We start from the raw sequence: 125,531 nt of genomic DNA, 5'->3' as shown, positions 1-125,531 counted from the left end.
ACCTGGTCATGGTTGCTAATTCCAACAGGCTCCTTCTGCTTCGTTACCACAGTGTTCGATTCAAGAAATCGTTCATTCCGCGCTCCATCCAGCTGTATAATCACTCGCCATACAGCAATAGATGATATCTGTCTATTACCTGACACCTTCTACAAACCCCGTTTCCATATGAGTTGGGAAATAGTGTTAGATGTAAATATAAACGGAATACAATGATTTGCAAATCCTTTTCAACCCATATTCAATTGAATGCACTACAAAGACAAGATATTTGATGTTCAAACTCATAAACTTTTTTTTTTTAATTTGCAAATAATAATTAACTTAGAATTTCATGGCTGCAACACGTGCCAAAGTAGTTGGGAAAGGATATGTTCACCACTGTGTTACATCACCTTTTCTTTTAACAACACTCAATAAACGATTGGGAACTGAGGAAACTAATTGTTGAAGCTTTGAAAGTGGAATTCTTTCCCATTCTTGTTTTATGTAGAGCTTCAGTCGTTCAACAGTCCGGGTCTCTGCTGTCGTATTTTACGCTTCATAATGCGCCACACATTTTCGATGGGAGACAGGTCTGGACTGCAGGCGGTCCAGGAAAGTACCCACACTCTATTTTTTACGATGCCACGCTGTTGTAACACGTGCTGAATGTGGCTTTCATTGTCTTGCTGAAATAAGCATGGTCGTCCATGAAAAAGACGGCGCTTTGATGGCAGCATATGTTGTTCCAAAACCTGTATGTACCTTTCAGCATTACTGGTGCCTTCACAGATGTGTAAGTTACCCATGTCTTGGGCACTAATACACCCCTATACCATCACAGGCTTTTGAACTTTGCGTCGATAACAGTCTGGATGGTTCGCTTCCCCTTTGGTCCGGATTACACGATGTCGAATATTTCCAAAAACAATTTGAAATGTGGACTCGTCATACTACAGAACACTTTTCCACTTTGCATGAGTCCATCTTAGATGATCTCGGGCCCAGAGAAGCTGGCGGCGTTTCTGGATGTTGTTGATAAATGGCTTTCGCTTTGCATAGTAGAGCTTTAACTTGCACTTTCAGATGTAGCGACGAACTGTATTTAGTGACAGTGGTTTTCTGAAGTGTTCCTGAGCCCATGTGGTGATATCCTTTAGAGATTGATGTCGGTTTTTGATACAGTGCCGTCTGAGGGATCGAAGGTCATGGTCATTCAATGTTGGTTTCCGGCCATGCCGCTTACGTGGAGTGATTTCTCCAGATTCTCTGAACCTTTTGATGATATTATGGACCATAGATGTTGAAATCCCTAAATTTCTTGCAATTGCACTTTGAGAAACGTTGTTCTTAAACTGTTTGACTATTTGCTCACGCAGTTGTGGACAAAGGGGTGTACCTTGTCCCATCTTTTCTTGTGAAAGACTGAGCATTTTTTGGGAAGCTGTTTTTATACCCAATCATGGCATTCACCTGTTCTCAATTAGCCTGAACACCTGTGGGATGTTCCAAATAAGTGTTTGATGAGCATTCCTGAACTTTATCAGTATTTATTGCCACCTTTCCCAACTTCTTTGTCACGTGTTGCTGGCATCAAATTCTAAAGTTAATGATTATTTGCACACAAAAAAAATATGTTTATCAGTTTGAACATCAAATATGTTGTCTTTGTAGCATATTCAACTGAATATGGGTTGAAAATTATTTGCAAATCATTGCATTCCTTTTATATTTGCATCTAACACAATTTCCCAACTCATATGGAAACGAGGTTTGTATGTTAGCTACTTCTCTTTGTTTATTATGTCTATTTTCTACTGGATCTACTGTCTATTTTATGCTGCAGCTGTTACATATATTGTAATACTGTACATGGTAATTGTTATATATTGTATATACATATGGATGGATGATATAAACATATAATATAATATAATATATTAGTATATATCATATACTGTACATATAATATGTAAATATTATGTATATATGTTATATTTTATATTGCTACTACGGTACATTTTTAGTCTATTTTATACCTGCATTGTCCTTTCCATCCTTAAACGTTCCATCCTTTGTAACTGAGCTACTGTGAGGAACAATTTCTCTTGTGGATCATTAAAGTTTGTCTAAGTCTAAGTCTAATTAGCTGGCTTCCATTTATGCCTGCCTCACCCTCCAGTCAGGGCTCCAAGATTGTTTAGTTGATCTATGTTGTTTAGTTTACTGACTCTGTTAGCATGCCTGTGAGCTAAAATGGCATTTCTGGATAGATAAGTTGTCTAATATTTTTATTTTCTGACAGTCCAAATTTGTCGACACACGTACAGAGTATTCTCTCTCCATCATCTGCCATTGCAGCGATCGCCTCCTTTCTACACAGCCATTTGTGCGTAACTGTGCCAGTTTGCAAGTACCTTCCAGACGCGCCAAAACAACGGACAGACGTTTGAATTAAATACATAAATTATTATATTTGTATCTGCCCCTCCCAATTGTGGGCGTTTTGATAATCAGCAAATATTCCGCATTTATATTTTGTACATAAACACAGACGTGATAAATGGATTGTTCTCTATTTTGCTCTTTAACAGACGTAATCTTCTGTACATTAGCTAAGTAAATCTACTATGCGTGCACTATCAAGTTTGCCCATGTTCTAATCAAGGAACGGTACCTTTCACATTTGAATCAATATAATACCAATTTACCGGTACCTGTAAATCAATACTGGTACTCCACAGTACCAATGTGTCTCATTTGCAAAGTATTACATAGTAGATTTTGCATGCATTTTTAATTCCAAGACGTTAGATGGCAGTAGTGTATAGGCTATGGTGTGTTGCCGTAGTCAGGAGGTAGTCTTTGCCATTGAATGTGCTAGTCTTGACTTTTCTTGCGCCCTACAAAGTGTTTATACTGCAAGTATTGTACTCAATACACACCTGCTGTTAATTTTTAATGTGTATCTTAGTTGTAGCTTTCATTACCAAATAAAATTCCATCCATCCATTTTTTACCGCTTGTCATTTTTGGAGTCGCAGGGGGTGCTGGAGCCCATCCCAGCTGCACTCGGCCGTAATTGGCATGCAAAATCTCTAATGCTAATCAGTAGCATGTATATAGCATGTTCAATGTAAATTAGCGTCAAGCTAAAATGGACACTTAATTTGGAGTGTTTTATATCAGGCATGCTTTCTTTGTTGGCATGGAATTTTTTTAGTGGCAGTTTGATACAAATACACTTTGTTCACCCGCCAAGTGCGTGAGCCGTGCAACTGGACAACACGTCATGTGCAACAAAGGATTTTACAGGAATCGGTACCCTGTAACACCGATATAATTTAGTCGGTACTAGGGATGCAACAATAAACGGTAGTGATTTACTGAGTATTTATTATAACCACAGTAAAAACCCTCGACTGTTAATATTACCGTTTTAAATCAAAATGATGAAAAACAACGTGATTGATAACTGCGCATTGATAAACTCACAAACTGACTGGTGCCAGCCCGCTAGCTTAAATGCTGAAATTAAAACAAGAGACATTAACGTCTTTCCCTATTAAGAATCGTCATACCCCAATCTAAACTTATACAAACACATTATTGTTTTAGCAAATAACATACTCAATTGTGCACAATGAACCTACAAGAGTAATCTCTCTATATTAAGAGGAATACGCCACAACGCCTGCCAAAAAAAAAAAAAAAAAAAAAAGATTTTATGTGTTACGCTCTTTGCATTTAAATAGATATTAAAGTGCTGGAGTAGAAACCAATAAATAAAACAATAAAAGCTTAGCTGTTAAAACAGATAAAATACAAAGACTAAAACACTATCAGTGAAGCTTTAGAAACAAAAAACATGCAAAATAGTGGGTTTCCAAACAGTGTGTCTATTTATTTTTAGTTGTTTAATAATAAATAAAAAAATGTGTGTATAAGTACTTTTTGAGCACATTCAACAATGCTGTGATAATAATTATAACCATGATAGTTTTGGTCATGATAACCGTAATATGAAATTTTCATATCGTTACATCCCGAGTCGGTTCCTATAAATGTACTGAATTCCGTATAAACCTGCAGTATTATTATCCGCAAACCCAGACCCATAAAATTTCCCATTATTCATTATCCACTTTTTTTTTTTCTCAAAATACAAAAACTGTGTTTAGTTTTAATTCTTAAAACACATTTTAACACACCATCACGCTGTGATCTTAATGTAAATTGTATTTTTGCAATATATAAGACAGTATCAAAATATTGCCCAACCTTTGTAATGTGTGTGTAATGTGTGTTCTTCTTTATCATTTTAATATCATCAAACTCAGCAGGTACATAATCAAACATGAATATCTCACAGTATGGATATGATTGGATAGAAAAAAACATGTTCTTATACAGTAATAGTGACCATACAGTAACAACAATTAGAAGCTGAACTCAGTAACATTATTGTAGGTGAAAGTACAGTGTCTTATGCATTGTATTGATTATGAGACATTAACACTATGTTGAGTCAGTAAACATTATTAGCAGGCATGTATGTGTCTGATTGCGTAATGAAAATACAAGTGCGATTGTTAAACAGTACAATTAATAAGCTGTAAGTGCTAGTAGTAATTTAACGTCTGTTTTCAATAAATCCAGAATCTCTTTTGGTTGCAAAAGTCCGATTCATATATGAAAATACACTAAGGGATTTAAATGCAAAATAGTAGTTAAATCCTATGACTCCAAACCACCTACTGGATAAACAAAACAGTCATTCAAGGAAAAACAGTAGCAAGCTTGTTCTCACAAGAATTTGGACATTTAAGTAATAGAAACACATTTAAGGTGTTACCTGAAAAAATTATATGCCATAAACTGCCATAAAATAGGCAAAAAAGTGTTTTGCTGCAAAATCCACTGTTTTCACTGCAGCATTGTCCATAAAATAAGTTTGTGGCAGCAGGTTGGGGTTTTTTTTGGAATGTGTCACTGCGGAAGCTTTGCATGTGCACACGGAGCTTGCGCACATGTTGCAGCAAGGTTGTCCTGTTCGAAACCAAATATAGTGCTTCAGCTTTGGTACTTGCTGGTAAATTCTCATGAGAACATGACAGCAGCACTCCCAAGTGCGCTGTCGTTGGCATACTGACTCATGACAACATTGATTTAAGTGAGCCATAGAATCTAGAAAAACCTCTAAATGATCAAGGGGAGACCTATGAGGAGCCATCTAGTGGCACTAGGACCTCGAACGCACACCTTCACAAACGTAACGGCCTCATACTTGCACTTCCATCTCAACTCCGCCGCTGGCCTTGCAGTCGTTGGCAGAAGGAGACAGTGCTTTGCTGGGGTTAAGTGGGTATTGCTCGGGTTGCTTCGCAGCCTCGCAGGGTTTGTTTTCAGGGCGGCAAAGCTGCCGGAGATTCTGTGGAGACAAAGCGGATGACAGAACGGTCAGGGAACAGCTCACAAACCAAGCACTTCGGCTTTGGACTCACGGCTGTGACAAATATGCCATCTTTGTAGTATCATTGTCACATTTGAAATGGGATTAGGGAAGGTCTCAATGTAAGTACACATTGGGCCTCATCTACTCTAGGTACTAAAACACATGCAAACGTAATAGCAGGCAAAGCGGATCTACTAAGCTTGTGTGCAGAGGATTGAGTCTCTTATCCTTCCTCTTGTGTTAGCTTTCTGTTACCATCTCTTATGTTAACGGGTCGGTTTTGACCCATGTCTTAAATCAGCTGTAAAATACACTAAAAACAATTATCTATCATCCAATTTGTTTCTCATCTCTTGGTTACCTTGTTAGGCTTCCTTATCCATGAAAATATTGGTTTTAATATTTTTGGTGTGGGCCATTGGGCCTTTTTTTTGTCAGCATACCCCTCGATTTCAATTAAAAAAACTGTAAAATGAATCTCAAGAGAATTGTATAAATAAATAAAAGGTTGTTGTGTTACCTGACTATAACTGAGGGGTATTAGAACACATCTCTTAAATAAATTTGTTTAATTTATTTTTTCATTTTAATAATTTTAACTAAAGTAACATCTATGGTGTTACGGGTCAATTTCGACCCATATATATTTACTTCAAGAAAAAGGCTAAAAAGTATTTTTTTCAGCAACACAACTTTAAGACAAACACAAAATGAAAAGCAGAACAAGTCATAACACAAAATATAGATTTGCAAGGTCAAACAACAGCAAATCAAGTTAAGTTAAAGTTAAAGTACCAATGATTGTCACACACACACTAGGTGTGGTGAAATGTGTCCTCTGCATTTGACCCATCACCTTGTTCACCCCCTGGGAGGTGAGGGGAGCAGTGGGCAGCATTACCTCCCTGCTTGGCACTCAGCATCAAGGCTTGGAATCGGGGGTTAAATCACCAAAAATGATTCCCGGGCGCAGCCACCGCTGCTGCCCACTGCTCCCCTCACCTCCCAGGGGGTGATCAAGGGTGATGGGTCAAATGCAGAGAATAATTTCGCCACACCTAGTGTGTGTGTGATAATCATTTCTACTTTAATTCCAACCCTTGATGCTGAGTGCCAAGCAGAGAGGTAATGGCTCCCATTTTTATAGTCTTTGGTATGACCTCATCAGATGTGTCTGTGTCTTCTGGATAATACTCCTCCTCAGAAACCTGTTCATCCGTATCACTATGCTGCTCTGTGTCCTCTCCCTCATTTTTACCAAAAATATTATCCAGAATTTCTCTCACTGTAAATCTTTTTTTAATTTTTGCATGCTGCAAATTGGAGATGTGCACTCTGCAAGTCACCAACTCTATACTGAATTGACCTCACATGCCCGTCTTTGTTTGTTTTTGTACTGGATAACAAGGTAAAATGAGAATCCCCTAAAGCTCACATGATTGGGAGAGGAGCTGGCTGTCAGTGTGTTCAGTTTTGCCTCTAATTATTGCTTTATAATCTTATTTTTATAACTGGGTCGAAACCGACCCTAACAACACCAAGGTCATAATTTCAAACAGAACATTTTATAATTTAGTGAAAAAAACAAAAACTGTTTTATTTTGTTGAAATAGAGGTTCCTGACAAAGTCAAAAAGCCTTGATGCAAAAAAATAAATGTATGTGGTTATTTTATGCATTTAAAAACTAAAACGGGTCGGTAGCGACCCTAACACAAGACGAAGGTTAAACAAGAAAAATACAGAGTGCAATCCATTTAGCTTGTCTGTCTTCATGACTAAATGCTGATTATTACAACGCTGGTAGAAGGAAATGCAAACAATCATTTAACACACGCTGAGGGATTAATCAGGACTGAAACTGTTCTGTGGCTGCTGTTTTTCATCTACATTTATCACGTCAGGAATGTGCGTGCGCAAATAGCAGTTACGCACAAATAGCCATTCTGCTGTCAATTCTATCTTTGAGCTGATGAAAGACTTGAAGGGCTGATTTGGAGACAAACGAACACCAAAAAGATGTCTGCTGGCGTTGTTTTTTAATGACGTTCGTTTTACATACATTGGAAATATTTGTATTATATTATTTTCTTGCCTCTGGATCATTCTAGTTCTAGTTCAAACTCATTTTAGCTCAGGGGCCGCATGGAGGAAAATCTTGCTTTGGCCGAAAATAGAACAAACACATTCTGAAAATATTACAATAAAAATATAGAAAAAAATACCGGCAGCGGTAAAGTTTAGATTTAGATTTGTTTTTTTGTTTGTTTTGTTTTTTAAATCAATTAAGTCACGTTTATGACAACCTTTTTCCATAAAACAATATAGAATGAGAGATATAACAGGATAATGCATACATGTATCATTTGTTTTCAAAATGGTCATGTATGTTGCTCATTTTAAGCATACGGCAGCGCATTAATTTCAGAGACGCATCACAACGTTCGCATTTTCCTTCAACAAAAACACATGATTACTACTCACGGCAGACTTTTTATGTGACAAACAGGATAATACAAACACTTAGGGCCTCATTTACTAAGATCCAAATATCTCGTGCTAAACAGCGTGTGCAAAAAATAAAATAGTGTGCACTATGAACTGGACTCTCACGCTATTAATTATATACACTCGGCATCCATTGCACCGGCCACCCAAGTGGTGGGGGGTGGGTGCGGTCCCTTCCAAGGTTTCTTGTTGTTCCAATTGGGTTGAGTTTTTTCTTGCCCTGATGTGGGATCTGAGCCTAGGATATCGTTGTGGCTTGTGCAGCCCTTTGAGACATTTGTGAGTAAGGGCTGTATCAGTAAACTTTGATTGATTGATTGAGTGACTATGAGTGTGCGTGTTGCGTGTGATCTACGTAGACTGTGTGTGCAATTGAAAAGTGGTGCAGACCGCCTTTTTTTAAATAAGGATTTTGCGTGCATGTGGGGCTTTTACCACAAAGACACTCTCATTTACTGCAAAATCATATAATATGCTCCCACCTATGCGCCATTTGTTGAACCAGCAGCACATATCTACCGTCGGTAACACCTTTTCTGAATCGCAACAACAGAACATTTGCACACTGACACTTAATTCTGTGGGCGAGGCCCTAGATCACATCACCAGAGCATTCGTGCGTCTGGACTCAAACACAAGAAAATGCACAATAAAATATGTCTTTTCATGTGGGAGACAGATTATAGTAATACATTTCCTAAATAAAAATAAACAACATCTAAAAAAAACCTTAGCAGACACCAAAACACATCAATTGAATTAATTTTAGTCAGTCCTTTACGTCTTTTTCACTTCTTTCTCGCCATCTCCGGGTCTAAATTGGATGTCAAAGTTCTCGGTTTATGGTCAAATCCTTTTACTATACAGGTGAGAGGCATGATTTATCATCTCAAATTAACTTTCACCAGCTCAGAAGCAAGGGAGCAGCTCACCAGATGATGATATCAATATAGCACCACAAGCCAGTTAGCTCTGTGATCAATGCGCTGCTAAAATTATGTCCTTAAGGATTATGAATGATAGGCAAAATTGCAAAAGTGCAGTTCTCCTTTAAACACAATTTATACAGGATACACTGTATAATAAGGGGATCCACACTCCATCTCACCATCAGTTTGGGGGTTTTTGGCCTGGAAAACGTTGAAGACCCGTGGTCTAGATTGCAATTACATATTGCAGAAAAAGTGATACAGATTATATTTGTGTGCTGCATGTTCAACAACATTGCAAAACAGCACATGCTGGAGAGCATGATAACATGAGTGTCTCCAGGGTGAGACTCGATATAGTACACACAAAAACCACATTTAAATAGGGTGGTCTACATCACTTTTGGACTGATTATTAATCTTAGTAGAATCTGCGTAATAGTACACACAATTTTAGCGTTTGCATATGCGGTTTTGTAATTGTTATTTGGATTTTAGTAAATCAGGCGCATGCCTCCAAACTATTTACATTGAAGGCACTAGCTTCTGAATAAAATATAGGCAAACCTAAGAAAAAAAAAAATCCCTTTTCTCTGTGTATTTAAACTCCTATTATTCAGTGTTAGTATCACTTGGACAATCTGGAATTCATCTTGTTAGCTTTCAAAAGATCCCTAAACCATGCATCTACACCAAATAGTGCAATGACAGATTCACAATGACTTTGGGCAGGACTTTCTAAACCAAACAAATCCCCAACTGCTAATAGGTTAAGTATATGTTATAGGGGCCGGGGGCAAAGTTATCATGTTAATTGCGACTAATAATTACAGTCATTTTAGCTTTTTTTGTTTTTAATCACATTTTAATCTTTAATGTTACTGTTTCCTCTCCCTTTTCTTGTGTTTAACTGAGAGCAACATCATGCGGCACAAAGATAATATATAGCCACGGTGAAAAAGAGGTCTCACTCTGTCGTTTGCGGCTTTAAATAGTGGGATGAATTATAGTTTTCAAATAGTTTAAAATGTTCATAATAAACTAAAATGCGTATCAGTAGTGTGTTTCTGGTTTGTATGACTTTGAATGTTGTCTTTGTTTTAACCTTAACGTGCATCTATCTATTATAAGAGGTACGGAGAAATGGCATCATGTGTTTTGACTCATATTCTGCTGACTTTATACTATTACACATCTGTGCACTTTTACGCCCTTCAGAAACTTAAATACTTGAATGTCCTACGTGGCTTTAAAGCAAATAATGATTGAATGTTTCCAGATGGTTAAATAAACTTTATTTGTCGTGTTACCTCCAATTTAGTGGTCTCACGGGTGTTGTGGCTCCAAGTGCGATTTATTTAGGTGGAAAGGTGCCCAAATAACTCTTTGAATGCTAAAAGGTGGCCAGCCCCTGGGCTCACTTGTCACCTTCAACTTCTCCCGTGCTTGACTCTTATTAAAGCCACGATAAGTGTTTGTCGAGCACTGCAATGTGCAGCTTTGTCTCCTATTGGAACATTTCTGCCTCAGGCGCCGACTTTACAAAACTTTGTTCCACTGAGTCAGAACTTACACAATATGACTTTCCACCAACTTACGTACCAGTCACAGTCACAGTTTCATAACGTGTTGTTCGACTTCTTTTGTAACTTTTTCACTCATTTCAACGAGTTAAATGTCAGAAATATGTAACTACCGTATTGATCCGAATAGAGTGCATCTGGAACACAGCGCTTCAATTTTGTTATGAGAAAGCTAAAAATGAAAAAAAAAAAAGAATAAATCACATGTACATAAGTATTCTCAGCCTTTGCTCAATACTTTGTGGATGCACCTTTGGCAGCAACTACAGCCTCAAATACTTTTCAATGCGATGCCACCAGCTTGGCACACCTATCTTTGGGCAGTTTCACCCATTCCTCTTTGCAGCATCAGGCCTGTATGGTGGAGTGGCCAGACGGAAACCATTTCTTAGTAAAAACTTTGCCAAGAGGAAAATCAACACTTCCCTTCTAACCTGATGGAGCTTGAGAGGTGCTGTAAAGAGGAATGCGCAAAACTGCCCAAAGATAGGTGTGCCAAGCTTCTGGAATCGTATTCAAAACTACTTAAAGTTGTGATGCCACAAGTGCATTAACAAAGTATTGAGGAAATGCTGTGAATACTTATGTACATGAGTTTTTAAAAGTTTTTTATTCCTAATACAATTGCAAAAAAAAATAAAAAAAATACATTGCCATTATGGGGTATTGTGTGTAGAATTTTGAGGACAAAAATTAATTAATTCCATTTTGGAATAAGGCGGTGACATAACAAAATGTGGAAAAAGTGAAGCGCTGTGAATACTTTCTCGATGCACTGTAAAGGATGAAGGTGTGAACGCCATACTCCAAAATCTAGGGTGTAGCAAACTAATGGCTTGAGAGATGGGGCTACAAGTTTTTCACTTTCAATACGATACTGATATTGGAGTCTTGGCTATTGTTCGAAAATTATATTGATCCGATATGATCAGGCATACTTTTATCATTTTGAAGTGTAAAAAATTTGAAAAAGGTTTGATTAAGTGAAATTATTCAAACAGAGAATAATGGTATTAATGAAAAACAAACCTATTTATCATTAACAACCTGGAATGGACGTATCCTGTCATTAGGTTGTAGTCCAGTAGTATTTGTTTTTGGTGACACCTAGTGGTCACACTGACTCATGACCACAGGTGGGAGCGTGGCCAATAATTGTACTTAAGTAAGAGTACTGTTGCTTTAAAGCAGGGGTGTCAAAGTACAGCCCGAGGGTCGGATCAGGCCCGCGAACAGGTTTTATCCGGCCTGCGGGATGAGTTTGCCAAGTATAAAAATTAACCTAACATTTTTGAATGAAAGAAACAACTGTTCTAAATGTGTCCACTGAATGTCGCAATAGCAATTCTTTGTATCTTTGTAGACGATGCTACATATGTACAAAAAAAAAAAAACATGTTAGTGCACCAGTCAAGGAAAATGAGCAAACTACATAAATAACATACTGTAATTTGATTTTGATAATTTTTTTTTTTATCTTGATAGATTGAAAATTAACACCAATGAGTTGACTGATGAACATTATCACATAATTTATTCAGAAAATATAAATACCGACAAAAAAAGATAGAATACTATTAACTGCAACATGTAAGTGTAAAAAAAAAAACAACAACATTATGATTTGTACATTTTCAGAATGTGTTTGTTCTATTTTTAAACAAAGAAAACAATCTGAAGTTGTCTTTATTTTTAAGTTATCGTGCCGTGATTTTATCAGTCCGGCCCACTTGGGAATAGATTTTTCTCCATGTGCCCCCCGATCTAAAATTAATTTCACACCCTTGCTTTAGAGTAAAGCTTACATCTGGAGATGATGTTACTTTTTTTCTTACCAACAATTATATAAATGTTTTCAATAGGCGATATTGTTTCGCAATATGAGTTTTTCAAAGTACGAGCTGCTTCACAGAACCAATGTGACACTGACAACCTGTGACACTGTCTTTAAGTTAAGCAATGCACATAATATGTCATTAAAAAACAAGTTCTTGATTGATGCTAATCATCTTTACTACCTTTTGAAACATAACCATCTTTTTAAAATGTTTTGGCTCCAGACCAGAATACCAAACCCCAAATGTCCTTCACTGGATGAGCGCGGCAGCTAAGAAATATCATTCATTAAAAAATACATTAAAGCAAATATGATTTAACTGATGAAAACATGCATTTTGTCTTAGTTAGGTTTTTTCTTTTCAAAAAGGGGTCGGGAAAAAGATACATTATGGTTTTACTAGGGCCTTATTTGAGCCGTGAATGCTTGCTTCTAAGAGGGCTGGCAAAAAATATCTGTTTCTCAGCTGTGGTCAGTATGGGCCACAGCTGTACTCAGTTGTAATACACTTTTGGCAGTAATGACAATCTCAAACAAACAGAAGAAGGCTGGAGCTAAAGTCATAGAGAAGTTTTTTATGGCCGCAAACATTCTGACTAAAGTGGTGAAGCAGTATTTTTATTTGCCTTTTTCATTAACAATTTAGTTCAGAAACATATTCATCATCAACCTAGTTTATTTATTTTAGCACAACATAATTGTATGTACAATAAAGGCATTTTTGTCAGTTACTGATTAGTTCCGTCTTATGCAGTACATTTGGTTAATATTTTTTCTTTCTAATCAGCTTTATCTAAGGCTAAGGTTTTTTGTGGTAATTAAATAATAAACGTTGTAATTGCATGGTTTCATATAATTTGACAAGGTTATAAACTGTAGATAGGTTAGATATAATTATAGAATATCATTAAAATCAAGAGTAAGATGACTAATTCGATGTTAATATTTGAGTGCCTCTGTAGTAGAAAAGTTGGGCCCCGAGGTCAAAAAGTTTAAGAAACCCTAGTTTACAGTACAGTAGTGTCTGCAGAATATTTTCAAATGAATGTAATACAAGACAAATATTAGACATTCTTGGACTACAAGAAACAACAGCACACCTGACCTGATAGCATATTTGGCTATTAAATATTGTGGTGCGGGCAGTGGCGGATGTTGCTCAATTTCGGCCTACATAGTAAAATGTGTAGTTTTATTTATACGTAAATTGTACCCTCCGTTCCTCCGGCGGTATAGCTCGGTTGGTAGAGCGGCTGTGCCAGCAACTTGAGGGTTGCATGGCTAGTCACTACCATTGTGTCCTTGGGCAAGACACTTTACCCACCTGCTCCCAGTGCCACCCACACTGGTTTAAAAATGTAACTTAGATATTGGGTTTCACAATGTAAAGCGCTTTGTGTCACTTGAGAAAAGTGCTGTATAAATATAATTCACTTCACTTCACTTCACTTTTTAAGAAAGTGATCTGTGACCCTGTCGTACCAAGAAGGCGTCTTTTCCAGGGATTTGACAAGTGTCCTCTCAATGGCCAGCAGAGCTAGGCTGCTTAAACAGCCTTGGCCCATGGTGTTGCGGGTGTAAGACTTTCATCCATCCATGTTCTACCACTTGTCCCTTTCGGGGGTCGCTGGGGGTGCTGGAGCCTATCTCAGCTGCATTTGGGCGGAAGGGTGTAAGACTTGAGCCACTTTAAACAGGAGAAGCTCCTCTCTGCACCTGCAGATGTAGCTCCAATCTTTGCCACTAATGACAAAAGTTTGTACACCTGTGTGCCTCTGTGTGCATTATTTTGTTATGTTGTTCAATAAAAAAAATAAAATAAAAAAAAATTACCGTATTTTTCGGACTATAAGTCGCAGTTTTTTTTCATAGTTTGGCCGGGCTCCAGTGCGACTTTTTTTTTTTTTTTTTTTCTTCCTTTTTTATTATGCATTTTCGGCAGGTGCGACTTATACTCCGGTGCGACTTATACTCCGAAGAATACGGTAACTGCCATTATATGCAGCTTGCTACCTAGCTAGCTCGCTAGCATGTTTAACGTATATAGTCGTTTTTAACAAAGAAAATGTCGCAAAGCGGATCAGGAAAGTCTCCGGTTCAACTCAGAACAACAGAACAAATATTGAAAAAATCGCCCACGGATGTTTACAGCACAAGATCGCTGATTCGCTCATTTCGCTGTCAATCAAAAAGGGAATCAGCCCGAGACAGAACATCCAATCATCATGCAGAAGTTGAGCGTCCGGGCCAGCCGAGGCCAGCCCACTGCCCCATAGACCCCCAGAGATGCTGAGCGTCCGATGGGCAAGACAGAGCCCAGCATCTATCCAATGACTCATCTCATTTGGCTTCCCCATTGAACTCTGTGCACGGCGAGCGTCTTCACTGTTTAAAGCACCGTGAAGCTGCGGGAATGAGAGAGAGGAAAGCCGCGTCGTTACCAATGATAAGAAACTGATTCTAAACAAAAGAGCGCGTTGTAGCGCATATTTAGTCAATAACATGTACACACAACACTATGTATTTAATCACTTATTTTTTTGGACAGTTTAGGGCAGGGGTCGGCAACCTAAAAAGTTGAAAGAGCCATATTGGACCAAAAATACAAAAACAAATCTGTCAGGAGCCGCAAAAATTAAAAGCCATATTACATACAGATAGTGTGTCATGAGATATACATTGAATTAAGAGGACTTAAAGGAAACTAAATGACCTCAAATATACCTACAAATGAGGCATAATGATGCAATATGTACATATAGCTAGCCTAAATAACGTGTTAGCATCGATTAGCTTGCAGTCATGCAGTGACCAAATATGTCTGATTAGCACTCCACACAAGTCAATAACATCAACGAAACTCACCTTTGTGCATTCACGCACAACGTTAAAAGTTTGGTGGACAAAATGAGACAGAAAATGAAGTGGCATAAAACACGTCCCCGAAAGTCGGAGAAAGTTGTACATGTAAACAAACTACGGTGAGTTCAAAGACCGCCAAAATTAGTAGGACAAAACGGCGCTCGCCAAAGACTCGAATCAGTGAAGCATGTTTAAGATAAACAGTGTGCTTTATAACAATTAGGGAGGTTTGTGTCATGTTTGTCCTCCTACAGAAACCATATTAAAACAAAAAATATATTTTTTCCCCCTCATCTTTTTCCATTGTTCATACATTTTTGGAAAAAGCTCCAGAGAGCCACTAGGGCGGCGCTAAAGAGCCGCATGCGGCTCTAGAGCTGCGGGTTGCCGACCCCTGGTTTAGGGGAAGCTGAGCTTCCCTTGCAGTCTTAGAGCAATCGCCTCTGGGTCCAGGGTAGTTCTTAGCGTTTTATTGTACACTTTGTTAGACTTCTTGTAAAAATGTCTAACATGTTGCAACATGCTGGACGTAAATGAAGAAAATGATCCAAGACTTTATCTATCATATTGCCTGCAACTGTGAGTTGGCCCGTGTTGCATAAAATTCTGTCCACTCAGGGCATTTCCCCTCATCACTGACATGCTCATCAACACTGTTGTGACATTTGTGTTATAAGCGGTGAAATAAGACGTTAAAAATAGATGTTACTGTATAATGTGCAATTTTATTTGACATAAATTACTAACTCTTAAGTGTTAGTAATTTCCTGAGGGAACTCTCCTGAAGGAATCAATAAAGTACTATCTATCTATCTACGTTAGCAATGTATGGTACATGGGGCGGTATAGCTCGGTTGGTAGAGTGGACATGCCAGCAACTTGAGGGTTGCAGGTTCGATCCCCGCTTCCGCCATCCTAGTCACTGCTGTTGTGTCCTTGGGCAAGACACTTTACCCACCTGCTCCCAGTGCCACCCACACTGGTTTAAATGTAACTTAGATATAGGGTTTTACTATGTAAAGCGCTTTGAGTCACTAGAGAAAAAGCGCTATATAAATATAATTCACTTCACTTCACTTCACTACATGTGTTATATTTGTATAGTACTTTTCTACCTTCAAGGTACTCAAAGCACTTTCACACTATTTCCGCATTCACCCATTCACACACACATTCACACACTGATGGTGCTAAGCACAACCCTGTCACGGTTTGGTTGCAACTTGCTGCAAGGTTTGTTCTCCCGGGATGCAAACGGACTATTCCGGACAAGGCTTGCAGGTCGGAACATATTTATTAATCTTCTCAAAACTCAAAGTACTACAAAAAACGGAAAACAAGGCGAAGGCACAACGCGCTGATCGCACTTGGAGCTAAACTAACACTTAGCATAAACTATAACAAGGAAAATTTACTAGCTGTGGCATGAACAAACAAAAACTTACGTATACAAGGCATGAAGCGAACACTTGGCATAAACTTGGAATCAGACATGAACCGAACAATGACGCCAGGCCGACTGTCTGGCAAAGGCAGGTTTAAATAGTGTCTCTTGATTAGAACCAGGTAAGCGTCCCGAACACCAGCAGCAGGTGAAAATCATACGCAACCATGGCAACCAAAACAAACAAGAGTGCACAAAAAACAGGAACTATGGAGTTAAACTAACAGAACATAACGAAAACATGATCCGGACCACGGATCATGACAAACCCATCAAGAGCAAGGGTGAAGTGTCTTGCTCAAGGACACAACGGACGTGACTAGGATGGCAGAAGACGGGGATCGAACCAGGAACCCTCAGGCTCTACCAGCCGAGCCACGCAGTTCCGCAAAATGTGTCAAAAATTTTTCAGTGGATGGTTATAGTGAAGTTTTGGCGGTTGATTTAGTGTTTGGCACTAAACACACAACAGCGCTGGTTCTTTGGTTTGGCCATTAAGTTGGGCCACAAAAGGCCTGGTGGAGCTTTCATTATTCCTGTCTCACCAATGCCAAACTAGAGGCGTGTCGGGTCATTTCTGGCCAGCCTGGGTGTTGCCGAGGCAACTGCCCAGTCAATGTGCTGCTAATCCTGTAGGCTGGTAGATGCTGCACGATAGATAGGCTAACATTGTCAAGCGTGCACACTGTTGTACACCGTAATACAGTAGATCCTCGTTATTTGCGAGGGTTACGTTTCAAGACCTTCATCTAATAGTAAATATATGTGGGTAAAATGTTCATAAAGTTTGAATTATGTTGCTGGACTGAAGCGCCACTGTACGAAATGCCGGCTAACTCCTCCCCTTCCAAAAGCTTGCGCTAGCTTGTCGCTCTCCTCTGATTTTGGATCAACATTTGCAATAATAGTTAATTATTAGATTGGATTCAACTTCAATAATCTTCCTATCTCTTTTCTGTAACATGAAACAATCCTCGAGCCCTGACTGGCGGGCGAGGCAGGCATAAATAACAGCCTTTTTGGCAACTATGACCAGTTGTGGCCAGGCTGGCAATCATGGACAGGTGAGGGGAAACAAGCGCTCAGGGAGACAGAAAGGAAGTAGAACTAAACTAGAAGCACTAAACAGAAAACAAATGCAGAAAATAAAGGAAACATGACTACAAGTAAGACCTGATGTGACAGATCGTCACAGTATCCCCTCCCCCAAAAAACGGATACCAGACATTTTAGTCCCAAAAAGACAAAAATTGCAAAAAAACAGGGAGGGAGGTGGACCATTAGGGGAGACTCAGGTGGCGGCGCAAGTGGAACATTGATGCCGCTGACGAGGAGGCAGGCGAAACGTGCAGCCTAGCTGCCTTAGCAGCAGTGGATATCCGTTCCCTGGTGCCGGGTTCTGTTGCCGTTGGCAAGGCGGACATCCACGGAATCACCATGAATGGAATGGCTGAAGAGGGGGCCAACGTAAGTGGAAACCAAACTTCAGCAGCTGCTGAGGTCCAAGCCCAAAAGCCGGTCGTCGTCGCTGATGGCGCGAAGGGCAATCATGAAATGGCCATTCCCGCAGCCGACGAGAAGGGCGATCGGTTTGGTGCTCTGTCGGCAGCTGTGTAGGTAGAACACGGAGCGGGCGCTTTGTCGGCCGTCGTGGAGGTCGTGGCCCCAGCCTTCTGGAGATGACACCCAGAGCAGAATCATGGAAGACAGAACTGGTGACGCCCCCTCTAACAAAGAGAAGGCCGGTGGCCTCGTCTGACGTGGAGATGGCGGCGCAGGCCTCGCCAGGCAACGAGAGCGGCGGGCTTGCTGGGTGGGGAACAGGCAGTGGCGACCTTGCAGGAGGAGACAATGACATCCGCGATGGACATATCGGTGAAGAGCAGAGCTGCACATCTGCTAGTAGTAGTCCCTCTCTAAGGAAGCGGATGCCAGACACTTCTTTTTGTCGGAGGAAGGAGCTGTGGATCGGTGGCGTCCCCCGCCGTATTAGCCAGGAGAAGGATGGAAAGTGGCTAAGAGGAGCGACAAGGACACATCCCGTGCAAAGTCTTAACAGGACGAAAGGATGGATAGCGCGATGGGTTCCAGAAGAGCTGTCAATAAACCAGCAGGAAGTGGAGTGTCGAGCTGACTAGGCGCCAGCACAGGAAGAGGCTGGGGTTCTGGAAGTCTTGGAGCCGGACTAGGCAGCACTTGGGCTTTCGAAAGCCGTGGAGCGGGCATTGGGCAATGCTCTGGCTTTCAAAAGCCTCAGGGCTGGAGAAGGCAGGGCTCGGGCTTTGAGAAGCCGAAAAGCGGACACCAGCAAACTGCTTTGGCAAGCCTGGGAGCTGATATTGGCCAAACATGAGGAGAAAGAACAAGCTTGCCGTGGGTTGGGACTGCACAAACCTGGCCTTCATGTCCTCCAGGAAATGTGCAGTCCAAAAAGATGGCTCCACGTCGCCGACCGGCATCTCTGCGAGGTCACTTTCTGGCTCGACGATTCTGTCACAAACTTGCATGGCTGTGGTAGTTGTGATCCCAAGATGCAGGAGACAAGAAAACGACTTGTAGGTACGACAATTATTTTAATTATTACATGGGATGTGCAGTACAGCGAATAACAACACATGTAACATAAGCAACATTTGTAGCTAACAAAGCCTGTAACATGAAACAATCCTCGGGCCGTGACGAGAGGGCGAGGCAGGCATAAATAGCAGCCTGATTGACAACAATGACCAGGTCTGGCCAGACTGCCAATCATGGTGAGGGGGGAAAAGCGATCAGGGAGACAGACAGAAAGTAGAACTAAACTAGAAACGCCAAACAGGAAACAAATGCGGAAAATAAAGGAAACATGACAACAAGTAAGACCCCATGTGACAGATTGTCACAGTCCAACCGGTATTTAGGTTTATTTTGTATTGCATAGCTTCTCTTATGCTTTCGAGTGCACTTAAGGCTGTACTAGTCTTTTGTTTTCTGCTTAGATTAAATACATTTTACCTGCACAATATCTCTTTCTGCATATTGGGATCACAACAACCACCGCTACCATGCGGCCTCGCCATGACAATGACGATTGAGGAAAAACACCACCTTTGTCCACACTGGCGATACTCCAGAATTTACTTCATCCAAAAAATAATTAAAAACATATTTTAAAATGTGTGTAAAAATTAAATATTAATAATAAATGAATAAAAACATAAAATAGTGAGAATAATTGTAGTACCAATTTCAATAGATAAAATCACAGAATGAAAACTAGGAACTAAGAAGAAGCCAATGCAGCAACTTTAATATGGTGTAATGTGGTCGCGCCTTCTGGTGCTCCTCAACACGCGTGTAGCTGGGTTTTGTGACAATTGTAGATCTGTAATATTGTTTTTATTATAGGAAGAACAGAGGGCGTTGTAGTACTCTACACGACATGCATTGGCACCTCCGTGTTGGCCTGAGAGAGAAATTGGCGAACACTGGCTATGTTCCTAAGATGGTAAAAACCTAATTTATTTTTTTGTAATACAAGTCAGCTCAGAGTCAAAAATCGCACTCATATTTTTAATGGATTGTGTTGTTTTTAAAATCCTACAATTTGGGGTAACTAATTGTCCCCACAATTTCCCCCTCTGTCTTTTTTTCTTCTTCTTTCCATCCCATCCTGCTCCAGTTGTCTGCGCCAAAAACAACATATATTCGTTTAAGGTCCGATACAAATAGGGCAACAAAAGAAATATCCCGCACTTCTCTTTTGTAAAGCAAAACTGTACAGCAGATATCTACATCAGCAATATGATTTATTTGAATGGATGCACAGGACATGTTAAAATAATAATAATATTAATAACAATAACAATAATAATGCTTTTGATAAACATTTCTCTTTTTGGCCTTCAGGCCCTATAGCTAAAACTTCTGTTTTGTCCTGGTTGATCGTAGGAAATTTTCTTGATGTCTAAAATGCAGTTTTTGTCCTTTCAGGTACATTTTTGCTGTATTTTTGGTCATAATTTTGGTTGTATTTATTCTAAAAGGTTTTTTTTCATGTTAAATTTTTATATATTTTTTAAAATTATTTCATTGGTCAACGATACTCTCAAAAATATTTTTTCTTAGCAGTTTGAGCTTACCAAGACAAAAAAGTCCTTAGGTAGTCAAGATAGTTTACAAATCTTTAAGATTCATATTTTTTCTAATATTTTTGCCCAAAACTTTTGATCAAATTCAGTCCAAAAGAAAAAATTGCAAGGTTTTTTTTTTTTTTTTTTTTAGAAAAACAATTTCATTATATGAGTTCTGATCCATATCATAAACGTTACGGGGTTGGGATACTGGGGTGAAGATTGGGCCTGAATATACAAAACATTAGAAATAAAACACATTTTGATGCATTGTTATATTTTGTGCTGTGTTAGATTCTAAACTTTTTCTAAACAGTTTAGGATGATGGGACAAAAAAGTCCCCATTCATGATCTTTGCAAGTACCATGTTCAAAAAGGTGACAATGTTCATTACAAAATACAATCCTGCATTTTCTAATTTAAGGGTTTCATTCTGGGGAAAAATTGTACAATTGAGCATATTTACTGTTTGGAATTAGATGGGACATCTTTAATCCAGAGTTTCTCACAGGGCTTAAAAGGGAACTGCACTTTGTTTGGCATTTTGCCCATTCACAATCCTTATGTGAGACCAAAACATACATCTTTGCCTTTTCTGTGCATCCTAAATAATAATAAAAAACTACTCATTAGAGGCAGCTAACAGTGCAGGTTATGATGAATGATGAATATGATCTATTCCACCAATAAATCTCTATAAAAAATCTCCACAACATTTTTTACGCCGTTTTATACATGTTGTAAGTATGTACTGTATATAATGTAGTAATTCATGATTACAAGTAATAATAACAGTATTTTGCTAATTTTAAGTAATATTGAAACTACAAAACCCAAAACCAGCGAAGTTGGCACATTGTGAAAATCGTAAATAAAAACAGAATACAATGATTTGCTAATCCTTTTCAACCTATATTTGTCAGGACTTGGTCTGGGGAGTTTGCTTTTCCGGGATGCAGCGGAAAGTTGGCACGGGCGAGACGGGAACCAAGGTACATGATTTATTTATTAAAAAAAGATCAAACAAAAAGCGCGCACAATGGCGGAGAATAAGCTATGAAACCAAAAGACTATAGCAAAAAAGTACAAATGAAAAGCACGCACAGTGGCGGAAACTATGAACAATTAAACAAAACATTAACTGTGGCTTGATAAACAAAAACTTACTTGGCATGGAACCGGCATGAAAAAGGAGCAGCAAGGATCATAAGGGTGTGCAGAAGCATATATGGGGTGCGAGGTCGTCAGAAAGACAAACTGAAAAACACTGAACTTAAATACTACAGACATGATTAACGAAAACAGATGCGTGACTCAAGACGTGAAACAGGTGCGTGACGTGACAGGTGAAAACTAATGGGTAACTAAGGTTGACAATACAAGGGAGTGAAAAGCCAGAAACTAAACAAAACATGACTTAAAACAAAACATGATGATTACACAGACATGACAGAGCCCCTCCCTTAAGGACAGATACCAGATGTCCATAAAAAAAATAACAAGAGTCATGGGAGGGCGGGAGGGGGACATGGCGGTGGGTCGCCAGACCACGTGTCCCCGTATCCACCGGGGCAGAGTTAGGTGGCGACGGCGAGTGGAACGCCGCTGCAGCAGGCGAGGCGAGCGCCCAGGGAATGGCCACATTTGTGGCCGACTGGGAGGTGGGCTCACTTGGCGTGGCGGGCGACCAGGTAGCGGCCATATCCGTGGTCGACGAGGAGGGAGGCGCGTCGTCATCGTGGCAGACGTGGCTTGGCGTGGTGAGTCAGGCGGCGAAGCTCGACGTGGCTCTTGGTCTAGGCGTGGGTCTTGGTCTTGGCATGGCGGGTCTTGGTCTTGGCATGGCGGGTCTTGGTCTTGGCATGGCGGGTCTTGGTCTTGGCATGGCGGGTCTTGGTGTGGGTCTTGGTCTTGGTCTTGGAATGGCGGGTCTTGGTCTTGGCATGGCGGGTCTTGGTCTTGGCATGGCGGGTCTTGGTTTTGGTCTTGGTCTTGGCATGGCGGGTCTTGGTCTTGGCGTGGCGGGTCTTGGTCTTGGCGTGGCGGGTCTTAGTCTTGGCGTCGTGGAACTGGTACCGGAGCTTGGCGTGGCGGGTCTTGGTCTTGGCATGGCGGGTCTTGGTCTTGGCATGGCGGGTCTTGGTCTTGGCATGGTGGGTCTTGGTCTGGAGGGTCTTGGTCTTGGCGTGGAAGAGCTGGTGCTAGCCTTGGTGCGGCGACTGGTGCTAGCCTTGGTGTGGCGACAGGTGCTAGCCGTGGCTCTGGTGCTAGCCTTGGCGCTAGCCGTGGTGCAGCTACTGGTGCTAGCCGTGGAGCAGCGACAGGTGCTAGCCGTGACTCTGGTGCTAGCCTTGGCGCTAGCCGTGGTGCAGCTACTGGTGCTAGCCGTGAAGCAACGACAGGTGCTAGCCGTGGCTCTGGTGCTAGCCTTGGCGCTAGCCGTGGTGCAGCTACTGGTGCTAGCCTTGGTGCAGGTGGAGGTGGTCTAGCTGGGGGTTGCGGCTTGGCATGGTAAAAGACTGGTGAGGGCGGTCGTGCTGGAGGCTGTGGCTTGACGGGTCGGAAGACTGGTGAGGGCGGTCGTGCTGGAGGCTGTGGCTTGACAGGTCGGAAGACTGGTGGTGGCGGCCGTGAGGGAGGCTGTGGCTTGACATGGTGATGCTGAGCCACCCCACCTGAACAATTCCCAGCCCTAGCCCCCCCCCTCAAGGGGCGGATACCAGACGCGCTCCCTGCGGTCTGGAACTCTCTGTAGGGGTGGGTGGAGGAGGGCAGAAACTTCCCCTTTATTTTGGCCACAATATTTTTCTTTATCCCCCACCTGGGGTTGTGTGGGTGGAAAAAAAGAAAAAAATTGTGACTGGGGCGGGACTTGAGTCTTGGGGGGCGGGGCATGAGTCTTGGGGGGCGGGGCATGAGTCTTGGGGGGTGGGGCATGAAATTGGGATGGCTGTGACTGACTAGACCTGATTTCTAAAAACATGTTTTGATAATGTTTTATCAAAGACATGGCATTAGAGTTTTTAGCTGGAGGCGGGTGATTTAAAGAAAAAGTATTGAAAAAAAAATCCTGGCCTGTGATGTCATCATGGGGAAGCCGGGCAGACTGCTGCTTGCTTCCGCCCGGAGGGGGCGGGGCTTGTGGGAGCGGCGTGTCCTGCTGGCTCGAGGAAGTTTTTCCCCGTCCTTGGCGACGTTTCCGGGACGGGAGCGACGCGCCGATCGGCACCAGCTTGCCTTCATTCCCCCACATCATCCCCCTGCGCTCCCTGGGGGAAAAGCGCAGCGTCTCTGCCTCCATGGCGCGCAGCACCTCCCAAGAAGCTTCATCCGCATTGTCCAACTCGGCCAACTTACTTGCGGAAAAGCGGGTCTGCTGACGACCTAATGTCAAGACTTGATCTTGGGAGTTTGCTTTTCCGGGATGCAACGGAAAGTTGGCACGGGCGAGACGGGAATGAAGGTACATTTTTTTTATTGAAACACTAGAACTAACTATAAATACAAAAAAGGATCAAACCAAAGCGCGCACAGTGGCGGAGAACAAACTATGAAAAACTAAACAAAACATTAACTGTGGCTTGATAAACAAAAACTTACTTGGCATGGAACCGGCATGAAAAAGGAGCAGCAAGGATCATAAGGGTGTGCAGAAGCATATATGGGGTGCGAGGTCGTCAGAAAGACAAACTGAAAAACACTGAACTTAAATACTACAGACATGATTAACGAAAACAGGTGCGTGACTCAAGACGCGAAACAGTTGCGTGACGTGACAGGTGAAAACTAATGGGTAACTATGGTGACAAGACAAGGGAGTGAAAAGCCAGAAACTAAACAAAACATGACTTAAAACAAAACATGATGATTACACAGACATGACAATATTCAATTGAATAGACTGCAAAGACAAGATACTTAACGTTCGAACTGGTAAACTTTGTTAATTTTTGCAAATATTAGCGCCTTTGGAATTTGATGCCTGCAACATGTTTCAAAAAAGCTGACACAAGTGGCAAAAAAGACTAGGGAAGTTGAGGAATGCTCATCAAACACTTATTTGGAACATCCCACAGGTGAACAGGCTAATTGGGAACAGGTGGGTGCCATGATTGGGTATAAAAGTAGATTCCATGAAATGCTCAGTCATTCACAAACAAGGATGGGGTGAGGGTCACCACTTGGCGAACGAATGCGTGAGCAAATTGTCAAACAGTTTAAGAACAACAGTTCTCAACGAGCTATTGCAAGGAATTTAGGGATTTCACCATCTACAGTCCGTAATATCATCAGAAGGTTCAGACAATCTGGAGAAATCACTGCACGTAAGCGGCAAGGCCAAAAACCAACAATGAATGACCTTCGATCCCTCAAAAAGCGACATCAGTGTGTAAAGGATATCACCACATGGGCTCAGGAACACTTCAGAAAACCACTGTCAGTAACTACAGTTTGTCGCTAAATCTGTAAGAGCAAGTTAAAACTCTACTATACTCGGGACGGTGTGGCGCAGTGGAGAGAGTGGCTGTGCCAGCAACCTGAGGGTTCCTGGTTCGATCCCCACCTTCTACCAACCTCGTCACATCTGTTGTGTCCTTGAGCAAGACATTTCACCCTTGCTCCTGATGGGTTATGGTTAGGGTCTTGCATGGCAGCTCCCGCCTTCAGTGTGTGTGAATGGGTGAATGTGGAAATAGTGTCAAAGCGCTTTGAGTACCTTAAAGGTAGAAAAGCGCTATACAAGTATAACCCATTTACTATTTACAAACCCCGTTTCCATATAAGTTGGGAAATTGTGTTATATGTAAATATAAACGGAATACAATGATTTGCAAATCAATTTCAACCCATATTCAGTTGAATATGCTACAAAGACAAGATATTTGATGTCCAAACTGATAAATATTGTAATATGATAAACATTTTTTTTTTTTGCAAATAATCATTAACTTTAGAATTTGATGCCAGCAACACGTGACAAAGAAGTTGGGAAAGGTGGCAATAAATACTGATAAAGTTGAGGAATGCTCATCAAACACTTATTTGGAACATCCCACAGGTGTGCAGGCTAATTGGGAACAGGTGGGTGCCATGATTGGGTATAAAAGTAGATTCCATGAAATGCTCAGTCATTCACAAACAAGGATGGGGCGAGGGTCACCACTTTGTCAACAACTGCGTGAGAAAATTGTTGAACAGTTTAAGAAAAACCTTTCTCAACCAGCTATTGCAAGGAATTTAGGGATTTCACCATCTAAGGTCCGTAATATCATCAAAGGGTTCAGAGAATCTGGAGAAATCACTGCACGTAAGCAGCTAAGCCCGTGACCTTCGATCCCTCAGGCTGTACTGCATCAACAAGCGACATCAGTGTGTAAAGGATATCACCACATGGGCTCAGGAACACTTCAGAAACCCACTGTTAGTAACTGCAGTTGGTCGCTACATCTGTAAGTGCAAGTTAAAACTCTCCTATGCAAGGCGAAAACCGTTTATCAACAACACCCAGAAACGCCCTCGGCTTCGCTGGGCCTGAGCTCATCTAAGATGGACTGATACAAAGTGGAAAAGTGTTCTGTGGTCTGACGAGTCCACATTTCAAATTGTTTTTGGAAACTGTGGATGTCGTGTCCTCCGGACCAAAGAGGAAAAGAACCATCCGGATTGTTATAGGCGCAAAGTTGAAAAGCCAGCTTCTGTGATGGTATGGGGGTGTATTAGTGCCCAAGACATGGGTAATTTACACATCTGTGAAGGCGCCATTAATGTTGAAAGGTACATACAGGTTTTGGAGCAACATACGTTGCCATCCAAGCAACGTTACCATGGACGCCCCTGCTTATTTCAGCAAGACAATGCCAAGCCACGTGTTACATCAACGTGGCTGCTTCATAGTAAAAGAGTGCGGGCACTAGACTGGCCTGCCTGTAGTCCAGACCTGTCTCCCATTGAAAATGTGTGCCGCAATATGAAGCCTAAAATACCACAACAGAGACCCCCGGACTGTTGAACAACTTAAGCTGTACATCAAGCAAGAATGGGAAAGAATTCCACCTGAGAAGCTTAAAAAATGTGTCTCCTCAGTTCCCAAACGTTTACTGAGTGTTGTTAAAAGGAAAGGCCATGTAACACAGTGGTGAACATGCCCTTTCCCAACTACTTTGGCACGTGTTGCAGCCATGAAATTCTAAGTTCGTTATTATTTGCAAAAAAAAAAAAGTTTATGAGTTTGAACATCAAATATGTTGTCTTTGTAGTACATTCAATTGAATATGGGTTGAAAAGGATTTGCAAATCATTGTATTCCGTTTATATTTACATCTAACACAATTTCCCAACTCATATGGAAACGGGGTTTGTACTATTCAAAGCGAAAGCCATTTATCAACAACACCCAGAAAAGCCGCCGGCTTCGCTGCGCCTGAGCTCATCGAAGATGGACTGATGCAAAGTGTAAAAGTGTTCTGTGGTCTGACGAGTCCACATTTCAAATTGTTTTTGGAAACTGTGGACGTTGTGTCCTCCGCACCAAAGAGGAAAAGAACCATTGTTATAGGTGCAAAGTTCAAAAGCCAGCATCTGTGATGGTATGGGGGTGTATTAGTGCCCAAGGCACGAGTAACTTACACATCTGTGAAGGCACCATTAATGCTGAAAGGTACATACAGGTTTTGGAGAAACATATGTTGCCATCCAAGCAACATCTTTTTCATGGACGCCCGTGCTTATTTCAGCAAGCCACATTCTGCACGTGTTAACAGCGTGGCTTCGTACGAGTCACTTACAATTTCTGCACTCACTGGGATGCACACTGATATGATGTTGTTTCTTTCTTCAGCAGCTAAATTCAAAAACATCCTCACTCTTCAGATAAAAAATGCATCCCACTAAACCTCAAGGAAGTGTTTTAAATTTAGAAAAAATCAAAATATGACCATTTTAATGCACCTTAAAATCCGGTGCGCCTTTTGTATGAAAATAGACCTGAATAGACCCGCTCATCGGCAGTGCACCTTATAATCCAGTGCTTCCTATGGTCCAAAAAATACAGTATATCAACTCAGAGTGTAGAGTGTAATATTTGTACCGGACACACACTCCTACCTGCCATGTCGTGCCTTTCATCTGAGTCACTTTAAAGAGGATCCAAAGAGGTACCAGCATGACGCAGAAGAGCCCGAGGAACCAGCCCAAAGCGTAGGCCCAGGTTGGGTACACGTAAGTTTTGTTGAATTTGAGTGGCTTGTATTTCACCAGGGAGAAGATGAAGGTACCCTGGCAAAGTAACGCAAACAAGGACAAACATTCAGAACTTCAACGTGGACACATTTCACTTTTTCGACATGTTTAGTGAGACCTTTCACTAGGGGTGGAAAATGTAAATTAGACAGTTTGGCAATATTTACTTAGCATTTTTGCTATTTGTATGACAAACATTTTCATTTTTTGTTTCATTTATTTATTTATTTTACAAAAAAAAAAAGTACAACGTTGACAACACATAATAATAATATAAATTAATATAGTGCAAAAGGTAATGTACAGTTTGTAATGCATGATTGTCCAGTTTTGCCTGAAAGGGAGTGGGAAGAACATAACTTATTTTAATTCCACCTCCAGTTTTCCTTTCAGTGATTATTCCATTGAGTTTCATTGTTACTTTGTTTAAGGATTATAACACAAATGTTGTATCATGGTGGCATTGCCACAGGTAACAATAATTATTACACTGCAACAATAATTTGTATCAACAATGTAGGAAGAATGAATATACCAACAATGGTAATAGACAAAATCACATTACAAAACAAAAGCAACAAAGTGTTGGACACTTTCCATGGTAATTCATGCAAGCTGACATCTTTTAATTTACAGTGGTACCTCCGGATATGAGTGCCAAAGCTTACAAGTTTTTTAGGATACCAGTTGCCTCCTGGCTAATTTTCATGCTTACGTTTACAAGCCCAAATTTGTGCAATGAGTCTCCCCACCACTAGTTGGCCGAGCGATTGACACAGTGAATCCCGTAAGATCCGAACAAAACATCCTGTCATTCTCGCTAGCATTAGCTTATCGCTAAAGATTAACATAACTTTGTGAAGGACAGTGCTAAAAAAAGAAGCGAATGATATTGATAGAATTAATGAAAGAACTCATCAAAAACATGTAGCCGACTTGGTAAAGCATGTTACGGGGTGTCACATGGTGGTGAGTCGGCGACACATCATTCTTCCTGTACACTGTATGTCTGTTCTTGGACTAGTTGTACTAAAAAATAATTGTTCTGTCCTTTTAAGTGCAATGGCCATAAAGTTCCATTTCAAGTAAAATGAGTCGATAACGCCAGCCACGGACGTTAAAAGTAATATCTAAACGAGAAACATTTATCCGAGAAAATATGGAGAAGCTGCTGATAGTGTGTTTGATGGAGAGGCAATTTGAAAAACATACAGAGATGTTCACTTTCCAAGGTACATGCCGTACATTGTTAATACATTGATTCATAAAACTACTGTAGGTGTTTGTTTTACATTCTTTTGTATTGGTTTTCATACAATATTTATATTTAATATTTATAAGCAGTACAAAGCTGCCTGTGTCGCTAATTCAAGACCGAGGATTAATAGTAGCGACCGCAGCAAACTTAAAGCCACAGGAGTGATGAAGAAGCGTTTGACAAGATGCTACAGTTTGAAAAAAACAAACAAAAAAAAAACCTTAGGACAAAAGAATTTGACAAAAAATTAGTAGTTTTTTATGTTTAACTTCATGCTTCATCTAGAGGCACAGGTAACTGTTAAGCTGTATGATTTCTTAGTGGGGAAAAATATTCACTTTTTCATTTGAACCCTGATTTCTTTATGTTCTATAATTTAATGTTGCTTTTCTAAGGGTCAGGTACTTATTGTACAATTGAATTACTTTATTAGTGTCAGGGAAAAGTATACTTTAATTTATTTTATTTTTGTCAATCAACAAGAGAAGTGACTCCACATGTTTCGGTGTTGTTGCTAACGGCAAAGCAGAATATTGTTTGCTTTTTCAGGCCCCATTAATATACGCTTTGTTGGACAGATAGTTTGTTCTCTATTTTATGAAATCATATTTAGAATGTTTGAGTTTCTTGTGGTCTACCAATGAAATATTTACAAAAATTGAAGTATTAATAAATTCCAACATGTCTTTGCTCTATGCAATGATTCTAATAGTTTGCATGGGTCAGGAGTATAGTAGGAAGTGTATTTGTACTCAAACTATGATTAATTAATTAAAGAAAAATCAGTTGACATTATCCTTATCCCTACAATAGACTTGTATATTTGTTGTTTAAGTGTATACATTTGGGGCAAAAGTATGAACTGTTAAATGAATTTATTCTCACAAAATCTTGTGTAAATATTCAAATATATGTATACATAAATATCGGTTATCGGTTGTAAAGGTAAGGAAATGATCGGATATTGGCCTTGGTTCAAATTTCCATTACCGTCTATCCTTAGTTAAAATTGTGCTTTTTGGGGGGATCCATGTACACAATAAATGTATTACAATTCATTTAAATGGGCAAAACTGTTTCGCAAAACATTTTCTGAGGTACAAGCTGCGTCACAGAAGCCAAGTAAAACTCCTTTCCTGAGGTATCACTGTACTCTACAAGCGTAGAACTCAGTGAAAAGCCATTTTTGTTTTGTTCTGAAATCATGTATGTGCTGAACACCTCGATAGTGCTGACTGCCAGGATGGACTGTCATAAAAATAGCTGTAGAGATGCTGACTTCACTTTGAATATATCATCTTGATGACTTGTCTTACAGTAACTACTTTAGATTTATTTGGCCTCTTGAGCTAGACTAAAACACCATATATAAAAACAATCCAAGTAATTCTTTATCTAACAACACATTGTCCAGTTTGAGCAAAAACATGCCTGAACAACTGCAAAACATTTGCTGTCGTCCTTCATTGGGCAGAGAACCATCTTAAAAGCTAACACTCACTCAGGCAGGAGAATTGTATGCTTTCTCACTGCCATTCACAATAAAGAAGAAATTATGATTAAACACAGTCAAATAAATGGATACTTAATAATAATCATAATGACTGAAATAATTGGGTTACAAGTTTGAATTTCCAAATAGGAGTGCCCTATAAAGGGTCAGGCAACTAGCAAATTATTTTCCATTTTTTTGTTTGAATAAGATGTTCTCCCTCTGTGCAGTAATGACTATGCAGCATAATATTGCACATTTACAGGCAATGTTCCCTCTAAGGTGCGCGCCTGTGCAATTGCGCACTGCTCAAGCGTCCTCTGCGCACGGCAAATCTATGCCACGCAAAAAATCAAATTAAAAAATAAGCGCATAACAATTTTCGACACGACAGAGAAAACAATATTGTAACGTCTGTCGGGACGCTTTGAGGACATGAATTCCATCGATCACTTTACTGAGCAAAACTCTTTATTGTCGGCCATAAACACATGACCAAAACATTAGTAAAAAAAATGATATCTACCAAAACTGGTCATTTTCTGCAGTACAAACCAGACCAAAAGCAACTTTGTTATATCAACAGCAGCCGCTGGCTCTTTCTCACTTGCGCCAACACATGCACATATGGCATACTTGCCAACCCTCCCGGATTTTCCGGGAGACTCCCGAAATTCAGCGCCTCTCCCGAAAACCTCCCGGGACAAATTTTCTCCCGAAAATCTCCCGAAATTCAGGCGGAGCTGGAGGCCACGCCCCCTCCAGCTCCATGCGGACCTGAGTGACGTGTTGACAGCCTGTTGTACATGCATATGTGACCCACCCATAATGTGTCACATTTTTGTGTTGATTTATTTAGTTTATTTTGTGGTTTGAATTCGTTTTTGGAGCTGTCATTACACATGTATCAGTATTCACATTGGTCAGTAGGGGGCAGTAGGGCGTTTCTTCCCAATTGAATGCTATCACCTGCAGACCGGAAGTGTCTTGTCATTCTGATGAGCGCGACCAGTCTGTGAACAATTGAAACGTCCTTTGTGCTTTTTCCTCTTGTATAACAGGTTAGTTTTGGTGAATCAACTCACTGAATAATATCCATGTGATCTTTATAAGTTTAAGTACACATTCTGATGGTGGAGCCTAACTCTAAAGTGTGTGTGAGTTGTAGTTTGTATTTGTGAATGAATCCAGTGCACAGCTGCAGTAATCAATACAAAAAGGCGACGTGAGTGCGCAATGTTTGTATAGGAACTTCTGATCCTAATTCAGACTCCCAAATTAGAGCTCCCGTTTTCTTATTGATTTTATAATGTATATTTGTATAATGTGTGTGTTCTGAAATAGTGACAGAGAATAGAACAAGGATGGCCAATTCAACCCTTAACTCAACAATGAGTAGATGAGTGTTATGTGTGTGTATATGTGTAAATAAATGAACACTGAAATTCAAGTATTTATTTTATTTAAATATATATATATATATATATATATATATATATATATATATATATATATATATATATATATATATATATATATATAGCTAGAATTCACTGAAAGTCAAGTATTTCTTATATATATATATCGTAACCACGCCCCCCGCCCCACCCCCGACCACGCCCCCACCTCCCGAAATCGGAGGTCTCAAGGTTGGCAAGTATGACATATGGCACTTAGCCAGTGATGCGTTTACAGCCACACAAAAAGTCGGACAACTCCAACACCACACATAAAATGTAATTCCAGGTCATTACACTATGATTTACCAATTAAATGTGTACTTATTCTAGTGTCATTTATTAGGAATCTTAATTTATAAATATTAATCATGAAATGCTGTTAGTATATTAAATAAAAACTAATAAAAATATATTTTTTACAAACAGGAAGTTGCAGGAATGTACACATGATCCCCTGCTTACATCTCATTGTGCAACATGTGAATGTTTTAATGGGAACTAAATGCAATGTCTGAAAGGGGTACAAATTATTTCCAAAGCAGGACCTCCACCCAGACAAACAATACCAGTACACAGTTCATGAAAAACAATATTTTTTGTTATTGTCATTATAAGTGGGCCTAAACACTTATATTAGAAATGGAAATGACTGCTGTCATTTGATTATAATAATGAGAGAATGTTGTCTGTCTATCTGTGTTGGCCCTGCTATGAGGTGGGGACTTGTCCAGGGTGTACCCCGCCTTCCGCCTGAATGCAGCTGAGATAGGCTCCAGCACCCCCCGCGACCCCGAAAGGGACAAGCGGTAGAAAATGAATGGATGGACGGAGATTGAACTTGTTATTTAGTCAGGTTTGGGACAGGTGTGCTGCTGGTGTAGCCACAGAGTGCACGTCTGATGTTGCTCACATGGGCTCCACTAAATGCTATGGGAGTTTTTGCGCTTCCACACTCACATGAAAAATTAGAGGGAACATTGGTTACAGGATTCTTACCCACTTTTAAAAAGCACCCTTCTCAGATTCCTCACGTCACAATGTTAACATTGTACAAATTTTAAGCTTGAGAGAAGAATAAGATGAAGCCAGGTGAGAAAAAAACTCCAAACATTTAAGATGAATTGGATTGTGTAAGAACACAAATGTGCCAGAAGTGAATTTGTGGCCTTTTGATGGCACAGAAGAAGAAAATCCATGTCATTGCACTCACCAAACAAACAGCAGGCGTAATGTAAAGCCAGCAAATCTTCATTAGCGGCCATGGACGATATCCTATCATGTCTTCGATGTTGTCATACAGACGATCTGCACCTGTCCATAAAATACAACAGAAAATTAGATTTTTTTAAATGTTCTGTGCCAAGCATGACAATGTGTGTGAGTGCTTGCATCTGCTCAAAGGGTGTCCCGATACAACTTTCGATACGATACTGATATTAGAGCCTTGAGAATTGATTGGTACCGATATTGATTCAATACGCAATCAGCAGAACTCATACAGACTTTATGGTTTTGTAGTGTGTGAATTTACTCAGGGAAAAATGGTAGCAGGGTAAATTCCATTTTGAAGGCCCCCCATTACAATTTTGTTCACACTTTTTTTTAATTATATGAAACTTTTTTTTTTTTTTAATTCAAACAAATTTTTTCTGGATTTCAAAATTAAAACACAAATCGACATATCTTCCTAACACATACCTGGCAGGTATTTGATCCCATCACTTCTGCTTACAAGCCCAGCACTAACACAACGCGCCCTTTAAATATTAAGGACATTTGACATTATATTATTATCAGTGACGGAGCAGAAAGAGGCTAGGAATAGTATAATACATAATTTAAAGTATACTTTTGGTCTTGACCTCTGTATGTATGATGAGATTATCACAGATCTTCAAGATGCAACCTTTTAATCAACTTTGAATAATAGGATATTGAAACTGATTTGGTGGATATAAAGATTCCTTTTTTATTTATAAATGAAAATTGTAAATGGGTATTTGGTGGGTAGATTTTGAAATGTATTGTATTTTACTGTATTTTGTATATTATATGATGATGTATATTTTATCTGTGGGTCCCTGTGTAAGCTGTGTGCTTCTAGGGCTGACCTTTTTGCAGAACGGACTCTGATATTAACAAAAGAAACAACAATGAAACACAAACTATGTCTGTCTGTAAATAAATAAATAAATACAATACGTTTGCGGTAATATTTCATATGAAGTGCCCCGTCACTCATGAATTAACATTTTACAAAATCAGGCCCCCGATGGATCGCAGGACCCTTTCACAGCATGTGATCTACATATAGGGAGGTTCGGCCCTGAATGGTAGGTATGAAAAACACTAGCGTATTTATTATTAACCATTTGGAATGGGCTTATGTTGTCTTTAAGTTAAAGTGGAGTGGTAATTGTTTTTGACGACACCTATAGTAGCAACAATAATTCAGTTCGTTACTGGATAATTTCTAATATACTTCTGTCTTGGAGACTTTGCATTTGTAAGTAATATGCTAGCTATGGTAGGCTATAGGCTACTAGGTCCTAGAAGCCTATAGCCTACCATGCTTACCCTTTGTAACTGACTTCACTGAACTAGAAGAGAAAGACCAAACTTGTGTGCTTATTGGAAAACATTTAGCTGTTAACTGGCTGTCCAGCTTTGTATGGGAGACCCTATATCAAAGATTTTAGATGCAAGGCGACATGATCTGATACTTGTTTTTGCTGATATCTGACCGGGACACGCCTATCAGTACTACCACAATAACACCTTTGTAAAGGCTGCAGCTCTTATATTGGATGGCATGAACATGTGCAGCTGAACGGAATAAAGTGCTTGTCTATGCATTGTTTTGCAGCATGTGTGAATCCTGACAACATACATTTCTCACCCAAAGCTTTGTGAGTTAAAAAAAAAAAATCTGTTAATGACAGCTTAGTGCAAAGTATGCATGGCCGTCAAATAAAGAGTGCACATAAGTCCTCCTTGGAATCTAATGGCCCAAGAGCTTGGATAAGCCTAAACAGGAGTGATGGGAGGAACAAAAGAGGACAAAATATTTGGCAGACGAAGGGCGCTAAGCACCGCGGGAGTGTGACACTTGATAGAAGCGCATGCCAGTTCGTGTTGGCAAAGGCAAATGAAAGGAATGTACACAACGTAATGTAGTCTTCATTATATTGCTTGAGGCGAGTTTAATTTATTTTGTAACCCCAACACATATGTAACAGCGACGCCATTGCATTAATTAATTTGTCATCGTTTTTATAATCAAACCAACACCACCAATGGTTTTAGTAGCATAGTTTGTTTGTATTTGTTTATTTGAAGGACAATGTGCAGTTACATTAAGAAGATGGCTGCACCAGATTTAGCACCATGCTAATTTCCATCTGTAGTCCTTTTATGGTGCATCTAACATCCACAATAAAATTACCCAGGAATGAAAATACATCCATCCATCCATTTTGTACCGCTTGTCCCTTTCGGGATCGCTGGAGCCTATCTCAGCTGCATTCGGGCGGAAGGCGGGGTACACCCTGGACAAGTCGCCACCTCATCGCAGGGCCAACACAGATAGACAGACAACATTCACACACTAGGGCCAATTTAGTGTTTGATTGATTGACTGAAACTTGTATTACTAGATTGCACAGTACAGTACATATTCCGTACAATTCACCACTAAATGGTAACACCCGAATACGTTTTTCAACTTGTTTAAGTCGGGGTCCACGTTAATCAATTCATGTTGCCAATCAACCTATCCCCAGGTGCATGTTTTTAGAGGTGGAAGGAAGCCGGAGTACCCGGAGGGAACCCACGCAGTCACGGGGAGACCATGCAAATTCCACACAGAAAAATTCCGAAACCGGGATTGAACTCAGGACCTTCGTATTGTGAGGCAGACGCAACAACCCCTATTCCACCGTGCTGCCCTTCATACACAACAATATTAAATCAGTATCAGGTGATAACAGGTTGCCGTGTTAAGATACACTTTTTACATTTAAATTATACAAACTAATTGCTTTTAACTTTAACATCCATTTGTGTAAGCTATTTGAATGTCATCACTGTTTTTATGCAATCCATAAAACCATGCGTGGCCAATGTTCCAGCAGGGGACAGCAGACCTCACAAAAAGGTAGAGGCCTCGCCTTCTATTAAAGCAGGGGTCACCAACGCGGTGCCCGCGGGCACCAGGTCGCCCGTAAGAACCAGATGAGTAGCCCGCTGGCCTGTTCTAAAAATAGCTCAAATAGCAGCACTTACTAGTGAGCTGCCTCTATTTTTTTTAATTTTATTTATTTACTAGCAAGCTGGTCTCGCTTTGCTCGACATTTTTAATTCTAAGAGAGACAAAACTCAAATAGAATTTGAAAATCCAAGAAAATATTTTAAAGACTTGGTCTTCACTAACTGACAAAGAAACAGATAACAGATTTGGTGTCCAGTTCAAAGTGTGACATGATTTATTTAAAAATTTGAGAGTTGACTTTTGTATTTTACATGAGTTATTATTTGTACAAACATGGTGCAAAGTAATTCATGATTTGTTAAAAAATGATAGTGTCTAGCTAGGTAAAATGGGATATTGTGATTTCACAAGACTGTCTTAGAAGTGATCATTTGAAAATGTTCAATTTGAAAAATGTGCACTTAAGAGAAAATATAAAAATAAAGTGTTGCATATTGATATTTATCTGTTTCTATATATATTTATTGCGAGAAATCATTAAGATGATCAGTGTTTCCACAAAGATAAATATCATTAATTATTAATAACAACATAGAGTTAAAGGTAAATTGAGCAAGTTGGCTATTTCTGGCAATTTATTTAAGTGTGTATCAAACTTGTAGCCCTTCGCATTAATCAGTACCCAAGAAGTAGCTCTTGGTTTCAAAAAGGTTGGTGACCACTGTATTAAAGAGTTTAGCTTTTTCTCATCAATATAAATGTTTTTTTTATTTTCCACGAGACATTAGCCGCCCACAAAAGAGGCAAGCTATTTAGCGTCATTTTAAGTCGTCCCAAACAAGTGCGGTGACCAATCAGCGTCGATTAAGAAACGCGGAAGTTTCCCTTTTACACATTTCCGCGTCTTTTCACGGGCACAGCGAAAGAGATTAACACCGACGCCACCATGTTAGCGTTTGTAGCACAAGCAAACAAGCGGTTCAATGAAAAGAAGATAACAGTTTTGGGGAAGAAACGAAAAGAAAGTTGCCTCCTTCTGGCTGCTTGTCGAGCTGGTGGAGGTGAGCATCCTCTTTTCACTGCAGTGTCCGCCCACCTGTTGATGTGATTGGCTCTTCGTTAGTTTGGTTGACTTTGTTTTTTTCCTCCCAACGAGCCAGTACTTTTCCAAGCCAAACAGAGTCTCGTTCTATTGGTTCTCTCTTTTTGCATTTACCATTCGTGCCAAAAGTAACAGCTCATACTGGAAGGTGAGCAGCTAGGGCTGCTTGCGTCACCCTAGCTCAGTGGTTCTCAACCTTTTTTCAGTGATATACCCCCTGTGAACATGTTTTTAATTCAAGTACCCCCTAATCAGAGCAAAGCATTTTTGGTTGAAAAAAAGATGTAAAGAAGTAAAATACAACACTATGTCATCAGTTTCTGATTCATTAAATTGTATAACAGTGCAAAATATTGCTCATTTGATGTGGTCTTTCATGAACTGTTTGGAAAAAAAGATATAAAAATATCTAAAAACTTGTTGAAAAATAAACAAGTGATTCAATTATAAATAAAGATTTCTACACATAGAAGTAATCATCAGTGCCCTCTTTGGGGATTGTAATAGAGATCCATCTGGATTCATGAACTTAATTCTAAACATTTCTTCACAAAAAAAGAAATCTTTAACATCAGTATTTAGGGAAGCTACCCTCTCGTCCACCGGGTTGAACTCCAACGTACAGGCTCTGAGCCGGGGGGCAACAAGAATTGCCACTCCAGCCCGTCGCCAGCTCTCACTGCCGGCAACGCCAGAGTGGAAGAGAGTCCAGCCCCTCTCGAGAGAACTGGTTCCAGAGCCCTTGCTGTGCGTCGAAGTGAGTCCGACTATATCTAGCCGGAACTTCTCCACCTCGCGCACTAGCTCAGGCTCCTTCCCCCCCAGCGAGGTGACGTTCCACGTCCCAAGAGCTAACGGCAGCCGAAGGTAGGGCACTTGGCGGTCCGATTATCGGCTACAGAAGCTAGCTCTTGGGACGTGGAACGTCACCTCGCTGGGGGGGAAGGAGCCTGAGCTATATATATATATATATATATTCCTCACGCACTAGTTGACTGAGTGCTGCTTGGAGTGAGGAGAAGCTTCACGCCCGTGTTTGGATTACAGTTAAGTGCATTGAAAACATAAAATGTAGATTGTTACTCGAACTGCTTTAGTAAAACGGAATATACGCTCAGCAGAAACAAACACGGTAGAGAGGAAGTCTAAAGTCACTTTTATCTGAGATTTTTGTCAAAACATGTCGAGTCTTTTCGCATTACAATCACACACGTCTGGTTGGCAGCTTCACAATAATAGCGCTACGCTTCTCATCTGGTCCAACCTACAAAACAACTAAAAATCGTCTTACAATACGATCATGTTATTCTGTTACTCTGGGATATTTCTACCTAAATAAATGTTTTCTGGCAGATTGAAATTAAGTGTATTGTAATGGCAGCAGCAATATGAAGGAAGATTGTCTTTGAACAATCTCGCTTCTTCTGAGACAAGGTCTAATACTGCAAACATGCCTGCCCTCTGCAGTCCACATTGGGTAATTACAGTTCACTACACAATATTACTACCATCGTTATGGTATATTTATAACCTGTTTTTATTGGTAGTCCGCAATTGCAGAATGTTTAACAGGCTGAATATTAAATGTTATTAATAAGTAGGTAGAAAAGGTTAAAACATTGTCATGCAGAGATATGAATGCCATTAACTTGCACTACTGTGCAGAAGTTTGGGGAAATAATTACATAAGCACACTATATCCACTCATCACCCTGCATAAGAAAGCAATAAGGGTCATTCATAAGGCAGGATATAGTGATCACACAAATACATTTTTCTTACATTCAAAACAATTCAAATTTAAAGATCTTGTGGAACCAAACAGTACAAATTACATATACGGTAAAGCAAAAATAATAATTCACTGCCTGGGAATGTGGAAAAGTGTTTCACTGAAAGGGAAGGAGCTAAAATGTAAGGGGTAATTTAAATCTTAAAATTGAGAATGTACGCACAACACAAATGAGCGTTTGTGTTTCAATATGGGGCAGCACGGTAGGGGAGGGGTTAGTGCGTCTGCCTCACAATACGAAGGTGCTGAGTAGTCTGGGGTTCAATCCCAGGCTCGGGATCTTTCTGTGTGGAGTTTGCATGTTCTCCCCGTGACTGTGTGAGTTCCCTCCGGGTACTCCGGCTTCCTCCCACCTCCAAAGACATGCACCTGGGGATAGGTTGATTGGCAACACTAAATTGGCCCTAGCGTGTGAATGTGAGTGTGAATGTTGTCTGTCTATCTGTGTTGGCCCTGCGATGAGGTGGCGACTTGTCCAGGGTGTACCCCGCCTTCCGCCCGATTGTAGCTGAGATAGGCTCCAGCGCCCCCCGCGACCCCGAAGGGATTAAGCGGTAGAAAATGGATGGATGGATGTTGTAATAAGACCGGTAAATTTATCATTGTATATAATAATAATTATGATAATAAAGCTAGGTATTTGTATTATAAAATAAGGGGTGAAAGTAAATAAGACATTATATATTGTTTTAATTTTTTATGTGTTTTCATTGTGAAATATTTGTTTCTATTTATGTACCTTACTGTAATGTTATCAAGATTATTACCTTTTATCATATTTTTTTCTTTTGCTTTGTACTTAACATGTCCAAAATTAACCACTACTACTTCTAACTTGTACAACATGTAAAGTACAGAATATCAGAAACATTTATTTATGTAGAAAATTAACACTTAACATCTTTGACAATCAAAGCATTATCTAAACAATCCACATTTTGTGTTATTAATGTGTGAAACTGCTATCTAAACATGGATGTGTAGCTCCTCTCCTCTAACTGCTAGTGCTCCTAAAGCAGGAATACAAATTCTGTATTCTTACAAAATAGGAATTCTGGCAAGACACGAAAGCACTGTAGGTATTTTTTTATTCTCTTTAAAAACGTGTTTATATCCTTTTCGTGTTAAGCTGTTTCAAAAAGCATAATGTTTAAAAACTTTTGACTAAAGCAAGTTAATTGTCCAGTCATGGTATTAAAAACGCTCCTCTCTGAGCTGCCACCTTACCGTGGTAGAGGAGTTTGCGTGTCCCAATGATACTAGGAGCTATGTTGTCCGGGGGCTTTCATGTCTCCCAAGACAAACAGGTCCTAGGTGAGGGATCAGACAAAGAGCAGCTCGAAGACTTCTATGAGAATGCAACAACAAGGACTCAGATTTCCCTCGCCCGGACGCGGATCACCGGGGCCCCCCTCTGGAGCCAGGCCCGGAGTTGGGGCATGATGGCGAGCGCCTGGTGGCTGGGCCTGTCCCCATGGGGCCCGGCCGGGCACAGCCCGAAGAGGCAACATGGGTCACCCCTCCAATGGGCTCACCACTCATGGGAGGGGCCATAGAGGTCGGGTGCATTGTGAGCTGGGCGGAAGCCAAAGGCAGGGCACTTGGCGGTCTGATTCTCGGCTACATAAGCTAGCTCTTGGGACGTGGAACGTCACCTCGCTGGGGGGGGAAGGAGCCTGAGCTAGTGCGCGAGGTAGATAAGTTCCAGCTGGATATAGTCGGACTCACCTCGACGCACAGCAAGGGCTCTGGAACCAGTTCCACACTGGCGTTGCACGCAGGGAGAGGCGACAAGCTGAGGTAGCAATTATTGTTTCCCCCCGACTCAAAGCCTGCACATTGGAGTTCAACCCAGTGGACGAGAGAGTAGCCTCCCTCCACCTTCGGGTGGGGGGACGGGTCCTGACTGTTGTTTGTGCTTACGCACCAAACAGCAGTTCAGAGTACCCACCCTTTTTGGATACACTGGAGGGAGTACTGGAAAGTGCTCCCCCGGGTGATTCCCTTGTCCTACTGGGGGACTTCAACAATTATGTTGGCAACGACAGTGAAACCTGGAGAAGCGTGATTGGGAAGAATGGCCACCCGGATCTGAACCCGAGTGGTGTTTTGTTATTGGACTTTTGTGCTTGTCACAGATTGTCCATAACGAACACCATGTTCAAACATAAGGGTGTCCATATGTGCACTTGGCACCAGGACACCCGAGGCCGCAGTTCCATGATCGAATTTGTAGTTGTGTCATCGGATTTGCGGCCTCATGTTTTGGACACTCGGGTGAAGAGAGGGGAAGAGCTTTCTACCGATCACCACCTGGTGGTGAGTTGGCTGCGATGGTGGGGGAGGATGCCGGACAGACCTGGCAGGCTCAAACGCATTGTGAGGGTCTGCTGGGAACGTCTGGCAGTCTCCGGTCAGAGAGAGTTTCACTTCCCACCTCCAGAAGAACTTTGAACATGTCACGAGGGAGGTGCTGGACATTGAGTCCGAGTGGACCATGTTCCGCACCTCTATTGTCGAGGCGGTTGATTGGAGCTGTGGCCGCAAGGTAGTTGGTGCCTGTCGTGGCGGTAATCCTAGAATCCGTTGGTGGACACCGGCGGTGAGGGATGCCGTCAAGCTGAAGAAGGAGTCCTATTGGGTTCTTTTGGCTCATAGGACTTCGGAGGCAGTGGACAGGTACCGACAGGCCAAGCGGTGTGCGGCTTCAGCGGTCGCGGAGGCAAAAACTCGGACATGGGAGGAGTGACCGCGGAGGCAAAAACTCGGACATGGGAGGAGTTCAGGGAAGCCATGGAAAACGACTTCCGGACGGCTTCGAAGCGATTCTGGACCACCATCCGCCGCCTCAGGAAGGGGAAGCAGTGCACTGTCAACACCGTGTATGGTGCGGATGGTGTTCTGCTGACCTCGACTGCGGATGTTGTGGATCGGTGGAGGGAATACTTCGAAGACCTCCTCGATCCCACCAACACGTCTTCCTATGAGGAATCAGTGCCTGGGGAATCCGTGGTGGGCTCTCCTATTTCTGGGGCTGAGGTTGCTGAGGTAGTTAAAAAGCTCCTCAGTGGCCAGGCCCCGGGGGTGCAAGAGACCCGCCCGGAGTTCCTTAAGGCTCTGGATGCTGTGGGGCTGTCTTGGTTGACAAGACCCTGCAACATCGCATGGACATCGGGGGCGGTACCTCTGTATTGGCAGACCGGGGTGGTGGTTCCTCTCTTTATGAAGGGGAACCGGAGGGTGTGTTCCAACTATCGTGGGATCACACTCCTCAGCCTTCCCGGTAAGGTTTATTCAGGTGTACTGGAGAGGAGGCTGCGCCGGATAGTCGAACCTCGGATTCAGGAGGAACAGTGTGGTTTTTGTCCTGGTCGTGGAACTGTGGACCAGCTCTATACTCTCGGCAGGGTCCTTGAGGGTGCATGGGAGTTTGCCCAACCAATCTACATGTGCTTTGTGGACTTGGAGGAGGCATTCGACTGTGCTCAGAGAGTATGGGGTATCGGACTGTCTGATTGTGGCGGTCCGCTCTCTGTACGATCAGTGTCAGAGCTTGGTCGCATTGCCGGCAGTAAGTCGGACACGTTTCCAGTGAGGGTTGGACTCCGCCAAGGCTGCCCTTTGTCACCGATTCTGTTCATAACTTTTATGGACAGAATTTCTAGGCGCAGTCGAGGCATTGAGGGGATCCCGTTTGGTGGCTGCAGGATGAGAATCAGCACCTCCAAGTCCGAGTCCATGGTTCTCGCCCGGAAATGGGTGGAGTGCCATCTCCGGGTTGCGAAAAAGACCCTGCCCCAAGTGGAGGAGTTCAAGTACCTCGGAGTCTTGTTCACGAGTGAGGGAAGAGTGGATCGTGAGATCGACAGGCGGATCGGTGCGGCGTCTTCAGTAATGCGGACACTGTATCGATCCGTTGTGGTGAAGAAGGAGCTGAGCCGGAAGGCAAAGCTCTCAATTTACCGGTCAATCTATGTTCCCATCCTCACCTATGATCATGAGCTTTGGGTTATGACCGAAAGGACAAGATCACGGGTACAAGCGGCCGAAATGAGTTTCCTCCGCTGGGTGGCGGGGCTCTCCCTTAGAGATAGGGTGAGAAGCTCTGCCATCCAGGAGGAGCTCAAAGTAAAGCCACTGGTCCTCCACATCGAGAGGAGCCAGATGAGGTGGTTCGGGCATCTGGTCAGGATGCCACCCGAACGCCTCCCTAGGGAGGTGTTTAGGGCACGTCCGACCGGTAGGAGGCCACGGGGAAGACCTAGGACACGTTGGGAAGACTATGTCTCCCGGCTGGCCTGGGAAGAGCTGGACGAAGTGGCTGGGGAGAAGAAAGTCTGGGCTTCCCTGCTTAGGCTGCTGCCCCCGCGACCCAACCTCGGATAAGCGGAAGAAAATGGATGGATAGATGGATGGATGGTATTAAAAACTTAAAAATTATCCGTCTAGGCTACACTTATTAATGACGAAAAATGTAATCATTCTGCTATTAATCGCGTTAATTTTGAGTTAACTATGGACAAAATGCGATTAATCGCGATGAAATATGTTAAATGTACATATGTGTATATATATATACTGTATATATATATATATATACTGTATATATGTGTGTGTGTGTGTGTGTGTGTGCATATGTATGTAATACGTGTGTGTAGGGCTGGGCGATATACCGAGTTTGTAAGATATATCGATATATTTTTAAACAAGATATTAATTAAGACAATATCTTAATATCAGTGACGTGCGGTGAGGTTCATGGCTGGTGAGGCACTGACTTCATCACAGTCAGATTTACAAACCCTAAAGAGTGTCTTATTCACCATTTGATTGGCAGCAGTTAACGGGTTATGTTTAAAAGCTCATACCAGCATTCTTCCCTGCTTGGCACTCAGCATCAAGGGTTGGAATTGGGGGTTAAATCACCAAAAATGATTCCCGGGCGCTGCTGCCCACTGCTCCCCTCACCTCCCAGGGGGTGAACAAGGGGATGGGTCAAATGCAGACGACAAATTTCATTACACCTAGTGTGTGTGTGACAATCATTGGTACTTTAACTTAACTTTAACTTTACACATACAAACTGTAGCACACAAAAAAGCACATTTAATAAAAAAAACGTTATTATGGTCTTACCTTTACTTATAAATGAAGTCCATGCGCCGCAACTAAAGCCCTCACTTAAACTTTCCACGTGCAAGATTGAATCTATTTAAAAAAGTGTAACCGAGGGTTTATAAATGTCGCCTATACTGTATGAAACTACAAAATAACAAACACGGAGGCTCCAGTTTACACGAGGACCACTTTATTTACCTTCTTTCAAAAACCTCCGCTCCTCTCCGTGTCATCACTTCCGCTCTTAGCGCCTTCAAAATAAGAGCTCAAGGCATATACTGTATAACAGCGCATAACAGGAACTTAACATCACAAAGAGGAAAGCCCATGAAAATAGGTTATAAAAGTTATTTAATAAGAAGCCAAAAAGTGTAAAAACAATAATGTTCGTGTTGGAGGAGTTGTGAATTAGATACACCTGCAGTCTGCAGGTGTACCTAATGTTGTGGCCCTGCAGTCATTCACAACTCCTCCAACACGAACATTATTGTTTTTGCACTTTTTGGCTTCTTATGAAATAACTTTTTTAAATAGATTCAATCTTGCACGTGGAAAGTTTAAGTGTGGGCTTTAGTTGATACAACAATTCTACGGCGGGGGTGCAGGAGGCAGGATTACTGGAGCCTCAGCCAGTGCGTCTTTTGCAGCCGTTTTATGATCGCTCAGCACAAGAAATACGTTACACACATACAGTTGTTGACAAAATACACTGTACATTATATACCTCAGCTAACTAAACTATGGAAATGTATAATATAATTCATATAGCAATACAGTCTCACTGCACAGCAGGCCAGCAGTTAGCCGAGTCCGGAATCCATGTTGAGGCACTGAGTGACGTGCCTCAACTGGCTGCTGTTCACCGCACCGTCTCTTCTCAGTATTTGAACGGCAAATGTGAAAATTCAGCGATTTTGAATAAAAATAATCTAAAACTGGTGAAGTTAAATGGAAAATAACTTTATAGTATAATCACTGGATACATATAACAATTTAATTAATTTTTTTTCTTTTTACATTTTTTTTCTTTTCATGATGGCAGGTGAGGCCCCGCCTCACCTGCCTCTAGTGACTGCACGTCACTGCTTAATATCTATCCGTCCATCCATCCATTTTCTACCGCTTATCCCTTTCGGGGTCGCGGGGGGTGCTGGAGCCTATCTCAGCTGCATTCGGGCGGAAGGCGGGGTACACCCTGGACAAGTCGCCACCTCATCACAGGGCCAACACAGATAGACATACAACATTCACACACTAGGGCCAATTTAGTGTTGCCAATCAACCTATCCCCAGGTGCATGTCTTTGGAGGTGGGAGGAAGCCAGAGTACCCAAAGGGAACCCACGCAGTCACGGGGAGAACATGCAAACTCTACACAGAAAGATCCCGAGCGCAGGAATGAACCCAGGACCTTCGTATTGTGAGGCAGACGCACTAACCCCTGTTCCACCATATCGATATCATTTATTTCACGTTAAAATGAACAATTGCTGCTTATTTGTTGTGGTACTTTATTCTCCCCCGCTTCCCACTCCCTCGCATTTAAACCTCTCCCCTTCCTCCTTCCAAGACGTGCTTGCCCTGTCCCACCCACTGCACTGATCCACAACAACAACACACAAGCAAATATGGAGTCTGACTGTGCCACCAGCGACGCGTGTGCCACTGACCAACTAGTAAGTAAAATGCGAACTTCTGCATACCTGCCAAAAACTACGGTTTTCCCGTAATGAGTACGGCTTTAGATAATCCATTCCAGTTTACGACTGCAGTGGTAGAAACTACGGTTTTCCATTGAAAATAATTAACTTAAAAAATCGAAGCTACGTAGCTTAACTACATTTCCCAGTAGCTTGGCAGTTAGCTGTTAGCTAAGCTACATGCTACAAAAGAAGAGAGAGGGAGAAGAGAAAGAGTGTAGAACTGAACTAGTGTAACTCCAGGGGCAGGAGACAAAATATACGGGAAACATCAATGATTGGTTGGTTTACGTATAAGAAAATCCATGATTGGATGGTTGGTTTACAACAGGGGTCCCCAAACTTTTTGACTCGGGGGCCGCATTGGGTTAAAAAAATTGGCCAGGGGCTGGGCTGTATATATACTGTATATACTGTATATATATATATATATATATATATATATATATATATATATATATATATATATATATATATATATATACATTGTCTTTATATTCCAGCGAGTTAATCCGTTTTGTCATTTAACATCAATTAACATTAATGTTCATCAACATTTAACATTGTCACGTTGTACGCCGAAGTGAGGAAGATCATAGCCGCACAATTAAGTAAAGTCACTTACTTCGCGCTGACCACAGACCACAGACTAGTAGGACCACAGAACCGTACGTGTGTGACAGACCATTTTATCGTCGATTGGGAATTAAAAAGTGCTTACCTGCAAATTCATTTTTTTATCTGAGTTTGATACATGTTGTATTATTTGCACAGCTATGTTATTTATTTTATGTAGAAATAATATTTTTCTATTGTATTTATGTTTTGTAATTCTGTGCTACTTAAACAGTTTATTTTCTGTGCTGTTAATACCCATCTTGATAACTGGGTTAATACGAGTGCCACTGACTGTTTACAGTACAGTTGTCATTCACTTCAATTTAACTGAATATCGCTCAAAAATGTATATCTTTATATGTATACTTTCACTGAAAACTATATTGAGATATATATCGAATGTCGAGTTTAGGTAAAAATATATTGAGATATACTTTTTCGTCCATATCGCCCAGCCCTATGTGTGTGTGTGTGTGTGATTTATGTGAAAGTTAAACTCCTACTTTGTTTACTTCTGCGACAACCTCTTTAAACCTTTGTAATCCATCAGAAATATCAAGCAGCTAAAACATGGATATGTTTGGAGAGAGTGTTTTGCATTTTTCCCATCATTCGATTTTCTTTTTATGGTGATGGGACGTTTCTTTCATGATATCTACAAAGTTCAGTGAGCAGGTTGTGTTATGTGTGAACATGCCTGTTGACTTTTTGTGCTGGTTTACTTTTTTGTTCTGCACCCTGATTAGGAAAGGTTGTTTGGATTGGGTCATATGAGTAAATTATGTGCTTAGGTTGTAATGAAAGTACACATCATAATCAGTGACTTGAGTTTCTCACATTGTCCACAAGATGGTGACAATATGTCACCTGTCAGACTCTTGGGTGTTTAAATTTATATCAAAGCACCACGCACGGCTAGGTTGCTTATCAAAATTGAACTCACCAAATGCAGCCCAAATGCAGCCCAAATGCAGCCCACGAGTAATATAGCCCACTTCAGTAATATAGAGTTGTCCTGAGACCAATGTTTTGGTACCAATACCAAAATGTATTTAAATATTTGTATCCAAATTTGGGTATCGAGCCGATACCAAGTAGTTACAGAGTCATACATTGGTCATAATAATGTCCTCCTGTGTACAGAGACGTATTTCTGCTGAGTTTACAAACAATAAAAAAAGACAAAAGATTTTGTTGTAATAAAAAAATCTCCACGTAATCATTTTTTTAATCATTTCGATTATTTTAATTTAAAAGTGTAAAATTAACTATACTAAGTCTGACGCTATTTTCAACTTTCATTACCAATCTTATGATAACAAACAGCACAATTCCAACAGGTTTTACCTCGCGTGTAAACACTTTTGTCTCATGAGTCCACGCTTCCCCGAACACACAACAACACCACCTCATTCTCCGCCAATCACCTTTCAGGCACGGACGGTGTGTTTGCAAACATGGGAAAATCTGACTTCGAATCCAAACCACACAAACATAAATAATTAACAATAGCTGGTTGTTACAGTATGAATTTATATATATATATATATATATATATATATAGCCTATTATTTGTGCACTATTGACAAGTGATGTACCAAAAACTTGACCACCTAAAAAAGAGTTTGATCACCGAAAATCGCGCGACCAAAACTGGATGTAAACAAAAAGTACGCCTTTCTGACTGTCTCGAGCATTATCAGCATGTGTGCAATGTGGATGTAATTTTAAAGTACCAGTAGAGTGGAAAAACAAGTTGCCTCTATATTTGAGCTATTATCATATATGTCTGATTCATGACACCAAAATACTTCTAAAGTTTGTGAATAAATAGATATCATTAAAATAGTATTAATCTTACTCAGATTAACTAGCCATTTTTAGAGATATTGAGGTAGCCAGTCACGTAATCGTGTGACGTCACGCTGGGAACCAAAGATCCCTTCCCTATCAACAACAATGCTAATCAAGCAGACTTTGTGAGAGCCAACAACTATTACTTTTGGAAAAAATATGATTCAGGACCTTATATTTTTGAGGAGGAACACAAAGAGGATGAGCAATATGTTTTAGAAGCCGAGTGATGGATGCAGTTTCATTGGGACACTAGCATCCGCAGCATTGCTAGGTGCTAAACATACAAACTAACAATAACAAGCCAAAATAAAACAAACACTTATTGTATTATTTACACTCTCGCTGGGATGCCGACCGACGGGGCGCTCACATAATCCTCACGAAGGGTTTAAAAAAAGTGTCTTGTGTGGTCTAATTCGCCATCTCCGGGGATGTGAAAGTTGACCAGCCTGTCAGTCCATGGCCACATTTGTCTACTACTAGGTGAGCGCTCCATGAATTATAATCTATTCTAGAACATGGGGGGGGCAAACATTTTGGCTCAGGGGTCACATTGGCTTTTAAAAATCGACATGCGGGCCGGGCAAGCACATGATGCATTTTAAAGCATATCGTATCTGTTGGAACTAAGAGCAGACATGTCTATGAATGTTTTCATTCATACAGGTCATTGTCATCTCAGAGCATTCAGTCGATCGCAACTGGACTGTTTGGTTTGTTTTAGAAGACATTTTGCTGCTCATCTGAAATAGTCTTCATCAGTTTGTGCTTATAAACTTAGATTGGTCAGCCTACTTGGATGAGCGGCGAAACGTCTTCTATGATAAACCAAACAGTCCAGTTGCAAACTAAGAGTGGACTTCTCACACATGGTCTATTGAATTATTATACATCTATTTTCAACAATAGAATAGAAACATAAAAATGGTAATACAGGGTGAATGAGCACTTCGCTTTTAGTGGAAGCAGTGTTGTTGATCACCCTTTTTTGCTAGTGCGTCAAAGTCTAGTATCAGTTTTGCTGTGGCATTTCTCGAAACAGATTTTTGCTCAATTCTGTTCTAATATTTGGCGGGCCGAAGTTTGCCCATCCCTGATCTAGAATTTACTTTTAGCAAGTTTGAGACGGAGCAAAAGCAGCCGTCGTCTCGGTATGTCATCAATAGCAGTGTAAGCTAGCATTTGCTCAGTGCTTTCAACGCGCCGCTAAAATAGTCAGTTTGCATTGCTGCTTACGACAACGATATCACTCATATTTGGTTAATTATCAGGACACGACATGTAAATGGAATATTGTTGGCAGTTTCTGGATGTTTTAGAGAGAGTATTATGAGCGCAACAAATGCCCCTCAATCTGTTGAATCATCCATTCATCCATTTTCTACCGCTTGTCCCTTTTGGGGTGGCGGGGGGTGCTGGAGCCTATCTCAGCTGCATTCGGGCGGAAGGCGGGGTACACTCTGGACAAGTCGCCACCTCATCGCAGGGCCAACACAGATAGACAGACAACATTCACACTCACATTGTTGGCTATTTATTTTACGATTTTGAATGTGTAAAAAAGCCAAGCATATGTGTTCTTGTCTTACATAAGCATTGTGAATGATAAACACCACAGCTCTTTCCAATTTTTGTGTATTTCCAGTGTGACTGATCTGATAACATTGTCAGAGTGCAGAAGCGTTACTGTAGATTAACTACGATCAAAGTATTGGACAGGACGTCGAAAATGTGTTATAAAGTTGTACTTTATATAAGAAAAAATTGGCATACAAAACGGTACAAAACGATCTCTATATCTTGTTATCTGTCATTCATTCATCACCCGTGGGCTCGTAATCCTCAATCTCAACAACCACAATGCACCTGCTCCCGGTCTTTTCTAACATCCGGTTTTGCCGCAATGCATTGTGGAACATGCAGTCGTTTAGTTAACCCTTTGTTCGGCTATTGAGTAGAAAACAACTCAATTCAGTGTCAGTGTTTCTCAAGTAATCAATATCAAATACATGTATAAATCAAATCAATTCCCTTTTAACTCTTTTTAGCTGTAAATAATAATAGATCAATTTATCAGCAATAAATCAAATGATCATCACACATGAACTATATAACGCAAAAGTTACAACATCCTCCCCCCATGAACTACGTTCATCTAAATCTCAAGACAGTACAGTAACTGAATAGGTCTTCTTAACAAAGTCCCTGAGGGAGTACGGACTATGCACGACCTGACAAGTCCATCTCTGCCGGTAAACAGTTCTGTGATTCTTCCCAGTTTCCAGGTTTGTCTGGGGGTGTTGTCCTCTCCAATGAGTACAACGTCACCCACTTTCAGTGGTGTGGGTGTCGGTGTGTCACAGCGGTGCGCTGACTTCAAGTCCAGTAGGTAATCCTTGCGCCAGGCGGTCCAGAAGCTGGTTGTGAGTCTCCGTCTGTACTTCCATCTTCGAGTGATCTCTGCCTTGAAGAACTCGTCAGCAGTTAGTTCTCCTTTTTTCTTTGTTTTTGTTTGAGCATTGGCTATGAATCTCTTTACCCAGGCTGTCACTCTGAGGACTCTTTTCAGCTTGCTGTAGCTTTCCAGTTCTAACACTGGTTCAGTGGGGTCTGTGTCATTTGCAGCAAGCTGTACAGTGATCTGTTGGCTGGACCTTAGTTCTGCATTCACCTGGTCTAGAACATTGTCATTTTCAGTCTCCTCTGACTGATCAGTTGATGTCAGAACGCTGGGCCCGTTCCACCATAGGTGGTTCTGTATCAGCCCTTCAACACTTTGTCCTCTTGTGGGGAGGTCAGCTGGATTTATCTTCCCTGGGATGTGTGACCATCTCTCAGGGTTGGTCAGTGACTGGATCTCGGTCACTCTGTTTGCAACAAACTGTTTCCACTTCTGAGCTGAGCTGCAAATCCAATGCAGGGTAATCATAGAGTCTGTCCACATTCTTATCTGATTTTGTTCCAGTTTTAGAGTCGTCATCAAGTTGTTGGCTAGTCTCGCTCCAATCACAGCTCCCATGAGCTCCAGGCGTGGCAGTGTCATTTTCTTGAGAGGAGCCACCCTTGATTTGGAAGCGACTAGGCTCATTATAGGTTCTCCGTCTGGCGATTCACCTTGTAGGTACGCTGCAGTACTGTAAGCTCTTTCACTTGCGTCGCAGAACACATGTAGTGTTAGGGCATGTTTATTTTCTGGCTGCATGTCTGTTTGATACCACCTTGGTATGGCGAGCTGGTGTAGCTGGGGCAGTTCTGAACACCACTGTTGCCATTCTTGAGTCAGGTCAGGTGGTAGCTCTTCGTCCCAGGAGAGTCCTCCCTCCCACATTTCTTGAAACATGCACTTGATTCTGATTGTGAAAGGTGTCAGGAACCCGAGTGGGTCATAGATGCGTGCAGCTGACTGCAGAACACTTCTCTTTGTGTTCTTCTTTTCTTTTAAGATGCTCAATAGCGGTCTGAGGTCAAAGGTGAAGTCATCTGTTTCTGGCCTCCACACTAGGCCCAACACCTTGAGCACAGCTCCGTGTGTCTCCGATGCCAGTGTGTGGTCTGTTGTGCCCTCCTTCCATTTCTTCTCCAACTCATGAGAGTTGGTCATCCACTTGCAGAGGTCCATGCCTGCGGTTGACAGCATTTGGGTTGCAGTTGCTGTCACATGGTAGGCCTCTTCAACACTGTGTGCGCTTGCAATAAAATCATCGACGTAAAGTGACTCTCTTAGTGTCTCTACAACCTGTGGTTGTTTTGTTTCATATTGTTTTAGGTGTTTTCTGATTGTAGCTGCGAGTAGGAATGGACTTGGGGAGGCCCCAAACACCACTCTGGTCATCCGCAGCACACGCAGCTCTCCATCCTCTTCTCCGCTTGGTGGGCCTGTGAGCCACAGAAATCTCACTGCGTCTCTGTCTTTCTCCACTATGGAGATCTGCAAGAAAGCCTTTTTTATGTCTGACATAAATGCGATTTCATTTTTTCTGAATTTAATGAGGACACTGAGGAGATCTGGATTCAGGTTTGGTCCTGTGAGCAGACAGTCATTGAGGGATGGACTGCCATCTTCATGAGACGACGCATCAAACACCACTCTCAGCTTCGTGGTCACTTTGTCTTCTCTGAGTACTGCGTGGTGCGGTAAGTAGTATTTCACGTTGTCTGTACTTGCGTTGTCTTTTGGCACATCCTCTGCAATGTTCTGCTGTAAATAGTCCTCCACTACTTCATTATATCTGCTATAGAATGTAACATCCTTCTTCAGTCTTTTCTTCAGACATTCAAATCGTTTTTTAGCAACTCTGTAGTTGTCTTGGAGCGCTGCTTTGTCTGGTTTCCATGGCAACTCCACGTGATATCGTCCATCTTTGAAAGTTGTTGTTCTCTCAAACATCTGCATAGCCATTTCTTCTGCTGGGTTCTGTGTGTTTTCACTTGTGATTCCCAGAGACTCAATTTCCCAGAATGCACTTAGTTGCTTGGAGACAAGTGTGTCCTCTTCAAGTGGAATAAACATGCAGGTTGCCTCAGCGACACTTGACATGCACACTGGTCCCTGCACAGACCATCCAAATGTGCTCTCCAGTGCAACTAATGTCTCTGTCAGTCGCTCCACTCTTCCTGAGACAATTTGCCAATAGTAGTCTGCTCCTATCAGGACAGATAGCTCAGGATCATCATCATTATCTTGGAAGTCTGCTAGTTGTAGTCCCTTTTTCTTGAGCTCATGTTGAATATGGTCACCGGGAACTTTCATCACAGCTGAGCACACCTGAGGTGTTTCTAAGGCCTCAATTTCAATTCTTTGCTGGTTGTCCCAGACATTCTCCAATATGACTTTCACTGTGTTGCGTTGTGACATTGTGGGGACAGAGGAGCCAAACGTGTGAAGAGTGAGTGTCTCTAGTCTTATTACTGGTAAGTTCAGGCTCTTCACAAGGTTTTCATGGATGAAGCTTCTCTGACTCCCTCCATCGAGTAAACAGCGAGCCATTTTTCTGCCTAATGGGCCTCCTACCCATGCCTTAGCGGTTTGTAGCAGCACAGTGTTCTGTCCATCTTGTTTAATCTTCGCTGAGTGAAGAATGACTGAGGAAACAACAGCCACTTCTTTAACATTGGGGGGCTGCACCTCACTTTTCTCACCGGTGCACACAGCAATGTGATGCCTCCTTCCACATTTTTCACATGATGCATCCTTCACTTTGCATGTTTTTGCAATGTGTTTCTGTCCCAGACACACGAAACATCTTCCCATTTTCTTGATCTTTTCTTTGCGTTCAGGAATGCTGTTAGTAGGGCAATGCTCAGATATGTGTTCTGCACTGTCACAGAATATACAGTTATGTGTCTTCTGGCTGGCTGTATGCAGTGCAGCAGCAGATTGCATGCTGGGTCTGTTCATTTTTGTGCCATTGGATGAGCATAACTGCTTCCATGGCTTACTTTCTGGTTTGTGTTCTTTCTGGGTGTATGACGTTGTCATTTGCAGTGCTCTTTCCCTGCTCTGAACCTCCTTCTGTAGGAATTTGACTATTTCATCAACCTTCCATTCATCATCATCTCCCCTCTGACGGCTATATTCAAGAGCTATGTCATCTGGAATCATCTTCATTAAAATTGGGCATAGTAGGCTTCCATAAGTGTCTGACGCTACACCCAGTGACTCTAAGCTCCTAATTTGAATTTCACATTCATCATATAGCTGCCTTAATGCATGCACATCAGAGGATTTCTTCACAGGAGTTAGATTCAGCAGCCTTGACATGTGAGCACTGGTCACCAGATCTTTCCTTCCAAATCTGCTTTTCAATAATGTGATAGCACTGTCATAATTAGCATCTGTGAGCATAAGTCCTGCTACTGCCTTTGCAGCTGTTCCTGTTAGGTATGTTTTCAGGTAGGTAAACTTCTCACGTTTGCACAATGCATCATTCGTGTGAATAGCAGTCTCATACTGGCTCCAAAACTCCTGCCATCTACTGACATCGCCATTGTATTTATCAATAATCAATTTCGGTAGCTTTACAGAGTGTCTGTATGCTAATGAGTTGGCCGAGTTAGCGTCGCTCACCCTCTGCTGCGGTGATGCTTGTTGCTGCTGTTTTTCATCCTCTTTTTTCTTCACCATGTGCTGCACGCGGCTCTTATACGAGATGACACGTTGTTTGTAGTCCTCCGTATTTTCGATCTCGTGTTCCAAGTCATCCAATGCCGTGAGCAGTTCAATTCCATTGTCCAACTCAAATAGACTGTCCTCCTTCGCGGACAACATGTCCAATAAAGTACTCAAATGATCAATGTCCGGATCTGGCTTGGTCATTTCTCCGTCTATCTGGTTCAAAAGACGTGTCGTAGTACCTCTGATTGCACCCCGTTTTCTTCTCATTCTTTCCATTTTGGTCCTACGTTCCTCTTCTGTCATCTGAGCAGCGGCTTTTGCTTCTCCCTCGCTCATCTTTTCCCGGGTTTCGGCACCAAAAAATGTAGATTAACTACGATCAAAGTATTGGACAGGACGTCGAAAATGTGTAATAAAGTTGTACTTTATATAAGAAAAAATTGGCATACAAAACGGTACAAAACGATCTCTATATCTTGTTATCTGTCATTCATTCATCACCTGTGGGCTCGTAATCCTCAATCTCAACAACCACAATGCACCTGCTCCCGGTCTTTTCTAACATCCGGTTTTGCCGCAATGCATTGTGGAACATGCAGTCTTTTAGTTAACCCTTTGTTCGGCTATTGAGTAGAAAACAACTCAATTCAGTGTCAGTGTTTCTCAAGTAATCAGTATCAAATACATGTATAAATCAAATCAATTCCCTTTTAACTCTTTTTAGCTGTAAATAATAATAGATCAATTTATCAGCAATAAATCAAATGATCATCACACATGAACTATATAACGCAAAAGTTACAACAGTTACTACTGTGATGTCAATCTCTAAAAATAGCCGAAGGTATTCAGAGCCCAATATTCACGATGGCTGACTGAATTTGTGGCATTTTGTGATGTTTAAACAGTGTTTTCACATACTTTGCGGATTGTAAATACAATTGGATATGGTTTAATGCAGTGGTTCTCAAATGGGGTTACGCGTACCCCTGGGGTTACTTGAAGGTATGCCAAGGGGTACGTGAGATTTTTTTTAAATATTCTAAAAATACCAACAATTCAAAAATCCTTTATAAATATAAATAAAAAGCTATCTTTTTTTCCAAATAGTTCAAGAAAGACCACTACAAATGAGCAGTATTTTGCACTGTTCTACAATTTAATAAATCAGAAACTGATGACATAGTGCTGTATTTTACTTCTTTATCTCTTGTTTTCAACCAAAAATGCTTTGCTCTGATTAGGGGGTACTTGAATTTAAAAAAAATTCACAGGGGGTACATCACTGAAAAAAGGTTGAGAACCAATGGTTTAATGGATACAATGAAACACAAATAAGCATATAAAGTCAACTTGTTTTTCCACTCTACTGGTACTATTCCAGATATACCCGTGGATAGTCATCTACAAAATGTGCAAATATTAAGAGGACAGTGGCAGCTTGTAAGAAGAGAAAGTCCAACTCGAGCAACAGCGCCAAGCAACGTCAGGCTCGCTGCAGCTAGTCTCTTTAGTCAGGGACATCGAGGGACAGAAGTTAAGAGTGTCTAAACACGACTACATTTTATAATAACACCAGAAGAAGACGCTAGATTTTTTGGTAGTTGTTTTTCATTTTTTTAAAGGTCTTGAAACACTTGAACAAATCTCAACTAAGTACATTGTACAAAAAGCAGCAACAACTGAAAATATGGCAAAACGATAAAAAATGTGTATATATGTTATTGCTAATTCATAATAACCGATTTGTTTTCATTGTGTTTATACATTTTTTTAGCCTTTTTAAAGAAAATTATATCATAGCAAATTAGTGGATAATGTCATAACCACGCCCCCACTGCCATAGGTATCTTGGCAGTTGAGGGGAAACCCTGTCTTGCTATTGTTATTTAAATTATATATAATAAAACAATTATTTAGTTATTACTATTATTATTATTTTTTTACCTGTGTTTTATTCGTTACTAATCCGTTTTTTATAACTGTATTTAAGGTTGAGTTTTGGTGGTACAATAAATATTCATATTTTCAAATTAATTAATAATCGGATTACAATATCAATCCAAATAATCGTGATTATTATTTTTGCCAGCTGTCCAGTCCTAAAATATGTATATATGTACTCACACACACACACACACACACACACACACACACACACACACACACACACACACACACACACTTTTATATATATATATATTTTATTTATTTTTTTATCTAACAAAACTGAATCCAAATACAGCTAAGTTTCCTTCGAGTATGATTAATTTTGTAATTGCTGACGCTATAGCTGTATGTACATTAAAAACGGCTCGCAACTGGGAATCTGTTTTCGTTGTTCACTTAAAAGAGCCGTTCAAAAGACGTGACTCGTTTGCGAACGTCTCATCTCTACTACAAAGAGCCTCATTGTACTGACTGGAGCACATTCCGTTCCGCATCAGGAAGTAAACAGTGTCCATAGGGATGGGAATTGATAAGATTTTTCTGTTTCCGATTCCACTTTTGATTCTGGTAAACAATTTGGTTCTTTATCGGCTCCCTTTTTGATTCTTATTTGGAAAAATAAATAGAAATATGATGGATTAGCATCAATTTAGTTTAGTTTAGAGACAACATGACCTTAGAAAGCCAACAGTGAGGTCTTAAGAGGCACATTGCATAAAACATAGATTAAAAACAACAAATCTGTACAATTTAACAAAATAAAACATGTGGAAATTACACAAGAATGGAACATTTCGTAACATTTAAAAATAATCTTTGCCATTTACCTAGAAAATATACCATGCAATATACAGTGCAAATGTTTGTTTAGATTTACAAGGTGAAACTAATATAATGACATAAGCTCAATGCATGCAACATGAGATATTTTGAACCTTCTTTTGATATAATGTTGATGTTTATTGCTTAGAGCTTATAATATTTTTTTTAAACTGTAAGCCATGATCATCAAAGTTGTATGAAATAGAGGCTTGACATATGTCACTTTGCATGTAATGAGTTATTATCACATATTAGCTTCACATTTGAAGTTGAATACTGACATGAATGGACTTTTACACGATATTCTAATTTTATGAGTTTCACCTATGTAATATAATGACTGAGAAAAATCGTGGTTGGAGGAAAACAAGCAACTTTACTCTGACTACAATTGAACATTCACTTGCCGAAGGAGCATATGTCTCCTCATACTCATCCAAACAAAAAGGCATTCATTTCCATTTAACGGGTAATAGAACTAACATTATCAGCGGTGATTGTACATGTTGTATTTACAGTGCATTAGACAGTGCTGGGCCGTGCGTTTTCCACCTAGGCCTTGAGTGATGTCAGACTTCAAAGATTACCTCTCAAAATACCATAATTGATGTCACCACATGACCATTGCTGGAGAAATACTATACAGAAATACGTTTACGCCCTACTGGTCAATGAATCACATTAACAGTGTACAAAACGGGTCATTTTCTGGCGCATTTAAAAATCAATTAAAACGCATCAGCAATTAAAACATATCTTATGTGTTACTGTCAAAATTAAAATTGTAAAAAATATATTAAACGTGAAAAAATAAAATATTTGAACTCACAATTAGTAGAACCCATTCGACGCAGTATAAGCCAGTAGCCCTCATCGCCGACTTATTCGAGTGGAAATGGCGAGGATTTCATCGCTAGAACAGCTTCCGGAGTTGGCCGACATCGTCTCACAAGATTTCTCTTTAAATATCCTTCTCGAAAATGGCCTTGCAAATATATATATATATATATATATATACGTTTTGTTCTCCTTCTCTGCTATCCCGGTCTGGCTACGACGCAACACTTCCCATATCCTGCTAAATTGAAACTTGTGAATGGATACTCACTTTGGAATGACAAGTGTGTATCCAATCACAGTCTCGTTAACATCAGGCTACTAATATAGGCTATTGTGATCTGATTGGCTATCGCACCTGTCTATCAACTCTATGTGTTCTCTAATTCATCCGCTAACAGTCCCGATGAGTATCCAATCACAGGATGCGTAAATGTCACATTCAGCCTTAGGCATGCCAGAAGGCCTTACTGATAACAACTCATCATCTGATTGGCTATCGCAACTGTTTATCACTGTATGTCCCCGATCGATTACAGTGCATGGATTCTGAAGGCCTCTGGCAGATTTTGTACAGCATGGCAACATAAGCTAGCTGAATCCTGATTGGATACAAACCAAAACAACAGCACTGGAACAAGCATAATATGTCACGAAGAGAATATAAATACTTTTAGCTATTTAGGGAAAATAAAAAATAATTCTATCTTTAATTATGATCGTGATTTTTGGTTATGTTAGGCCTAGGACTGCAAAGGGGTAGAAAGTTTCCGTTAAATTTCCGGAAATTTACCACGGGAAGTTAAGCTCGGGAAGTTTGGAAATTTTGACCATTTTTTGATTATTCAAAGTTGGACACCGTCCATCATATTCTGTAGAATAAGATGAGAAGCTTGTAAAACACTAATGTAATGCCACACACAGATATAAATAGTCAGCTAAACAATTGGAGTAGTCTTTAAAAATATTATACCGATGGACAAATGAATAAAAATAGGATAGATGAATAAATGAACACTCAATTAGCATGCTAAATCAAACTATAACCTACATTCTTGTATGACAACAGAAAGGCTAGCAGAACTGAAGGCAGAGGAAACTAAATGTTTTGATTTATTGTTTGCTAGTTGAACTTTACAGATCACAAAAAAGGTAAATTCAGATTGCTAACGTTGTTAGCATAAATTAATGGGATTTAACATAGAGAAAATTTGCACCAAGGCTAACGGAGAAATATTTTTGGTTCATTATGAGACTGTGGTGGTACATAAACCTAGCTAGCTAGAGATACTGGCCCCAAAATCATTTAACAAGTACAGGAACAGCTAGCTAGCTTGAGTGGAAGTCTGCTGGAGTAGTCTACAGTCATACAGTAACAATAAATTACACCTCTATTAAACTGAAATACCATAGATCAAATTTATTTACCCCAGTAATATCATCAAAACTTACCTGACTGGGTGAAGTCCTTGGGCTCAAATACTAGTGTGGCCTCAATAGCCCTGCTGTAGTGTGTAGCATGCTGGGAATTATCAGTGCATGTGATGGAAGAATGCACTGCTCATGTGATGGAGGAATGCACCGTGCAGGGTTGAAATTCAACTCTATTTGCATTAAATCAGGTTGTTTTAGCTAATAATCATGCTGCAAGATGTAGCATGTTGCATTCAATGTTTATTCCCATTAATTTTCCATTAATTCCCGTTAATTCCCATATATTCCAGTTAATTCCCATGGAAAGTTTCCAACTTTGAATATTCCCGGAATTTTGCAACCCTAGTTAGGCCAGCATAGAAGGCCTTGCTGGCCCTGATGGCACACCACTGACATTAGATGAATGCTTCTGCCCGGGATGAGGTCGGCGCAGTTCAAAAATGCGACATTCATTGCATGCTGTATGTTCAAATATTTCAGCTTTTATTGCTCATATGTTCTCCTCTTGATGAAATAGCAACTTTGGAATTATCAAAAGTAGCGCTGTTGTGGTCTTTTTTAGTAAAACGTTGGCAAACTTCATTGAGATTTTTCTGTCCAAGAACACGCCATGTTGCTGGCGTCACCACGCAAGTTGCATAATGACGTCATCCCCAACCGGAAGAACCAATAAGAGAACCGCTAAACGAAATGGCAAGCGATTTTAAGGAATTCATACACTGGGAACCGGTTCTGAACAAGAACAGGTTTTCAATTCCCATCCCTAAGTGTCCATAACATTGCTCAAGTCTCCTGTCCATCATTATCACAACAAACACAACACAAAATCATTCAGCAGGGATTACACAAATGACTCACCATATATCCATCCAATGGCAATGGACTGACACACTGAAAGGAGGAGAAGGTTGTTGCCACTGCAAACGTAATGATCGAAAAGCTGGAGGAAATACAAGCCACCCTGCAGGAAGTGTAGATAGGTCATAGGTCATAACCACGAACTTTGCCAAATTAATTGTAAAAATTTAAAAACAGCTCTCACCTCAGTAACGAGAAGGAGGCCGAGGAAGAAGCAAACAGAGCAGAGACAAAGCAGCAGCAATTCTCGCCGATGAGCCCTCCGGAAAACAGTCGGGAACATGTCTGTTACGGAAGTCATCAGGCACTCCAAGCTCACAAACTACCAAAGGAGACAAATGAGACTCAGCCACAGAGCAAATGTATTCATGAATGTTTCATTCAGAGCTGACCTGCGTGTCAGCACCCAGAAGGATGACCATGACAAAGAAGCAGATGGCCCATAATTGAGGAAAAGGCATCATGGCAACGGCCCGTGGGTATGCAATGAATGCCAGGCCAGGTCCTGCAATAACACAAAATATTCAGTTATTATATTCAGTTGTAATATTAGTTCATCTACTCACCAGAAGCAGCCACTTCAGATATCGGCAGCCCTTGTTCGTAGGACATAAACCCCAAAACCGAGAAGATAGCAAATCCTGCCACAAAGCTTGACCCACCGTTTACCAAACACAAAACAAATGTGTCCCTATGGAAAGAAGGAAAAAATATGTTTTGTTATACTTCTATCACTTTGATTGCATATTCCAGCTATTCAGACATTATTCCAGTCATCAGAGGCAATGTGTTGTACTACAGTTCTGCCACCACCAGAGGGCAGTTTTGACTAAGAAGATCCATCCATCTTCTACTGCCTGCCCCTCACATGAAAAACTAAATAAAACCATGAACACATTTTCAGACAAAAACATTATTATCCATATGATGTAAAGTATAAAATCAAAATGTTTGATAATCAACCCAAAACAGCCTAGTAGGCTGACCAGTGAGTTACACGATGTTAGGTCATAAAGGAGAGGGAGTACAAGCAGCATCCAGAGCAGCTGCATATGGAAGGTCACATCCGGTCTTTTTATAAACAGCACTGGACGACTGAACATAGAGCTTCACATACTGGCTAAAGAACAAACCTCCCCAAGACACGTTCCCCAATAAACACCCACAAGTCCCATAAATGCTCTAATTATGCCAGGTTTTTATTATTGTTGTTGGGGTTTTTTTAACCGCAAAAAGACAAAGTGTTAATTAGAAGCGAGCCTCTGTTATTACTGAAATTTAAAAAAACTAATAATATGCAACAGCCTCGTTATTTTAACTTAAATAATGATTTGGTCACATATTAACACGTATACATTACCCAACACGGCAGCAATCGAACCCATGTTGTATTAGCAGTGTAGAGCAAACTGATCAGTCAACATTAATAGCCCCTGAGGGATTAATTGTAAATTAATAGTGTGACGAGTGTAACACGCATGACATTTCAAAGTGCATGCAGAGCTAAATAAAGCTGTTGGATGCTGACCACACATCATACTTCAAAGGCTGCCATCTTGTGGAGGTAATTAAGTTACAGTCAGAGCTGAAGGCTGCAATGTTTTGATAGTTGACTAGTCATCGACTATCTTAACAATTGTGAATTATAGTGAATTATATTTATATAGCGCTTTTCTCTAGTGACTCAAAGCGCTTTACATAGTGAAACCCATTATCTAAGTTACATTTAAACCAGTGTGGGTGGCACCGGGAGCAGGTGGGTAAAGTATCTAGAGTGGCGGATGCAGGGATCAAACCTGGAACCCTTTAGTTGCTGGCACTCCTGCTTTACCAACTGAGCCACGCCGGCCCTGAGTTGAGCGTACATCTAGTCAGTAGCTCTTGTTTAGTCATCAGCTTTTAAAATTCAACTTGAGATATTTTTAGGCATGTGCTAACTCACAATAAAGATGACTATCTTATTCATAAATATGTATTATACTGAAACTGTTTTGCTAATTGGATGTAAAAATATATATTTATCTGTTGTCCATTTAAAAGCAAGGCCAAGCAAAGTGTTAATGAAAAAAAAGTATAACATTTTTATGAAAACAAAGGAATGTAACCATCGAGTTTTTTCAAAAGGACTGATGATGAAGTGTTTAGAAAGCTACACACAGGTATGTAAACATGGTTTAGCTGGCAGTCTTTGACTAAAATTATAGTAGAATCTATTTTTCACACAACTGTGTCTCTCTGTTGTCAGCTGGCTAGCTAACAACTCAACTAGCTTAGCAGAGAGAGTCGTAGATCGCATCCTCCTTCTGTCCGACATGACTCTGTTTAAAATGCCGTACTACCACGAAAAGCAAAGTCCTCTTTGCAAACTGAGCAAGTTATCTTTAGCGTGTTTATGGTGAAATGTTCTCATTCTTTTTTGGTTGCTGTCGGTCACATTTCGCCCTGACTCGTGCATATTAATTTCTGTCGGAAAAACACAAGCGACGACGTCACCGTCTATTAAGCGTCTATTTTACTATCGATTCTTGATGACAACGCAAAGAAATCTTTACAGCTTTACTTCACAGCAGTTAATTTAAATGTTGTTAATGCAAATTGTTCAACCCAGCTCTAAAGGCCTCAGGGGATTGATTTTTCGCACAGCCAACCACACAAGCTGGCATCCACTACACCATCGCTACTTAGAGAATACTGCATTTATTTGTTTTTGTAGACAACACACCCGGCGACAAAACCAGTCTTGGCCTGTTAAAGGTATTAATTGGAGCATTTACAGTCCATTTAACAGCACGTTGTCAAGCATCTATATGTTTTGTTGGCTAAAATGTGAAAGAGAATACTCACTTGTAGCAATTATTATTAAACTCATTATAACTTCCCAGAGATGTCAAACTTCCCTGACAAATCCCAAAAGAGAAAAGGACTTGTGCTCCTGCATCCATCCAAACCTGAGTAAACATGAAAGAGATCCCAATATAAACTCTCAATTGAGCAAACAAACTATAAGACAAATTCATAGATGCGGCTGATTTAGCACCTCTCGTCATGGTTAATTTTTAGACGAGGCGCTTTATTACTTACTTGAGGGTCCACCAACCTTTTCGGGTCAGGATAGAGGTAGAAAATGATGCCTTTCATGGCACCAGGCAAAGTGAGTCCACGAGCCAACAGAACAACCAACATTACATAGGGGAATGTGGCTGTAAAATAAACTACCTGTCAAAAAGAGAAGTGAGGGTTAATGCTTGTCCAATACATTGCAATATCAATTTGATAATAAAAGAGCAAAAAGTGACAAAAATCATATGCCATAAAGGCAAAAAATAATCTTTTTTTTTTATGTTGATGATTCTAGGGCAGAGATTATTGCATCATAATTAGCTGAGGTCAAAGGTATACCAGTCATTGATTGATTTTAGATCAAATATTTGTGTATTATTACTCAGCTCAATATGTTTTGTGACTGAACAGTGATAATTTGAATGTACTCAAATGCACTAACGCCAATAGAGTAAGGGAGTGTTACCTTTCCAGTGGATCTCACTCCTTTCCAAACACAGAAATAGCACAAGATCCACGCCAATAGGAGACACAAGGCAAGCTCCCACCTCAGGCTCCCAATCTCTTCAATCCCCTTGGAAATACCCAGGACTCGTCTCCTTAAAACACAAACACGGTCAATAAAATCAGCCTGCATTATGACAGAACTATATCATTATTGGTTGTTAACTATATTAATTTAACACAACCTGCTCTGTATGAACAGTGGGGTGTGTAGATATATTGCTATACCTCAAGGATACTAGATTAAAATATATTTTTACAAATGGTTAAAACTATTAGTTATGCTGTCTGAAGTGAGTCCCCGCACACGTCAGTGAATAATTTTTATCACTGTACTGTATGTCTTTTCTTAAGGGGACAATGCCATACAAAATACATTTAGATAATACTTTAAAGAAGCTTGTACAACAGAATAGATGTAGATTCTACTGAAAATGTTGTCATTTAACATCTAGTTCTGCGTGGAAATTGGGTGTGTAGATATATTGCTAAATAGATTTATGCTATATACTATATATTCGGTGAAAAAAACAAAAGATATGTACTCTGTCAAGGACTTCTTTTATTTAAATTATTCGCAAACAAAGCAAAGACGGGCTAAATAAGGCTGACAGCAATGTTTTTTGTTTACGTTTGACCGAAATGCATTGCAATCGGACCTCTGGCTACTTCACAAGGATAGTATCAAAACCTTCTCAACTATACAAAGGTGAATGTGACAGTTGAGGCAAATGTAAAGGACGATTCTGTCATTTTGTTTTCTTTTCGACCTTGTCTCACTTTCAGCTCAGCATAGGAACATTAGATACAGGCGTTGACAGGAAGACAGATAGATAAGTCCTCTCCCTGTGGCCGTAAGCGTAACACTCATCCTCACAGATCGTATACTGTATGTCTTTGTTTACAATACTTGACATAGTGTATATATGAGTCATGTGCACGTTTATTGACAAATACTGAACATGACTTGTCAGAAGTCATGCGAAAACCATTATGCTTTGTCTTGAGATTATACTGCATGTGTGAAGGTCACAAAATTGGCCTGTGTGTTGCAATGTCCTGCATAAACAGTGCTGCAACACTTTTGCTGACCCTGAAATGCTATTTGCATGAGTGTGTGGTATTTTGGTGTACAGCACCAAGTGGCTAAGCTAGGAGGAGAGGTTACATTCAGGAGGGAGTTTCTTTAATGGACCAAGATGTCATTATTTTGCTGCTTCGGGTTCATTACTCCGCATTATGGACCCTGATCTCTGAATCTCCCCTCTGGCACGCCGCACTTGGCCTTGCTTAATTTATGATTGCTTCCCAGACAAAAAAAGATTTTCCAGCTACAGAGTCACGCGAGGATGTGCATTTTCAGTCAGAAAAATGTATGTTTACAAAAGTATTTGTTGGAAAATAAGTAAACCTGACCTATTGTAAATCGCTGCGGAGATTAAGGTAACATTTCTAATTTAAAATTGTGTACTGTATTAAGGGTAGTTTAATTACATAGTCCTGCAAGTGTCAGTTGTTGGTCAACTTTCACTTAGTCTTTGCGGTAGTTATTCGACTTAATTTGTTTTCAACCAACTTTTAAAGGGATGGAATGTTGGAACCAAACTCCTGCTTCAAAGTGGCATAGCATAGCATGGGTTCCACTAAAAACTAATTCTGAATACTATCATTTCAGTAGCTTTGGCTAACAATTTAGGATGCTTATAACATTAATTATATGACATTATAGCAAGAATATTTTCATTTTAAAATGTATTTCTGTCAGAATATTATCATAAATCTATTATATAATGTGAAGTTGTGCCGTCCAATAAGTGCTACATCTTTAATAGCTGGATGTATCACTGGAGCCATCCAGTGACTGCTACAGTATGAAGAGAATAGCTTAAAAGGGAATGACCTTGCGACGGCGTGGAGAAACAGCGGACAGAACGGAACAGAGGCTGGGTCTAACATGAATTAACTCTCTTTGCCGGCAGGTCCAATATGTAATCTATATTTGGAGATACATGGTTAGGAACATGACTGAAAGTACAAGATCCCGGGTACAATTGACCCAAATCAGTTTTTCCTGTCCGGGTGGTGAAGCTGTTACTAAGTGATAGGGTAAACAGCTTTGTCATTCAGGAGGGGCTCAGCGTAAAGCTGCTGCTCCTCCACATCAAGAGAAGCCAGATAATTTGGTTCGGCCTCCCTGGGGAGGTGTTTAGGACATGTCCAACCTGTAGGAGGCCACAGGGAAAACCTAGGACACGTTGGATAGACAATGTCTCCGCGAGGAGGTGCTGGACGAAGTGTCCAGGGAGAGGGAAGTCTGGCCAAGAGGGAAGTCTGGCCATCTTAGCTTAGGCTGCAGCCCCCACAATCTGATCTCAGATAAGCGGAAGATGGATGGATGAATGGATAGATGGATGGCTCGATGAATATGAACAGACTTAAAGGTGCCATATGTAGTAATGTGGCCAGAAATGGTACTGCAATCACGGTCAAAATTCTGTAGTACCCTCCCACTCTCCATGACTGAGGTTGCCAGATACGCAGCCAAATCCGAATCCTACTCCAAGGAACTTCAAATGGCAATCGAAGAGTCCTACGCTGTAGGTTTCTCTTGTTTATGCGTCTTGCAAGATGGTTTACTAAGTAATTATGCCACATTTTACAGATGTTGATTAGCCAAATGTATTTGTAAAGTTACGCAGCAATATTTTCGTCGGGAGTCGGGACAGATTGTTGGCATTAACCTGCTAAAATGTTTAGTTTGATCGCACGGACCACCATCGAAATAATTATAAATAATAATATATTATTATTATCGCATACGCCTACTTTGATGGCAAGTCAAGGCAAACAGTAAAATTACCGCCACATTTCGTTCAGAATAACTCCATGTTGCATCCAACCTGACGCACTACATTCTCTTCCATGTACGCACATCACCATCTTTCAGTGCAGAGTGCAATTCTATGAGCCAACCTACGTTACGCAAAAACCACGTTATGCATAAATCATATAGCCTACTACCATGTCAAGGCACAAAGTAGAAAATCATTACATTTAATGCAGTATATTGTGCCAAGCAAATACCACCTCATATTTGACTGATGCACATACAGTACCAGAAACCGCAATTAGCCGTGCTAATGTTGGAACCCATTTCCTCAGTGTATCAGCATATTGAGAACAAAATAGGCACGGACACTACCCATATCCACATAGGTTTTATTTGTCGATAATATATTTTGCCCTGTCAGTTGGAATACACATCGACATACATGCGAACCACCATCACACAAGGGTAATGCTTACTTAGCATGCTAGCCCGGTCAATGACACATCGACATATAGGCTAACGGGCATATATTTCCCCCGTTAGCATATATGTCAATGTGTCATTGACCGGGCTAGCATGCTAAGTAAGCATTACACTAGTGTGGTGGTGGTTCGCTCCTAAGCATTCGTTGCACAAACATACTAGCTTTGTTAGACAAGGTCATAGACTGTATTGGACAATAGAGTTTACATACGAAATGTCCATTTCCATTTATTACAAGTTCTAAAAAAACGCAAATGCCTTACTTATCCATCAAGGAGGAAACTAGCAAGTTTGGCGTCAGATGAAAAAATCTGCTCCGCCTTCAGTTGTCTCCATCTTTCAAAGGCATCCCCGATACAAATCCAGGGTTTTGTTCCTGGCTTTGTCATGAATAAGTTGAGAATCGTAACGGCGCCTTTTAGATTTACTAAGCTCTGACATGTTTAGTAACTTTACCAGTGGCAATAATTTTGACGAAGAGGGCGGTGCGTAACTGGCAACCTGGATTTGACACACTCACAAACTTTTTAATTGGTCAAACGGTAGAGGGTGGGGCATTGAAATGAAAACAATAACAATATTTCGGGGCTGTAAATCTAATTTTGAAATGAGCATATCCCGGCTGAACTACCGTTATCAGTTATAAAGGTATTCGAAAATAACATTATTTATTAATGCCTTTTGACGTATCAGGGCCATGTAATGATGACTTGACATGAAATTATTACATATGGCACCTTTAAAGTAGGGATGTCTGATAATGTTTTTTTGCCGATATCCGATATTCCGATATTGTCCAACTCTTTAATTACCAGTGACGTCACTAGAGGCAGGTGAGGCGGGGCCTCACCTGCCATCATGGAAAGAAAAAAAATGTAAAAAGAAAAAAAAATAATTAAATTGTTATATGTATCCAGTGATTATACTATAAAGTTATTTTCCATTTAACTTCACCAGTTTTAGATTATTTTTATTCAAAATCGCTGAATTTTCACATTTGCCGTTCAAATACTGAGAAGAGACGGTGCGGTGAACAGCAGCCAGTTGAGGCACGTCACTCAGTGCCTCAACATGGATTCCGGACTCGGCTAACTGCTGGCCTGCTGTGCAGTGAGACTGTATTGCTATATGAATTATATTATACATTTCCATAGTTTAGTTAGCTGAGGTATATAATGTACTGTGTATTTTGTCAACAACTGTATGTGTGTAACGTATTTCTTGTGCTGAGCGATCATAAAACGGCTGCAAAAGACGCACTGGCTGAGGCTCCAGTAATCCCGCCTCCTGCACCCCCGCCGTAGAATTGTTATATCAACTAAAGCCCACACTTAAACTTTCCACGTGCAAGTTGAATCTATTTAAAAAAGTTATTTCATAAGAAGCCAAAAAGTGAAAAAACAATAATGTTCGTGTTGGAGGAGTTGTGAATGACTACAGGGCCACAACATTAGGTACACCTGCAGACTGCAGGTGTATCTAATTCACAACTCCTCCAACACAAACATTATTGTTTTTGCACTTTTTGGCTTCTTATTAAATAACTTTTGTAACCTATTTTCATGGGCTTTCCTCTTTGTGATGTTAAGTTCCTGTTATGCGCTGTTATACAGTATATGCCTTGAGCTCTTATTTTGAAGGCGCTAAGAGCGGAAGTGATGACACGGAGTGGAGCGGAAGTTTTTGAAAGAAGGTAAATAAAGTGGTCCTCGTGTAAACTGGAGCCTCCGTGTTTGTTATTTTGTAGTTTCATACAGTGTAGGCGACATTTATAAACCCTCGGTTACACTTTTTTAAATAGATTCAATCTTGCACGTGGAAAGTTTAAGTGAGGGCTTTAGTTGCAGCGCATGGACTTAATTTATAAGTAAAGGTAAGACCATAATAACGTTTTTTTTATTAAATGTGTTTTTTTGTGTGCTACAGTTTGTATGTGTAAAGTTAAAGTTAAGTTAAAGTACCAATGATTGTCACACACACACTAGGTGTAATGAAATTTGCCGTCTGTATTTGACCCATCCCCTTGTTCACCCCCTGGGAGGTGAGGGGAGCAGTGGGCAGCAGCGGCGCCACGCCCGGGAATCATTTTTGGTGATTTAACCCCCAATTCCAACCCTTGATGCTGAGTGCCAAGCAGGGAAGAATGCTGGTATGAGCTTTTAAACATAACCTGTTAACTGCTGCCAATCAAATGGTGAATAAGATACTCTTTAGGGTTCATATGTTTGTAAATCTGACTGTGATGAAGTCAGTGCCTCACCAGCCATGAACCTCACCGCACGTCACTGTTAATTACCGATACCGATATCAACTGATACGATATATACAGTCGTGGAATTAACACATTATTATGCCTAATTTGGACAACCAGGTATGGTGAAGATAAGGTCCTTTTTTTTTTAAATTAATAAAATAAAATAAGATAAATAAATAAATAAATATTTTCTTGAATAAAAAAGAAAGTAAAGCAATATAAAAACAGTTACATAGAAACTAGTAATGAATGAAAATGAGTAAAAATAACTGTTAGAGATTAGTACTATTAGTGGACCAGCAGCACGCACAATCATGTGTGCTTATGGACTGTATCCCTTGCAGACTGTATTGATATATATTGATGTATAATGTAGGAACCAGAATATTAATAACAAAAGGAAACAACCCAATTGTGTGAATTAGTGTAAATGGGGGAGGGAGGTTTTTTGGGTTGGTGCACTAATTGTAAGTGTATCTTGTGTTTTTTATGTTGAATTAATAAATAAATAAAAATTTTAAAAACATTTAAAAAATTTAAAAAACGATACCGATAATAAAAAAACGATATCGATAATTTCCGATATTACATTTTAAAGCATTTATCGGCCGATAATATCGGCAGTCCAATACTATCGGACATCTCTACTTTAAAGGAAGAATACCCTTGGAGTTGGCAAAAGCTGATAGACTACATGGTTACAGACCTTGAAACAGACAGGACTAGGATACAACATTCATTGCACAAATATCCCAACAAGAACCTCCGGATCTGCTCAAGTGGCTGTAAGAGAATTACATTTGTAAGGGGCTTGAAAATACATCATGGAAGGATTAAGCACTTAATAGAGATAGAAAGAGCCAGGACCTTGCATCCTGATGATACGACGCCAATGTGGATCTTAGGTTGTCCTGGTGACACTTGTGAAAATCCTTATGTCCAAACAGGGTGTTTTTCATGGCCATACTGAGGGAAGCACAGGAGTCAAATAGAATACCACTTCACAGGTTTCATTTGGGGAGGCCTCTGCCCCCAAGGATGCTCCTCTAGGTCACAAAGTCGTTACCAACATGGCTGTTGAAGTCTCCGAGCTGGACTATGGAATCATCAGTGGGAATGCTCTTCAATGTAACCCTAACAGACTCTGGGAACTCTGAACTGCTGTTTGGTGCATGTGTACAAAGAACAATACGGACTCTTTCCCCTTAACCGTCTTGTTTACCGGAGAGGACCTCAACACATAGGCACCTAGCCGGGGGGCTATCAAAAAGCCCATACCAGTTTACTACCTCTCCCCTGCAACAATTCAAGAGTAAAACAAGGTCCAGCAAATTTTCCCAGTTGGGTCTGCTTCATCAACTGTTGTAGTCACTGACAAATGTTAACATTCCCTTCACAAAACTTGACAAGATGGAGAGAATTATTAGCGCCTATGTGAGGAAATACTGTAGTTAGTCCGAAGAGGTCTCTGCAACATCGGCCTATATTTTTTTATTTTTAAAAAGCATAACAAAAGCTTTAACGGATGTAGTAATAGCATGGCTCCTGTGCGTTATTTTTTCCAGCTTCTTTTGCCAGTGTTAGATTTCATGATTAAAATGAATTGCAATGCAAATGACCAGTATCCTATTATGATTGATTTTGAAATATAAAAGACAATGAGTAATAATGATGACAAATAACATTCCAATATCAAATTAAACATACTCCCAGAATTCTGTTGCAGGAGTGGTCGCGTTTGCAGCTGCTGTCCAATTGGATGACGTATTTTTTTTGTCGAATTCGACGCAGTTTTCTAAGAAACACATAACACAATCAGATAGGGAAGTGATCACTGAAAACTTGAGACAGACAATATTACATATTGATAATTGATACACAAAGCAGGTAAACATGATATGTACTGATGCAGGGGTGTCCAAACATTTTCCAGCAAAGGAAGCGGGCCACTTCGATACATTTTGTACATTAAAAATACTAAAACCAATAAAATGTCAGTCAATCAATCAATTATGCTAACTTATCTGAACAATACGTTGACATCTTCGCTTTGTCTTAAATCCAACAAAGCAAATTAGTGTATTATCTTAATCTAACCCGCTTGAAGTAGTTAATTTATTCTAATTATCCTTCACCAATATCAGCATTCAGCCAACAGAAACTTTTTTGAGGGTTTAGTACACTCAAAAACATACCATATCTTACCAGAAATTAGTACACGTTATCGTGACAGGACGCACATGAATTATCAAAGACCATAGACAGTAGGTAAGGTTGTACTTTTGCCGAAATCCTGTGAGAATCCTGTGTGTGACTGAAGCATTAAAGAGTTGGACAATCTAGGATTAGCTGCATTGTGCTCAAACAACCACCAGTGTCAGGCTTGTCACTGACAGTTTGGTTATATTTTAGTTTTTCCTTTGTGTTTGTTTTATTTCCTGTCAGCGCTCTTATTTTTGTTCAGTTTCCTGCTTGTCTCCCTGAGCGCTGTTTCCCCTCAGCTGCGGCTGATTGGCACCTGGCCACACCTGGTGTCAATCAGCTGGCTGCTTTTTAGACCTGCCTTGCCCTCCAGTCAGGGCTGCAGTATTGTAAGCTGTATGCTGTGGACTGTTTGCTGTATCCTGTATTCTGATAGCTGTTTGCAGCTTGCTGTCTTCTAGTTCTTCATTTCCTGTTCCCTGTTTCCAGTTTGCCTGTTCCTGGTTTGTGTTTTTCCTGAATTTTGGACATGAAATCATGTTTTCCTGCACCAAGCCTGCCATCTCTGCATCTTGGGGTTTGTCACCACCTTTACCTGACAACCAGGTAGCATCTGTGGGCAGATGATACTGTATTATCTCTTTCGAACTTATCAGGTCGGTAATGGATTCTTCACGCATTCTTCCCTTACGCTTAAAGTGAAGGATGAGGCAAAAATACAACCTTACCTAGTGTACAGTAGGACGCACAGGTCTGCGGCCATTTTGTTTTGTAGGTACCATTTTAGTAAGGATTTGGGCCAGTTGTATTTTTTTTTTTTTTTTTTTTTTTTGTTGCTGTTGTTTGATTTGTTTATTTGGTCTTTCGAATGTTTCGCGGGCCAATAGAAAATGAGCTGTGGGTCGCAATTGGCCACCGGACCGCACTTTGGACACGCCTGTACTAACGGGATGGATAACCTATTTTTTGTCGCCCCCTATGGGTTGTGGTCAAAATACTTTGGAAGACATGCTGGCATATAAGTATTACAGATATCAAGTTTAATACGAGTTAGACAAATGGTCAAAAGCTAACGGATATTTAGTTGCTGCAAGTTTCCTGCAAATATGTTTTGCTTGATAACGACCAGGTTTCTTTTCACCAGTCTTACTGAAATTTAACTTACATGTGCTTAATAATCTCCTAAATGTGCGTACCAAATGTTTTGATTTGGTCAGACACTCCAAAGTAACTATGAGTTTGTTGTGAAGAGCACATTGAACTGTGCGAGAAATTTCAAGTCAATCTGAATTGTAGGGTCAGAATTTGGGGTAAAATAACCACAAATAAGACCACCATGCACTGTAGTGTATTCTTAAGAAAAATAATAGAACAGGCAACACAGTAAAGGGACATTCTCCGGGCTTTGAATCGATCACAACTAGACTGTTCAGTTTGCTTTAGAAGATGTTTCGCCTCTCATCCAAGCAGGCTTTATCAGTTCACTCTCACAGACTTAGATGGGACAGATCTAGTCTGAGCGCTTGGTGCCGAACCCAAACTATTTATCTTACATATGCCCCGACAATATTATTTTGCTCTGATGTGGTGCAATAGATGACAGATGTTAAGATGCTACAAAGAAACCCTTCTGCCAGCACAGCAGTAGTCATTCTTGCAGAGGCCATATTTGACAAACAGGACCTTCTCTGTAAATGTTGCTGGTTCGGAATCCTCTGTTGCTCCCTTGACATGTGGGGTCCCACAGGGCTCAGTTTTAGGACTACTGCTCTTTTCTATTTATTTACTTCCCCTGGGCTCAATCCTAAGAAAGCATGAAATCTATTTTCATTGTTATGCTGATGACACACAAATTTATTTTCCGTTAAAGAGAAATCATGCCTCTTCAGTGCAGCCACTACTTGCTTGTCTTGATGATATCAAGGCCTGGATGGCCCTAAATTTCTTAAATTTCAATGAAAAGAAGACACAAGTAATAGTGTTTGGACCTCGTGGTACCTGTGAGCTCCCCCCTGTTGACTTTGGCCCCTTGGCTTTGCACGTTAAGCCCATGGTCACCAACCTGGGCTTTCGTATTGACAGTGATTTTAAATTGGACCGTCAGATTGGCACAGTGGTGAAAGCCAGCTTTTTTTATTTACGTCAGCTGGCCAAGGTTAAAAACCTTCTTTCTCGGCAACAGTTTGAGACAGTAATCCATGCCTTTATCACATCTCGGCTGGATTACTGTAACTCTTTGTATTTGGGAATTAGTCAATCCTCCCTCTCACGTCTGCAGCTGGTCCAAAATGCAGCTGCCCGACTTTTAACAAACACAAGAAAAAGAGAGCACATTACTCCTGTTTTAGCCTCCCTCCACTGGCTGCCTGTGTCTTTTAGAGTCCATTTTAAAATTATTTTACTCGTTTTTAAATCCTTACGTGGTCTTGCCTCACCTTACCTCCCTGAGCTTTTCCACCTCTATGCCCCCACCCGGTCCCTGAGGTCAGCTGATCAGCTGATCCTGGAGGTACCCAAATCAAAGCGCAAGCTTCGAGGGGACAGGGCCTTCTCTGTTGCGCGTTCCAAACTCTGGAACGATCTCCCTCTCCATGTGAGACAGGCCCCTTCTTTGACTACTTTTAAGAACCTTCTTAAAACCCATTTTTATTCACTGGCTTTTAACCCAGCATGAGACTTTAAACTGTTTTTCACTTTTTAAACTTTTTAACTGCTTTTTATCTAACAAATTGTTCTTAGAATCATTTGTATTTGCTTTTTCAATGTGTATTTTACTTCTGTTTTAAATGTTATTTTTTTAGTCTTTGCTTTGCCTGTATTTCTTTATGGTGTACAGCCCTTTGTTCTTCAACTGTGGTTGTTTTTTAAAGGGCTTTATAAATAAAGTTGGTATGGTATTGGTGTGAATGTGAGTGTGAATGTTGTCTGTCTATCTGTGTTGGCCCTGCGATGAGGTGGCGACTTGTCCAGGGTGTACCCCGCCTTCCGCCCGATTGTAGCTGAGATAGGCTCCAGCGCCCCCCGCGACCCCAAAGGGAATAAGCGGTAGAAAATGGATGGATGGATGGATGGTATGGTAGGTCTTGCAGGCCGTCTTTGTTGTGCTGGCAGAGGTCTCCCTTCTTTGCATCTTGACCCCTGATTACCACAGGATGCGTTACGTATGCGTTGTGTAACCGCCACGCAGGCAGACTCTTTCCGTTTTTAGTCAAGTCAATGTGTCGTTTTCTACAGCCTGCCGTACGGCACCACCATGTCATTCCCATTCCGGATCCATGCGCTAAATATAAGCAGAGCTTTGATCACGGCTGATCAATTCAGCTAAAATGTGCCTGTGTTGGACAGGAAGTCATGCACAAACACAAAAAAATGGACCAGTTTACTTGCCAAATAAAATAGGCCGTCTTCAAGGCAGATCGTATTTTGACACTTTAAAACGTCTTAATGAAGACATGAAGTCTACTTGTCAAAGGTTTTCAGATGTAACTTCACCTTTCTGACCCAAATGCTGATTCTGGAGGTAAGGAATCCCATACAGGCATATTCTCAGGTAGCAATGTGCGCATTGAGGTCCTCTGTCAAATACCAGCTGATGTGTGTCCACAACGCTCGCCAGGGATTATGTTATTGTTGTGTTGTTGCTTGCTACAAAGAAAATAAAGTGGTCGTTCTGCAAGGCAAAACTGTCTATTTCACGAGTCAAATCAAGTCAATGCGTCCGCCTGTGGGTATTGATGGACAGCAAAGCTCGAGACGTGTTTACGTCAATGTTCACTTTATTTCATGATTATGCACGGATTCGTAAAATGTCGTAAAAGTCCGCAATGTTTCGCTGCATGACGGAGCCACAACAGATGGCGGCGACGTTCGGTGGGGATCACGCATCGCAGCCAATAATTGAGGACTATAATGATACCATAGAGCGAAATCCCAACTCCATGTTCCTCAGTAATGTGACACAGGAGGAAATAGTTACAATCGTGAAAAAATGTAAATCCAAGACTTCAACTGATTGTAATGAAATTGATATGGAAACGATAAAAAAGGTTATTGAAGAGATCGCAGGACCATTAATGTATATTAGTAACCTATCATTTCAAACAGGTACATTTCCAAACAAAATGAAAATAGCTAAAGTTGCACCAATTTACAAGACTGGCGACAAACATCAATTTACAAACTATAGACCTGTTTCCTTACTTCCACAATTTTCTAAAATCATTGAAAAACTGTTCAATAACAGATTAGAGAGTTTCATAAATAAAAATAGAATACTCGAAGAAAATCAATATGGATACAGAGATCAATATGGATACAGAGCTAATGTTTCAACTTCGATGACTTTAATTGAAATTACAGAAGAAATTACCAATGCTATAGATAATAAAAAATGTGCGGCAGCAGTTTTTATGGATCTAACTAAAGCATTTGACACAATTAATCACAATATTTTAATCAAAAAACTAGAACGATATGGCATCAGAGGGTTAGTCTTAAACTGGATAAGAAGTTATCTAATGAACAGGAAACAATACGTGAAGGTAGGCGAACACACCTCTACAACGCTAAATATATCCTGTGGTGTACCTCAGGGATCAATACTAGGACCTAAATTATTCAATCTATATATAAACGACATTTGTAAAGTTACAAAAGATTTAAAGTTAGTATTATTTGCGGATGATACAACAGCGTTTTGTTCAGGAGAGAACACACAGAAGATACTACAAATAATAACAGAAGAAATTAACAAATTAAAAAGATGGTTTGACAAAAACAGACTATTGTTGAATCTCAGTAAAACTAAAATAATGCTATTTGGTAACAGTAGAAGAGAAAGTCAAACACAAATACAAATAGACGGAATAGAAATTGAAAGAGTAAATGAAACCAAATTTCTAGGTATAATGATTGATGATAAATTGAACTGGAAATCTCACGTAAAAAATATACAACATAAAGTAGCAAGAAACACGTCAATAATGAATAAAGCAAAACATGTTCTAGACAAAAAATCACTTCATATTCTCTACTGCTCACTAGTGTTACCATATCTGAGTTATTGTGCAGAAATATGGGGAAATAATTACAAAAGTACACTTCATTCATTAACGGTGTTACAAAAAAGATCAATTAGAATAATACATAATGTTGGATATAGAGAACACACAAATCCTTTATTTATTGAATCAAAGATTCTGAAATTCTACGACATAGTGAATTTGCAAACAGCTAAAAGTATACACAAAGCAAACTATAACCTGCTACCCAAGAATATACAACAATTCTTCTCAAAAAAAGAGGAGAAATATAATCTTAGGGAGAAATGTAATTTAAAACATTTGTATGCACGTACAACACTTAAGACCTTCAGTATATCAGTATGTGGAATTAAATTATGGAATGGATTAAGCAAAGCAATCAAACAATGTACTAATATGATCCACTTCAAGAAACTCTTCAAACTTAAAGTGTTTACAAAGTACAAAGAAGAAGAACCATGATAAACATTCTGAATTTATTTAACTCATCCATTCTTTCATTCTTTCACTCACAAAATAATCTTACTTATCTCAACATATGAAATGTAACTTACTTCACCAATTATTATTTATTTACTTATTTTATTGTGATTACTTATGGAGTATATTGTGAATAAATTGAGAACAGGAAGTGAACAAAAGTTTTAGCAACTGTTATGTAAAAGAAAAGGGGTAGGATTAAATAAGCTCTGCTTCTTCCTACTCCTTTTCGAACATGTTGAAAAGAGAAACTGGAGATTGTGATGTATCATGTTGTATACTTGCATGTTCGAAATAAACTCAAACTCAAAACTCAATGACGCTTCCTGTGGAAATTAGGGATAACAGTTGTCGTTTTGCACCACAATACTGCAACGCTAATGTGGGGATTTCCATCCCAACAATGGTTGTTGTGCTGGCAAAGGTGTCTCGTCTTTACATTTTAGCTGTCATTTAAGACTGTGAGCATGAACTGACGAAGCACGCTCGGATGAAAGGCGAAACATCTTCTAAGACAACCAGAACAGTCCAGTTGCGATCGATTATATGACCTGAGAATATGATGACCTGGTCAAATGAGATATATCTATAAACAGCAGGGGGGCATGTTTTGACAAATGTGTACCATTTTGTGTGCAGGGGTTTAAGAGTAGAAGAGTTACACCAGATGTACTCTACCTGTGTTCCAGGGGTTCCTGCAGCTGGCCCACGGAACCTCTGCACTGAATGACGAGAAGAGATAGAAGAAGGCCCAGGCCTGGATGACAATGTATGACACGGCGGCGTAGGCAATCACCACCTGGGTTGCGTAGCCAATCCCTGAGGAAAAAGGTGGATCAGTGTATGCTTAATGCGACTTAGAGGCGAGCGAACTTTGTTCCGTGGCTTTGCATCGTCTCTGGCCGTGCCATCTGGCACACACTTGCCCACGTTAAGGGACAGTCACAAGGGCAAAGTTCCTGATCTTGACGATACACGAGAAGGAAAGAAACCATGTACAGTAAATGCATCTGACAAGTGCGTCATTGGAGCATCGAGTTTCACTCGGCCTTCACTCACTTGGATCGCCTTGTTTTTCAGATGGTGATGGTGAGTTAGCCAACATATACTCTAGAACAGAAGAGGATGTAAGTCTTAAATCTGGTATTTACTATCTAATATTCCCTCACATATAAATGTTAAGGCTTAAATTTGGTATGTACTATCTGATATTCTTTATAGCATAAAAAGATTATGATTGACAGCTCGGTGACATGTCATTGAGTGTACACCATCCTGCTGCTGTAAATAACCTCCCAGAATCACATGTCACAAGCGCAGACCCGCGTCCAACAAGTGCACTATTTATGTGTGGACATTTTCTAAAAACAGGCCAAACCATTTTAGTTATTTCCATAATCTTGTACTGTATTAATAGGCCCATTAAAACATTTATGTGTTCAGTAGGAAGGTATGGACTTGGGCCGAGTGCCACACATGGAAAAGTCAAAGGAGTGTTGACAGACTTGCGCATTGTCGGCTTGTTAAGAAGAGGAAAGAAACAGTAATACACCTCTGTCAAGTCCGGCAGGGCCTTTGCCTACTTTGTTTGCAAATTCACAGCCACATGAATGCAAAACAATGGAAATGTGCTAAAAGGTCATAAGGACTTCCTCCACTTTAACTCCAAAACTTCTCTTGAAATGTCCCTCTCGGGAGAAAATTCAGTGTTATTATGTATCCGCAAACATTGTTTATTGTAAGATTGGAATTGTTAGATTGTATGTCAAATCCAATTGGCCACATAATATAGATGATAACAGAGCACAAATAACCCTAAGAAAAGTAACAGTTAAAAATGTAATGAAAAAGTATACAGTATATATTACAACAAGTTTAATAAGCCATTATTTCAAAATATTTGCAATTTAAAGCAATGTTCTAATAACCACATAAAAAAACATTCAGATAAAAAAAATGGCTCAACCACATAAAAATGACTAAAATACTATAATTATATATAATAATTACATGGGGAAAAAAAAACTAAAATTAAAAAACAATCCATTATAAAGTTACCAATTATTTTTTTTAAATAGCAAAAAATATTAAATACATTTAAACAAATAATATGTTAAAGAAAAATGTGAATTAAATTTTTTTTGAGTATTATAGTCATCACTTGCCTCGCATTTTGATGTTTGCAGCTTTACTCTATAGCAAGTACTTTAAAAATATGTATATATATTCTATGCATTTTAGCCTAAATGAAGCATTCCTTAAGCACACAAATGGCTAAATTAACTAAAAAATATGAACCCTACATTAGTATTAGCTCCTAGATAAGACTAAACCAATCAGAGTGTGCCGTTTGGTATCAATGCCACTGATTGGCTCACTCTCAGGCAGCATTACTATCCTGGATTAAATGAGTGTAAAAGTGACTATATGGCATGGTATTTTATTTCTGCAGGGCTCTCGTAATGCGAAAAGTATTTAGAAGTTCATTAAAAAGTTGTTTGTGCTCTAGGTAGGAAAATATTTGATTAAAAATGATTGACTATGGTAAGACCGGAACCAATTAACACAGGGTTTACTGTATTTACTGTAACATTTAAAAAAAAATATTTAAAAATTATTTCATGATATGAAACCAATTAATTTTTTGTCAGACTTAATTTGAATACAGAAGGAAGCAAATATTGTACGTTTTTAATAAAAATAAATCTAGCACCTGTGGATTAAACTATTTAAATCATAATAAAACAATTTAAAAAAACAACAACATCAAAATCAATAAATAATAATGACCAGATCTGAAAAAAGTCCAATTAGCACCAGTGTGTAGATTACATCATGGTTGGAAAACACAATGAGGAAATTTTAGTCTTTAAACTGTTGTTCAAGTTGGCCTAAAACGGGGGAAATAATATGTTTATTCAGAAAAAAAAAAATAACTGCTTGCTTTTAAAAGTGCCGAATTCACCATATAAATAATCACAATACAATAGTACAACGTTTTTCAATGTTTGGAATCTGCACCCCACAGAATAAGATACATTTTTAACCTTTGTTCGAGTTATTCACAGACTTTGGCAGGTTTGGGGGTTTTTGGCATGGCCTTACTAAAACATACTGAGGCACACAAACAACCAACAGTTCAACCTCAGCAATGGTAATAATTCCTTTGAGAGAACGCTTGAAGCAACTGAACATCTTTTTAATGTAGAGCCTCTGTGGACTGAATGTTCCACTCTGCCTCGCTGCACCTCAGTAGAGGCAGCATCAGCTGTGCATCAAATACATCTTATCGCTGATGATTTTTTTTTCTTCTTCTTCTAAAAGGCTTGTTTCTCATACATTCAGCCGTTACAGTATTTTTTTTTTTTTTGCAATGCCAAACTTTTCCACTGCACTCAGCTTGACAGTATTTGCTATTGGATCGTTTCCACCGGCAAAACCAAGTACTGTGAAACACAATTTTTTGTATCTGGCCATCCAGAGTTGAAACCGTGGCTGGTGGAGCAGATTAGCCATCATTGCAATATTGCAACTTTAGAGGATATGCAGCTAGGAATATCAACAATAAAAATGCATGCTATTGCTAACACGTTTAGTTAGACACTAAAGTATTTTACTCCAACGTCTTTTCTGCAGCACTTCGTTTTCTCCCTGCCCTTAGTCTCCTCTTGGATACAAATGTTATTAACAGCAGACGAAAATACAGGAGACCCTTGTTCTCTTGTTGTCTTGATGCGTTCAATGACACTTGCTTTTTACAGTTTCCCACGGTACTATTTTGAATTGGACAACCCGCCTTGTTTTGTTTTATTTGTTTAACTCCACAGACACGACTTGTGAAAGCATCTGGAATGTATTCTTAGCTATTTACCAATGTAGAACACCAGCAATGTTCAATTGTTTGCCAGTCACCTACAGCACACATTTCTGCAACTTCTTGTTGCTAGGCAGAGTTCATAGGTCTGGCATTGGCGTCTCACTGCGAGGAAAGAGTACAAGAACAAAAGCACAATTTTCCGAGAATAATGCCAATTGGGTTAAGCCATTTTCCTACTTCCTCGTATTTTGCCGACCTTGGGAGTATCACTGTACTTAACACACTAGCTCAAAACGACACAGATTAGGTTTTATATCAAAGTAATAATAATGCAGATGTGACAGGACATAGCCCTTCTAAGATAACTGCAAGGTTCCTGACAGTGGCGTCAAGTTCAAGGCAGTGTCATGTCAAATGACTGACACAAGATAGTGTGTTGTGTGGGGAAAACTACTAAAACCTTAATATTTATTAGTAGAACATTAGATGTGAGGCCAGTGAGGTCCTTTAGTATTTTTGTTAAACAAAAGTGTCATCATATTCTTAGAAAAAATGTTGACAGCACTATTTAAAGGTCCTATACTATTATAATGTTTCAGCAATTGTACATATCAAACTCTCACAATAGTGTATAGCAGGGGTCTCAAACTCGCAGCCCATGGGCCATTTGCAGAAGGCAGGCCCATATATTGTAAACCTCATCTTAACTTCATACTTTAGTGCAGTGCTTTGCAACATTTTTTGTCATGCACCCCCACCCCAAATTGAAATGAGATTGAGAATCTGATAATGTTTATTTATTTATTTATCAGTACAAACTACTCTGAGTGGCTGGCACAAGCATCTACATGCCACGTAGCTTTAGACTTGTGTGTTGTTTTCTCATGTTCCCCACGCCTTATCAGACCCGTATTTCATGTACCGTATTTTCCGCACTATTAGCCGCACCTAAAAACCTCAAATTTACTCAAAAGCTGACAGTGCGGCTTTTAACCCGGTGCGCTTTATATATGGATTAATATTAAGATTCATTTTCATAAAGTTTCGGTCTCGCAACTTCGGTAAACAGCCGCCATCTTTTTTCCCCGTAGAAGAGGAAGTGCTTCTTCTTCTACGCAAGCAACCGCCAAGGTAAGCACCCGCCCCCATAGAACAGGAAGCGCTTCTTCTTCTACTGTAAGCAACCACCCGCCCGCGTAGAAGAAGAAAAAGCGCGCGGATATTACCGTACGTTTCATTTCCTTTGTGTGTTTACATCTGTAAAGACCACAAAATGGCTCCTACTAAGCGACAGGGATCCGGTTCATGAAAAGACGCAATCTCTCCATCCGCACACGGATTACTATTTCACAGCAACTGCCTAAAGACTTTCAAGAAAAGCTGGCTACTTTCCGTGCATATTGTAAAAACAAGATAGCTGAAAAAAAGATCCGGCCAGAGAACATTATCAACATGGACGAGGTTCCACTGACTTTTGATATTCCTGTGAACCGCACTGTGGATACAACGGGAGCACGTACGGTGAATATTCGCACCACAGGGAATGAGAAGTCATCCTTCACTGTGGTTCTAGCTTGCCATGCTAATGGCCAGAAACTTCCACCCATGGTGATATTCAAAAGGAAGACCTTGCCAAAAGAGACCTTTCCAGCCGGCGTCATCATAAAAGCTAACTCGAAGGGATGGATGAAGAAAAGATGAGTGAGTGGTTAAGGTAAGTTTAAGTTTATGCGAAGAGGCCGGGTGGCTTTTTTCACGCAGCTCCGTCCATGTTGATATACGATTCCATGCGCGCCCACATCACGCTGGTTTTAATATATTATTAAAGTTTGACTGACCTATTTGACTGTTTTTTTGACATTCCTTTAGCGCAGTTAGATGCGGCTTACAACACGGGGCGGCTTATAGGTGGACAAAGTTTTGAAATATGCCGTTCATTCAAGGCGCGGCTTATAACCCAGGGCGCCTTATGGTGCGGAAAATACGGTATACAAGAATGTTTTAGCACAACCAATATACTTGGTCAAATTTCCCAGTTGAGCCTGTTGATTAATGCCAGCAGTGCTGCCACCTAGCTGGAAGCTTGTGTATCGTTCAATAATGAAAAAAAACGCTAATACTGTGAGTCCATTGACTCTCATGCCCCCCTGACACCTCACTCACTTTTTGAGAAGCACTGGTTTAGTGTAATTGCGGCACACACATTTTTGGATTCCACTAAAAAGAACCCTAAATATAATGACGGGGCAGGCACAAAAAATACAGGACAACACACATGCATTGGGTGACACACAGAGCAACTACCTGTAAGCAAGCTGAATTGTCTCTGACCATATTCTGGGGAACGCATCAGTGTTGAAATATACAATTTTTGCATTCAATTTTACATTTCTAATGAATTAAGAAGGCCTCCCCATCCCAGGGTCACTATAGCTGCTGGTAGATTGGTAAATTACGGCCCGTGGGCCGTATGCCGCCCGTTAATCTTTTCAATCCGGCTCGCCTGATATCTCCAAATTATTTTTTTAACTTTTACTATAGGAACTGGAGCCGCCAGTATGATGTGCAGTGCATTTTTCAAATTACCGGAAGTTTTGAGTGAAACAAAGTCTTCCAATGATTGGAAACTACGCTTTTGAGTGATATACGGGTCATTATGGTAATCTACGTCACAGCAGCTGCAAACAGACGAGGCAAGAAGCAGAGTGGGCGGAATTTCTTTACAGAAGCCAGCCTGAATAGTGAGTGTCAGGGAAGGACACGGAAGAAAAAGTGACAAAGGTGATATTATATGGATTATTATCATATGGATCTGTGGGAGTATTTTGTTCTTTGCATTCATGTTTCGCAGAGTTTATTACATATTTGTTGCATTTTACTATATTGTAAAAGATCGATCTTGAAGCGGTCGTCTGGGAAGTGAAGAGGAGAGATGTTCATATGTTCTTAATATTCAGTGTTGTATCGTTCATAGTTAACATTACAAATCCCTCATTTTTGATTTCATGTACAATCTTTTGTTCAGTGAAAAGGCTGTAAAATTCCATTAATTTTTTGGAGGTGGTCTGTCATAATATTTTTACAATTTTATCAGTCATATTGTGAGTTTTTTTGTTGTGTTTAGCTTTTATCCTTTTCTTTGGCATTTTAAGAATAGGAATTTATTTCACTAATGCTGAACAACCTACACATGTTTAAAGTGTTCCTTAAAAAAGGGAACAAAGCACACATACAGCTGAATGTGTTGCACTTTTTACAGCTATATCGTGTCAAAAAACATTAGACACAGGCAAACTCAGTCAGTATGTGTCCGTGCACTGAATGAGTCATATTTCTCAAGTAGTTCAACTCTAAATAAGCATCTTACAACCCATGGAAACACCTTAATCCGATCATGTTCGATTTTTGTAAAGTCAGACTAACACACCTGAATTATACGATTGAAAACCAGATCTCTCGACCGCCGAAGGCGACCCTTCGTATCGCGCAAGCGCTAGTCTCGACGCGCGGCATACAACCCGGAAGCTGATACCATTTAATACCCCCCCCCTAGTGTACGGGAGGCGCAAGGCATATGACCAATAGTTGCATTACCGTTTGAGTTTATTTTGAACATGCATGCATACAACATGATACATTACAATTTCCAGAGAGAATATATATATAAATATATATATATATATATATATGTATGTGTGGGGAAAAAAATCACAAGACTATTTCATCTCTATATATATATATATATATATATATATATATATATATATATATATATATATATATATATATATATATATATATATATATATATATATATATGATCTCCTGCTGGCCCCACTATGAACTGGACTCTCACAATATTATGCTAGATCCACTTGACGTCCATTGCACCGGTCGCCCAGGGGGGTCCCCACATCTGCAGTCCCCTCCAAGGTTTCTCACTGTCATCCCATTGGGTTGAGTTTTTTCTTGCCCTAATGTGGGATCTGAGCCGAGGATGTTGTTGTGGCTTGTACAGCCCTTGAAGCACTCGTGATTTAGGGCTATATAAGTAAACTTTGATTAATTGATTGATATGTATATATATATATATATATATATATATATATATATATATGTATACAGTGTATATATATATAAATATGTATATATTAGGGCTGTGAATCTTTGGGTGTTCCACGATTCGATTCAATATCGATTCTTGGGGTCACGATTCGATTCAAAATCGATTTTTTTTTCAATTCAACACGATTCTCGATTCAAAAACGTTTTTTTTTCCCGATTCAAAAGGATTCTCTATTCATTCAATACATAGGATTTCAGCAGGATCCACCCCAGTCTGCTGACATGCAAGCAGAGTAGTAGATTTTTGTAAAAAGCTTTTATAATTGTAAAGGACAATGTTTTATCAACTGATTACAATAATGTAAATTTGTTTTAACTATTAAATGAACCAAAAATATGACTTATTTTATCTTTGTGAAAATATTGGACACAGTGTGTTGTCAAGCTTATGAGATGCGATGCAAGTGTAAGCCACTGTGACACTATTGTTCTTTTTTTTTTTTTTATAAATGTCTAATGATAATGTCAATGCGGGATTTTTAATCACTGCTATGTTGAAATTGTAACTAATATTGATACTGTTGTTGATAATATTCATTTTTTTTTTACTACTTTTGGTTTTTTCTGTGTCGTGTTTGTGTCTCCTCTCAATTGCTCTGTTTATTGCGGTTCTGAGTGTTGCTGAGTCGCGTTTGGTTTTGGAATTGGATTGCATTGTTATGGTATTGCTGTGTATTGTTTTGTTGAATTGATTAATTTAACAAAAAAAAAAAGAATAGATTTTTTTTAAAAGAGAATCGATTCTGAATCGCACAACGTGAGAATCGCGATTTAATTTGAATCAATTTTTTCCCACACCCCTAATATATATATATATATATATATATATATATATATATATATATATATATATATATATATATATATATATATATATATATATATATATATATATATGTATATACTTGGCTGTACAATGAGACAAATTTACTGTGCCACATGTGCAAACCCTTCATGTTGCTCCTAAAATAAATACATCCAAATTTGATAAAACTAGATTAAAATGTTCACCCATCTGTGCAGCATGTTTGAAATAAATGTAAACCACAACCAAATGATGGATCACACGCGGAGGGAGCTCTGTGTATCCTACCCACCCCACCTGCGCCATGCACAGAGGTGAGCGGGGCTGCTCTTCCTCTGAAACTAGATCTTAGTTGAAGGAACTGGTCAGTAAAGACAACGTTTTTTACACCACCACTTGACACAAACTGATCTGCGCGCTAGTAACTACGAGGGTCAGAGGGAATATTGAACAACAAATCAATGATAGAAGTGACAAACTTGCCATCCAAATAATACCCCGTTTGTTGACAAGAACATACAGCCATGGAAGCACATTCACTCTATTTATTAAGCAGAGGTAACACAAAACATTGAAAGATTCACAAGAGCTGCAGTCAGAGTGGACAAAGTGCCTTTGCTGCAGCCTGCTGAGGTAACAAAAACAGCTTAAACTCAGACCAGTGAGTAAACTGGCTAGTGTCACACGCACACTAAAACTTGTCTTAACTGCATTATGCCAGATATTTGAAGTTTATTTTTTAGTAACACATTAATTAATTTCTCTATTATATGTATTAAAGAGCAATTATGTTACTAATTCAATTACATATTTGGTAAAGTAATGAGTAACTATAATTCATTACTTTTTAAAAATAATTTTCAGAACACAGCATCATGAAGCAGTTGGCAGGTTGGTGTTCCTGGCTAAAATATTTGTGTGTATGTCCTATAATAATGTTTACCTATAAAAACACCATTGTTAAAGGTCCACTATTTTCATGTTGCTGCTGACCTTTAAACATGTCCTCTTAAACCAGGGAACTTTATTTCACACGTTGTTATTTTGTGTTTTTGTTAGCTGAAGAAGTAAGCATAGCTAAATGTTTTTTTAAGAAGATTGGAGATTATATTTGACTTTTCTTATATTTTTTTGAAGGCTTTATCTTTTTTCTTATCTCAAACACCTCTTAAGTTTGGATCCTATTATACAAAACCTACTTTTCTTACTTGTTGGTACCTAGATGTGTGTATTTGGGATTCCCATCAGTCCCGAAAATTGAAAAACAAGGCATGGTGGTGGAGATATTTAATCACGTCAACAAATATTTTCATTTGTGGGTTAGTTTATGGGCTAAACTATATCAGAATATGAGTTTTGATCCATATTGTCCAGCCCTGCACTGGTGTTAGCGACAGTGCTGGCACAGTTTAGGGATGTTCTCTGTGTTTAATTGAGCGTTACAGTAGGCTTTATGATGGCATTTTGTTTGTGTATGAGGGCAAATGTGTACCTTGTTTGAGTGTTAATAATGAAATTGTAATGTTTAAGACATTTAATATTGGTACAAAAAATGTTCTGTTCTACAAAAAAATTCTGTGTGCAAAATTGAATTCTAGCTATATATATATTTATTTATTTTATTATATATATATAAATAAAAGAAATATTTGAATTTCAGTGTTCATTTATTTACACACATAACACTCATCTACTCATTGTTGTACTTGAAAGTACAATGCAATACAATTCCGGGGCAATGGCACCTATCAAATACACAGTAATGAAAACACAGTTGTTCTACTAACTGTACTGTGTGTTATGAGAGTAGAGTATGTGTGTGTGTGGCCCTTTAATAGGTGACAGCATGTGAGGTGAGTGACGTCAGTGAGTGTGTGGGCAAGAGAAGAGAGGGAGCGGTAGCGTAAATGCGGGGAGGGACTAGTTGGTTTTGTGTTGGATTGGCTGTGTGCAAGCAATCAATAAAGCAAGATTTGCAACTGATCACTGGACTCATCATTCACCCTAAAGTCGTCCGCTGTGGAGACCCACTGCTGGGTAAAGTGAAGGGTGTTGCCTCGAGCATACATCAGCCCTGGAGAAGTGTCTCCCTGCGCTCTTTGACTATGGTCTCGTTCTTCTGCTTCGTCTCCTTGTGTGCGCACACTGGACTCAGGTCCGCATGGAGCTGGAGGGGGCGTGGCCTCCAGCTCCGGCTGAATTCCGGGAGATTTTCGGGAGAAAACTTCTTCCGGGAGGTTTTCGGGAGAGGCGCTGAATTTCGGGAGTCTCCCGGAAAATCCGGGAGGGTTGGCAAGTATGGTCAAAGCGCTTTGAGTTAATTAAGTTAAAGTACCAATGATGGTCACACACACACTAGGTGTAGTGAAATGTGTCCTCTGCATTTAACCCATCCCCTTGTTCACCCCCTGGGAAGTGAGTGGAGCAGTGAGCTGCAGCGGTGGCCGTGCCCGGGAATAATTTTTGGTGATTTAACCCCCAATTCCAACCCTTGATGCTGAGTGCCAAGCAGGGAGGTAATGGGTCCCATTTTTATAGTCTGTGGTATGACTTGGCTGTGGTTTGAACTCACAACCGACCGATCTCAGGGCAGACACTCTAACCACAAGGCCACTGAGTAGGTTACTAGGCCACTGAGTAGGTTAGTACCGTGAAGGTAGAAAAGCGCTCTACAAGTATAATCCAAAAACTCAGTTCAGCAGAGTTAAGTGTTCCTCATGCAGCGATGATGTTAAAGGTGTTCAATAAACACATTACGTGCATGTACACCATGAATGGGTATTAAAAATTAATGATTTTGATCAGCACCCTGTGATTAATCTAATTAGAAAATGTAATTGTTTGCCAGGACTAATTTTAACATCATGCTAGGTTAGCATTATATTGTTTTGTGTGTGTTTTTTTGGAGCTAGGAAGGGTCAGAGGCCGCATTCAGTCTATTAGAAAGGACATTTTCCCTTAAGGATGTCATGAAAAAAACAATTTTTTCAAATGTTTATGAGCATTTGGTGCTCATAAACAGACTCCAGGAACACTTATTACTGTTGGGACATTATTAAAAAGTCATGTTTGCATAAAAGGGGACCTTTACCACTATTTAAGTTTTGGTATGGTCCCATCCTTGCTATTTAACACGTGCTGTGATTTCCTGTCTCTTCTGTGTATCTTTATTTGCCCTTGCATACAATCTCGGTCTTACTTGTCATAAAGGGTGTGCAGTAAAAGTGAAGCGGTATTCTTCTTTACAATAGCAGGGCGCTTTGGTGTGACATGCTCATGACACGGAAAAACTATTATTTTTCCATCATTGCCGACATATTGTTTGTTCATTCAACGCTTGCAGGCAGTAACAAAGCCCCCCCTGTCTACGCTTATGTTGAGGACCCTGAAATTTGAGCTGCGGTCCGCTGTCATCAATTATAGTATTCACATGTCCTGTGTGAGTAGCACCTGGCTTGGTCAGGCACACAGGTTTCTCAGGTTCGACCATCATAGCTGCTAAAGCGCACGTGTTCGTTATGGGAGCTCATTCGCTCGCAGAAAAGTGTTGTTCAGCATTTTTTTTTTTTTAAAAGGAATCAAAGACTTCTTGTTCTCAAGTTACAACAGCTTTTATTCTGGGAGTTTTGCTTTTGCTTTAGACCTATTACCTCTCCAATAACACAGACACTATTTTATTTGTATTTATTTTTAATGTACCATTATTTTTTATCACTTCTGATACGATACAGATATTGCAGCCTGGCCTATTGGCTGATACCGTTATCAATCCCATACAATGTCAGCATGAGTAAGACGTACTTTTTACTTATTTTGTAGTGTGGAATGTTAAAAAAGGTTCGATCAGTGTACTATTTAGTTACAGGCATGTAAAAAGTCTGCAGAAACGTGGAAATCTTTGTAAGTATTCATTTTCAAGTCGTTTTTTAATGAAATATCAAAACAAAATTAGTTGAACGCTCGCCTCAGCTACAGGTCGACAATCAGGAGCACCGAAACGAACTCGCTAGTTAGCATGGTTAGCATCATCTAGCTAGCTTACATGTTGTCACATGCATTTGCTCTCCGAGACACAACGTTGACAGCTGTCTACTTTGCTGCTCATCATATTTTGATGATTACAATCCGAACACTGTTCTAGAGCAGTGGTGTCAAAGTCAAGGCCCGCGGGCCGGATCTGGCCCGCCTTGAATTATTTATCTACGGCCCCCGGGATGATATTTGATTAGTATTAGAACCGGCCCGCAGGCCACGGCCACCTGCTGCTGTTTTGCACGCACCAATACTCCATCAGTGTTGTCGCTAGGAATTTTCAAAATGGAGTCCCAGGCAATGTTCCCTCTAAGGTGCGCGCCTGCGCAATTGCGCACTGCTCAAGCGTCCTCTGCGCACAGCAAATATATGCCGCGCACCAAAACAAATCCCATCTGAAGTCTAAACAAAATAAACACATTTATTCTGTGTAATTTTGCAATGCAACTCTGAGTGACAGTGACAACAAGCGGCCCTAACGGTGTTCGTCAACACCGTTCAATTGAACACCGTTCAATTATTGTAACGTCTATCGAGATGCTTCGAGGACAGGAATTATATCGATCACTTTATTGAGCAAAACTGTTTATATTCGGCCATAACCACACCAAAAACATGAGTAAAAAACTTCTATCTCGAAAAACTAGTCATTTTCTGCCGTACAAACCAGGCCAAAACCAGCTTGTCATCTGTCACCAACAGACATACCACTAAGTCACTGGTGCGTTTATGGCCACACAAAAAGTCAGACAACTCAAACACCACACAAAGTTACACTATGACTCCTCAGTCATATGTGTGCTTATTCTACTGTCATTTATTAATAATGTTAATGTATTTATATTAATCATGGAATGCTGTTACTAGAAAAAGTTACAGGAATGCACACTTCATATGCCATACTTGCCAACCTTGAGACCTCCGATTTCGGGAGGTGGGGGGTGGGGGGCGTGGTCGGGGGTGGGACGGGGGGCGTGGTTGGGGGCGTGGTTAAGATATATATATATAAGAAATACTTGACTTTCAGTGAATTCTAGCTATTTATATATATTTTTTTATTACATATATATATATATATATATATATATATATATATATATATATATATATATATATATATATATATATATATATATATATATAAATAAATAAAAGAAATACTTGAATTTCAGTGTTCATTTATTTACACATATACACACACATAACACTCATCTACTCATTGTTGAGTTAAGGGTTGAATTGTCCATCCTTGTTCTATTCTCTGTCACTATTTCAAAACACACACATTATACAAATATACATTATAAAATCAATAAGAAAACGGGAGCTCTAATTTGGGAGTCTGAATTAGGATCAGAAGTTCCTATATAAACATTGCGCACTCACGTCGCCTTTTTGTATTGATTACTGCAGCTGTGCACTGGATTCATTCACAAATACAAACTACAACTCACAAACACTTTAGAGTTAGGCTCCACCATCAGAATGTGTACTTAAACTTATAAAGATCACATGGATATTCTTCAGTGAGTTGATTCACCAAAACTAACCTGTTATACAGGAGTAAAAAGCACACAGGACGTTTCAATTGTTCACAGACTGGTCGCTCTCATCAGAATGACAAGACACTTCCGGTCTGCAGGTGATAGCATTCAATTGGGAAGAAACGCCCTACTGCCCCCTACTGACCAATGTGAATACTGATAAATGTGTAATGACAGCTCCAAAAACGAATTCAAACCACAAAATAAAATAAATAAATCAACACAAAAATGTGACACATTATGGGTGGGTCACATATGTATGTACAGTAGATGGCAGTATTGTCCTGTTTAAAAGTGTCACAACATTGCTGTTTACGGCAGACGAACTGCTTTACAGTAGACGAAAATTTGACTGCTGTTGTTGTGTGTTGTTACCGCGCTGGGAGGACGTTAATGAAACTGCCTAACAATAAACCCACATAAGAAACCAAGAACTCGCCCTCGATCATTAGCTGTTTAAATTGTGGGAAAGCGGACGTGTGAACAGGCTGTCAACACGTCACTCAGGTCCGCATGGAGCTGGAGGGGGCGTGGCCTCCAGCTCGGCCTGAATTTCGGGAGATTTTCGGGAGAAAATTTGTCCCGGGAGATTTTCGGGAGAGGCGCTGAATTTCGGGAGTCTCCCGGAAAATCCGGGAGGGTTGGCAAGTATGTCATATGCTTACATTTCATTGTGCAACATGAGGATGTTTAAGGGGAACTAAATGTGATCTCTGAAAGGGGTACAACAATTTCCAAAGCAGGACCCCCACCCAGACATATTGTATAATACTAATCCATAGCTTATGAAAAACAAGAGTTATTTTATTTTCATTACAAGTGGGCCAAATCACTAATATTAGAAAATAATCTCATGAAAATGACTCCTCTCATTTGAGTATTATTATAAAAGATTAAGACAGGTGTGCTGCTGGTATTGCCACTTGCTATGTTGCTCACATGTGCTCCACTGAATGCTCAGGGAGTTTTTGTGTTTGCTCAGGCACATGAACAATTAGAGGGAACATTGGTCCCAGGGACCCCATTAAGTCATAAAAATGGGGTCCCACAGTACATTTTTGGGGTCCCACTTTTTTGTAACCGTTTTGAAAACAAATGATAAATGTATGCATCCTGTTATAGCTCACATTCTATATTGTGTTTTGGAAAAAGGTTGTCTGGTTGTATTCAGTAATAAAAGTTTGTATTCAGTTATAAACATTCATTCACTTTCTTCTTTCCTTCATGGATCTAAACTTTACTGCTGTGGGTATTTTTTTCTATATTTTTATTGTAATATTTTCAGAATGTTGTTTGTTTTATTTTTGGCCAAAGTAAGACAAAGAAAACAATCTGAAGTTGTCTTTATTTTTTAGTTTTAATGCCATGATTTTAATAGTCCGGCCCGCGTGTGCACAGATTTTCCTCCATGCGGCCCCTGAGCTAAAAATGAGCTTGACACCCCTGTTCTAGACTAGAGCATTTATTAGTAGCCTGCGAGAAAGTATATTTTTGACGTGACAGATTGTAAACAGATGTCACAACACCGGAAGTAAATTACCAAAAGGGGGACGTGGCTACAGGATAGAGTTGCCAAATGGGAAATATTTTCTGAGTTCTCTGCATGCATGTTATAGAATTTTACATTACATTTCCAGTGGTAATAATGTTAGCAAAGTATCTACTTAAGAAATAATATTTGGTGCATTATATGGTACACTTGAGTGTGAAAAAGACAGCCAAAAGAAGTAGGTGGATGAGAATAAATCTAAAGGTAAAATATAATGTAGAAATGCACCCAATTGCAGGAAATGTAGTCTTGATTTTCAACATGCGTGACAGCACTTCTTGCTGATAGAACTTATTCTCTTTTTTTTCGTCAGTTTTTCTCTTTTTTTCCTCAAAGGATGCTCACATGCCTGTAGTTTAATATATGTTGTTTTCTTACGCTTAAGTATTCATTTTCAAGTCGTTTTTTAATGAAATATCAAAACAAAATTAGTTGAACGCTCGCCTCAGCTACAGGTCGACAATCAGGAGCACCGAAACGAACTCGCTAGTTAGCATGGTTAGCATCATCTAGCTAGCTTACATGTTGTCACATGCATTTGCTCTCCGAGACACAACGTTGACAGCTGTCTACTTTGCTGCTCATCATATTTTGATGATTACAATCCGAACACTGTTCTAGAGCAGTGGTGTCAAAGTCAAGGCCCGCGGGCCGGATCTGGCCCGCCTTGAATTATTTATCTACAGCCCCCGGGATGATATTTGATTAGTATTAGAACCGGCCCGCAGGCCACGGCCACCTGCTGCTGTTTTGCACGCACCAATACTCCATCAGTGTTGTCGCTAGGAATTTTCAAAATGGAGTCCCAGGCAACGTTCCCTCTAAGGTGCGCGCCTGCGCAATTGCGCACTGCTCAAGCGTCCTCTGCGCACAGCAAATATATGCCGCGCAGAGGAGCAAAGGATGCTCACATGCCTGTAGTTTAATATATGTTGTTTTCTTACGCTTCTCAGTCTCATTTGCAAGTATGCATTTATTTTATCTTGTCCTAGGTGTGTTGTCAGTCAAGAATTAGTCTTTGCAATTAAGTTGAATGTGCCAATCTTGTATTTTGTGGAAGTATTGTACTTATCAGCTGTTTGATTTGTAATGAGCATATTTGTTGGTTAGTTTGAATAAAAGCTCACAATGAGTGAATTATTTGAGTTGAAGGATAAAATGAGATACAATGAAAAAAAAATGTTATGTATTTGTTTGATACATATATATGTAAGTAATAAGAAACTATAATGATTTGATACTTGTTTATATTGACAAATATGCTGTTTTAGACTGCAATATTGTTCAATTCAGGACACTTAGCTTGTGTGCTATTGTGTGCTTAGCTGTTGTGTAGCTGCTAACTCCCAGTAGCCTATGTTTACCTTTTGTAAATGACTTGACTAAAATAGAAGAAAAGACCAACCTTGTGTTGTGTTGGAGGACATTTGGATGTTAACTGGCTGTCCGCTGCAGGACTGTTTGTATCGCAGTGCTCATAAGGGATATTTTAGATGCAAGCTGATATCATGTGATGCTGTTTTTTGATGGTATCAGACCAATATCCAATATTAATATTGGATTTGGCCTTTTTAGTTTTTCTTTCATATCTTCTCACATAATTTCTTACACTCTTTTGCAACATTTCCAACTCTAAAATGTCCCAAAGCGTATTCATTACAAAATGAGTGCAGTCTGAAACATCCTTGCAGATATTTGTAACTTTGTATTTATGGGTTGAACTTGTGCACGCCAGCAATGAGAAGCAACAATCTCTTGTCCGGGCTATGATTCATTTTGCACAGCTACTGTAATTATTATGACGATGATTCGAATGAAGAGGTGACGACGGGGCCGTGTTTCACACCTCCTAAATTATGTAGCTTTTTGTTGAATTATTCACTTCTTCTCACAATACTAACCTTCAAACAAAGGGCAGAAGTGCCTCCAGCAGGTAATGCATCCCTGAGATGTATACTGGCCCATGGCTGTCTCCAGGAGGAACATGGGGATGCCACAAGCCAGGAGAAAGAGAACGTATGGAACCAAAAAGGCCCCTAGGAAGATCAGAGAAGAAGTGTGTCAAACATTTTCATGTGTGGGTTTTGGTAACTTCCCTTGACATTGTGACCCCGCTTTGTGGCTAGGGCAACTTCCTTATCAGTTAAATCTATATTATGACTAACTGCGCATGGTCAATGCACGGCAGGAAACAGGAAATAGGAAAGCACGGGTAGAATGAGTCGCCTTCTCGTGTGGGAGTCGTGCTCACCTCCCCCATTTTTGTAGCACAAGTAGGGAAACCGCCAGAGGTTTCCCAGGCCCACCAGGGTCCCTGCAACGGCCAGAAGGAACTCCAACTTGTTGGCCCACTTGCCTCGATCCAAGAGCTGAGTTTTCTTGGTCAGGCTGCCGCCTTGGACCGGTGCTTCGCGACTGTTTCCTTTCAGGAATTCCCTTTGGCATTTTGAAAAGAAGATTAATTACAAATAGAGTGCAAACTCATGGCAAACGTCCGTCTCCGTGCTTCGCATACAGACTGACAAATATTTATCACTCAGTTTAATTCTATTTTGCACCGCTCGGACTCTTTGTTAATTTATTGGTAGAACTTGAACCAGCAAACTGCAAGTTTTCACTTGCTACAAGTGTTTCCCGAGTGGCAGCACTTGTTTTATAGAAGACAACACTCCCCCAGAATTAAAAAAAAAAGTCATCAATGTATCCAGCAGCATGGTGAATAAGCGAGAAAGACTCGGTACTTACCCCTCCATCACTGAGCCCCCTCCCTTGAGAGTTGCTTACAGCAACAACAAAGTGATCAGTATTCCTCTCGGCTGGATGCACCACAGAATCTCTGTTCAAACAAAAAGTCATGAGCGGAGCCAGAGTGCGAATCGGGTTGCCCTCTCTGAGACGCGCAGCTCTCCACACCATGCGGCCGCACTTGAAAAAGTGTTTGGCTCTGACAAAGGTTCAAGGTAGACACCACTTCCCTGCTGTATTTTTCCACTGAGCAGCTCCAGTCACTGAGATTAGCACAGTTGCTAACAACTAAACCAAATCAGCTGAGCCGTCTCTTGTTATTTTGCTGGCTGTAAACAGGCTGCATTTATCTGCGAACTGGGAATTTGTCTAGTTGAGCCGTAAATTGTGCCAAAAAAAAAAAAAAGAACCAACACAATGACAATAGCCTTTTCTCTATGCAAACATCATCCCCCGGTGAATAGCAGATCTTTATCATCATTTCATGTGTCATGCAGCCCTTTTTCCACACACGGTGTTTAACCAAATGACATGCATCACCATAAATATGACTTTTTCAAATCATATTTACTTTTGATTAATAATGAACTATATTATCTTAAAAAGCTCACAGTGTTCACATTCCTTTTATAGCCTACTATTTACTTCCTCTTTTCGGCTTTTATGGTCCACTACGTTTTTTCCCCTGGTACCATGGTGCTTTATTACTCTGCTTATCTGGTTATAAAACACAGTTAGATGCTCGTATTTAGGTTATTACAGTTGTAAATATTTGTCACTCACCTTAAAGTTTACTTTGAGTCACTACTATACCATATATGAAGAAGAAGAAAAAACATATGCATCCATATTTACACAAATTATATACAGTATAAATTTGTCATTTTAATTATAACAGAAATAAATTACAAAAATTATTTAAAAAAAACGAATTAAAGTTATGTGTTTACTTAAATAAATATTTATACAATGTAATACAGTGTTTTCCATGCATTCATTAATTTGTGGCGACTCGCAACAAAACAATTTGGCATGAAAAAAAACTTCTTCTTTTTCCAATATTTGGCATTGCGAAAAGGTTTCACCAACACTTCACCTCCCAGGTGATATATGTGCTGCCATCCACTGGAAACCCCGTTTGACAAAATATTGACCGCATTAATCGTTTAAAAATGTGTGTTTTGAGCAACAGGTTTCCGCGGCTAACCAAAACATAATGCCGAGCAGCGGACTGGCCTTGCAGTGCAGAGTTTCCACAGTGTTGTGTGACGCTATGCCTGTAAGTAGGAATTATGTACATTTTGTTTCAATAAAATTCACAAGTTTATTGTTTGTACAAGTTTAAAAAGATTTTGTTGCTAATTTTTGTTAGCCTGTCAATGGGATCGTCCATTGTATGTTAGCATTAAGCTAATGGTATAAGTGGCAACCTTAATCCTGTATAGTTGCCTTTATATTTTATTCAGTTTAAATTAAACTCTTTTGTCAATTTAACCTGATTCCTTCATGAATGTGCACTTCATGGGCGTATCAATGTACTTTCCTTTGTGTGCTTAGACTTACAGTAACTTCATGCTGCTGCCCACTGCTCTCCTCACCTCACAGGGGGTGATCAAGAGTGATGGGTCAAATGCAGAGAATCATTTCGCCACACCTAGTGTGTGTGTGACAATTATTGGTACTTTGACTTTTTTAATTGTGGGAATTATCAATAAACAACTTTCGAGTTAGAAGTTTTTTTTCATCTCTAATTTAAAAGACTCTTTACCTATCTGCCAAACTAAATTCCATCATTCAGACACGTAGGAATAATATGTAAATAAACCAGCGTGCAAAGTGTGGCTTGTGTTACATTGTAGTAATAAAATAAAAAGTAAACATTAAAAAATGTTGCAAAATGCTATAATGTAACAAGAAAAATATGTTGATACTAATAACTAATAACAACAAGGTTTGTCTTTAAATGTGTATATGTCATGATCTGTGGTCTAGATCATGTTTTGTGTAGTCATGTTCTTGTCAGAGTTTGTAGGTGACGAACCCCAAGATGCAGAGAAGGCGGCAGGCATTGTGCGGGAAAACATTATTTAATGTTAAAAAAAATAAAGAAAAAAACACAAACCAGGAACTAGGAACAGGAAACAGGATGCCAGGAAAATAGGAACTATAAGACGAGGAACAAAAAGACAGCAAGCTACAAACAGCTACAGAATATAGCTTACCGCTACCACATCCAGCTACACTGACATCGACAAGTAGAAATGACAATAATCCAGCGCAGAGTGGAGGACAAAGCAGGTTTAAATAGCAGCTGGCTGATTGACACCAGGTGTGGCCCGGTGCCAATCAGCCACAGCTGAGGGGAAAAAGCACTCAGGGAGACAATCAGGAAATAACCAAAATAAGAGTGCTGACAGGAACTAAAGACAGGAAACAAAGACAAACACAGAGGAAAAACTAAGACATAGCCAAACTGACAGTAGCCCCCCTTCCCATAACGGATACCAGACGTTCTAGAAAACAGATCCCCCCCCCAAAAAAACAGTCCAAAGTCACGGAAGGGTGGAGGGAGGACAAGGAGGTGGGCCGCCAGGCTAAGTGTCCCCGCAACCAGCGGGGAAGAGTCAGGTGGCGACGGCGAGTTGAGCGCCGCCGCAATTGGCGAGGCGGTCACCCGTGAAACGACCACATCCGTGGCCGACAAGAGGATGGTGGCGCCGTCTGCTGCTGGCCCACCGGAGAGGATGGTGGCGCCGTCTGCTGCTGGCCCACCGGAGAGGATGGTGGCGCCGTCTGCTGCTGGCCCACCGGAGAGGATGGTGGTGGCGCCGTCTGCTGCTGGCCCACCGGAGAGGATGGTGGTGGCGCTGTCTGCTGCTGGCCCACCGGAGAGGAGGATGGTGGCGCTGTCTGCTGGCCCACCGGAGAGGAAGGTGGCGCAGTCTGTTGCAGACCCACCGGAGATGATGGCCCCTTCTGTTGCAGACCCACCGGAGATGATGGCGCCGTAGGTTGCAGACCCACCGGAGATGATGGCGCCGTAGGTTGCAGACCCACCGGAGATGATGGCGCCGTAGGTTGTAGACCCACCGGAGATGATGGCGGCATCTGCCGGCCCACCGGAGATGATGGTGGCGTCTGCCGGCCCACCGGAGATGATGGTGGCGTCTGCCGGCCCACCGGAGATGATGGTGGCGTCTGTTGCAGACCCACTTGAGATGATGGCGCAGTCTGTTGCAGACCCACTGGGGCGAGAAGTAGCTGTGCCTCCCCAGCTGCACAGCTACTCATAGCCCCCCCCCCTCAAGGGACGGATCCCAGACGTCCCCCGAGAAGCCAACATAGGACAGGGATGGGTGGGAGGGATTACAAAACGAGGCAAAGCTTTTTTTGGATTCGGCCATCAATGATAAAGCTTTGTTAAGTCTCTCTGCCAAAGAAATCTCCGCGGGTTTTGTTTTAGGCTGGATTATTCTGTCAGGTTGTGTAGGTGGTGACGAACCCCAAGATGCAGAGATGGCAGGCTTTGTCCAGGAAAACATCATTTAATGTTCATAAAATAAAAGTAAAAACACAAACCAGGAACTATGAACAGCCAAAACTGAAAACAGGAACCAGCAAACAGAAAAAACTGGAAACAGCTAATGGCTAACAAGAAAACACGAAACAAAAGAGCTAGGAGAAAGCAAACTACAAATAGCTAACAGGAACAGCTTACCGCTACGACGACAGGTACAAGGACAAGTAGTAGCACGACAGGTAGTAGCTGTAACGATATCGACAGGTAGGAATGACACTGACCTCGACAATCATTAGCGACATTGACAGGTAGACACTACAATAATCCAGCACTGACTGGAGGGGGAGGCAGGTTTAAATAGCAGCTGGCTGATTGGCACCGGGTGTGGCCCGGTGCCAATCAGCCACAGCTGAGGGGAAAAAGCACTCAGGGAGACAATCAGGAAATAACCAAAATAAGAGTGCTGACAGGAACTAAAGACAGGAAACAAAGACAAACGCAGAACAAAAACTAAGACATAGCCAAACTGACAGTTCTGTTAGTTTTGGACTCCTTTTAGTTCCTCTGTGTGCACCTCCCTGAGTTTGTTTTGGTTGCCATGGTTGCTAATTATGTTCACCTGTCTCTGATTAGTGTTCGGCCGCTCACCTGCCACCCGAGCACTAATCAGAGGCATTATTTAAGCCTGCCTTTGCCAGTCAGTCGGCCTGGCGTCATTGTTTGCTTCATGCTCCTGTTACGTGAGTACTCCTTGTCTTGAGCCTACGCTAAGTGTTAGCTTCAAGTGCGATTGGCACGTGTTTTCATTCGACTAGTTTTCTGTTTTTGGTGCTGTTTTGACTTTTGAAGAATAAATCATGTTTTTACCTACCTTCACGTTTTCGTCCGGAGTTTTCCGTCTGCATTCCTGGGAGAACGACTCCGCATAAAGATGCGACCCCGCCGTGACAGAATGACGCCAGCGTACGGTTCTTCCGCAACGAACTCCGAGGAGCTGGACATAGGTACGTGGATGGATTTGGAGGCAATGGAGGCGTAGACTCTTCGCTATTCCTCCTTGGAGCGCCAGGACCTGATGTGGGGTCCTAACGGAAAGTTGATCCCAATCAACTCCGTATGGCCCGAGGACATTGCCACACCTCCGCAGTACCGGACGCGTCAGCGAAGACGGAAGCCGTCCAAAAGGGCTTCACTTCCCTGCCAGGACGCGCCACTCCCTCAGACTCCTCCTCCGATACACAGCACGCCACCTCCTAAGGCTCAAGCCCCGCCCACGTCACAGACCTGTTCCTTTTGTCCGCCCACACAACTTCAAGTGGGGGACGACGAGGGACGTTTTGTACAATTTAAAGGGGAGTAGTCTACTCCCCTCCTGACCTCCCTCCACCCAGCCCTAAAGACGGTTCCAGACCGCAAAAAGCGCGTCTTGTATCTTCCCCTTGAGGGGGGGGGGGGGGCTAGTGCCGGGAGCTGTGCTAGTGGGGTGGCACAGCTGCGCCCAGCCAGGCAGCAACCTCCGGCCCGTCCACCACCACCAGTCCATCGGCATGCCAAGTCGCAACCCCCCGCTAGGTCACCTCCGCCAAAGTCATGGCTAGCACCTGTCGCTGCACCACGGCTAGCACCAGTGGCTGCACCACGGCTAGCACCAGTGGCTGCACCACGGCTAGCACCAGTCGTTGCACCACGGCTAGCACCAGTGGCTGCACCACGGCTAGCACCAGTGGCTGTACCACAGCTAGCACCAGTCGTTGCACCACGGCTAGCACCAGTAGCTGCACCACGGCTATCACCTGTGGCTGCACCACGGCTAGCATCAGTGGCTGCACCACGGCTAGCACCTGTCGCTGCACCACGGCTAGCACAAGTGGCTGCACCACGGCTAGCACCAGTGGCTGCACCCACGCCTGCTTCATCTGCTGCACCCACGCCTGCTTCGTCTGCTGCAGCCTCCACGCCTGCTTCGTCTGCCGCTGCTTCCACGCCTGCTTCGTCTGCCACTGCTTCCACGCCTGACTCATCTGCCGCTGCTTCTACGCCTGACTCGTCTGCCGCTGCTTCCACGCCTGACTCGTCTGCCGCTGCATCCACGCCTGCCATGCTGTCGTCTGCTGCATCCACGCCTGCCACGCCGTCGTCTGCTGCATCCATGCCTGCCACGCCGATGACGAGCCCGCCTCCCCGTCGGCCACGGATGTGGCAGTTTCCTGGTCGCCTGCCTCGCCAAGTGCACCCGCCTCGCCAAGTGCAGCGACGTTCAACGCGTCGCCGCCACCTGACTCTCCCTCACTGGTTGCGGGGACACTTGGTCTGGCGACCCCCCGCTAAGTCCTCCCTCCGCCCTCCCATGACTTTTGACCCTGCTTGCTTTTTGTCTTTTTTTTGGACATCTGGGATCTGTCCTTAAGGTGGGCTCTGTCATGATCTGTGGTCTAGATCATGTTTTGTGTAGTTATGTTCTGTTAGTTTTGGACTCCTTTTAGTTCCTGTGTGTGCACCTTCCTGAGTTTGTTTTGGTTGCCATGGTTGCTAATTATGTTCACCTGTCTCTGATTAGTGTTCGGCCGCTCACCTGCTACCCGAGCACTAATCAGAGGCATTATTTAAGCCTGCCTTTGCCAGTCAGTCGGCCTGGCGTCCTTGTTTGCTTCATGCTCCTGTTACGTGAGTACCTTTTGTCTTGAGCCTACGCTAACTGTTAGCTTCAAGTGCGATCGGCACGTGTTTTCCTTCGACTAGTTTTCTGTTTTTGGTGCTGTTTTGACTTTTCAAGAATAAATCATGTTTTTACCTACCTTCACGTTTTCGTCCGGAGTTTTCCGTCTGCATTCCTGGGAGAACGACCCCGCATAAAGATGCGACCCCGCCGTGACAGTATAATGATTTTTAAGAAACACTTTAATATATGATATAAATTCATATTAGAATTTTCACATGTTAGATGACTTCTCTTGCTAGTTATTAAAACACGTCTCAACAATAAATAATAGGGAACAATTCCAAGCAATTCGGATGTTACAAGATATCGTATTATAAGGTGCACTGCCGATGAGTGGGCCTCGTCAGGTCTATTTTCACACAAAAGGTGCACCGGATCAAAGGGCGCATTAAAGGGATCATATTTATTTTAATTTTTTCTGGATGTAAAACACTTTCTTGTGGTCTATATAACATGTAATGTTGGTTCTTTGGTCAAAATAGATTGTTTTACAGATCATCTTCAAGCCGCTTTCTGACAGTCGCTTCAGGATACGCCATTTTGTGGGCGGTCTTATTTACGTGGCTCACCTTCGGCAGCGTCTTTTCTCCGTCATCTTTGTCGTAGCGGTGTAGCGTGCAAGGACGGGAGTGGAAGAAGTGTCAAAAGATAGCGCTAACTGTTTTAATGACATACTTTACTTCAATCAATAACGGAGCAGCATCTTCTCATCCGTGGATAAACTAGTGCAATAACAACGCCGGAAATGTGTCCCGTGAAAAACCGTCCAACCAGAACTCTAATAACTAAAGTTCCTTGGGTGAATAATGTAAACTCACTACACCGGTATGTTTTTGCGCTTCCATGGCAAGTTTACTGACAGATATAAGAACTTTACACTACTTTATATTAGAAATGGCAACAGTGGAGGACGAATGTCCCATAACAAGAAGAAAGACAAAAAGAAGAAGCTTATTGACTATGGTGTCGTCAAGAACTACAAAGGCGGGTGCGTTAATTTTCAGGATTTATGCACATCACAAATACAGATCAGCAGGTACAAGAAGGTAAGAAAAGTTGCTTTTGCATAATATTGCGAAACAAAAACACCAAATAATATATTTTACCTTATACACACACCATAATAATACTCGTATGTTGAAGCACAGTACAATCCATCATGCGGTATGGCTTCATAGCTTACCAAAGTTGTACTAAAACATTTTGATAGATTGTTGAGCGTCGTGTGTAATGTTCTATATTTTCAATGGAACATATAAAATGTTGGTGTTGTTTACTTGAGTCATATTGCAGTCTACACGTGACTGGTCACACTTATCATTTCACCATGTACCAAATAAAGTAGCTTTGAGGTCGGTGATCTTATAATAACCAAAATTATTCCGTATATTAGGTGCACCGGGTTATAAGTGCACTGTCGAGTTTTGAGAAAATGAAAGGGTTTTAAGTGCGCCTTATAGTCCGAAAAATACGGTAATACTATTGGAAAAAGTCAGAACACAAAAAAAAAGAAAAGAAAGTTGTAAAGTTATGAGAATAAAATAGCAAAGTAACAAGAATAAAGTCATAATGTCAAGTTATGGGAATAATAAGGGGGCATGGTACAAGAATAAAGTTTCAATCTTAGGAGAATAGCTGTTACATTCCGAGAATTAAATCATAATGTAAAACTATGGAAATGTAGTCGTAATCTTACAGTTATGTTCTGTTCCTCTGCTATGTTTGTTGTGTTTACTCATATTATTTTTTCTCCTTCACATGTTTAGACCATTAAATTCCGGCGGAAGAAGGTACCACGGTGCACACCTGTTAATCAGTATGTTATGATCTGTTGCAACAAATCATATATTTTATTGTTTGCGTTATATTATTTTCCCGTGTTTAGTGTGTTTTGGTTTCATGCGCCACGCGGTCCATTTTTTTGGTTACCTTCTGTTGCTAGTAGTGATAGCTACACACCTGTCCTCATTTTATGATTAGTGTTCTCACCTGGCGTTAGGCTAATTATCGCCCTTATTTATTGTTGTCTCGCCATGCCATAAGCGCTGGTGTCATGTCTGTTGATCATGTTTTGTTTGGCTATGTTCTGTTTGGTTTTTGGACTCTTTTTAGTTCCTGTTTGTGCACTCTTGTTTGTTTTGTTTCCATGACAACTTATTAGTTTCACTTGTTTCACGTTTTGGACTCACACACCTGTTGTCACTAATGAAGAGACTATTTAAGCCGATAGTTGCCATGTATTCAGCCTGGCGACATTACCTCTGTTACCTCTGCTCAGGCATGATTACCCTTGAGACCATAGTTAATGCTTCATGCCATGCCACGTAAGTTTTGTTTAATGTCCATAGTTTCTTGTGCGCGCCTTTTGTTTAGTTATTTTTATAGAGATTAAAACATGTCTTTACCTTCACGCCTTGTCCAGTCTGGTTCACTTGCATTCCGGGAAAGCAACCCGCGCAATAATTTGCGTCGCCATAGTCCATGTCGTGACAGCTGGTCCATTGTTTGCTACCCACGACAATTTGTTTGTTGGTTTTGTTGTTTGTTTCACGCTGCCTATGTTTCATTGTGCTTATCTCCCTGCTACGTTAAGCTAGTACCCAAGTTGTGGGTTTTCGTCTTGTGTGTTGAAATTCAAGTAAAGATTTATTAGACTTGCAAGATACCTGAGGCCCTCTGCGTCCTTTGAAATTGCAAACATTTCACAACATGCATGCATACGACACAGTAGCTGCATTTCCATTAGCCCTAGAAATGCGCAAAACTTAAATAATGCAATAAGAAACTGGTAATAGAAACACCCATATTTGGCAAAACCGCTCAAATATTGCTAAAACATTTTTGCGCTCTCATGAGGCGTTTTTTGAGACGTTTCAATATTGAAGTGTTTCGCAAAAGCATGATGGAAACACTTTTCGCATTTAGGGGTCACTTAAACACCGAACCGGCTGGACACCAATGCAGGGCAACTAGGGCAGATGGGTCGCCTTGGTCTCGCTTCCGATCAGTTGGCCGAGGGGAGCGAGGCGGCATCGTCTCGTGGGTCCCTTTCCGGGAATAGAGGCCAACCCGCAGGCTCGGAGAAACCCACCTTCACGAACAAGGGGGCTGTAATGACGTTGCCTTTGAGCGATCACCCGCTGCCTTCGTCTTCTAATGACATCGCGGCAACAGCAGTGGCTGCATTTTCTTCCTGAAAGTGGAGTCTCGCGGGATGATATTTTACAAGAATTACGGGTCATGACACAAAACACCCTTTGATGGACACACCTTCAAGTCGCAAATGTACTTTGTCAACATTTTAGAAATATCGCTTTTATTTTGCAAAAAACTGCAATGGAAACACAGCTAGTGTCATCACTCACCCTACATTGTAAATACCTTGGGACGGGTACCATTCACATTTGAACCGATATGGTACCAAATTCCCGGTACCTCGGAATCGATACCGGTACTCAACAGTACCAATTTATGGTACTGTTTTGTGTGTTAATAAATATTATTTGTTTTCGCTAATTAAATCTAATTGTTTATTGCCACATTTAAAAATGAGCTGATTATAATAACTGATGTCCAGTGGTTGTATCTTGTTGTTTTATTGTCACATTTCTGAGTCTTTTTTGCAAGTATGACAATACAATGCAATGACAGTTGCAAGTCCAATACATTAGATAGCAGGAGTGTATAATTCATGGTGTGTTGGTCCTAGAGTCAGGTCAGTCTTTGCTAAGTCTATGTCATGTCTGTGATCATGTTTTGTTTAAGTTATGTTATGTTTGGGTTTTGTACACTTAGTTCCTGCTTTTTCACTCCCTTGTTTTGTCACCATAGCAACCATTAGTTTCACCTGTTTCACATTTTGAGTCACACACCTGTTTTCACTAATCATGTCACTAGTATTTAAACTTGTAGTTGCCAGGCAGTCAGGCTGGCGACATTACCTCTGCTCACTTCATGCCATGCTACTTCTGATACTCATGCCTGTTCATAGTTATGCTTCTTGCCATGCCACGTAAGTTTTGTTTTTTCATGTCACAGTTAACGAGTTTTGCTTCATGTTCATAGTTTCTGCCTTTGTGCAAGTTTTTGTTTCATTAGCCAAGTTTTTATACTTCCGCCTTGTGCGCGCCTTTTGTTCCTTTTTTATAGTAATAAAGAAATATGTCCTTACCTTCACGCCTTGCTCGCTCCAACTTTCCTTTGCATTCCAGGAAAACAAACCCCAATGTCCACGCTTTGACAGTCTAGTCTTTTGTTTGTGCCCTAAAAGTGTTAATAATGTTAGTATTGTACTTATTACGCATCAGCTGTTTGATAGTAACGTGCATTTTAGTTTAGTTTTTATTAACAAATTTGGAGGTGTTGAAATTGCCGTGTAAAATTGCTAATGCTAATCAATAGCATGTCAATAGCAAAGCCAATGTATATTAGCATCTAGCGTTTGCTCTTACATTGCTGCGTGTGATTTTTCTCCTTTTTTTAAAAAAATAAAAAGCCTCAAAGCTGCATTGTGCCTTGATATTTATTTTTGCACGTTTGAATCTTCTTGAGAAAAACTTACAAAACAGAAATGCTACCATGGATTCCGCAAAAGACGATCCAGGGTTTAAAGCTATTGCCGCTCAGCGAACACGAGCAAACGAGCGGTGAGGTCCCTCTTTCAAAGCATGAGTAACGTGTTCTCACGACTGGGCCCTACTAACTTGCATGTTTAACTTCAACAATGCTGCTCATCTGGATGATCTGGTCATACCTCAAATCACTTCTTTCAATTCAAAAACAAATGCAATAAATTAAGAAATAAACAACCAACCTGACTAAGTCCTTAAAAAAAAAATTACATTAACGACAAAATAGAGGAAAACACAAATAAGCCACGTGAGCTCTGGAAAATCCTCAACAACCAGCTTCCCGGTTGCAGCCAGAAACTTAAAACTAGGGATGTCCGATACTGGCTTTTTGCCGATTTCCGATATTGTCCAACTCTTTAATTACAGATACCTATATCAACCGATACCGATATCAACCGATTGTCAAGACTTGGTCCTGGGTGTTTGCTTTTCCGGGATGCAACGGAAAGTTGGCTCGGGCGAGACGGGAATGTAAGTACATGATTTATTTAATTTTATCAAAAAAAAGGTACAAACGAAAAGCGCGCACAGTGGCGGAGAAACAACTTGGCTATGAAAACAAATACTTGCACAAAGGCAGAAACTATGAACAACAAAAAACACTAACTGTGGCATTAATAAACACAACTTACTTGGCATGGACAAAAGGAGCAGCATGAACGATGGACATGAAAAAAGTGTCAGGAATGTGCAGAGCATAAATGTGGGATGTCGTCAGAACGACAAACTGAAAACAATGAACTTAAATACTATAGACATGATTAGTGAAAGCAGGTGCGTGACTCAAAATGAGAAACAGGTGCGTGACGTGACAGGTGAAAACTAATGGTTGCTATGGTGACAAAACAAAACAAAAGTGCACAAAAAGTCCAAAAACAAAACCGAACATGACTAAAACAAAACATGATCACACAGACATGACACCGATATATACAGTCGTGGAATTAACACATTATTATGCCTAATTTGGACAACCATGTATGGTGAAGATAAGGTACTTTTAAAAATAATAATAATAATACAATAAGATAAATAAATTAAAAACATTTTCTTGAATAAAAAAGAAAGTAAAACAATATAAAAACAGTTACATTGAAACTAGTAATTAATGAAAATTAGTCAAATTAACTGTTAAAGGTTAGTACTATTAGTGGACCAGCAGCACGCACAATCATGTGTGCTTACGGATTGTATCCCTTGCAGACTGTATTGATATATATTGACATATAATGTAGGAACCAGAATATTAATAACAGAAAGAAACAACCCTTTTGTGTGAATGAGTGTGAATGAGTGTAAATGGGGGAGGAAGGTTTTTTGGGTTGGTGCACTAATTGTAAGTGTATCTTGTGTTTTTTATGTTGATTTAATAAAACTTTTTTTTTTTTAAACGATACCGATAATAAAAAAAAACAATACCGATAATTTCCGATATTACATTTTAACGCATTTATCGGCCGATAATATCGGACATCTCTACTTAAAACCAGACTCACCAAGAAGGGTGACTCCCTCATTACAGACAAAATGGAGGTAGTAAACAGACTTAACACCTTTTTCACCAGCATAGCCGCAACTCTTGTCAACAAGCTGTCCCACCACTCTGGTCGCTTTGGTGTAGAACACATTAAGGCCTTCTACAGAAAGCTAGGAGTATCCAACAACGATTTCAAATTAGAAATGGTCTCAGGTGATGAGGTGCTTAAAAAATTGAGCGCGCTCCACCCAAACAAGGCTACCGGCCTTGACAATATCCCCTCCAGATTCCTCAGGGACTCTGCCTCCACCATTGCCCCAATCATCTCGCACAAAATAAACCTCTCAATTTCACAAGGCCAAGTACCAAAATATTTTAAGATAGCAAGAGTAACTCCCCTCTTTAAAAAAGGAAGCAAATTGGAACCTGGCAACTACCGACCTGTTTCTATTCTCAGTTCCATTTCGAAAGTAATGGAAAAAATAGTTTATGAACAGGTCGATAGTTACCTTGCCACCAATAAACTCATGTACAAATTCCTATCCGGCTTAAGAACTAACCACTCCACTGACACATGCCTTCTCTATCTGACCGACCACATCAAACATGAGGTGGACGCGGGCAAATACTGCGGCATGGTCATGATGGACCTTCAGAAGGCCTTTGACACCGTTAACCACGCTATACTGTTGGATAAGCTCAGAGCAATCGGATTTGACAAAACCACATAGAGCTGGATGCAATCTTAATTGGAGGGGAGGGAACAGGTGGTACAGGTGAATGGCATCGTGTCCCCCCCCCCTCTCAGTAAGCTGTGGAGTCCCCCAAGGCAGTGTATTAGGGCTTTTACTGTTCCTAATATACATAAACGACTTGTCATCAGCATGCGACTGTGAATTGTTCTTGTTTGCGGATGACTCGGCGCTGCTGGTATCAGACAAGGACAAGTCACAGGTGGAGAAAATCCTAAGTGCTGAACTCTGTAGAACTTGCACCTGGCTCGCTGACAACAAGCTATCCATACACTTGGGTAAAACGGAATCCATCCTGTTTGGGTCCCACATCAACCTTAAGAAAGTCAATGACTTCACTATAAAAGTGGGTGACATTGATATCACCAGGAAAGATGAGGTCAGCTACCTAAGTTCCATTCTAGAGGCTAATCTTTCCTGTGATAAAATGGCAACAAAGGTAATCAAAAAGGTCAACCAACGAACGAGATTTCTCTATAGAATCTCCTCTCTGGTCAACAAAAGCACCATGAGGATTCTGGCGGGAACTCTCGTTCAACCCTTTTTCGATTACGCATGCACCTCATGGTACCCTAGCACCTCCAAAACCCTCAAATCTAGGCTCCGAACATCCCAGAGCAGGCTGGTCAGATTGCTTCTAGACCTCCACCCCAGATCCCACCTCACTCCTACCCACTTCTCCAAAGTGGGCTGGCTCAGGGTTGAGGACAGAGTAAAACAACTTGCACTGAGCCTAGTCTATAAAATCCGCTACACCTCCCTGATACCGAAGTACATGTCAAACTACTTCCTTAACGACCGCCATAACCACAACACCAGGGGGAGCTCCACTAACCACGTTAAACCCAGATTCCGATCTAACAAAGGTCTTAACTCATTCTCTTTTTATGCCACATCAATGTGGAATGCGCTCCCAACAGGTATAAAAGAAAGGGCATCGCTATCCTCCTTCAAAACCGCACTAAAAGTACACCTCCAGGCAACTTCAACCCTAAACAAACACCCTCCCCAAATTGTAAATAATCAAATGTAGATACTTTTTCTTATGCTTTCTGATCTCTCTCTCTATATGTCCACTACTTGCTGTACATATCCTACCAAGTCAGACCTACACTGTTTCAATGTCCATTTCTCTGTTCTCAATCGTTGATGACTGAAGTGATGATAACAACCAAATCTAACTCCCTCCACATCCCACACCCCGGATTGTAAATAATGTAAATAATTCAATGTATATACTCTGATGATTATCTTGTGTGATGACTGTATTATGATGATAGTATATATCTGAGAGTATATATCTGTATCATGAATCAATTTAAGTGGACCCCGACAAGTTGAAAAACTTATTGGAGTGTTACCATTTAGTGGTCAATTGTACGGAATATGTACTTCACTGTGCAATCTACTAATAAAAGTTTCAATCAATCAATCAAAAGTCTTGATACTTTCCCCCGATCAGATAAGGGGGAAAGTATCAAGCATATTACCTCTGGTCAGTAAAGGAGACCCAAATAGTTATTCACTTCATCTCCAGGCCTCGCTCACCAGGGCACGTCGAGTCAGTTTATGTTTGAGATGGACGCTTCCGACTCGAACGTGGGGGCCATACTCTTGCAACGTTGTAGTTTACGAAAAACTGCGCCGCTGTGCATTCTTTTCTCGCCGGCCCATCCCCACACAGAGTAACTATCGGGTACAGAAACCTGTTGGCTGTGGTTTTGGCACTTGAGGAACAGTGTTGGGTTAGTTACTGAAAACCAGTAACTAGTTACAGTTACTAGTTACTTTATTTCAAAAGTAACTCAGTTACTAACTCAGTTACTTACACCAAAAAGTAATGCGTTACTGTGAAAAGTAACTATTTAGTTACTTCTTTTTTTCTTCTTTTTTTTTTTAAAGCTCCCATTAATGCCCTTTTTGCCTTCATTTCAGTACTGTTATTGCACTGGAGAATAATACAATCTGTTTATCAACTTGACATGCATTTTTATTTTCCTTTTAACATAATTAATGAAAAACAGTGCAACATAAAAAGGCATTCCTCCTTTCTTTAAACTTGGACCAATGACCATTAATAAAAAACAAGTTTAAGTGCAACATAAGAAGAAACATCATCTTCCTTGAAACATAGGTAGTGAAATAAAGCCTGACATCTGGAGTGATGCTGCTGTCTTCCACACTTGGAGCCATGGATTGTAGAATCCTTGTTTTCAGTGGCAGGATCATTGACACAGATGGTGAAGTTTCAGTGTTCAGTAGAGATGTAACACTTTTGAGGGGTTTAAGCACCTAGAGGACCTCATCTGCCACTCTCACATCATCATCAGACAGGGTGACATTTGTCTTCAGGGTGTTGTGGGTCAATGCAGAGTATATAGCTGCCTGCTGCTCCAACATATCATAAGTGGAGTTCCACCTCGTTGGGACATCATGTATGAGCAGGCAGCTTTAGCATTTCTTGCTTTGTCTTAAGCACATGAGCAGCTGTTGTGCTTGGGTGGAAGTAAGAAACCTTCCTGATCCTCCCAAAGAGGCGCTCCATCCTATTGACTGAGATTCCCTTCTGTGATGCCAAATTCACTACATGTGCAAAGCACCTATCTGTGGTCCCAGTCCTGCCTCATTCTCTGTAATTATTTGATTTTTGGCATTATCACGTGTGACTGGGATATCTTTATCTTCCATTCCTCCACTGCTTGTGTCAGTACCTGCGCAAGGTGACTCTCGTAGAGGGGGCGTGTCTTCTCATCTCCCAGTCTGCTGTGATGAAGTGAGCGCTTATAGTTCTGCTGGACGTCCACCCGTCTGTCATGAGCGCAACAGATGATGCTCGGGATAGTTCATCCACAACTTTTTTCTTCTCCTGCTCATAAAGATCTGGCACAATCTTATTGCTGAAGTGGGTGCGCGACGGGATGTCGTAACGTGGTTCAAGCACGTTCAGCATGTGTTTAAAACCCTCGTTTTGCACAACCGAATCTGCACTTATAAACACACCGATTCAATGGCGCTGGGCGTTCAAGCTCCTCCGTTATTGCGCTCGCCATGACCACGCTGTGTGTGGACTGAACGTGCCAACAACTTTTTTTTTTTGTTTCATATATCAAACCGCGGATCAAACCTCCCCTCCCACCCCCACCCCCCCCACCCCCCCACCCCCACCCCCCACCCCATAGACCGCGCCTCTTTTCTTCTCTCCGGCTTGTGACAGAGGAAGATTCAGAAGAAAGACACCGCAGCGCTTCTGTTTCTAGCCGATACTACATCAAAAGTAACGTAAAATAACGCAGTAACGCATCATGTAGTAACGGTAACTAAATTACTGAATAAAAAAAAATAACGCGTTAGATTACTAGTTACCGCCGAAACTAACGGCGTTACAGTAACGCGTTACAAAGTAACGCGTTAGTCCCAACACTGTTGAGGAATGGAGACAGTGGCTGGAGGGATCTATACACCCAAACAATTCCAGAATCCTTCACTGTGTTTTTGCTTCTCCCAGGTATGATTACAGCCTTCTACTACTTGCTTGTGTAGCATTATCCATTGTACCGTCTGGCCAAGCTGGCTACTGAAGCCTGCCCCTTCCCTGGTTCATGTTTTGTTACCGTTTTTTCACTGAGCGTTTGCTCTTACGTTGCTGCGTGTGAGTTTTCTCATTTAAAAAAAAAAAAAAGCCTCAGAGCTGCACTGTGCTTGGTTCTTTCTTTATGCACGCTGGAATATTCTTGAGAAAAACTTACAGAACAGACCTGCTACCATGGATTCCGCAGAAGACGATCCAGTGTTTAAATCTATTGCCGCTCACGGCAAGAGACAGTGGCTAAAGGGATCTTTACACCCTCTCATTTTTTTCACAGATCAGAAAAAACCTAGCATATCTCAGATCAGCCAGGAGACTTTATTCCCATCAGGCTTTCTTACAGGCCTGGTTCTCGTAATGACAAACAAGATGCTTTATCTGGGCTTCATTCACGCCAATCTGAAGGTCCCAAGACGGACACCATTCTTCTGCAGTCACGGATTGCTGGTGGTGTCCATTGGGAGGTGGAAAAACAGGTTACCCAGACACCCAAGGACTCGGCCCCTGCGGCCGACTGCCTTTCTGGTCCCCTTTATGTGATCCCCGAACTCTCGTCTGAGGTGCTTTGCTGGGGCTACAACTCCAAGGTGGCATACCATCCAGGGCTCAACCGCACAATGTACCTCATCAAACAACACTTTTGGTGGCCCTCCATCAGAACTTACACTAGGTAGTTCTTTTACAGCCTGTGCAGTGTGCGCTCACAATAAAGCTGTCCACCAAGCACCATCTGGACTCTTCCACCCACTCCCCATCCCGTATCCGGCCTGGTCCCACATTGCACTGGAATTTGTGATCGCATTACCTCTGTCCAATGGCAACTCAGTCACCCTCACCATTGTGCACTGATTTTCCAATATGGCCCACTTCATTACCCTCCCAAAGCTTCCCTCCGCGATAGAGATGGCTAAACTACTGGTAATCCAAATCCTTTGTCTACATGGTATCCTCTTGGACATACAGTATTTTGGACTGGTGGCCCAAGTTTTCATCTGCAGTTTGGAGGGCATTTTGCAAGGCATTGGGCCAACAAGTAGCTTATCGTCAAGATAACATCCGCCTTCTAATGGCAAGATGGAGAGAACTAATCAGGACCTGAAGTCGACTATCAGATGTGTCTATCACCAGCAGTCGGCATCATAGTTGTCATGCCTTCCATGGATTGAGTACTGCCATATTTCTCTCGGCAGTTCGGCCACAGTCTTTTCACCCTTCTGTGGAATGTATGGGTTCCAACCGCCCGCTTTCCCTGCCTTATAAGGACATATCGCCGTGTGGTCTGTGAAATATCATCTTCGGCGGGCTCAACTTCCCCAACACTCGATGTCAACCCTGTGTTTAATGTGTCACGCCTCAAACCTGTGTTCCAGCCCCCTTAGCCCTCCCGAGTCCAGACTTATCACCGCGCATACTACATTCACAGTTAAGACCATCCTTGACTTTAGGAGAAAGGGTAGGGGTATTTAGTCTCTTGGGAAAGGGTATGGTCCAGGGGAGTGTTCATGGATATTGCAGTCGCTCATTCTCGACCCCACTCTCGTTACTGATTTGTTACTTGTTCTCAAGACCAGGCCCCATCACCACTTCAATTTGTGTGTTTAAATCCAACTGAAATCTGCCCCTTTTCTGGTTCCTGTTTTGTTACCACTTTTCACTGTGTGTTTGCTCTTACACCCTTGTGTGTGTTTTTCAGTTTTTTAAGCATTAAAAAGACGAAGCTGCTTTGCCCCTGGATCTTTCGTTTTGCATTCTGGAATCTTCTAGAGAAAAACTTACAGAACGGATCTGCTACCATGGATTCCGCAGAAGACGACCCAGTGTTTAAACAAAACAATCACAAGAAATAATTTGCAATATTAATCGAAAACTGTTGTATGGCTTCAAAAATTTGATTAGATTACAAAGTCACCATGTAAAGATATTAAAGTTGTAATAAAAATGTATAATACTATGCTTTTTTAATTTTAGGTGAACAAAAAAGCTGTAATGTAACAAGAATAACCTTACAGCAGAAGTGTAAGAAAAAATTGGTGACTTGATGTTACAGAAATTAAGTTGTAATGTTACAAGACTAACTAACATTGTAGGGTTACAAGACTAAAGTTTGAATCTTGGAAGAATTAAGTAGTAATACTATGAGAAAAAGTGGTAATACTAAGTAAAGAAAAACTAAAATTGGGAGAGTAAAGTGGCGATGTAATGTTACGGCAGTTTAGTAGTAATGTTACAAGAATAAATTTGCTATTACGACTAGAAAAAAGTCGGAGGATTTCAGGAAAAGTGTTGTAATCTTCAGAGAATTAAGTCACATTGTTGAGTTTGCATGTTCTCCCCGTGACTGCGTGGGTTCCCTCCGGGTACTCCAGCTTCCTCCCACCTCCAAAAACATGCACCTGGGGATAGGTTGATTGGCAACACTAAATTGGCCCTAGTGTGTGAATGTGAGTGTGAATGTTGTCTGTCTATCTGTGTTGGCCCTGCGATGAGGTGGTTTTTTATTTGATTTTGTGCGCGGTATAGATTTGCCGTGCGCAGAGGACGCTTGAGCAGTGCGCAACTGCAAAGGCGCGCACCTTAGAGGGAACGTTGGTTATAATACTATGAGGAGAAAACTATAATAATAAGTAGAAAAAAAATACAAGTCCAAAGTCACGTGAGGGCGAAGGGAGGAGTTGGCGGCCGGTTGCCAGGCCATGTTTCCCCAAAGCCAATGGGAACGTCAGGTGACGATTGCGATCAAAACGCTGCGCAGCCAGCAAGGCAGCAGCATGGCAGCAGCATGGCATAGCCTCCTCTGTAGCCTACGAGGGCGGGAACAGCACTTCAGCAACGGTTGACATCCACATCCTGTGCGTCACTGCTGATGTCAAGTGGGGGGCGTCTATGAAGCCATCTTTGCGGCCACAGAGGTCGAGGACAGCAAGCACCAAACGGGCGCTTCCGCGGCAGGCCAGCTGGAGGTCGAGCTGGCTGGCGAGTTGGAAGTTGAGCTGGAGCTGGCATCGGCGGCAGACCCACTGGAAGGGGTGATGGCTTTTGGCGGATAATGCACTGGAAGCGGTGGTGGTGGCGGAGGAACCACTGGAAGCAGAGGTGGCATTGCAGGAGAAAGATAAGGCGGTGACGGCCTCGCCGGACAAAGGGCTGGCAGCGGCGGCCTGGACGGACGGAAGCTGCCGGCAACGTTCTCGCCGGACAAAGAGCTAGCGTCCGCAGCCTTGCTGGACAAAGAGGCACTGGAGTTGGAGCTGACAGCACCCTCGCTGGTGAGGAGGCGGGTGGCGGCCTTGCAGGACGAAGAGCTGGTGGCGGTGGCAGCCTTGCTAGATGAAGCTGTGCATCCCCAGTCGCACAGCTGGAAAACAAGGTCCAACAGGGCAATGTCCTCGTCTTTTTCATCTGTTACCTTCGACATTAGCAAGACCTATGCCTCAAACGCCGCGGAAGAGTGATCCTCCTCACCCTCCAAGGAATACCACAGGGCCTGTGTGTCAGCCTTCATTTCCTTTCTTATTCCGTGAGAAACACTCCTTGTGGCAGGTCAATTCTGTTGTGTTCTAGTCGTATTGTAGTGATGGGTGTGTTTCCAGGATGCAGAAAGACAGGAAGCGGCAGAAGCAGCATGCAGGTAAGAATCCATCCATCCATCCATTTTCTACCGCTTGCAGGTAAGAATCTTAATTCCAATAACAAGGCAAAAATACAAAAACAGCGTATTGCCCTCAACTGCACTGGAAGCCAAACGCAAAAACTTATCATGATGAAGTGAAAATGATAAAGCTTACAAGCACGCAAACTGTCGCCAACAGCAAACAATCGACCTGCGCCGCCCAGCAGGCACAATACATTGATACAACATTGATTATAGGTACAAGTCCTTTAAAACTGACTTTGAAACAACACTGCAAAATAGTTGTATGTGTAAATTGAGACAACGTTGATTTCTAACGTTGGATCCACGTTGTTGGTTGGAAAATGACCACATTTCAATGATCAAATCAACGTCACAACATGACAGTGAATAAACGTTCTCATAAAGCATGTTGTTTCAACATTGTATTCATCCATCCATCCATCCATTCTCTACCGCTTATTCCCTTTGGGGTAGCGGGGGGTGCTGGAGCCAATCTCAGCTACAATCGGGCGGAAGGCGGTGTACACCCTGGACAAGTCGCCACCTCATCGCAGGGCCAACACAGGCTCGGGATCTTTCTGTGTGGAGTTTGCATGTTCTGCCCGTGACTGCGTGGGTTCCCTCCGGGTACTCCGCCTTCCTCCCACCTCCAAAGACATTGTATATGTGTGTTGTAAAATATTGGTTTGAAAATGACCAAAATGCAATGGTCAAATCAACATAAGAACCCAACAAAAAGCATGTTGTTTCAACGTTAGGTTTGAGTTGCTCAACGTCAGGACCTAATTTAAGTTCTTAAAGTTGTTTTAATGTCTTGTGCCTATTGGGTGAGTGTACGACAAGACCGGTATTAGTGGCGGCAGCATGTGGGGATACTAATCACTAAACAGAAACTGGTGTGTAAGATCAGTGCACCCAGCAACCAGAATGTAAACAAAGGAGAGAGAATCATGACAGTTACAACAGTAAAGCCACAACAATTAAGTAGCAAAACTACAAGAATAAAGTACAAAACCCAAAACCAGTGAAGTTGGCACGTTGTGTAAATGGTAAATAAAAAGAGAACACAATGATTTGCAAATCCTTTTTAACTTATATTCAATTGAATAGACAGCAAAGACAAGATGTTTAATGTTCAAACTGAGAAACATATTTTTTTCTGCAAATAATCATTAACTTAGAATTTAATGGCAGCAACACATTGCAAAAAAGTTGGCACAGGGACATTTTTACCACTGTTACATGGCCTTTCCTTTTAACAACACTCAGTAAACATTTGGGAACTGAGGAAACTATTTTTTTAAGCTCTTCAGGTGGAATTCTTTCTCATTCTTGCTTGATGTACAGCTTAAGTTGTTCCAACAGTTCGTTGTTGTATTGCACGCTCCATAATGCTGTTGTAACACGTGCAGAATGTGGCTTGGCATTGTCTTGCTGAAATAAGCAGGGGGGTCCATGATAACGTTGCTTGGATGGCAACATATGTTGCTCCAAAACCTGTATGTACCTTTCAGCATTAATGGTGCCTTCACAGATGTGCAAGTTACCCATGCCTTGGGCACTAATACACCCCCACACCAGTCCAGATAGTTATTTTCCTCTTTGGTCTGGAGGACACAACGTCCACAGTTTCCAAAAACAATTTGAAATGTGGACTCGTCAGACCACAGAACACTTTTCCACTTTGCATCAGTCCATCTTAGATGAGCTCGGGCCCAGCGAAGCCGGTGACGTTTCTGGGTGTTGTTGATGAATGACTTTTGCTTTGCATAGTAGAGTTTTAACTTGTACTTACAGATGTAACAACAAACTGTAGTTACTGACAGTGGTTTTCTGAAGTGGTCCCGAGCCCATGTGGTGATATCCTTTACACACTGATGTCGCTTTTTGATGCAGTATCGCCTGAGGTCACGTTGGTTTTCGTCCTTACTGCTTACGTGCAGTGATTTCTCCAGATTCTCTGAACCTTTTGATGATATTACGGATCGTATTTGGTGAAATCCCTAAATTCCTTGCAATAGCTCATTGAGAAATGTTGTTCTTAAACTGTTGGACAATTTGCTCACGCATTTGTTCACAAAGTGATGACCCTCGCCCCATCCATGACTGAGCATTTCATGGAAGCTGCTTTTATACCCAATCATGGCACCCACCTGTTCCCAATCAGTCTGTTCACCTCCAAATAAGTGTTTGATGAGCATTCCTCAACTTTCTCAGTCTTTTTTGCCACTTGTGCCAGCTTCTTTGAAACATGCTGCAGGCATCAAATCCCAAATGAGCTAATATTTGCAAAAAATAACAAAGTTTACCAGTTCGAACATTAAATATCTTGTCTTTGCAGTCTATTCAATTAAATATGGGTTGAAAAGGATTTGCAAATCATTGTATTCTGTTTTTATTTACATCTAACACAATTTCCCAACTCATATGGAAACGGGGTTTGTATGATTTACACAACGTGCCAACTTCACTGGTTTTGGGGTTTGTACCGAGTAATAAGACTTAAAGTAGTAAGTCGCAATGTTAAAAGAATAATCCTATTACTCTGAGAAAAAGTTGCAATCTCGGTGAAAACATCAATTTAGCTTTTTCTTTGTTCTGCCGGTGCAAATGGAGTCCACTTGTGTGTTTCATGTCCACCATCAAAGGCAGAAATATTGAGCATAAATTCACCCTTTAACTGTATTCCCTCATGTCCTTGTTGCCAGAAGTGTGGGAACAGCTGAGCTTTGAGCCCGGCTAAATTAAGAGGAGGCTGCTAATTGGCTATTTCGGTCCCAAAGAGAACAGATGCATGTGTCGTCACACATCTGACTCCACATTCATGCTTCTTTTCTTCCGGACTCTTAACAAAATATGTTTGCGTTATTACAGGTTTTCTGTAACTAACTAAATATAACCTATGCTTATGAGCAGCCACTAATCTGTTTGTAGTGCAAACTCCACTTGGAAATGGAAAATTTCAGATTATCATATTTACCACATGCCGGGATTGGCCTCCAGCTGGTCACCAAAGGTGTGGACGTTTGGTGCATGCAGGCAGCGTCCGCCTTCCTGTCTTCTGTTTGGACAACAGTGGAAAGAAAGAGGCAGAAACAGACAGGGACAAACAAAGACACTGACTTCATTTGTGTGAAGCTTTGAATGAAGTTAAAGTTCACAAACAAGTGCCAAGGCCATCTTGGACTTGGCTATTACCTACTCCCACACTCACATATAAAACTCCTGTTCAAGTACTCTAGGTAGCACAAATAATGCTTGTTCCTCCAAAAGCTACTTACTCTAGCTGCTTCACATTTGGACATGGTTACACACACATGTGTCCACAGGATGAGGTGGCATGCAGTCACAGCTGTGCATACATCATGTGACAAAGTTAGGTCATTTGGTTGACTCACTATTGACCGGTGGAGTATAATAATAATAATATAATAGTATATATAAATGTAATAGAATATTATAGAATAATGCTAATATTTGTAAAGTTTCGCCAATGAGGTCAAACTGTCCTACTAGGATAAATAAGTAGTAACGGTACATGAAGAAGTCATAGTACAGAAAAAAAGTCATAACAACACAAAACAAAAGGTGTAACATGAGACCAAAGCTGGAATCGTCACAAGAATAAAGTCATAATTCTATAACAAATCGTCAGAAGTCACTTTTAGGGAATAAAATTGCAAAGGTAAAAAAACAAAGTTGAGATGCAATATTACGCTACAACAGTAAATTGTAATAGTACACAAGTAAAGCCACAATATTAGCAGAAATGAAGTCGCAATGATAAGAAAAATGTTGTAACATTTCAAGACCTTGAAAGAATAAAGGCGCTGGGTGAACAAGAATAAAGGCGCAATACTTCCAAGAAACAATTTGAAAGGTTAAACTTATAATGTTGCAATCTTAAAAGACTAAAGGAGCAATGATTACGTTGTGGAAAAAAGTCAATAAAAAATATGTAATACAAAGCAAAAAATCTGTGATATTCCGAAAATTAAGTGGCAACATTACAAGAGTAAAGTGGACAATACTACAAAAAAACAAAGGAAAGAGCGCTAGATCCTATCCTAGCTGCACTCGGGCAAAAGGCAAGGTACACCCTGGACAAGTCGCCACATTCACATTTAGTCTTTTTTTTTTTGTCCTGTCCAGCCACTCAAGCAGATCATATTGTTGATGTAGATGCTGTACAGACTTACTTTACAAAAGAGAAGTGTGAGGTACTTCTCTTGTTGCCTTATTTGTATTTGACTTTATTAAATGGATTTAATAGCTGGACCGGAGTAGGAGGGGATAGACAGAAGAAAAAAAGAAAAAAACACTTACATTCAAACACTTACCGTATTTTCCAGACCATAGGGCCCACCGGATTATAAAGCGCACTGCCGGTGAATGGTATACTTTGTATCTTTTTTCATATATAAGGCGCACCGTATTATAGGGCGCATTAAAGGAGTCGTTTTTTTTTTTTTTTTTCTAAATTGAAAACACTTCCTTGTGGTCTACATACCATGTAATGGTGGTTCTTTATTAAAAATGTTGCATAGATTATGTTTTACAGATCATCTTCAAGCCGCTTTCTGACAGTCGCTTCAGGATGCGCCGTTTTGTGGGCAGCATCTTCTTCCCGTCATCTTTGTTGTAGCGGTGTAGCGTGCAAGCACGGGAGTCAATCTTCAATCAACGCACCTGGACTTGATGAGGAGCAGCAGCATAAAGGCTCACTCTGCTGACTATTCTACGCCGGAATGTAGCCTCTGTTACAGTAAGCTTTGCGTGTCTGGCTCCTCTCCTGTGTCTGCTCTCTTCTTGTTCTTTCGTGCCCCGTACTTACCTGTCCTTGTCGTCTACTGTTCCCGCAGTGTCTTTGTGTCTCAGCAGTGAGCCGTGCGCCTCACCTGCTGATCTCCCCCTGGACCCTGACTACCTTCCTCGATCCTCGACTTCCCCGCTCTCGGACCTGGACCTCTGGACGCCTCTCTCCTACCCCACGGACCTCGCTCGGATTACAGACCTCTTTTGCTTCGCCCCTTTGGACTTGTTTGCTGCCGCAACCAACACGCACTTACAACAACCTCCGGTAAATCCTATACGGTTAAAATCTACACATAAATGGGTTATGATAAATGGGTTATACTTGTATAGCGCTTTTCTACCTTCAAGGTACTCAAAGCGCTTTGACAGTATTTCCACATTCACCCATTCACACACACATTCACACACTGATGGCGGGAGCTGCCATGCAAGGCGCTAACCAGCAGCCATCAGGAGCAAGGGGTTAAGTGTCTTGCCCAAGGACACATGACTAGGATGGTAGAAGGTGGGGATTGAACCCCAGTAACCAGCAACCCTCCGATTGCTGGCACAGCCACTCTACCAACTTCGCCACGCCTGCATGCACACACTTAGTAGCATACACACCCTGCATATCCATCAAAAGCTCAATAAAACACGTTGAGCCAGACCTCCTGCTGTAGTGCCGTCTCCTTCCTACCTGTCGTACTTAACAGTACGTTCTGGCCAAGATGGAACCAGACGGTACACAGGGGTCCAAGTCCACCCCCCTTTCCCAAGCTCCCTCGGCGCCTGACTTGTCTGCCATGCAGACTGTACTCCGACAACACCAGACTCGTTTTTCCAACCTGGAGAACAAGCTGGACGTTGCTTTCGCCAGCCTGCTGGCTAGGTTGGACACCCTCAGTCCTAGCCAGACGACACCCCCTACGCCTGACCTTGGCGCCACAGCGACACCCGTCACGGGAGGACAGTCTCAACCCCGGGAACCCAGGATTGCCAGCCCTAAGTCTTTCGAGGGAGATTTCGAACTTTGCCGAGGCTTCCTGGTACAGTGTGAATTCATCTTTCAACACCAACCTTCTCTTTATGCTTCCGACGGGGCTGAGACAGCTTTTGTTTTTTCCCTGCTCTCGAGACCGGCATTAAAGTGGACCACGGCAGCCAATAATAAGATTTTGGGTTTGAGCTCCAATTATGCCGCTTTTCGAACGGAGTTCCAAGCCGTCTTCGATCACCCCACTGATGGAGGGGATGCCGCCGCCAGGCTTCACACCATCCGGCAGGGCTCCCGCTCCGTAGCCGCTTACACTCTGGAGTTACGCACGCTAGCAGCTCCCCTCGACGCCTTCATCTCCGCTCAAGCCCTGGGCGGACAACCTTTGGGCCCCATCAAACACCGCACTATATCCCTATAGTTGGCCCTCTCGGGCAACCATACTGAGACCATCAGCCTCTGGGTACTAGATTCCCCAGTAGCCACTCTCCCCCGCGGCCGTTCTTGGCTGTGACAACATGACCCCCACATATCCTGGTCATCTGGCAAGGTCCTGGCATGGAGCACTCCCTGCTACGCGCACTGCCTCAGATCGGCAGTGCTTTCCCCCTGCAGACCCAAACCCAACTCACCACTTTTCGATCTCTCCCAAGTCCCTGAGGCTTACCATGACCTGGCGGCTCTCTTCAGCAAGGAACAAGCCCTTTCTCTTCCGCCCCACAGACCCTACGATTGACCGATCGACCAGCTCCCCAACACGGTCCTTCCCTCCAGTCGCCTGTATAATTTGTCTCTCCCCGAGAAGCAAGCCATGAGGGACTACATCTCTGAGTCTCACGCTTCTGGGATCATCACCCCATCCAAGTCCCCGGTGGTACCGGGAGTTTTTTTGTCAACAAAAATGACGACTCTTTAAGACCGTGTATTGAATATCGACAACTCAAATGCATCACCGTTAAGAACAAGTACCCACTACCCCTCCTGAACTCCTCCGTTGAGCATCTTGCTCATGCCATCGTCGTCACTAAATTGGACTTACGCAATGCATACCATCTGGTACGCATCAAGGAGGGTGATTGTTAGGAACTCGCATGGCTGCCGTTTGTGTGACCCCAAGATGCAAGAACCAGGAGGAAGATGAGCAGGTAAGATGATTTTAAATATCATAAACAGAGGAGAAAGCAGTCTTGCATGAACATTCCAACATAAAGAGTTATCATCGAGCACTAAGGAGTGCTCGAGTGAAAACATAAATAGACCTATGCTTTGATTAGCAGCCGGTGTGGACCGGCTGCCAATCAACGGCAGGTGAGGAGAAAAAATGTGTTCCGCGGAACAAACAGGAAATTTAACAAAATACGAGCACTGACAGGATGTAATACAAAAACAAGGAAAACCAACAGAAATGAAGTGACCGATCATCACAGGACCCCCCCCCCCCCCCCCAAAGTCCAAAAGTTAAGGGAGGGCGGAGGGAGAACTTGGCAGAGGGTCGCCAGGCCAAGTGTCCCCGCAGACAGCAAGGGAGAGTCAGGTGGCGGTGACGCGTTGAACGCCGCTGCAACTGGCAAGGTGGGCGACCACGGAACGGCCACATAAGTGGCCGACAAGGAGGCGGCAGCGCGTGGTACCTGAGCACCAGCAGCTGCGAAGGTCCACACGCATGTTCTGCAGATCGCTGTCGACAGCGCGGAGGAAGTCCATAACACTGCCGCATCTTTGACGGATGAAGAGGAGGTCGCGCAGCCGGCGGCGACGATGACAGCGTCGTCGGTGGATCCGCTGCCGCCGATGAAGATGGCGGCACCGTGCAGAGTCCCGCCGGTGACGCGGAAGACCTCCGCGCCGTGCGAAGGCGCGCCAAAGAAGATTTGGTCGTGGGTGGGTGCCCTGCCGACCAGGAAGATGGCGGTGTCTTGCGGAGTCCCACCGGTGACGCGGAAGATGTCCGCGCAGTGCGAAGGCGCGCCAGAGAAGATGAAGGTGGCGGCGCCGTGGAAAGAGACGATGGCGGGGATGACAGCGGCGTGTGCTTGGATGCCCCGCTGCCGGCAGGAGCCCCCCCTCCACTAGGCGGCTACAAGACGCCGTCCACCACTGGACGAAGGAGTTCCTGGTTGTCGATGTCCCCCGGTGCGATAGCCAGGTACGGGCGGTAGGGGGCCAGGAGGAGGGAAAGTGACACGTCCCTCGCCGAGTCCCAGCAGGAGGCCAGGAAGGACATCACGGTGGGCTCCACTGGAGCCTTCGCCGGACTGGCAGGACGAGCGGGTGCTGGAAGGGATAGTAGCCGTGGTGCAGCTGCTGGAAGCTGCCTTGGAGCATGAACGGTGCTGGGCGCTCAGCCAGTGTTGGTCGTTGTGGCGCCGCGACCGGCGTAAGACGCGGGGCTGCGTCCGGCGTGCGACGCAGTGTGGGAACCGGTGGTCGACGCGCCGGCATCTTGTTCACCCAGATCTTGACTGATTCTGGGATTGGGGCAGTATTGTCCCAGCACTCCAAACTGGACAACAGCATCCATCCATGTGCTTACTTTTACAGACGCTTGTCCCCCGCTGAACGTAACTATGATGCCGGTAACAGGGAGCTGCTGGCAGTTTACGACGCTTTGGCGAAGTGGAGACACTGGCTTGAGGGGGCCAAGCACTAATTTCAGGTCCTCATGGATCACCGCAACCTCCTACATGTCCGGTCAACCAGAAGGCTAAATGACCGGCAGGCCCGATGGTCCCAATTTTTTGGTTGGTTTGACTACATCCTCTCTTTAAGGCCGAGCTCGCGCAATACCAAGGCTGATGCCCTGTCCCGGCAGTTCTTGGAGGAGCCCGCCTGCACCGCCTCTGAAGAACTCATCCTTCCTCCTGTTATCGGCATGGTCACCTGGGAAGTGGAGAACCAGGTCCCAGCCACCCTGCACACAATTCCCAGACCAAGGGGGAGGACCCCCCAACAAACTCTTTGTTCCCCGAGAGCTACGCCCCAGAGTCTTGGACTGGGGGAATTCCAGCATCGTCCCCTGCCATCCGGGATTCCAGCGCACACTCTTGTTCATCCGCCGGCGGTTCTGGTGGCCATCGATGGCCATGGATACCCGTGAGTTTATCGCTGCATGCAGTACCTGTTCTCGCAACAAATCTTCCCACAGACCGCCGGCTGGCCTACTGTTCCCCCTACCTGCCCCCGGTCGTCCCTGGTCACACATCGCTCTGGATTTCATTACTGGATTCCCCCATCTCGAGGTAACACCACCATTTTCACCATCATCGACTGCTTCGCCAAAGCCGCACATTTTGTTCCCCTGTCTAAACTCCCCTCTTCTTCCGAGACGGCCGACCTCCTTACCATTCATGTGGTTAAGCAGCACGGCATACCTATGG

At 41.3% G+C, this 125,531-nt stretch overlaps 1 protein-coding gene across 1 annotated transcript; it reads right to left on the bottom strand.

Annotated features, from left to right (window-relative positions):
* Positions 1–3,849: 3,849 nt before the first annotated feature.
* Positions 3,850–96,449, bottom strand: LOC133578227 (sodium- and chloride-dependent GABA transporter 2-like). Its single transcript, XM_061932480.2, has 15 exons — positions 96,045–96,449; positions 95,551–95,735; positions 95,201–95,335; positions 78,106–78,246; positions 71,411–71,498; positions 64,099–64,231; positions 63,654–63,788; positions 63,417–63,520; positions 61,139–61,263; positions 60,965–61,077; positions 60,757–60,894; positions 60,573–60,675; positions 33,371–33,471; positions 27,816–27,986; positions 3,850–5,413 (listed from the first exon to the last, which is right to left on the bottom strand). The coding sequence occupies exons 1-15, from the start codon at positions 96,050–96,052 to the stop codon at positions 5,264–5,266; spliced, it is 1,830 nt and encodes a 609-aa protein (XP_061788464.1). The 5' UTR covers positions 96,053–96,449; the 3' UTR covers positions 3,850–5,263.
* Between the last annotated feature and the right edge of the window lie 29,082 nt (positions 96,450–125,531).

Source organism: Nerophis lumbriciformis, linkage group LG38 (assembly GCF_033978685.3).
Source record: "Nerophis lumbriciformis linkage group LG38, RoL_Nlum_v2.1, whole genome shotgun sequence".
NCBI lineage: Eukaryota > Metazoa > Chordata > Actinopteri > Syngnathiformes > Syngnathidae > Nerophis > Nerophis lumbriciformis.
Note: the sequence above shows the minus strand (reverse complement) of the source record. Positions and strands in the feature narration are given on the sequence as shown.

What these genes read in the sequence shown, in the direction of transcription:
- LOC133578227 (XM_061932480.2), bottom strand. An exon ending in AAAGGTTGGTGGACCCTCAA is followed by an intron (nt 63,521 to 63,653) that starts GTAAGTAATAAA and finishes ATGTTTACTCAG; the next exon opens with GTTTGGATGGATGCAGGAGC. An exon ending in GCCTCCTTCTCGTTACTGAG is followed by an intron (nt 60,676 to 60,756) that starts GTGAGAGCTGTT and finishes CACTTCCTGCAG; the next exon opens with GGTGGCTTGTATTTCCTCCA.